At 36.3% G+C, this 144,179-nt stretch overlaps 6 protein-coding genes across 8 annotated transcripts; 3 read left to right on the forward strand and 3 right to left on the reverse strand.

The window, feature by feature from the left end:
- Positions 1-33,598: 33,598 nt before the first annotated feature.
- LOC133805514 (uncharacterized) lies at positions 33,599-34,363 on the reverse strand. The gene has a single exon (XM_062243695.1). The coding sequence runs from the start codon at positions 34,361-34,363 to the stop codon at positions 33,599-33,601; it is 765 nt and encodes a 254-aa protein (XP_062099679.1).
- Positions 34,364-46,251: 11,888 nt separating this feature from the next.
- LOC133803469 (2-alkenal reductase (NADP(+)-dependent)-like) lies at positions 46,252-66,934 on the forward strand. Its single transcript, XM_062241521.1, has 5 exons — positions 46,252-46,596; positions 64,953-65,139; positions 65,716-65,882; positions 65,989-66,071; positions 66,355-66,934. Exons 1-5 carry the CDS (start codon positions 46,363-46,365, stop codon positions 66,731-66,733), a joined length of 1,050 nt encoding a protein of 349 aa, XP_062097505.1. The 5' UTR covers positions 46,252-46,362; the 3' UTR covers positions 66,734-66,934.
- Positions 66,935-68,420: 1,486 nt separating this feature from the next.
- Positions 68,421-69,412, forward strand: LOC133805515 (cytosolic sulfotransferase 15-like). The gene is made up of 2 exons (XM_062243696.1): positions 68,421-68,655; positions 69,051-69,412. Exons 1-2 carry the CDS (start codon positions 68,421-68,423, stop codon positions 69,410-69,412), a joined length of 597 nt encoding a protein of 198 aa, XP_062099680.1.
- A 3,032-nt stretch (positions 69,413-72,444) lies between these two features.
- On the forward strand, positions 72,445-73,188 carry LOC133805516 (cytosolic sulfotransferase 15-like). Its single transcript, XM_062243697.1, has 2 exons — positions 72,445-72,666; positions 72,937-73,188. The coding sequence occupies exons 1-2, from the start codon at positions 72,445-72,447 to the stop codon at positions 73,186-73,188; spliced, it is 474 nt and encodes a 157-aa protein (XP_062099681.1).
- Positions 73,189-90,434: 17,246 nt separating this feature from the next.
- On the reverse strand, positions 90,435-93,659 carry LOC133803825 (uncharacterized). 3 transcript variants are annotated; one of them, XM_062241954.1, is made up of 3 exons: positions 92,805-93,659; positions 91,010-92,206; positions 90,435-90,941 (listed from the first exon to the last, which is right to left on the reverse strand). In XM_062241954.1, exons 2-3 carry the CDS (start codon positions 91,358-91,360, stop codon positions 90,672-90,674), a joined length of 621 nt encoding a protein of 206 aa, XP_062097938.1. In that variant the 5' UTR covers positions 91,361-92,206; positions 92,805-93,659; the 3' UTR covers positions 90,435-90,671. The 3 variants fall into 2 exon arrangements, 2 of the variants coding, with proteins under 2 accessions (XP_062097938.1, XP_062097939.1); XM_062241955.1 differs by having other exon boundaries at positions 91,010-93,659.
- A 2,733-nt stretch (positions 93,660-96,392) lies between these two features.
- On the reverse strand, positions 96,393-97,710 carry LOC133803842 (cytosolic sulfotransferase 15-like). Its single transcript, XM_062241981.1, has one exon. It carries the CDS (start codon positions 97,597-97,599, stop codon positions 96,598-96,600), a length of 1,002 nt encoding a protein of 333 aa, XP_062097965.1. The 5' UTR covers positions 97,600-97,710; the 3' UTR covers positions 96,393-96,597.
- Between the last annotated feature and the right edge of the window lie 46,469 nt (positions 97,711-144,179).

A 144,179-nucleotide genomic window follows, 5' to 3' on the forward strand; every position in this document is an offset into this window, starting at 1 on the left:
TGGGGCCTCCGCCCCTACTAGAACCAGAGTATGGAGGCACCGCCCTGCGGCCCTCCCTTTTTGCTGCACTATCCCTCCATATCCTATTCTCCGCTTCCTCAGCGGTCAGAGCCCTCTCCACAGCCTGGGCATAAGTAGTCTCTCCAGGAACTGTGGTAATTCTTACATCTCAGTCTATCATAGCATTCATCCCCCTAACAAATCTGTCTTGCCTAGCTGCATCAGTAGGCACAAGATTTGGTGCAAACTTCGCGAGTCTATCAAACTTCAAGGCATATTCTGTAACTGTCATACTGCCCTGAACCAGCCCCACGAACTCATTCACTTTCGCTACCCTGATGGCAACATTATAATACTTCTGATTGAACAGGTCCTTAAACCCTTCCCAAGTCAATTTAGCAACTTCTCTAGTCTGTGACGCCACCTCCCACCAGATTCGGGCATCCTCCCTCAGCATATAAGTGGTACAGTCCACCCTATCATGTCCTTCCACTCTCATAAAATCAAGAATGGTAGTGATCAAAGTCATCCACTGTTCCGCTTTCAGTGGATCTGGTCCACCCTCAAAAGTCGGGGGCTGTTGCTTTCTGAACCGCTCATACAACGGTTCCAACTTGTTCCCAACACCAACTGGTTGTACCACAGATACCATTGTCGGTGGCATAACAGGGGCAACACTCCCAGATGGAGCCTACTGCAGAATTCGGATCTGTTTGTCTTGGCTCTGAAGCTGGGTCTGCATATCGTCCATTAACTGCTACCAGTTCTCAGGGACTGGCGGAGGGGTCGGGCCCTGATCATCATCTCTAGCCCCAGACCTGTCGGCTAGTCGTATGGATTTCCTTGAACGCATAACTATTCAAGTCAATCTACAATCAACGACTCGGCAATTAGGCTATGATGACAGGGTAATAATCTTTCCATAATTCATCACTGAAACTCCACTCATTCACAAGTAATCAAAGTATAGCAATTTATCCAGATATTCATCCACATGCACAGCAATGTTAATAAGCACGCCTCAATAACATCATGCAATAGTCAAGGGCCAGGCCCTATCAGTATCTCATGCTCCCTATTCATCAAACAGATATCATCAATCATATCTCACTCAAATCACTTAAGCACACAATCATGTATACACAATTACCAAACCCTGGGTTAAGCTTGTCTCCCGCGGCGAATGTACATATCCAGCCAGTCTTCAGGACCCATAAACCTAAGACGCTCTGATACCAAGTTGTAATGCCCTGGATAACCAAGACCGTTACACTGTGTGTTTATAAAGTGCCAGACTTGCTAATCAAGTCATTTAGATAAAATCGTGCTATTGAAACTACAAAGGAACTAGGGTTAAAAACGTTTTGGTCTCAAAAGCCGCATTTTCATTAAGAAGCATCATCTGTTACATGGGATCCCAAAAACATTAAGTTCAAAGACCGTTTACAAAATACACAAAGTTTATGTACAACAACTAGTCATACTAAGGCAAAACAGGCAGTTAGGTGATCCCTGTCCTAGTCCACTCCTCGACCGTGGCGGTCGAACCGCTGGCTATGAACATTCCACCTCGGAGCTCTCCACCTCAGGCTTGGTCCAGCTTGCCCTTGCCTTTACCTGCACCACGTAGCACCCGTGAGCCAAGGCCCAGCAAGAAAACACAACAACAGCAGAGCATAAGCAATTAGCAGACAAGACAACATCACACATTGCATCACATAAACTCAGCCATATCATCAATCAGTTTAATCAAGTAATCCACATACTAAGCATAGCAATTCATGACATAAACAGTTCACAAATGATAACTAGGGCTAGCGCCCTCAGGCTGCTCCCTCCGTTATCCCGTTGTCCTTGGCTACCAGTGGCCAATCCGCGCTCTGCGCGCTAAAATCATGTACGGCACTCTTAAACCGCTTTTACATGTCCCATGGCGTGATACCAACATTGACACGATACAACTCTCGGGAGCACTTAGTCCCATCACAAACATTTAACCGGGTGCAGTTTTCTTACCTTTCAATTCACTGGCTTCCGATGCCTCAAAGCTGCGAGCACGTTCCTCTACCCCGAGCCTCTCTAAAGACCTAGTCACAACACAAATGAGATATCCTTTGTCACTAACCAATCCAAAACTACTTCCCGGAACCAATCCCACACTCTCGGAATCCCCCAAATCCCTAAAACAATGCACCGAAGACATCTCCCGAACCCCCGTAACAAAGGCTCAAAATTGCAAAATCCCATGTTCTGAAATTGGCATAGCGTCGCGGCGCTGCCCTATAGGGTCGTGGCGCCCAAGAACAGGGCCGCGCCGCTCCTTCACGAACCCAGATTTCTGGGTTTTCCCTTACGTTTTTTCCCGAACCCAAACCATTCCAAATCATTCCAAACTCATACCTAAGCCCCAAAACCAACTCAAAGCCCCTAATAGACCACACAACAACCTAAAAACGTCATGCCCTAGCTCAATTACACAATCATTCCCAAAATTCACTCTTGAGTTCCATGCCTTAGTAACTCAAACCAGAAAGTTAAAAGCTTAAACCTAAACCCAAACCACACTTCAAATTCCCTAATTCATAACAGAAATAAGCTTTACAATTACACAGAATCCTTACCTTGAATGAAGAGTCCAACCTCTAGCTTCCTTGCTTCCAGCTCCAAGTCAAGCTTTATAACCCCACAAGCTGAATTTCCACAAATAGCCATAACTATCCTTGAATTCCCATATTCAATATCTGAAAATCCAAACTTAAATTCAACAAAGCAAAGTTCTAATCCTTACCTCTGAATAACCTTGGCCTAAGCTTGATTTTGATCACTTCAAACCCCTTGATTCTCCTTCCAAAACTCAAATTCAGCTTTCTTCTTATACTTTTCTTTTTCTCTATTTCTAGGTCTCAATATTCAGCATAAATCAATTTCCAAAGTGTTATATGTGATTGCATTTTCCTTCAGCTGAAACTTATCTGAACCACTGCCAAAAGACCACCTTATCCCTCCATTAATACCCCTTCCTAACTAAACCTCAAGGGCACACTTTTCCTTTGACTAACATTACAATTCTACCACTTCTCCAACAAAACCTGTTACTCTCTATGATTACTAACAGTTACACAAGTTACCAAATCACCAGTTACCATTATCTAGCTTTCTAGGACCGTCTCGGCACGTGCATCACATTCATATCACTACACCCACGTGGTACAAATCACATAATATAATTATCACATAACATAATACACATAGTCATATAACATTCTTTAAATCATAATCATGCATCTTAATCATTAAAATCACACACAATTTCCATTATGCCCTCCAGGCACACTAATCAAGGCCCTTAAGCCTTATTAGTGAATTTGGGTCGTTACAACCACTCTTTAGCTACATCCTTTAGGGAGAAAGGAAAAGCTCGCAGCTTAATTTGTTCTTCAGTCACTGCAGCAGGTTTCATACTAGAACAGACAAGATGAAACTCCTTCAAATGTTTATTTGGATCCTCACCAGGAAGCCCATGGAAAGAAGGCAATAAGTGGATAGGCTCGACTTCAGCTCAAAGTTTACATCCAATGGTGGATACTGGAAGCAAAGTGGTTGTTGGTCAAGATTTGGCGCTGCCAACTTTTTCAATGTCCGTTTCTGGGCCATTGTTCTATAGGATTGAACTGAATCGTCAGAATCAGATTCGTTGTCAGACGACAATGGCACTTTAACAGGATTGAATTGTGGAGCAAGACGTTGAAAGAGTGGATTATCGGTAATAGTCCTTGAAGAACGAGAAGCTGACGATGACTCAAGATATTGTTTTAGCCTAAATAATCTTTCTTGGGTATCGTCTTCACCAGACATATACACCTGACAATTCCACGGTAAAAACTAATTAGTCACAAATAAATAAATTTTAATAATAAAGAGAAAAACAATAGTCCCCGGCAACGTCGCCAAAAATTTGATGGTTGTCGTATACCACAACAAATTTAACAATGATTTTTATTTCAATACTTCCAATTATTTTAGTATAATAGCAAGCACAAGTCGAACCCACGAGGACTATTGTTCACTTTATTATTCAATAATTAACACTAAAACTTAAAAGGGGGGTTTTGATTTTTAACTCAAAAGTAAATAACATAAACTAGAAAGAAAATGCAGATTGCTATTACGATATTAAGAAACAGTTAAAGGTTAATCTCCACCCTCAACAATCATTCCTAATCACTAATAATAAATATTATTCTAATTTCTCAATTAAACTATTAACCCCGCAGATAATGCTGAAGCAGACAATTATCCCAGTCTCCCTATTATAAGTAATCAAGGCGAAGCGCTTTAACTCTTTTATCTAAGCAATAAATCTATGAAGCATGCAATCTATTTAACTTAGATAAAGCCTTAAGTCCTATGGAGACAAGTTAATCTAGGCAATAAATTAATGAAGTATATAATTCATTTAACCTAGGTTCTATTTTTCGTCACAATCAACAATTCTTTTGACATCACTATCAATTGCAATTTATCACATACACTTAGAATCCTAAACTATTAGGTTAGTAGTAATTCTAAGATGACAATTGAATAATGTAACACCTTAATTAGTTGGCCACCTAACAAGAAATCACAAAATTCATAACATTCAATTGGAAAAATAAAAACAATTTAATTTTGAGAGAAATTAAAGAACAATATTCATTATCAACAATCAAGAATTCATGTTTTGGGTTTTGAATTAACCCTTAACCTAAAAAGAACCTACTCCATAATAGTAATCATAATCACAAACATAATTATAATTAAGATTAAAGAGATTAAGGGAAGAAAAGAAACTAGATTGGTGAACAAAAGTAATGTAGTTTTGTAATCTTCTCTTCAGCCTTTTCTGAGTCTTTTTCTCTCCTAAACCGTCATAAAAATCCCCCCCCTAAATTAACCCTAATAATCATTTATAGTCTCAATTAAATTCTAATTAAAAATATGAAAACAACGTCGCAAGCCGCGGCCTGGAAAATGCGAGTTGCGACCTAGAACAAAATATGTGCATAAATTGGTCACTCAGGCAGCGACCTGAAAAAATTAAGCAGCAGCCTGTCTGGAAAAAAAAAATTCTGAAACTCCAATTCCATTTAAAGTGTCACGGCCTGAGTTTTATGAGTAGCGACCTACCTTCAATTTCTTCAATTCTTGATCTTAGATAGCTTGTACGTTGCCTCCACTTCAACATTTCAATCCCAAATGTAATATCCAACATTTTCATAATACATTTATTTATTATAAATCAAAGTTTTAATACATAAAATGTACAACTTTACAAATTTAAGAAATAGTAATGGAAAAATAGTGTTTAAAATATGATTTTATGTTTTTAATGAGATTAAAGAAAGAGAAACTTGAGTAGTCAAGTATTGGACCCAAATGTCATATAATTTTAATTGGGGATTTTTATAAAATTAAGAAAGTTTGGCTAAAGGGCTTATTTGAAAAGAATTTTAGTATTTTGGGTCCAAGTGTAATTTTTAAAAATAAATAAATAAAATAAAAGGCTTCAGCCTTTCATTTTACCCGAGCCCTCTCTCTCTCTCCTCAGAAACTCTCTCTCTCTCTCTCTCTCTCTCTCTGCGTGTTACTATTGCCGACGACGCAGGAGTACTTTCTGGCCACCATTTTTAGCCACGCGCCGGACCGTTGGATTCAGAGGCCTCCGAACTATCGACCCACGCGGGAATCTAGAGCTCACTCGCCGATTAAACGCCTCAACCACTCGATTTAAGTTCGGCCACCCCGCGACTTCAAAGTTGCGATTCGGCCACCTCGGGCATCCGTTTGCCGATCCGTCACCACCATCGTGCTCCTCGTGTTGTGGGCTTCAAAACCCAATAACTTGTTCCTACATCTACCATAGTTGGGTGGTGGGCCCACCACGAGCCACCGCGATCCACCGTAGACCGACGGTCGAAACTTAGTGTTCGAGGTTCCGAAGTACGTTTTGAGTCTCAGAAAATCATTGTTTGACTTGTTGTGGAACCCGATCATTTTGGTATAATTTCTTTAACCTATATATTGTGATTTAATTGTGATTGATTAGAGTAATTGTTATTATGTGTATTTATAGTATATAATTATATATTATTGATATATGGAATATTTTCTGTAATTTACTCGCTGTCTGGGATTATATATATTTTTTATACAGGTTTTGATTTTGGAATTTGTCCACTTTATAGCCGTTGTGCTGTCCAATTTTCTAGAAAATATTAGATATTAAATAAAGTATAAAAATACATATTTAATTGATTTTATATTAATATGGAAATTATTATGATTGAGTAATTTTAATTATTATTGTTATTATTTTGTTAAGTAAATCAAGAATACAGATTCATATATATATATATATATATGAAAAGTATGATTTATAGTAAACCTATTATCTAACCATTATTATTGTATATTAATATTTGAATATTAAAATAATATCAAATATTAGTTTCCTACAGTTATTGATATTTGTAAGACCAGTGAAGTTTGGAGAAAGTATATTTATTATATCACTGGAATTGATATTATGACTAATTAATAATAATATAAATATTTATATTTATATTATTATCATTATATTGATTATTACAACTTTATGTTACAAATATGATTTCTTTTATAAAATGACTATTTGAATATATACATCCATATACGTATTGCTATTGAAGTATTTTGTTATTAATATCGAAATAAGTTTAATTATAGACGATAATTATTATTGTTGTTAGGATTATAATTATTATTATCATTTATATAGTTTCTGGTATGATTAATATACACTATCAATAGTGTATATTTACGGATTAGATAGAATTTAATAAATTATGTGCCTTGAATAGGATTTGTATGGATTTGATTGATTGACTCTTGGTGAGCCGTTTTAAAATAAGCTAAGGACCTAAGGTAAGTAAATCTCACCTTTTGTGCTTAAGTGTAAGATGCATGACTACATTGATTGTGTACATCTGATGAGTTAAGTATGGTATGATGATGATGCATATGATAAGTATGTGAAGAATGGTTATATGAACACCATAAGGGTGTTGTGTGATATGTAATTGATGAATTCTGTGATATGTGAAAGATGTCTTACTTGGTTAAGAATGATATGAATTATGTGCAAGTATGTGTTCTTATGTTGATGGATATGTGGATTACTCTATGTTCATGATTTGTTATATGTTATGATATATGAAGCGTTTAAGTTTTTAGGCTGGAAACCTTAGACCTGAGCCATAGCTCTACGTTAAGGTATAACAACGCCACCAACCCAAAGCTTCATGTATTATGACTAAAGATGTTTTGAGTTATATGAGATGTGATACAATGCCTTGATTGAATACCATCAACATCAGTCATGAACACGAACATTGGCATTTCAGCATCAACATGTATGCATGGCATGTACATTTATGTGATACATTATTATGTGATATAAGACCATGCATATGAATATGAGAAAAGTTATGAAATGTCTTGAAAAGTCTTATGTAAAGTTAAACATTTTAGTGACACAAGGCTTAAGCAAAGTGATAATAAGATGTTTAAAAAGGGTGCCACTGTTTTGATGAAGCAATCAAGTAAGTTCAGTAAAGAAGACGGAAGTCTATAAGACTTATAGTGGCTGCCCACTAGTGTGGGCTAGGTCAGAGTTGACCATTCAGATATGTTTGCCATGTTTCCGTCTTTCTCCTCCATATGTGTAATAAGTATGGCAGCTATGGCAACGATGAAATGAGTGTTATGATGAGCCTAGCTGAGATGATGGCTAGCCGGAGGAGAACCCATGGGATTCTAGATGATATGTGTAACAAGCCCTGCAGGCATTGGCTGAATCAAACAGTGTGCACAAGTGATATTGGGCCCATAAAAATGTGAAACTAAAAGAAAGAGCATAAAAGTAAAGTTTGAAAGTGCATGAGCAATAAATGAAATGCATAAGTATATAAGTCAGCATATTAGTATATGTGCACTACAAACTCACGACATTCATGTGTATGTGTATGCATGAGATTTGCTTACTGAGCGTTAGCTCATTATGTTATTTTCCAACATTTTTCCAGGTGTGGCTTTAGCTGTTGAGCAACTTGTGGAGCACGGACTCAGTAGCAATGCAATAATGGTTTAGAGTTTTCATATGGCTGCCTTAAATTTAAAGTATTCATACGTGTAATAATTTCTTCTAATAAGTTTATATAAAAGTTTAAATTTTTCTGTATTTCTTCGTATCATTTTATTTAATTCTTTTGGTCAAGTGCCTTACATACTCGTAAACCCTAGAATTACGAGTATGTGGCAGACGTACCCTACCTTAGGGACGTTACACCAAAAGCTTGGAATACTCCTAAAACTTCATTTTAACTACACTTGCCATCAAAATGTGATATTTATCATCATAAAATGCAATGTAGAAAATATGTTGTAGAATCACGAAACTAAGTTAAAACTATTAAAAATGCTATCATAACACCATCCAAGCATAGAAAAACTTAACAAATATTAATACAAAAATGACCTTATCACATAGGATTTATGTAATTTTATTTGGTTTTTAAAATCATAAAATTGTAATTCAGATCACATAAATTCAATCTCTCTACGGCCAATTCTCTTTAACAATAAAGGCATTCCCTGATCGTAGACCACCCTTTTTTAACATTAGTTCAGGATTCAGAATTCAGCCACCGTTCCTCCGAGGCCATCCTCCAAGCCGCTACCGGGGACGCCGTACAGACTCGTCCGTACGGATCCGTACAGTGGGCCTTGACAGCACATTTTAGTGCCACGTGTCCCCGTCTTACTGGTCAAGAGTTTTTTTCTGAAATTAATCTATTATTATTTTTTAATTTAAAATGTTAAATATCCTATTTGTTAGAAATTTGATATTTAAATAATGAGATATTTTTGTTATCCTAACAAACTTTTTTTTTTAATATTTTATTAAAAAATGTATTTTTCAAAATAACAGCTTTTAATTAAATTTATTTCTTTTTTTTAATTAAAAGTTGTTTTAATTAGTGGAAAATAAAATTATGATTATTTAAAAGTTTTTTTTAATTAATCAAGATAATTAGAAAATTATTTTCTTATTATTATTCTGGACCAACGACACATATCCTACCGAAAGTAAAGTAAAGAAGCCCGATGGAGATCAAGGCAGTTTTTATTTTATTTTGATTTTATAAAGAGGTTGTAAAATTAGAAATACCCAAAAGCACCTGGTTCAATATTTATTGTTTATTTATTTAAATAATTGTTTTCATGTGATTGATAATATGTTCATGTATTTTGTGCCATACATTAAAAACCCATATAGTTATTATCATGCATCTCATTGGTAGAAACATGATTATTAGGATTGTCCTATATGTTTATATGATTTATTTTGTGAAACCAATTGCATATAAATTACTTAGTTTTATTCTTTGAAAACTTGGTAAAATATCACACCGTTTTTTTTTAAGTCTTTATGACTTAATTTCTTTAAACCGACTTTATTTTAAAATTATTTTTTAGTAAAGTTTAGATGAATATAATTGATAATTTAAAATTGGATATGGACCTAGAAACATGCTTTCTTACCAATTTTAATTATGTCCATAAAGTTTAAAGAGTCTATAATTAATTTGGAATTAATTAGGTTAAAAAACACTTATTTCAAAATAGTGACTGGGAGAGGGTTGATAACTCAACATAACTCGTGGTCTCCATTATTAATATAACACCATGAGATATGAATAGTGCCTCGCGACGGCTTTGTTTCCGTCCCCCTAAGGAAGGTGTCTAGACATGTCAATAGCAAGGTTATATTTCTTACAAAGATAGGAACTAATGATGTATTTTAGGTTTGACTGACCCTAAGGCGGCATGTCCTAAGTTAAGTCATGAACTCCGAAATAATAGGTTACACTCACAAAGTTATGATTAAGCTTTTGCAGTGGATAATTGTAACGCCCTAGATAGCCAAGACTGCTACACTGTGTACTTATAAAAGTGCAAGACTTGCTAATCAAGTCATTAATTTAAAAACGTGTCACTAAACAAGTATGAGCTAGGGTTTAAAAGGTTTTGGTCTCAAAAGTCTCATTTCATATAAATAAGTAGTTATATACATGGGATCCCAAAAGTAACAGAGTTTAAAAGTTGGATAACAGACTCCCAAAAATACAGACAACAGTCAACCATACTAAGGCAAAATGAACAATTTCTGGGTCTCGCGTCCCTGTCTAAACCTCAACCGTGGCAACTGAGCAGCTGGCCATGTATATTCCGCTCGCAGAGCTCTCCAAATCAAGGATGATCAAGTTTGCCCGTGCCTTTACCTGCACCACGTAGCACCCGTGAGCCAAGGCCCAGCAAGAAAACATGATATGCAACACAAACAATAATAACAGATAGTAAATTCACCAAGCATGAACTTTCATCAAGTAATCCACATTAATTATTCAGTATATATTCAGAATCATGGATGCAATCAAATACTTATAACATTCATATCACATAATAATCAGGGCCGACAACTTAGGCCGCACCCTCTGTTTACCCCACTGACTCCGGCCCGCTTAAACCGAGCTTAGTGCAAATTAAGCTGTCCTTGGCTACCAGTGGCCAAGCCGCGCCCTGTGCGCTAGTGTAACCCCTTGGCACCCTTAGGCCGTTGGTTCACTAATTAGCTGCATGGCATAATACCATCTTTTCAAGCATACACAATAGGGAACCCTTAGTCCCATTACATACATTCAACCAGGTGCAGTTTTCTTACCTTTTAATCTTTGCGGTTACTGATTACGAGCAACGCTCCTCAAGCACGATCCGTTCCTAAGCCTAAGCTTTTATCACCTAGTCACAACCAAGGTATAGGGTTCCATTAATATTCAAATAAGGTTTTTCGGATACAAAACTAACTTCCAGGAAATCGAATCCCACCAAGCACGGTGGTGAAATTGATCCCGAGCACTCTAGGCTCGATTCCCATCCTTAAAAACCCTAAACGTTCAAGTGCACAACTAAGGGCTGCGGCCCTTGCATTGGGCGCCGCGGCGCTCACCCCTGGTCGAGCCTCCTTGGCTCATCTTCAACCTAGGGCCCCAACGCTTTAGAACAGAGCCACGACCCTTCCCTTCGAGCCTAGAAAACCCACTGTTATCCAAAAAATTGGCGTAGATGACGTGGCGAGTGATTCCCGGACACGTGGCTGACACTTAGAGGAACTCTGCTAGAGTATCGACCAGAAGACAAATTATAAGCAGTAAGCAACCGAAGTTTACCTGCGACCAGCTTGGTCGCAGGTTCCGCATGCTTCATGACGTTTCTGTAAAGATCTTTGTGAATCCTGAAATTGACTCTCACAATCTCCTGAGTATCCGATTATTTAGGAGAGAATATCTGTAACACATTCATGTAATCCCCCTTGAGCCTATAAATAGAAAAAGATAGCTCAAGGAAGGGACTTTTTGGCTTTCGAATTATTTGAGACTAGAGTAATCCTATTTGAGATATTGTATTGTTCTTCAGAGGTGAGTGAAAATTCATTGAACCCTAGTTCTTTGATCACTCCTTTGATTCTCATATCAATAACAATCTAAGTGGACGTAGGTTATTACCAGATCCTGGGGCAGAACCACTATAAAATATCGTGTTCTTATTATTTTCGTCATTACGTTCTTTTCAACGTATTCATCCACGCCAAGCGTATTTTGACTCTGTGTCAGTTGACCAAAACCAGGGTCAACATTCTGGTGCTTTCATTGAGAGCTTGGTATATCACCGTTGAGAAAACCAATGGCGAAAACTGCAAGGAAAACTGGACAAGCGGCCGCCGCCGCACCATCAAACCCGCCTCCTCCTCCTCCTCGTGCAAGCGTGGCTGAGGATGAGCCACATTTGGACTTTGAGGAGGAAAAAATGGATGACGCGACACTGAAAAGTACTCTGGGGCATTGCATGAAGAGCTGGCCAATCTGAGGGCCAGTCAGGAAAGTGCTGCCGAAATCATGGTGCGGCAGCAGCAAGAGATTGAGCGGCAGCGTGCGGAGTTAAGTGAGAGGCAGGTGGAGATGGACCGTCGCTAGAGCAAAGCCATGGCAGCCCTTGAGGCAGCCTTGCAATTGGCTAGGAATCAGGTTACACCTGCCTCGCAGCCTGATCAACCTGCGAATGGGCCACCCCACAGGGGTCCCAATCCTAGCCCGCCCATCCAACCCTCGAGTCCGCAAAGGCCCGAACATCCTCAGTTGCCCCATGATGATGTCCCACTGGACCCTGAGGCACAGCCTCCATCCCAAGCTGATCGCGGCAATCCCCCGTAGGAGAGGCAGAATAGGACCAGGCATCAGCCTCGCAGTCCTAGACGCCATAGGGGCGACGAGCCGAACCTTCCGAACAGAGGACAGCATCCTCCAGGTAACAGGAGGAACTCAGAGTTGGGCTCTGCAGTCCAAGGTCCCCCACGGCATGATAATGCACGGGTACCTAACGACCAACACAGGCCACCCTCTAACGCTCGGGACGTTTCAACCCGGGAAGGAAATCGAGGGAACAGTCGATCCTGTCACAGCCAATCACGGTTCAAAGAAGGCAATGGCTATGATGAAGCCGATTCTGGCAGAGGAAATGTCGGTCGAAGGAATGACAAAAGAGGTGGAAACAGGAATCAGCCACCTCAAGATGAACAACCCGGCAGACGGGACGCTGGGGGGCAATCCAGGCAAAATAACGTCTTCAACCGGCTCGGAGCTAGCGAGCAGCGAAGAAGAGACGAGGATTTGAGAGATGTGCTCAATGATCGCCGTGAGCGACATGGCAAGAACATCCCCCCAGCAACAGAGGCCACAGCGATTCCTATTGCTGTGCAGGCCCAGATAGATGCCCTCAACCAGGCGGTGCAACAGCTGGTCGGGGGAAGAACATCTTACATAGACCACGATAGGAGGAAAGGTACTCCTTTCGTCCAGAGGATAGCTATGGCAGAGACTCCTAGCAAGTTTAAAATGCCTACGCTTCCAAACTTTGATGGGTACGGTGACCCGGTATCTCACGTCAATAAGTTTGAGATACAAATGGACATTTAGAAAGTGTCCGAAGATGCTCGGTGCAGGATCTTCCCTGCAACACTTTCTGATGCCGCGCAGGAGTGGTATTTCAAGTTCCCTCCTGCAAGCATAGTTTCTTGGGAGATGTTCATAAGGGAGTTTTACGAACAGTTCTACGCAGGTCGAGTGCACTCGACCGAGGCAAACCAGCTGGTTGAAATTCGCCAGCAGGATGGAGAATCGATGAAGGACTACATCCAGCGCTTTATGCGAGCAGCCATTGGAGCAAAAACGGTGGGGGACGAAGGCAAAATGATGGCCATAACCGCAGGGGTTAAGCGTCGCACCCCCCTCTGGAAAAGCCTCAGAAAGGAAGAGGTTAGAACTACCCAAGAATTCTTGGACCGGGCTGATCGTTACATCAAACTCGAAGATGCCATTGCCGACGATGGAAAGCCTCCAGGCAAGGATAAGAAGGCTGCCGAGCCCGCCAAGGCCGCCAATGGGTCTAAACCTAACGGCAACGGGCACGGCAACGGCAATGGCAGGAATGGTGGAAAACGGCCACATAATGAGCCTTCCACCTCCAACAATAAACGAGCCAAGGGTAACCGTTATGAACCTCGGTTCACTAACTACACTGCCTTAGTTGAGTCTCGGGGAGAGGTTTATCAGGCCACGAATTCCAGTGTGCCTTATAAGAAGCTTGCCCCCATTCGAAAGGACATTTTGAAAAGAGACACTTCCAAGTTCTGTCGTTATCATAACGACTACGGACATGACACCAACGAATGCAACCAGCTGAAGGATGAAATCGAGTTCCTTATTAGACAAGGACACTTGAGAAGATACTTACGGGCCTCGGGGAATTCCCAACGAGAAGCTCCAGGTGGCAACGAGCAAGCGCCCACAAGCCAACGCTCGCCACCTTTGCAGCCTGTCCCCGTGACTCGCACACTGTTAACCATTTGTGGAGGCCCGCACCTCGCGGGAAATAGCAGAAAGGCCAGAGAACGATACGCTCGGACTCTGCGCCACGACCAGGACATCGAGATGATGACTGTGGAGGACCGCGCGCCAAAGAAGGCTCGATCAGAATAAGGTGAGATAACCTTCTCTGATAGCGATGCCCAACATGTCCGGTTCCCACATTCCGATCCACTGGTCGTGGATATCCAAATGGCCAACATGATGGTGAAGAGAGTGCTGGTCGATACAGGAAGTTCGGTGAATATCCTGATAAGTCTTCCCTGGAACGCATGAAGTTTTCCGTTAAGGACCTGGAGCCCTGCAACCAGAAAATATACAACTTCTCTGGTGAGGGACTCACCCCCGCAGGATCAATCAGACTGCCAGTGACGACAGGTACAGCGCCTGCTACCAGGACTTTTATAGTAGTTGATTGTCCTTCGGCGTACAATGCCGTCATTGGAAGACCTATACTGGTCGATCTACGGGCCGTCACCTCTATGTGGCACTTGGCCATGAAATTCCCAACAGACGCAGGGGTAGGACGCATGTTGGGAAACCAGAGGGAGGCCAGAGAGTGCTATAACGCCTCAGTCACGAAGGCGAAAAAGGGAACGTCAAAGGGCACTACCTCAGATAGGTTGCAGATGGCAATTGATACACAAGCCCAATCCGGTGATGAAGTCACCAAATAGGGTGTTGCCCAAAGTGAGGATAGAGATCTAGATCCTCGCTTTGGGGATTTTGAAGAGAACGTTGGACCCGTCGAGGACCTGGAGGAGGTCCAACTCGACGAAAAAGACCCGACCAGAGTCGTGAAGGTCGGGAAAAACCTAGAACCAACCACGAAGCATGCACTGGTGGAATTTTTGCGAAAGAACCAGGAGGTCTTTGCCTGGTCACATAAAGACATGGCTGGGATAGACCCTGTAGTTATCAGCCATGTCCTGAATATAGACAAGACTTTTCCACCCGTGCAACAAAAAAGAAGGCTGCTCGATAAAGATCGATCAAGAGCCTTAAAAGAAGAAGTTGAAAGGTTAAAGGAGAATGGGTTCATCAGGGTGGCGTTTTATCCATCGTGGGTCTCCAATCCAATGCTAGTTCCCAAGCCTAATGGCAAATGGCGAACCTGTGTGGATTTTATAGACCTCAATAAAGCCTGCCCAAAAGACTGCTTCCTACTCCCCAGAATCGACCAGTTGGTCGATGCTACTGCAAGACACGAGATCCTCTCCTTCATGGATGCATATTCGGGTTACAACCAGATTAGCATGCATCCCCCTGACGAGGATCACACCAGCTTTCGGACCGATACGGGCTTATACTGTTATAAAGTAATGCCCTTCAGACTGAAAAACGCAGGTGTGACTTACCAGCGGTTAGTTAACCACATGTTTAAAGAATTGATCGGGATAAACATGGAGGTATATGTGGACGACATGCTGGTAAAGTCTAAGAAGGCAGAAGGGCATGTGAAGGATTTACAAGAATGTTTTGATGTACTGAACAAGTACCAGATGAAACTAAATCCTCTCAAATGTTCCTTCGAAGTTGGATCAGAGAAGTTTTTGGGATTCATTGTAAATTCAAGAGGAATCGAGGCCAACCCCGACAAGATAAAAGCCCTGATCGACATGAAATCGCCAGAAAAGATCAAAGATGTACAAAGTTTAACTGGGAGAATCGCAGCCCTAAGTAGATTTATTTCGAAGTCAACGGACAAATGCGTCCCTTTTTTCAACCTACTTAGGGGGCAATAAGAATTTTTAATGGACAGGAGACTTCGAGCAAGCTTTTTAGGCCTTGAAGGCACATATGGCACAGCCTCCCGTTTTATCCAAGCCAATTGAAGGAGAAACTTTGTTCATTTACCTGGCGATCACGGAAGTTGCTGCAAGTGTGGTACTAGTATGAGAGGAGGAAGGCGTACAAAAAGCAGTCTACTATGTTAGTAAGAGGCTGATCGGGGCAGAATTGAGATATCCACCCATTGAAAGGTTAGCGTATTGCTTAATCCTGGCCTCAAGGAAGTTGTGTCCTTACTTCCAAGCCCATCCCATCACAATATTAACCGACCAGCACCTTCGGCAAGTCCTCCAAAAACCAGAGGCGGCTGGTGATTATTGAAATGGGCGGTCGAACTAGGACAATTCGATATCACATATTCACCGTGAGCAGCAGTAAAAGGACAAGTCTTGGCTGATCTTATTGCAGAGTTCACCGAACTCCCAGACAGCGAACAGTGCGAACAGCCTAGTGCGCCTGGGCCTCAAGAGAAAGCTCCTTCGTGGAAGTTATTCACGGATGGGTCATCCAACGAATCCCACGTAGGAGCGGGAGTGATATTGATAACGCCAGAAGGGCATCAATTTCACTGCGCCATCAGGTTCGACTTCACCGCGTCAAATAATGAAGCCGAATACAAAGCACTCCTCGCTGGGTTGAGAATGGCGAAAGACATGAGCATAAAGACGCTTGATATTTACAGTGATTCACAGCTGGTAGTGAATCAAGTTCTAGGGGAATATCAAGCACGAGGCCTAAAAATGGTGGCCTACTTAAATAAAACCAAAGACCTGCTAGCCCAGTTCACGAAGTATACCCTCCAACAAATACCGCGGGATCAGAATTCAAACGCAGATGCCTTAGCCAAACTCGTGATCGCGAAAGATGCTGACACTTTGAACATTGTGCCAGTAGAAAGATTGAGTAAGCCAAGCACATAAGCAATTGAAGCCAGTATGGAAATTCGAATGGAGGATACATGGATGGCGCCTTACTTGGAGTATCTGACAAATGGTGTGCTACCAACAGATAGAAACAAAGCCAGAACTCTACAAAGGCAGGCTGCTAGATACATACTGGTCGATGGTGTTATGTACAGGAGAGGGTATTCAATGCCACTACTCAGATGCGTTACACCAGAAAAAGCTAAGGAACTAATGAAAGAGGTGCATGAAGGCTTCTGCGGGGATCACACTGGGGGGCAGAGTTTGGCAAAAAAGATTCTAAGGCAAGGCTACTTCTGGCCGACTATGAACGAAGATTCAATGAAGTTTGTACGAAGGTGCGATAAATGTCAAAGGTTCTCCAAAATTCCACGAGCAGCTCCAAACAAGTTGAAAAAAATGCAGAGTCTGTGGCCTTTTGCGGTATGGGGGATAGATTTGATTGGATCCCTACCAACGGAAAAGGGTGGAGTGAAGTACGCAGTTGTGGCAGTCGACTACTTCATCAAATGGGTCGAAGCTGAACCACTCGCTACCATAACAACCAAAAAAGTTCATGACTTTGTCATCAAGAACATTGTTTGCCGGTATGGTTTGCCCCGAAAGATCGTTTCAGACAACGGAACCCAATTTGACAGCGACTTATTCGCCGACTTCTACAAAAGGCACGGAGTTATTAAAAGCTTTTCTTCAGTTGCGGATCCCCAAGGAAACGGGCAAGTAGAGGCCATGAATAAAACTCTTAAAGACACCCTGAAGAAGAGGCTTGAAGACGCTAAAGGAGCATGGCCAGAGCAGCTGCCTGAAGTCCTCTGGTCGTATAGAACGTCTCACCGAACAGCGACAGGTCATACCCCATTTTCCTTAGCCTACGGATATGAGGCTATGTTACATGTCGAGTTAGATCCCCCCTCACATCGACGCTTAACGTATGACCAGGACCAGAACAGCCAACTGATGATGGAGTCCCTAGACTCAATTGACGAGATACGGGAGCAAGCCCAACTCCGAGTTGTTGCATACCAGCAAAAGGTCGCCCGGTACTTTAACTCAAAAGTAAAAGAAAGAAAATTCAACGTTGGTGACTTGGTGCTACGACGAGTTTTCTTGAATACCCGCGACCCCACTGCTGGAGTACTCGGACCTAATTGGGAAGGACCTTACCAGATTGAAGAAGTCCTTCACCCAGGTACCTACAAACTTGCACACCTAAACGGAGATCTCATTCCACGTTATTGGAATGGAGAACACCTGCGCAAGTATTATCAGTGAACAGTCCTTTTTAAAGGACTGGCTTGTATTAAATTTTACTTTTTACAAGTTTTGCAAAAAGGGTTAGCCATGTTGTGTGGCTAATCGCTTATATATGTAAAATCCTTTTTTAGGATCACTCGTAAAGACATGTTTAGTCCATTTTTAATACGAGATTATAAGGGACTGTGCGCAGCCAGTCATTCTTGCCAACTTTTGTAAATTTATTTTTACAAGTATTTGTTCATTACGTGTGTTATTTTGCTGTATTACATTTCCCACCAAGCAGAAATGTTCGAACAGGTCGTGGTCAAGGCAAGTGACCCAGGACCTAAAGCTCCTCGATCACTTGGGGGGCATATAAGGCACATCGATAGCAAAGCGTACCATGAGGTATGTAAACACATGAACAAAATGAGTGAAAGCATGCTAAGGTACTTAGAGTATTTTTCAAAATTTATATCTTGTTAAATCAAACCAAAGTACTATGCTAAGTTCGGTCATACAGACAGATGTTATGATAAATGAAAATATTATAACATTATAATGCAGTCTTTTACACTGCAAGCATCACTGCTTGGATGTAATTGTTCGAATAAAAGGAAAGTTTGCTGCCCATGCAGCAAATTCAAAAAAATAGTCTTTACATCACGACCTGTGGGTCGTGTAATTGAAGAAAAATAAAAAGAGAATAAGTTTAAGGAGCAGTAGGAGCAGGAGGGTCTTGCTCAGCAGCCTGGTTGGCCGCATCCTCAACAACTCCTCCTTCCTCTGTGCCAGCGGCCGGCTGGATGTTGGGGAAGCAGGGATCCTTGCTCTTTCCTCTTCTTCGGCCAATCGAGCAGTGCAGCAGGCCAGCTCAGCATTCCTGATATCTTCTGAAAGGTAGTCAAAGTTGACGCCCTGGTTGTGTTTCCAGAAGTCATAGAAACACCGAAGCGTCGCATTCTTGTACCTTTCCAGATCTTTGGCATTGGAAAGCTTCAGCTACTCTGTTTGGCTCTCAAGATCAGCTATGGCCTTGTCCTTGGCAAGAAGCTCCTCTTTGAGTCTCTTGCATTCGCGATATTGGAATCGGCTGGCCTCCTGGTACTCCTCCCTCTGCTTCCTCAAAGCTTCGACCTCCGCCAGCTTTGCCACCGCAACATCCTTCTGCTGGGTGACCGCCTCCAACTCCCCGGCATGCCTAGCTTCTGCAGCCTGAAGCTCCTCAGCAGCTTTCGCCTGGTACCTCTCGATGGCCTTTGCCCGAGCCTGGTCGATGGTGGCTTGGGCACGGGTACGAGCAACAGTTGCAGTCAGCAAGGCCTGTGGACAAAGGATAAAGTTAGAATCTGTTGCCAAGAATAAAAGACGGAAGCCAAAGAGATAAGAAATGCTTACGCTGGCCATTTCGTTTAGGGCCCTGTTCAGAATTTGGTCGACCCCCATTTTGTCTGCCTCAGCCATCGCATCCTTGCAATGGTCGTACTTCACGATGTGTGCAAGGCGGCCCTTGGCTGCTCGCAAGGCGCGACTCAAAATTTTGGCCCCAAGAGCTTCATCCCGCTGGGTTTGTTCTTTAGCGGATGCAGGGGGAGGGTTCGTCGTAGCAGGCGGGGTTTCCTTCTCGACAAGAACCGAAGGCTGGGCAGAAGTTTGCCTAGTTGGCGCGTCCTTAGGAGGATCTTCTGTTCGAATTTTCTTGGCAGGAGGTCCTTGGCTCGATTCGCCGTTATGCCTCCTGGACGTCTTTCGCCGGACCAGAGGGACCTCTACCTCCTCCTCAATCTGATATAAGTCGAAGACATTGAGAGTGGCCATATCTACGTACAAATGAACATATGAAAATGGTAAGATAAAGGCGGATAAAAACTCTTGAGAAAACAGCAAAGAGGTCACAAAGTTTAATACCCGAGCTACAACTACTGGTCGCTATACTATTGACTCTATTAGTCACACACTCACTATCTGGCACGAAGAAGTCTGGCCCTAGATTTGGAGTATACGTAAAGTTGCCCTCCCCGTCAAACAAGTGACAGGGAATTGGCAAGCTATTTAAAAGTGAAATAACTGTACCGTTTTCATCGAAGGATTCCCCCAAGTCCACAATAGATTTCGTTGCCTTTTGTTTCCCCTTGCCTTGGGGTGCAGAAGGCATTTCTGCGGAAGGATTGCCCGTGGGTTCCCTGATTGTAACCCCCGTCGGCCTCCTTCGTGGAGGGGACGTAGGGGGTTGCTGCTCGGGATCCCCCTCGGCAGTGGCATCTGCTACCACGGGTCCTCTTGTTTCATGGCGAAGAGCCAGGAGGCCGGATAGCCTCAGATTTTCATCAGTGACCAGGGACTTGACGCTTTTTTCTGCGTCTGTCATCCTGGCCAATGCGGTGGACCTCAACACCATATCCAGTGTTGGGGTCGAACGTAACCATGGGCCTAAAAGACAAAGTGAACTTTAAGAAAAATGAAGGGAAATTCGCTGATGAAAAGTATCGACCAGTAGAAACATCACTTACCTCCTCGAACGAAGGCCAGGTTGTTGCTGGTCATGTCCGGAGTGAGGAAGTACTCCTTGCTGTACTGCCCCACGTTAGATATGTGTGTAGTGTCACTCAGGAACGTCTAGTTTGTCTCCTGGTGACAAAGATGGAAAAATTCAGTCCCATACTGTTGAGGGTTGGATTTAAGGTCGAAGAGATAGTTGACCTCATGGGGGGTAGGTTCTGGCCATTTTTTAAGTTTGTACAGGATATAGAGTGCGGCCAGCATTCTATATCCATTAGGAGTAATTTGGAAGGGGGCGACACCAAAATAGTTGGCCACCCCCTGATAAAAAGGATGTAGAGGGAGGGTAGCCCCCGCCTCTATATGATACCTAGACCAAGCACTGTAAACACCTCCAGGAAGGTTAGCCCTTTGGTCTGCAGCAGGAATTTTGAGATTGACCCCTGTGAGATGATACTTCCTGAGGTAGTTGGCAAGCATCCGAGGAGTCACTTGGCTGGTCGGGGAGAGATACCACTCGACATCAGGAAGATTTTGATGACGAAGGTGAGCTCTGGTTTGGATATTAGGGTCAGGAGTGGGATTTTCTCGACCACTAGTCGAAGGAACCTTAGCCTATGAATTAGGCTGGGCAGGAGAGTTTGGGCTATCTTCGGAGTCAGGTCTTTTCTTGCCTAAGAATTTAGAACGGGCCATTTGAGGAAGAGATGTGCGAGGTCTAGGAGAGGATCGTGAGAAAAGGATTTCGTGAACTCTGTTGGTCGGTTGTTCTTCGCCTTCGAGCAGCTGGGCAAGAAGATCGTCGTCGATGGGCCGTTCACCTCCCCACAAATCTGGCATTAAAGTCTGCAAACAGAAGAATGGGGAGGTGAGAATAGAGAATTTTTAAGACTTTTTAGAATAACGCTGGTCGAGTATAAAAGTTAGGCTTTTATACAGCAGCATTCTAACAAAAGCTAAAATTTTCCACATGAACAGTTTGAGAAACAGATCAAAGGGTGAAAGAAAAAAGTTTTTCATAAAAGCTTTTTCAACTCCCCTTAGGGCGGGAAAAACCTATTTTTTCGGCTGGCCTAAAAATCGAACTCTTACTTTGGTTTTACGTCCTAAAAAGTATGATCTCAACTATCAAACTAACTCGTAACTTTTTTCACCCACAAGACATTCTACTGATAAGCATCTCAACCCAAAAGTAGATAAACTCAACAGTCAAACATACAGAAACATGCATTACAAAAATATGAAACATAAAGATTCAAAGACTTACCAGAAAGAAGGTCGTGGAGATTGGTAAGAGTTTTCGGAGATCAGGGAACTCTCGGGATGAGTCTTGAGAACGCAAAGGGACGGTCTCTAGAAGAAAATGGAAGCTCTGGTTTTAGGGTTTCTTGAAAGAGTAATGGCGTGTGTAAAAAGAAAAAGGGAACTTCGGAGATGTTATATATAAGTTTTGTCTGTGGCATTAAAAGGGATTAATCATCAGATTCCCCTTTTTTGAAGTATGGGGAAGCGAGATAGTCGTCGAATTATTACTGAGGAAGCAAAAAGTGATGATTAGACAAGAGTAGGTTGCTTTTTCCAAGAACATACGAAGGGTTCTGACACGTATGGCGGGGTCACCGAAGAGTCGTTTCCTCAAAAGTTTATTTATTGCTCGTAATAAATAAACTTGGGGGGAAAATGTTATCCAAAAAATTGGCGTAGATGACGTGGCGAGTGATTCCCAGACACAAGGCTGACACTTGGAGGAACTCTGCTAGAGTATCGACCAGAAGACAAATTATAAGCAGTAAGCAGCCGAAGTTTACCTGCAACCAGCTTTGTCGCAGGTTCCGCATGCTTCATGACGTTTCTGTAAAGATCTTTGTGAATCCCGAAATTGACTCTCACAATCTCCTGAGTATCCGATTATTTAGGAGAGAATATCTGTAACACATTCATGTAATCTCCCTTGAGCCTATAAATAGAAAAAGATAGCTCAAGGAAGGGACTTTTTGGCTTTCGAATTATTTGAGACTAGAGTAATCCTATTTGAGATATTGTATTGTTCTTCAGAGGTGAGTGAAACTCATTGAACCTTAGTTCTTTGATCACTCATTTTATTCTCATATCAATAACAATCTAAGTGGACGTAGGTTATTACCAGATCCTGGGGCCGAACCACTATAAAATATTGTGTTCTTATTATTTTCGTCATTACGTTCTTTTCAACGCATTCATCCACGCCAAGCGTATTTTGACTCCGTGTCAGTTGACCAAAACCAGGGTCAACACCCACCATTTCCAACATCTAAACCTCATCCAAAGCCATCCCAAAGCTTCCCATTTCAACATCCAACAATCCCAACACTTTCAGAACAAGTTAAGCCACACAATTCAACAGAAAAACTCAGCTTAAACCCATTAAAACCAAACTTTTAATTCTTGAAACTTAAGAGCATAAACACTCAAAACCAACCAGTCAAAGCTTAGATTTAAACCTCTAATTTATAAATTAAAGCTTACCTCTTCAATGGAATCCTTTCCCTAATCAAAACCCAACTAATTTCCAAAGCTTTCCAGCTCAAATTCCACCTTAAACATCAAAATTGAAATCACCTCAATACCCAGCTGAAAACTCAGAATTGAAACTTCAAAAACATAGTTTGATCCTTACCTTAGCCTTGATTAAATATCCCCTGGATAATCTTTGAGCTTAGCTTCAAATCCCCACTGAATTCCCAACAAATTCCCAGCTTAAAATCTTAGAAATTCTCTGTTTTTCCATTCCTTAAGCTTTCCTTGAGAGAGAGGAAAGAAGAGCTGAGAAGAAAGTCTAAGTCGGTTTATTTCTTTCTACGGGTTTCCTTAAGTTTGTCTTATTCGTTAAGTTAATCCCAAGGCTCAGGGTGCCGGAACCGTCCCCGAGGGCAAAACGGTAAAATTCCCCAATATTCCCGCCTAGACTTCCTAACCTCAAATATATCTCCATTTATTTATTTTCATAACCCGATAGTCCAAATCACTAACCAATATCTAAAATATCCCTGACTTGTCCAAAGTTATCTGTTAAGTCCCGTTGTGACTTTTCCCCGCTATCTAGCCCTAGGATCGCCCCGAGTCGTGCTTTGCAAACCTACCCACATAATAATGTGGTTCTCACATATATCACATATATATATATATCATATTATCATCAATTATCATACAAACATTATTAACCATATAATTACGCATTTAAATCAATAAAATCATTCTAATCACATTTAACCCAATTATGCCCTCCTGGCACACTAATCAAGGCCCTTAAGCCTTATTAGCAAATTTGGGGTCGTTACAATAATCATAACTTGGCCAAACTAAGCGGTACTTTAATGTTTAAAAGAGAAAATAATGAGTTATTTTAAGTTTGTAACAATAAAGATAAGAATGTCTTATAAATTTTCTAAGATTAATTTGACCGACCCTAAGGCGGCACTTTAATTGTTAGAAAGTTTTATCGTGGAAATTAAACTTTATTTTATGTGTTTTAATTGTGCTCATGCATCACGTTTAATTTCTGATACTTTGATAGTTATTTTTCTAAATATAATAATATTTATATTTTCATTTTATTCAGAAAATGTATATCTCTAGTAATCCAATCACTGCTTTAATCGCATAAGAAAAATTAACTGGTGATAACTTCACAAAATGAAAATCAAATATGAATCTGTTATTGGTTAGCGAAAACCACAAGTTTGTCCTAAATGAGGAATGTCCTGAAGAACCTGGGGCCACTGCCCCGAAACATATTCGGGACAAATATGATGCATGGATTCAATCCAATAACAAAGCTAAGTGATATATGCTTGTAAGCATGAGTGATGTCTTACGAACAAAGCATGAATCCATGGAAACTGCTTTTGAGATACTAGAATCTCTTAAGGAAATGTTTGGGCGCCCATCTGATCAAAGTCGGCATGAGGCTACTAGAACCTACATGAATGCTAAGATAAAGAAAGGTCAATCTGTGCGTGAGCATGTCTTGAACATGATCAGTGTACTCAATGAAGCTAAGACACACGGAGCAGTCATGGATGAAAAGACACAAGTAAGCATTATACTTGAGTCTTTAACTCCTGCTTTTTCTACATTCACAACAAATTATGTCATGAACAAATTAGAATTTAACATGACACAATTATTGAATGAATTACAAACTTTTGAGTCTTTGAACAAGACAATCTCAAGTCAGGTTGAAACAAATGTTGTTGAAGCCAAACCATCTTCTTCTAAGAAGAAAAGGAAAAGTAATAACAATGACTGCAAACCTAAAAAGGACAATACAAAAAAGACAAAGAAGTCATCCAAGGCACCCGAGAACAACAAGAACAATGACCCCAAACAAAAGGCACCACAAGGAAAGTGTTTCCACTGTAATGTCAACGATCATTGGAAGAGAAACTGTACAAAGTATCTCGCCAAGATGAAAGAGGAAAATAAAGGTAAATTAGATTTGCTTGTACTCGAAGCTTGTATGGTGGAACATGATAAATCATCACGGATAATTGATTCTGGTTCCACTAACCATGTTTGTTCTTGTTTGCAGATGCTTGAGTCCGCAAAGCAGTTGGAGCAAGGAGAGGTGACTATGAGAGTGAGAAGTGGAGCACTTGTTTCAGCTAAAGCATGTGAAACAGTCCATTTAAATTTTAAGAACAATTTTCTAATTTTGAATAATGTTCTCTTTATTCCTGAAATTTCTAGAAACATTATTTCTTTATCTTTGTTACATGAACAAAATTTTGGCATTTCTTTTTATAATAATGTGAATTTTATCTCAAAGAATGGGAACAATATTTGTCATGCAAAACAAAAGGACGAACTGTACATGCTTAATCCAATTGAAAAATCACTTAATAATTCTGAATTATTCAAAGTAGCTAATCCACAAAGTAACAAAAGCCAAAAGGTTTCTAAAGAAAATGATACGTATCTTTGGCACTTAATATTAGGTCATATTAGTCTAGATAGCATAAACTGGTTAACTAAAGATGGACCTTTGAGGGAACTAACAGTTAGAACCTTACCGGTTTGTGAATCCTGTTTAGAAGGAAAATTGACAAAACGACCTTTCACTTCAAAGGGAAATAGAGCCAAAGAACCACTGGAGCTTATACATAGTGATGTATGTGGTCCAATTAACATTCAAGCTCGAGGTGGTTATGAATATTTTGTCACATTTACTGACGACTATTCTAGATACGGTCATGTCTACCTAATGCTTAAGAAGTCAGAAACTTTTGATAGGTTTAAAGACTTCAAAGCCTTAGTTGAGAAGCAATTAGGTAAATCTTTAAAGACACTCTGATCTGACCGTGGTGGTGAATATTTGGATTCTAAATTCAAAGATTTCTTGCTGGAGCATGGTATTCTATCCCAACTCACAGCACCTGGAACACCACAACAAAACGAAGTTTCAGAGAGAAGAAATCAGACCTTGTTGGACATGGTCAGGTCTATGATAAGCTACTTTTCACTTCCCTTATCATTTTGGGGATATGCACTTCAAACAGCTAATTACATTTTGAATGTAGTTCAGTCCAAAGCTGTGACAAAGACACCACTAGAATTATGGAATGGAAATAAACCAAGTTTACGACATTTCCGTATTTGGGGTTGTCCTGCTCTTATGCTAAGACCTAAATCTGGAAAACTGGATTCAAGGTCTGAAGTGTGTATATTTGTGGGCTATGCTCCAAAAACAAGGGGCAGATATTTCTATAGTCCAAGTGATCAAAAGGTATTTGTTTCGACGAATGCAACCTTTTTAGAACACGACTATATGAATGATTTTAAACCTCGAAGCAAAGTAGTTTTATAGGAACTAATGATAGATAAAATTTCATCTCCATCTTCTTCATCAGTTAATGATAAAACAACCAAAGAAACCACAATTCCTGAAAAGGAAAAACCAGAGCAACGTTGTAGTGGGAGGATTTTGAGACAACCTATTCGCTACGAACATGAGGCACACGTTCTGGTATCAGATACTGAAAAGGACGATCCATTGACTTTTAAAGAAGTAATGGAAGACCCTGATGTTGATAAATGGCAAGCTTCCATGAATCAAGAAATGGAATCAATGTATTCCAATTTTGTCTGGGAACTTGTAAATCTGCCTGACAATGTTAAAGCCATTGGATGTAAATGAATCTACAAGAAGAAAATGGGTGCAGATGGAAAGGTAGAGACTTATAAAGCAAGGCTTGTGGCCAAAGGCTACACACACACACAGAGGGTGTAGATTATGAAGAAACATTTTCTCCTGTAGCCATGCTTAAGTCCATTCGCATACTTTTATCCATAGATGCCATCTATGATTACGAGATCTGGCAAATGGACGTCAAGACAGCCTTTCTAAATGGCCAACTTTATGAAACCATACATATGGAACAACCATAAGGGTTTATTAAGAAGGATCAAGATCAAAAGGTATGCAAGTTGTTGAAATCCATATATGGATTAAACACAAGCATCAAGATCTTGGAACTTAACTTTTGATGAAACTATCAAAACATATGGCTTCGAACAAAATGTTGACGAAGCATGTGTTTATAAATACATCAAACGGAAAGTTGTGGTTTTCTTAGTTCTTTACCTTGATGATATCCTACTCATTGGGAATGATGTAGAGACATTATCAAATGTAAAGAAATAGTTGGCTGACAAATACCAAATGAAAGATTTGGGAGAACCGAGCTATGTTCTAGGCATTAAAATTCTAAGAGATAGAAAGAACAAGCTCTTGGAACTTTCACAAGCAAATTATATTGATAAAGTGCTTGAAAGAATCTCTATGGAAAATTCCAAAAAGGGTCAATTGTCGACCAGACATGGAATTACTCTATGCAAAGATCAGTGTCCAAAGACACCACAAGAGCAAGAGGACATGAGAAAGTATCACTATGCATCAGCTATAGGGAGCCTAATGTATGCAATGTTATGTACTAGACCTGACATATGTTATGCAGTAGGGATTGTCAGTCGTTATCAGTCAAATCTAGGTTTGGAACACTGGATTTCGGTGAAACATATTCTCAAGTATCTCAGGAGAATGAGAAACTATATGCTAGTATATTCGAGTAGTGACCTTGAACCTACTGGATACACTAACTCAGATTTTCAATCAGACAAAGATAGTAGAAAATCTACTTCTAGGTTAGTATTCACTCTTGGTGGTGGAGCAGTTTTCTAGAGAAGCATTAAGCAATCCAGTATAGATGATTCAACCATGGAAGCTGAATACATAGTAGCTTGTGAAGCAGCTAAAGAAGCAGTTTGGCTGAAAAAGTTATACGCGGATCTGGAAGTGGTTCCAGAAGTGGAGAAACCACTTGTTCTTTACTGTGACAATAGTGGAGCAGTGGCTAATTCTAAACAACCAAGAAGCCACGAGAGGGGAAAGCATATAGAGTGCAAATACCACTTAGTCAGAGAAATCGTACATAGAGGAGATGTGTCCATTCTGAAAATCGCATCAGAACACAACCTGGCAGACCCGTTTATGAAGACGCTTCCTACAAAGCAATTCGAGGGTCATGTACGTAATATGGGATTGAGAGAAATGCCTTACTTGCTTTAAGTACAAGTGAGAGATTATTAGGAGTGTGTCATAAACGCATGTAAAAGACATTTATTATTTTAATGAATAAATAAATACAATGGTCTATTATTGTTATATTTAGATTATTAAATTATTGTTTGAATAATTTTTTTTGTAAATATCAGAAAAATTCCATATTCATTATTGAGAATGTGATCTTGTATTAGTACGAGAGAATTAAGATCACATGAATGACTAAAAATAGTCAACAACAAATTGAAGTTATGGAATTCTTTAATTAGGGTTGTAAGTACGGTTTACTTAGTATCATGTTGATACAAATAATGTAGATTCGAATTATTGATGTGGTAAGACATCTTGGTAAACGTGCTTTATGTAATATGATTATTTATGAAAAGAACCGATATGAATAAAAGTCTTTATCCAAAAACCATTTAATAATAAAGATTTGTAATTCATATTATAATTGATGACCATTTATAGATCAACCTAAATCCTGAGTGTTCATGAACTCATGTTTATGTTTATTAAATCTTTTGATTCATTCGTTAAAGTCTCTTCATAGATTGAGGCTAATGACTTTTGTTTTGGAGATTTAATATCATGGATGGCTGGGAACATGTATCAACAATACGGAATCTAATCTTTCCTAACGGATCATATATTGGTTCCCTTAAGGGTTAATTCTGGGACTGAATGATTTTGAGCTCAAATCTATAATTAGATTATAGATTAATTATTCACTAGTGAATTAATGGTACTTAAGGAATAAGAAGTAAATTAGAAAGGTAAAATGGTAATTCTTCCATTCTAATTTATGAACTAATTAATTAGAGGGTTGAACTATTGTAAGATGGTTATATCAATGGACAACTTAAAATAAGATTTCTGTAAAAGTATATCTATAACATAAAGAGTTCAATTCTGAATTTATAGTGGAGAAATATCAGAATTAATAAATTAACTATTATGATGAAAGAGTTTAATTATTTAGTTTTAATTTATTGGAGCTTAATGTTATAGGTCCATGGTCTTTGAAATGGCTCAAACAAACACTGACAAATATAAATACAAAAATGGGCAAAATGACTTATTTGATAAGTAAAATATTTTTCTATGCACTAAACATAATTATTGTATAATTATGTGTAATTAATTAATTATTTGATTTAACAAAAATATAATTAATTTTGAATTAATTTATTTTTGGGAATTTCGGTATTTAAATAATGATGAAAAGATTGGGAAAATCGCATGCCCTCCCTGGCATGGGTTGAGCGGTAGCACAGTGCACAGACACTATGCTACACGCACAAGAAGATTCTAGAAGAATCTTGGTTCAAAAATTTTAGTTATTTAAATATTAAATAAATAATGAGATATTTTAATATGATTAAAATATTATTATTTAAACAAAAATCTGATAACTGATTAGTTGATTTAAATTGTTTAAAATAGTTAATATTATTTATTTTAATATATATTGGACATATTAAATATAGGAGATCAGTTTTTCCATAGCGATACTTTTCAGAGATAGAAAATATATCGTGAAATCTCCCTGAGAGAAATAGAACAGTGCTACAAGCATAGGTCACTGTTCTTCACAAATTTAGGTCCAAACTTTATCAAATCTCATGTGTTGAGAACATCTAATAAATAGATTTTGCCTATTGTTTTGTATAACGAACCCACACTCGTTCTTTGTGTGTTGAGAATATTTTTGGAAGATCTTGGTGTGAGATCTCAAGGATTTTTCCATACAAAAAGATAGCAGCAAGGAAGGACTTGAGGTAATTTTTCTATTCATCTCTTTGATTCAATATATATATGTATGTGAAGAACTAGATCTAGAAATCTTGTGGAATTAAATTAACAATTTTGATTGTTGTTCCGCTGCGTATAATCTCTAATTTGATCTATAAAAACCAACAATGGGAAGATCAACTATGGTCCAAGTATTGTTATTGTCTAAAGCATTTAGTTCTTCATTCATGGCATTGATCCATTCTAAGGAAAGGGTAGCTGTCTTGTAAGATGTAGGTTCACTTATAGAGCTAGCATTGCAAGTAATTGTATGAAAAGAAGGATGCAATTTAGAATATTCAAGGCAGTCAGATATTACTGTAAAAAAGAGGGAGGTTTAGAAGATCTCCCTGTTCTAGTGATGACTTCATTTGTGTTGTTTCCAATGCCGGAATAAGGTTGTTGCCTTTGTGAAGTGTCCATTTCGAGAGGACAAGACTCAAGGGCAGCATCTCCATTTGGTACAAGTGACAGTCAGAATTTCGTGATCTGTAAGGGGAAAGACTGGGTAAAAGCTGTGCAATCCCACACCGCCTAGGGAAGGTCAAGTGTGATGATTCTAAGACTGTGTAGGTATGGGACTACACAGTTGAAGAGAGCTTAAATGGATTGATGGGCACTACCTATATCAACAAGATGCATCTTCTTTTCAGTAGCTCATCACTTGAGAACTCCAAAGTTAAGCGTGCTTGACCTGGAGTAATCTCAAGATGTGTGACCTCTTGGGAAGTTTTCCCAGTAAGCGTGCGAGTGAGGACAAAGCAGGCTCTAAAGGCTTGTGTTAGTTTGTAGGGCTAGTCGTCATTCCAGGAAGCAACCATAGTGACGTGGGGCGTTACAAATGGTATCATAGCCTTGACCCAGCCAGAAGTGTGGCTGATGGGGACGTCGGGCCCGTAACGGGGGTGATTGTGACAGTCAGAATTCCGTGATCCATTAGGTGAAAGACCGGGTAAAAGCTGTGCAATCCCACACCGCCTGGGGAAGGTCAAGTGTGATGATTCTATAACTGTGTAGGTATGGGACTACACAGTTGAAGAGGGCTTAAATAGATTGATGGGTACTACCTATATCAACAAGATGCATCTTCTTTTCGGTAGCCCATCACTTGAGAACTCCAAAGTTAAGCGTGCTTGACCTGGAGTAATCTCAAGATGGGTGACCTCTTGGGAAGTTTTCCCAGGAAGCGTGCGAGTGAGGACAAAGCACGCTGGAAAGACTCGTGTTGGTTTGTAGGGCCAGTCGTCATTCCAGGAAGCAGCCATAGTGACATGGGGCGTTACAGTACATGCATGGACAACGGAGAAGAAAACTAAGAAAAGAAAGTATTGATGTTATCAATGGATCGATTATTGAGAAAAGGGAAAACTTTCTCATAAAATACAACATCTCTATAAATGAATATTTTATTAGTGGTTAGTGTTAGGAAAAAATAGATTGCCTCAATGGATTTGGGTAAGAATATTACAACTCTATGCAATAATATTACAAATAAATATAGATTGATTAAATAAGGTTACAACTCTATAACTGAAAATTACAAATAAACAAAGAAAATGAAGAATATGATGAAGAAGAAGAGAATAGTGAGAATACAACTCTAAGCAAAGATTACAAGTAAAATAAAGTGTTTGGACCCAAAGAAAAGATTACAACTCTTAAACAAAATATACAAGTAAATAGAACAAGAGAATAAGAATAAAACAATAGAATAAAATGAAGAACAGAAACACAAGTAAACTCTCACTTACACAACCTAAGTGAAGAGGGTTAGGGATCACCAACTTGAACAAGGTTTAAAACCTTTGTCCAAAAGCTTATTTCCCCCTAACTCAAGCACTAAGGGATCTCTCTCAGATATTGGAAATGCTTTCTGGAATTATCAAGCCTCAAGGTGTTTCTAGCCAAGTGCTCTAATGGATAGAAATGTTGTATTTTTCAAGTGAGCTATAGGCTCCTATTTATAGAGTTTAGAGACACCCTTTGAATTTCAAATTCCACCAACCCCCATGTCTGTTACCAATATTTAATTGGATTAATATGGAATTAAAAATGAGATTTGGGAGTTATTTGGGTTTTTTGAGCCATTCAACAAAGATTGAAAAAACTGAAAAAATGGTCAGTTTTTGGCCTGTGGCCGCGGCCACTACTCTCTGTCTCATAGGCCGCGGCCACTGACCATTTTCAGCACAAAATTTTGTGCTGTTTTTCCAAACGGTTCCAAACCCTCCCAAATTATTTTGTAACCCCAAAACACATTATTGGGGTTAAAATCATATCTCTAACAGCCATTTCTCAAATGGCTTTATGAAATTCATCTCAATAGTTTGTAACACCACATTTACACAATAAAGGGTAATATTTGGAAGTTACAAATATGTTACATTGTTTGGATATGTCTCATATATCTAAATATTGTAACTCTCTATTATATATTACAATATGTGACACTCTTTTTCACATTTATTTAATCTAAACATTATATTATAATATAATATAATATTACATTATATTATAAAATAATATAACAGTTGGGTCCATGACTTTGTAGGCTTTCATACCTTGGGGATACCCTAGGAAGAGACAAGGAAGAGCTCTTGGAGAGAATTTGTTTCTTGAATTTGGCAAAGTGGAAGCAAAACACAAGCAGCCAAAACATTTTAAATGATCATAAGTAGGAGTTTTAGAGTGTAATATCTCATATGGCGTAATGTTTTTGAGAGGCTTGGAGGGAAGTCGATTGATCAAGTGACTGGCTGCAAGAACAGCATCACCCCAATATACTAAAGAAACACTTGATTGAAACATTAAAGCTCTTGCAATATTGAGTAAATGTTGGTGTTTTCGTTCAACCACTCAATTTTTCTCAGGACAATCAACACAAGATAATTAGTGAATAGTGCCTTGTGATTGTAAAAAATTATCGAAAGCTAATTCTTTGGCATTATCAGATCTAACCCATTTTATTTTAGTGTCAAATTGTGTGTGAACCATTGTAAAAAAAGGTATAATTGTGGAAACATCAGATTTCAGTTTTAATAGAAAAAGCCAAGTATAACGAGAGTGATCATCTACAATAGTTAAGAAATATTGATATCCTTCTCTAGTTTCATTCATAAAAGGTCCCCATATATCAATATGTATTAAATCGAAAATAGAATTGGAAATATGGCTATTTAAGGGAAAAGGAAATTTTCGTTGTTTAACTAAATGACAAATGTTACAAGGAATATCTTGTTTATTTAAAGCTGAAAAAGAAAGTAAAAAATCTACATTAGTAGAAACATGTAGAGAAGGGTGCCCAAGTTTCGAGTGCCATATATCAATAGAGATAGATGCAATCCTAGGCACGTCCATGGCATATAAATTCCCAATACATTTAGCCCTCCCAATAAGAGTATGGCAACCCTTGTCCTGAATAATGCATTCATGTAATGTAAATATGACATTATAAGCATATTTTTGACATAATGCACTAACAGAGATGAGATTTATAGTGAATGTAGGGAAAAATAACACATTATGTAAAATAAGTGTTGCTGATAGTTTGATAGTGCCAATGTTAATGATAGGGGCAGTCATGGCATTAGGCATGGAAACAAAAGTAGGAAAAACAACATCATCAAATTCAGTAAATAAAAATTTTATCTTTGCAAATATGATGACTAGCACCAGTATCAAGCAACCAAGAAGAAGAGTTAGAATGTATACCGGAAACTTGTAAAACTGTGGCAGTGGTCTCGGGATGTTGAGATAGCGAGATAAGTGAGGAGTTGTTGGTATTGTTCAGTAGTGAAAGTGGAAGTTGGTGGACCATTAGAAACGGCAGCAGCTATTCCCTGTTTTGGTGGGTACTTGGGTTGAAAATCTGGTTTGTTGGCAGTCCAAGAAGAATTTGAGTCACGAGGTTTTGGTTTCCAACTAGGGGGAAAACCATGGAGCTTGTAGCAAAGATCACGTGTATGATTTTGGAGACCACAGTGAGTGCACAGTAAAGGTTTCTTCGCAAAAGATTTGTTTGTGTGAACATGGGCAGCAATGGGCAACTGAAGATTAGACAATGGTCTTTGTTTTTCCTCTTGGATGATGAGAGAAAAAACTTTGTTAATGGGAGGAAGGGGCTCCATCATCAGAATATTGGAGCGGATTTGAGGATAGGATTCATTTAAACCCATTAAAAAATACAAGACATAATCTTGTTCTTGGTAATTTGAAGAGGCACCATCAGTGAGGGGCCTAAACATTGTCAGTTCATCGCAGAGAGTTTGCAACTTGGTAAAATGTGTGGTAATGTCAAGATCCACTTGTTTGATGTTGGAAATGGACTGCTTCAGTTGATAAATCCGAGGGCCATTGCTCTGATAGTACCGATCATGAAAATCTTGCCACGTTGTAGAAGCACGATCTCGGTATAAAATGATGGTAGCTATGGGAGGTGAGACTGAGTTAATAATCCAGCTCATAACCAAGGAGTTGCAGCGGGTCCAAGAATTCTAGTGTGGATCGTGAATCAAGGGTGTGGGTATCGTGCCAAGAACAAAACCCATCTTGTTCTTGGCAACAAGAGAAATGGTTATAGAACGAACCCAAGAGTTATAGTTGTTGCTGCCTTGGAGGATGTTAGAGACCAAAATTGCTGCTTGTTGGTCATTGTGAGAAGAGAGTAGGGATTCTCATATATGAGCGAAATCAATGGAGTTATGACCGGAGGAACCGATGGTGGCGGAGCCGCGGAAGTAGGAACAGCGGCGGAAGGAGGCAGAGTTGCTTGAGAGGTGTGATCATCAATGAAAGGGGTAGCATCCGAAGGAGCGGATAGGACACCATGTGCGATGGAAGTGGCTTCGGTTTTAGAGGTATGTCGCTGAGATCGTGTTCTTTCCATGGCCGCTGGAAGAGGAGATGGGTGGTTGATAAGTTGAGAGGATGTCGACCGGTGGCAGAGGAAGGCAACAATGGAGGTTAGGGATATCGACTGGTAGTGTGAGATTGATGAACTAGGCGGCTGAAAGTCAGAAGGAGAGGATGAAGAATACAATGGTGTATGCAACTAGGGTTGGAAGATAGGTACTCGAGAAAGAAAGAAAGAAAGAAAGGTAGGGTTTCTGTAAAACGCCCTAGTAGAGCTTTTTAGAACATTTACATATTCATTGGTTTATAATAGAAAGCCACTTATTATAAAGGTTTCAGTGGGGTCTTGTTGAAAACATGCAAGTTGGGCCCAATAGTTTAAAAAGAAAATACCAGTTTCATGCAAAATTCTAAAACATCCAAAAGTTTAAGTCCCACTGACAAGTTTGAAAAGTCTCATTAAACGTAACATCATTAAAAGAAAATGGCGTTTAGAATTGATCGTTTCTCGTCCATAGGATGCCCCACGCCATACACACCAGGACAACAGAACTCCCTACATCACCACGCGTGCCATAGAGAAACCTATTTGCTACCTGGAAGGGAAAGTAAGGGGGTGAGTTGTGAGCTAAAAGCCCAGTAAGGAAGTACAAACAATAAGCAAGTAAGATACAACAAATTCCAAGCACTTTCATTTATCTTTATACATCATAGCATCATCATAAAAATGGCGTCAAAATCATAATCATAAACATATTTACGTCAACATAACGTCATCATCATATCATAAACATCATAACATCACAAAACATCAAAACATAATCATAAACAATTCCTTGTGAACATGGCCCGCTAACTTGTCCATGCCACCCTTTGAGGTAAACAGGAGTCTCTCGTCCTTGAATATCCTCGGCGTGTCCACCCTTGAAGTTACGTCTTTATATCCTTAGTAACTCGGGTTACTTCTTCATATCCTTAGTAACTCATTTGTTGTATCGCGTTCAACACGCTAACAACCATTACATATAACTCAGTTACGTCTTCATATCCTTAGTAACCTCTTTATTTGATGTGTCGCGTTCATCATGCTAACATCCATTCATATCATACAGCATTCATACAAGCCAACATATCATCACATTATAGCATTTCATAACTCATAACATTTTCATTCATACAAACATTCTTACCATTCATAGCATAAACAATCATAAATTCTATCTAACTTCATTACCTCAGGTACAAGCTAAGTAAAACCACAACTTCTCAACGAGCCTATACCATAATCAAAATGGCATTCCTTAGCTTCACATAATCACTATTTTGCCCACTCATATAACTCGTGTGCATGGGCCATGCACACATGGTGAGAATTTCTCACAACAAATATACATAGTTACACATAATGTCATAAAAGAATAATGCACATTCTACTTATATTGCATGCATGATTTTTCTATAAAAGCTACATGGTTGCATAACAGACATAATTTTGGACGTAAAAGTGAATTTGCATGTAACATGCATACGTGGAATGTTGCGTAATTGTGGCGTTTAAAACGATAATTCTATACGTCTTACTTCTATCGTTTTAAAAATAATAGACTTGTAATATGATTTGTTTACTATTAATTATCTTCTTAAAATTGCTAGGTTGATTAAATCTCTCAATACATTATTTTTATTTCATAAAAATAATTTTATTTAACCATTTAAAAATATATGTGATAAATCCATTTATTATTTTCAAATTGCAAAGAAAGCTTGGAATTTATTTAAAATACCTATGATTACCATGTTTCCTTAGAAAATATCAATTTAATTTTAATTAATTGTGTTACATAATTGATGTGAGAAAAATATATATTTTAAGTGTGGAAAAAAAATATTTTTGCTTAAATTATTTTAAGACTTAATTTTATGTAACATAAATTCATAGGTAACAAACAAATAATTATTTTACACTTATTAAACTAAACTTTCAGCCTATAACACCCGCATTTATTCAATAAAATCACATAATAATTTAAACATTGAAAATAAAATAATAAATGTTGCCTTTTTTATTATAAACAATGCAATAGGGTACCCAGTCAAAAGGAAAATATACTTTAGAATTTTTAATGCATAAAGTAATACAAAACGAAGCAACATTTATTAATATCTTATTTAAAATAATAAATGCTAAAAAAAAACGCGCGTGCCTCTTTTGACCACCATCAGCTATATGATCCTCACTGATACACACATTGCTGCTTGGAATCAACTTGTACTCTAACATTCTACCTGGCTTTATCTGCATATATAAAACATAAGGAGTGAGCTTCTAAGCCCAGAAAGGAAATGCAAACAAATACATAGGCATAACAATCATATAACACATAGCAGAGAGTTTCTAAACAAGTTTTATATCACATTCATATTCATGTTTAACATAGCCATACAAAATCATACATAACCTTACTAATATCATAGCTTAATCCAAACATGATTCTAGAAATACCAAGGATATCCTTTCATACATAATAACGAAACAGACAGTTTATGAGGGTAGAGATAACCGTAATAGGCAAACTAGAGCCACATTACCTCACGTAAAAATCCCTCCTGTCCCTGTAACGTTAGCCATACATATTCCATACAAACATATCACACATGCATATTCTAACATAAATAACTACCCACCTTAGGAGTATCACTTCCTTAATTAAATCATAATCATAAAAAGAAAACCTAATTAGAAGATGAGCTAAATAGATAATTTTTAACCCATAAAATATTAACACAAAAGTACCTTATCTTTTTGATAGAACACTACTAGAAACCTCGATAGAAGGTGCAATCCCAAATGATTCTCTAATCCTCTCTCACACTCTCACTCTTTCATTGCATCAATATTTTGAAAGAAATAGTATAGTAGCTTAGATCATTCAACCGCACCCATTTAGTCTATATATATAGAGAAGGTCCTAACAAATTTCCTAATCCTACTGTAGTTAAGTCTGTCTTAAATTCAAATTTCAAAAGAAAATCTACTAACTTTCTTTGACTCTTTCATAAATACATTCCACGTATCATTGGGCTGTTATTTATTATTTTAATTAACACTATTTGTTCCATAACTATCTTAACAGACCACACACATATCACACAAAGATATTATTATATCCCTTATTTTGAATTTACAAGACTAAAGCTACTTTTCCTAGCTTCTCTCCATTTTGTACGGCTAATGCTATCATTCACTTATTATTTTTTATTCATTAATAATCCTTCTATATATTTCAAAACCTACCATTAACCTCCTTTAGTTATATATATTCTCTAACCCAACGTGGCCTTCTACATTTCTATGCCACCTTATGCATATATATATATATATATATATATTACACCCACACATGTCCTTCATACCATCATTTTCTCAACTTACACTACAGGAAAACAAGCTATTGCCGGCGGAGAAAACCGCCGGCAATAGTCAAAAAAACCGCCGGTAATACTTTTACCGGCGGTCTCCGCCGGCAAAAATCCGCCGGTAAAAGCCGTTATTACCGGCGGGATTAGCCTCCCGCCGGTAATAATATTATTACCGGCGGGATTAGCCTCCCGCCGGTAATAATATTATTACCGGCGGATAATTACCGGCGGATCCCGCCGGTAATAATTTGGTCAGAATTCACGTCTGACACATTATTACCAGCGGTTTCCGCCGGTAATTGTAAAATATATTTAAAAAAAATAATTAATTTTTATAAATTATAATATAATTAATATTAAATAACTAAATTTATAATTAAAAAAAATTAGAAATAAAATCAATATTATTTAAATTAATATCCAAATTAAAAATACAACTTTAAAATACTAAAATTGTTTTTTCAAAATAAAAAAACATACACTTAAATTTAATCATAAATAATAAAACCTAAACTAATTATTATTGTCTTCATCAAAAGTTTCATTTAGAAAATCTTCAACATTCGTGCTTCGACTCAAACCTTCATGAGACTGTGGTGCTGGTGGCGAAGGATAATATGGCCGAGGCTGTGGGCGAATCAAAGGAGACTGCTGCTGTTGTTGATTCGGAGAAGTGTAGTACTGCTGATTATAAACGGGCTGCTGTGTCAATCCTCCATAATGAGGATATACCGGCTGCTGCTGCATGAACGGCCCAAATTGACCATACATAGGTTGTTGTTGCTGTTGCTGTTGCTGCGATAATCCTCCAAACTGACTTCCCATAGGTTGTGTCTGAGGAAACTGGGAAGAAAGTCCAAACATATAATTAAAAAGTGGCGACTGAGAGGAACCACCAGATATGTTTGGAGAATTTTGTTGTGGTTGTTGTGGCATCGACGACGTCCCCGGGCTTTGATTAGATGTACTACCTTGTTGTTGAGAAGGTAAGAACTGCTGCAATAAACTTTCATAGCGTGGGTCATGGAGGGAAGAATCAGTCTGCAAATTTCCTGACTCGACCTTATCACGCATCTTAACCCACATCTCAGCCAAAACTCCCATCATCTCTGGAGTCACATTAGTAGGAACTTGTGACTGAGTTTGGTACCTTTTTTCCATCCGTTTTTTCAGGAGAAATCCATCTACTACTTCCGCAAATTGGACAAGTCTCTTTAGTTGAATGCTCTTTGTAAAACAAACAACAGTCATGTTCACATACATGAATTGACTCGTACCCTAACCCTAATGTCTGTAATCTTTTTTTAGCCTCGTAGTAGGTTGATGGAATTTTATTTCCCTTCGGAAATGCAAGCTTTAGTAATTTCAGTAATTCATCGAAGATTTTATTCGGAATCTTGCCTCTAACTTTCAAATGCAATAATTTTGCTAAAAAGTTAAGAGAAGATATCCAATTACAACCAGGATATAACTCAGCCTCTATCTCGTCAAACAGATCGTCATAAAATTGTCCCGCCGCAGGATTATTTTCAACTTCTTCAGTTGTAGGTAGAAGGAAGTCTTCGACCATCGGAATCATCTCATCAACATCATCATCATTGGCGTCCACCACATTGGCAACATCTGCTTCTGCTTCACCGTGATATATCCACTTCTCGTAACCTTGATGAAAACCCCAATCGAATACGTGTGCTTTCACCATAGGTAAAGTTTCAAGCCTATTGTTTATGCATCTAACACACGGACACCTAATTCTACCAGAGGAATCATTATATTCCGCGCCATCGTCAAGAAAGCTTGTAGACCGTTCCAATATTCTCGACAAGCACGATTTCTCAATGTCGTCCAAGTCTTGTCAATCGCCATCTAAAGTGTTATAAAAGTATATAAGTTTACGATATGTGAATAGTCTTATATTTTAAAGTGTTACAAAATGTTTATAATAGTCTATTATAAACATTTAATAGTTTTATGCTATTTTATGTTTTGTCATCATATTTTATGCTATTTTATCTAATTTATCCTAATATTATTTATTTATTTATTTATTTATTATTATTATCTAATGTTTACTAAAAAATTAATTATTTAATTAATTAGTTATCTATTATCTAATTTTTCCTTTATTTAAATAAATTATTATTATCTAATGTTTACTAATTATTTAATTTATACTTAATTAATTAATTTTTTTTTTTAATTAGTTATCTATTATCTAATTTTTCCTTTACTTAAAATAAATTATTTAATTAATACTTAATTATTTATTTATTTATCAAATTATTAAACATATTATTAATTTAAATGTTTACTTATTATTTAATTAATTAGTTAATTATTATCTAATTTTTCCTTTATTTAAATAACTTATTATTATCTAATGTTTACTAATTATTTAATTTATACTTAATTACTTAATTAATTGTCTATTATCTAATTTTCCATTTACTAAAAAATTATTTATTTAATTAATACTTAACTATTTATTTATTTAATATTCATTTAATTATTTATTTATCATATTATTAATTTAAATATTTCCTAATTATTTAATTAATTATTAATTAATAATAATTAAATTAATCAATTACTAAATTAATTAATTATTTATTTATTTATCTATTATCTAATTTTTCCTTTACTTAAAATAAATTATTTAATTAATACTTAATTATTTATTTATTTAATTATTTATTTATCATATTATTAATTTAAATCTTTCCTAATTATTTAATTAATTATTAATTATTAATAATTAAATTAATTAATTATTTAATTATTTATCTATTATCTAATTTTTCCTTTACTTAAAATAAATTATTTAATTAATACTTAATTATTTATTTATTTAATATTCATTTAATTATTTATTTATCATATTATTAATTTAAATCTTTCCTAATTATTTAATTAATTATTAATTAATAATAATTAAATTAATTAATTACTAAATTAATTAATTATTTATTTATTTATTATCTAATTTTTCCTTTACTTAAAATAAATTATTTATTTATTTAATTATTTATTTATCATATTATTAATTTAAATCTTTCCTAATTATTTAATTAATTAGTTAATTATTATCTAATTTTTGTTTTATTTAAATAAATTATTATTATCTAATGTTTACTAAATATTTAATTTATACTTAATTAATTAATTATTAATTTATTTAATTAGTTATCTATTATATAATTTTTCCGTTATTTAAATAACTTATTATTATCTAATGTTTACTAATTATTTAATTTATACTTAATTAATTATTTATTTATTTAATTAATTATCTATTATCTAATTTTTCATTTACTAAAAATTTATTTATTTAATTAATACTTAATTATTTATTTATTTAATATTCATTTAATTAATAATAAATAAATTAATCATTTATTTATTTATTTATTCCACATATTTAATTATAACTATTTTAAAAGCTGAATAATTAATATGTAATTAATTGAAATTATTTTTATTTAATTAATTATATAACTACTCTTTTATATAATTACTTAATAATTGTTTACATATATTATTTAATACTTACTTTTTAATAAATACATTTTTAATTATTTAATTTTTATTATTCTCATATCAATTCCTATCTAAGTTATTAAAATAACTTTTTTCTATAATTTAATATTTATTATATTATTTTTAATATTTTATTTATCTACCATTAAACTATTTTTTTAATAATAACAATTTATTAATAACAAATTTATTAAAATCTAAACTTCATAATATTAAAATAATTTTAATTAAACTATAACAAAAATACATTATAACATTCTAACAATATAATAACAATTTAACAATAATAAAAAATGATCTATTAATAATATCTAACAATATTTTAATATTCTTTAAAACTAAATAAACAAAATAAAAATGTATGAAATACAAAATTACTTACCTGTAGTCCAACAATAGCAAGATTCAGTACTCCCAATGAAGCCCTGAAATATAAACATATATATATATATATTAGTTGTAAGTTAATGGAATATTTAAATTCAATATATATAATTAAGAAAATTGTTCATAACTAAATATTAACCTAAACTTTTTATTATATATGTATTTGATTAAAAATACAATCAGCCAAAAAATATATGAAAATATATACATGATATTAGAATAACAGAAAATTGTAATTATAACCCAACTCAAAAATATAACTCAAACAATATCAGAAAAATATAATAGATTACAACAAAAAATATATAACTACATACCCAGACCGATTGTGATGAAATAATGCTGAATACAATCCCAAAAAGCTTTTGAAAATGGAGGATATTGCCACTGGTATGCATTCGGATATGTGGAGGGTTTTTGAGAATTTTTGACACTCGGACGAACGGAGGCGAAGAAGACGGATGGGCAGAATATATAGAATATTATTGCCGGCGGAGGTCCGCCGGCAATAATAGTCCCGCCGGTAATAGTATTTAACGGTAATATTTTTATTATTATTACCGGCGGAGCCCGCCGGTAATAATCCGCCGGGAATAATAGTCCGCAGGTAATAATCCGCCGACAATAAGCGAAAATTAAATTGGGCGGCAGGTTTACCGCGTGAATAAAATCGGATTATTGTCGGCGGATTGTCCGCCGGTAATAATAGATTTTCCGCCGGGAATAATTAAATAATTTTAAAAATAAAAACAAAATTAAAAAACATGATTAATACCGGCGGACTCAGTTTTCCGCCGGTAAAGATAGTATTATTACTGGCGGACTGACTCCGCCGGTAATAGTTCCGCCGGTATACCACGTTTTTGTTGTAGTGTTAGGCATAAGGTCTAAACCTCCAAGAATCTCATAACATCAAATTATATATATATATATATATATCTTAGAAAATAAATAACTAAATCTTAATTAGAAACTATTGTCCAAACTAAATTAAATTGCTTAATGTTTCAGTACCCCATACTATAGCCCAAAATATATTTATATGCTTTTATGTGTATTTCCAACACATAAAATTATACTCTAATGTTCCCATAAAATATGGTCAAATAATTATTTAGAAATATTCTAAGGCCCTACTTATGAAATCTTGCTCAAACTTCTATACTAAAATAAACATTTCCCTACTTAATATTTTATACTAAAGTCTCCAAACTTATGCAATCATCTCATATCCACATCAAAACTAACGAAACATAAATAAATAAAAAATAACTTGGTTATTACACAGCCACCATTAAATTTATTTAAAAATCACAAGTGAATTAAATTCAAATTTTTTTTTCTAAATCAAAATAAAAAAATATCATAACTATTAAAATAAACACTCATACTATATTAAAAATACCATTTTTAATATTACCATACTTTAGGATTTAAATTTATTTCAAATACTAATCAAATTCCTCTTATTAAAACACACTTCACTTTTTTTTTTTTACAAAAATTCCAGCAATCATATTTATCATTAAAATCACCTTATTGAATTTAAAACCTCATATTTTCTCTAAAAATATATAAAAATGCTGTAGGTATTTATTTGAGTAAAAAATATCATTTTATATGACTTAAATACCCTTTTAATTTCATAAAATCAACATAGCATTTGGGACATTACTTATGCATGCAAATTATTCTTTCACCAAATTTCTCACCAACTATACACAAAATTAGCAAGCATATTTAATCATGAAATTAAATTATTTTCATCATATTTCACAAAATTCATACATATTTAATAAAAATGTTCCAACTCAAACCCTAGCATGTTTCTACACCCTTTTTAATGATTTTAATATTTACCATTAGCATACAATAATTCATCAATCACCTTGAAACATACTCACAAGTCATAAACAAATAATCATCTTTGATCTTGTCTAAATATACTCTTGTCATATTACTACCATGCAAGTATTCTAAAAGAAACAAAACCAATATGTATCCTTTTAAAATCGTACACCAACCTATCATGTTTCTAAGATTTTCATTGACATAAAACATAATAAAAATAAGCATCATGCTTTTGAATATCACCTTTAAGCCGAAATCCCCATAGCCAAAATAATCAAATCATTTCATGTTATTTTTAAAAGAGATATTCATCATCATTTTTATAGATCACAATTTAAATCCTTTGTATATTTTCACATAGAGTCTTTAAGCCAAAACATGTCCATCATCAAATCATAGAAGATATTTAAACAACATATCATCAACACCACATTTTAATAATATTAATCATCTAATATATCAAAGGAGAACAAAACAATGAATCACCATTCTCAAACAATATTCGTCCAAACCACAAGAAACCAAAGATAAAAACAATAACCATAAGACAAAAAGGTTCTCATTACCCCTCTTGCTAGAACTCAAGGACAATAGTGACAATAACCCAAACTATGGCCACCACTTGTTCAAGCCTAGGGTTTCAAAACCCACATGAAGAAAAGAAAAAAAAGGATCTTAGATTCAAGAAGAGGTAGAAATTAACATCACTATGAACCCAAATACTTACCCTAGGGATTTCGAACACTAGCCTCCAATCCTCTTACAACAAAATCCAAACATATCATCACCATCATTTTTGTCTTGCTTAGAATCAAGATGTAGAGGAGACAAAATATAATACTATGAACCTTAACCCATACCTTAGGATCCCTAGCATTGGCCTCTTCTTTCTTCTCCTTCTCTTCTTCTTCACGTTCTTCTTCTCCACCTCTCTCTCTAGAACTCACGAGCTCTCCCTCTCCCTTCTCTCTAAGCACACGGCAGCCACCAAGCCAAATGAGCCATCAAGCTCTTTCTTATTTTCCATTTAAATGCCCCAAATCATCAAAACCTAGCTAAGGAAAATGTAATTATCATTTTCCTTTATTTTCCCTAAATCAAAATATAAATCAATTAAAAAATTATTCTCAGCCAATCAATCCATTTTATAATTGACAGCACACTAATTCCTCTATTGTCTTCCTTGGCTGTCCATGGCTAACAGAGGAAATAATGCTATTCTCGTAACTCTAGGGTGCTGAGACTTGGGACTGGGTTTTGACCTGTTTCTGTTGCGTTTTAGGAAAAATAATATTCACAAAAAATGTAGATAATTTCATTAGCTTTCTAACGGTACCAGTTGTGTCTAAATCGGATATTCACATCCCAAATTATACCCGTTTAACTGAGGCTGGATCTAAGGTTACGGGAATTAAAAAAAATTACAACTCTATCATTTCTCACCATTTGTTTCCTAATATTTGTCTTGTGTGAACACAAGTCTCTTTATTTCCCTTTCTTTTTATTTTTTTTTACATGCCTTAATTAAATAAAATAAATAAATAAACCAATAAAAGGAAATTAATGTGTAGAAAACTATTGCATGCACACCATGCAACCATTAACATGCACACACTCAAATGCTAAGGTGTATCTCTACCTACTATGCACCTTAGTGTATTCAACCAAGGCTCAATTAATCACAATTCAAAAATAAATAAATAACATTTAACAATTAAATTCACAAAATTTTACTAAACAATTCTAACAATTAATTTAAACAAATAAATAATTAAATAAAATAATTCACAACACTTAACAAAATAAAATAAAACACAAAAATAAAAAATTTAGTGCACTACATTTTCAATGGGTTGTTGAATTCTCTGATACCATATTGGACCAACGGGTCCAAGAAAATCAAAAACAAAAAATGCCACTTGGGCCAAACATAAAACTGATCTGAATATCAAAAGGAAAAGAAAATTGTTATTTTTGCTACACCTAAGGCCTATATGTAGGGAAAAATTCAAGCCCAAGAGCAAAACAGCCCAACAACTAGCAAACCCAATCAAGAATGAAACAAACTCAGAATAGGTGTATTTCTGATAATATAACGTGTGGCCTATATGATTTCTGTCCACTAGTATCTTCGATCAAAAACAGTAGTTTCCAACATGACTTATTGTATTTGTGTGGTCTATATTTTTTCTCCGAATAGTTCAATGTTTTATCCATGATTTCTGTCCATTAATAATAATATCTTTGACCAAAAACAGTAGTTTACTATTTGTATTGCCAAGCTTCAATTATATTGCATCCGTATGGATATGTTTTTCTTCTTTTTCTTATCTATAAATAGTTATTGATGAACAGAGAATAGATATATAAAACACTTAGTCAGTAACAAAGGCTTATATTCCAGTTTTAAAAAAAAATGGAAGTAATCAACAGATATGTCACAACAAAGAGTCACATAAATGGGACTCCAAAAGAGTCAGATTTTGAGATTAAGTCTTCAACTCTTGTTGTATCAGCAGAGCCTGGTTCAAACGATGTCGTTTTGAAGAATCTGTATGTGTCTATTGACCCATACCAGATAAACCGCTTCAAGAGTTACAGTTCCTCTCAGGAGAGCATAAGTGATGCAATGGCCATAGCTCCCGGTGAGGTAATACTTAGTCTATATATTTTATATATATAAAGAAAACTTTTTTATGGAAAGTTCTTTAAAAAAAAATATTTGTGGAAAAAACATATTTTAAATTAAAAAAATTAAATAGTACAGTATTTAATAATTAATTAATTAAAAGGATAATAATTTATTAATTTATTTTAAGAATTTAATTTTTAATTATGTTTCTATGAATATGAATTTGAATATATGTTTAAAAAAATTAAAAGAACAAAAGTTTAAAAAATGAAATATTTTTTCTTTATATTTCACTTCTCAAAAAATTAAAAGTTTTTTTTTCATCTTTTTTATCAAGAAAAGGAATATTATATTGATCAACCAACCGATACAAACAAAGGCCGGAATAGATAACTCCCCCTCAATTACAAGCGAGAGAAAAAATGAATCATCAATTTCTCCCTCAAGTTCAGATTTTTAATTCTCATACTAAAGTTATGGACTCTAGCTTTAACCGATTCTTTAATAAGAACATCAATATGAGCCACAGAAAAACAACAATTCTCCAACCAGCATTTGTTTCTGTTTATCCAAATGTAATACACTGATGCAGCCAAGGTGGCTGAAACAACCCGAGACAAGGCATCATTTCTGGGCTCATTCAGCCAGCAACACCAATTATGGAAGTTCCCAGGCCAAATTAGATCTCCCAGCCAGTCAGCTACCGCTTGAAGAACTTTTTTAGAAAACAGACAATCAAAGAATAAGTGAGCATGGCTTTCCAGATCTGATTCACAAACCGAGCAGTACTGAGATAGAACAGGGATATTGCAGTGATGCAGTAAGTCTCTGGTAAGGAGCTTCTGATGAAAAGCCTGCCAAAGTATGAATCTATGCTTGGGCACTGAGAGATTGCACCAGATTGTCTTCATTCCTGTGCTTGGGGAACCAAAAATGGACAGAAGATACAGCTTACTCAGCTTGAGTTTCCCTTTACAAACAGCTGCATTCATAATCGAATCAGACAAAAATTTGCTCGTCTTAACTAGTTTTTTCCAGTACCAGCTAGCATCTTGCTGCAATACATAATCCCAAATCCGGACACCTTTTAAATAGATGCAATTCACCCATTTAACCCAAAGACTATCTTGTTTTGAAGTGATAGCCCAAATGAATCTAGCTAGATTAATTTTATTCCAGAGAACTCCCTCTTTAAAATCTAAACCACCATAGGACTTAGGTCTGCAAACATGGTCCCAAGAAGCAAGGTGAAGTTTACTTCTAGTGCCATTACCACCCCATAAGAAGATTCTACAAAGACAGTCAATTTCTTTGATTACTTTATGAGGAAGAAGAAAAATTCTCATCCAAAAATTCCTTATCCCCAATAAAACAGACTGAATAAGTTGCACACACCCAGCATAAGACGAGTTACGGCTGCCCCAACCATGTAATCTTTGCCTAATTTTCGAACTTATGAGGTCACAATCCATAGCTTTCCATTTTGTAGGCTCAAAGGCATACCAAGATACACTAAAGGAAACTTCCCTTCAGTCATATTGGTAAGACTCAGAAGTTTCTCCTTCTCAGCGATAGATATACCCCCAAAGTAAATGCGAGACTTAGTATGATTAATACTCAGACCAGAAGCTGCTGAAAAGGACCTAAAAATCTGATGCATGATCTGAATAGAACTATCATAGGCTTTACACACTAGAAGCAAATCTTCCGCAAAGCAAAGGTTAGTTATGGTCAAAGTCTTACAAAGCAGATGAAATCTGAAATTCTTGTCTTTAGCAGCCCCATGTAGAGCTCGCGTGAGGTATTCCATAACAAGAACAAAGAGAAGGGGGGAAATGGGGTCACCTTGACGCAACCCCTTACCACCCTTAAAATTACCATGGAGTTGACCATTCATAAGAATGCAATATGAAGAGCCTCTCAAACAAACCATAATCCATTTAATGAATCTGCCAGGGAACTTGTAAGCATTCAGCAGGTTCTCAAGAAAATCCCAATCAATAGAATCATAGGCTTTGCTGAGATCTATCTTCATTAAGCACCGAGGAGAAACTCGTTTCCGATTATAGCCTTTAAGAAGGTCTTGAAGAATAAGAACATTATGAGCAATAGATCTATTCTTAACGAAAGCTCCTTGATTTTGATTAATCAACTTGGGAAGGATAGGAATCAACCTGTTACAAAGCATTTTAGAAATGCATTTGTAAAGGGTATTGCAGCAAGCTATTGGTCGATATTCTGAGGCATATGAAGGTTGGCTGACTTTAGGAATAAGAGCTAATATTGTATTGTTCAAAGCCATCGGAATGCATCCTCTATCAAAGAATTCAATCACTGATGTAGCCACCTTTTTTCCTATGACATACCATAGACTCTTGTAAAAACCAGCACCAAATCCGTCTGGACCAGGGCTCTTAACTGCCTTAATACTAAACATGGCTGTTTTGACTTCTTGGTAAGTGAACGGTTTAATAAGGACAATTTGGTCATCAAGGCTAAGGATAGGACCTGAATGCACAACTGAGGGCTCAATAAGACCAGAAGCTACACTAGATCCGCCTAAGAATGACTGAAAGTGTTGAGTAAAATGACTAATTACCTTTGGATAATCCACTTCAACTCTGCCATTTTCATCAACAAAAGACACAATTCTGTTAGTAGCTTTCCTTTTCTTCATACTGGCATAAAACATGGCTGAGTTTTCATCACCAAAGCGGAGCCAATCAATTTTACTCTTCTGATACAAATAACTAGCATAAGCTACCTCATGGTTTTTGAACTCCAGGTGAGAAGCTCTCTCAATTTCACTCAGAATCTGATTATTCGGATCAGTGAACAGGTTAACTTTAGCTTGCTGGTACATCAGCTTACTTTCCTCATAATTCTTGACTATGTCACCAACAATCCTCCAATTGAACCTCTTCAAAACAAATTTAAGCCGATGCAATTTCCTCGAGACCTGCTGTAAACCACAACCCTCCGAAACTAAAGGTTTATTCCAGCTAGACAAAACAGTAGACTTGAATTTCGGATGACTAGTCCACATGTTGAAGAAACGGAAAGGATGTAAACCATTCTTTTGGACAGAAATATGCTTCATAAACTATAGCACAGTGATCAGATACAACCTCCCAATTAGCTATGGCATTGACAATAGGGAAAGTATCAAGCCAATCCTCATTAATAAACACTCTGTCTAAGTTGGCAAAAATGTGATTATTCCCATCTTGACTATTCGACCAAGTATAATAAGAACCCAGAAGCTTCATTTCTTCCACGATACCGAGATCAAGCCATTTTCGAGCATCCTCAAGTTCTTTGGGAGATATAGCCTTACCCCCCATTCGGTCTGCTGAATCAAAAACAGAATTGAAATCTCCTATTATTAACCACGATTTGACAGGGAAGGAAACACCAGAAATCTCAGACCAAAGAGCTCTCCTATTCTCCAACTGATTAGAGCCATAAACCACAATTAAACAAAATGACTGGCCTGTTGCCCAAATCTGAACTTTACAATGAATAAATTGAGCATGATCATTCAAAACTTCTAATTTGACCCAGCTGGCCTTCCAAATTAGAAGGATTCTACCTTCCAAGCTCCGACTACTGTAAAAATCCCATCCCATAAAACTAGAGTTCATAACATCCTTTACTCGATCGCCTTTTATTTTGGTTTCTAAAAGAGCCCCAATGCCTATCTTATTTATCTTGCATATATCAACAATAGATAACTGCTTATTCCTCTTGTTTAAACCTCTAACATTCCAGCTCATTATATTGAAATTGTCCATTCAAGTTCAATAATAATGAAGGGTCATTAAGATATTGCTTCTGTTCTTGGAGAACACTGAATGCATTTTTTGTATTCTGACCAGTTACAAGGGATTTCGACTTCATAGTACCTGGTTTTTTCGGTGTGGCCTATCCTTGCTCCTTGGGAAGAACCTCAAGCTGGGATTTCGATTCCTTTGCAGTTGAAATCGGAGGTGAGCTATCCTGTCCTTGTTTAAGATGACTGCTAGAGTCTTCATGTGTAGTACTATCATCTGTAGGAGCTATTGGGACCTCCTTCTTTCTCCAAACCATACCTTCCGCAAATTTGCAAGAAGAAGTTGTATGCCCTATTTTTTTGCATTTAGAGCATTTTGTAGGCAGCCACTCATAGTCAATCAGTTGGTCCATTACTTGGCCTCTCTCATTGATGTAACTAATGAATTTAGGAAGATAATCTGATATTTCCATATAAACTAGAATCCGAGCAAACTTAATCATCGACCTATCTTTAGTGATCTTGTCTATCATTATTGGCTTCCCAATAGTACTAACCAATGCACTTAAACAGTTGGTGCCCCAGTATTGTAAACTGAGATCAGGAAGACGGATCCAAACTGGTACTGATTTGATCGATTTCAGAGAATCAATATCAGTTGTCCAAGGCCTTAAGATAACAGGCTTTCTATCAAAATGAACTACCCCTGATTCTGGAACCAAGTCACAAGTAGCCTCATCTCTGAATTTAACCATCGTAAATCCTGAATTCATCCTTGCCACTCGGTCAATCCCAAGTTTCCCCCAAATCCGGTTGATAAAACCTTCAAACACAGGTAATGGTGGGTTTGCACCAATGAATACACAGATCAATGCCGATTTCCAGTATGAAGCTTCAACTTCTATTTCCTCAATGTCCAGCTGAGCAATCTTTTGCCCATCCTTCTGAACAGGTTCTTTAAATTCGAGCTTTGTACGCCCCTGAAGAGGAAGCGAATCCTTGAAACATGACCAGGTAGCCTTCACAGCTTCTTGAAACTTTTGAGTCTCTACCTCTTCCGCCCACGAAGCGAACCTAATCTTTGGCGATGACAGGACAATCAGAGAGGGAACAGACTCCTCCTTATCTGGAATCTCAGGAACCTCTTAGGGCAAGATCACATCTGCTATTTTCTGGCACACCAACTCAGCCGATGGTACGACTGACGGAATATCTGTGGATGAAGGGAGCTCTTGTCGTGAATCTGCCTGAGCAAGCTTCTGCACCACCTTACGTCGCCGCGCCATGGCAGAGAGAAGGAGGAGCTCAGGCTTTTCCAATTTTGAGTTCTTAATTGAAATTCCATTTTTTATGATTACCAACTTAATTATTCAAATTAAATAATTAATTGTTGAACTGTTACAAAAATGTTTAAACAGACACAGAGACTATTTAAACAGAAACCATATATGTTTAAACAGTTTATCACCAGAAGATAAAAACGAACATAAGGTAAAGAACACACGGAATTATACGTGGTATCAGCAATCTTTGCAGATTGCTACTAGTCCACGGGGCCACGCCCAGAGAATGAAATTTATTAGAAGAATATCTAAACGATTACAAAACCAAATTGACTTATACAAATAAAGACTCCCTCTTGAATTTTTCGCAACTGTTGTAATCTAAACTCCTAATCAAATTTCTGAAGTGCTAAGATCTTGAACTCCCTTCAAATCATAACACTTGCACTTTTCCTCCCGAAAAGTGACTCATGAACAAGACTTCTCCTGTAACGCCCCAAACTCCAGGGACCGTTATGGTGTGCCTTGTAAACAGTGCTAACTCGCTAATCGAGTCATTTGGCCAAAATCGTGAACTAAGTATGATTAGCGGTTTAGGGACTAAAAACTTTGGTTAAGATGTAACGTTTCACTAGAACGTTTAATATATACATTGGGATCCCGAAAATATAATTTCAAAGTTTATTACAGAAAGTATTTACAACCGGCCGTTCTAAGCGGCAAAACAGGGTTCAACCCTAGTTCCACTTTAAACCTCGGCCGTGGCGGACGAGCAGCTGCATATGTACACGTCATCACCTAAGCTCTCCAACTCAAGGGTGGTCCAGCTTCCTCTTGCCTTTACCTGCACCACGTAGCACCCGTGAGCCGAAGCCCAGCAAGAAAACACAATATAGCATGATATAATATCAACTATAACCATAGTAACCATTTGGAACCAATGGTCCATCCAGATAGGTGACAATAGCCAAAAGTCACAATAATGAGCATCGCTCCCTCTAGCCACGTGACGATAGGGTCACCGTGGCTCAACTGATAAGTGTTTCTTTCATAAGATTGGTTAGGATAGGTGCATGGTGATTAGTCACCAACATAACCTTCCTCACGACTCTAGAGTCGAAACTATGGACAACGTCCCTTAGCCATGTGACAAACGGTCACCGGGGTCATATACCTTGGCTATAGTCATCTGGTCGTAGACCAGGCAAGCGCTTATAGTTCTCATTGACCTTCCGGTCGGTCTAGCATTAATACCCCATATGAGTCATTCAATGCCAACCTCGATTAGATCCAATCTTTAATCGGCCCGGCGTTCACAACGCACTGCCACTTCTGACCCTTGGGGTCGGTAAAACGCGACCAGTGCACAGCCCGTGGTGAACTTAACTGATAAGTCACAGCTTCACAGACGGATCTGACACCATTGTCGATTCTGACTAATAAGTCAGCACCATACACAGGTAAGCCATGCCACCAAGCATATATCACATAACCAATATCCATGACAAGGTTTTAGCATGCTTACTAAGCAGGTATTAGTGATATTAGGGCCATGCATAAACACAGAGGCTCAAGCTCTGAACAACATAACACTCAGTATATAAAGCATGTCCTAATCACAGGTTTCTCATGCACCACATGCAATATATCCAACAATCCAACATGCACCAATAACAGCCATGCATGTCACGCATAATAATCAACCAACATGCATCATAATAACCATGCATGTTATACATATTAATCAACCGGCATGCACCAATAATAACCATGCATGTCTCATATACACAGGGTGCAGTTTTCTTACCTCAAATCCGAGCTAGAACCAATCTAAGAACGACCCTTGAGAACGATCAACTTTAGTCCTTTAGCGGTCACCTAGTCATAACCAAATAAAATCTCCAATTAATGAAAATCACCAAAGATAGGGTCTTAACCTAAACCCCACTCTCGGGACCTCGAAACATGCCCATACGGTGAGTAGATTCGATCCCGGGCCTTAAGAATTGAAACCCCAAGCCAAAAGCCCTTTAAAACACCCAAAACAGGGTTATGAGGAAACAGGGTAGCGCTACAGCGCTGCCCTTCTAGCGCCCCAGCGCTCAAGACAGAACCACAACCGCCCTGCTGAAACCCTGTGTAGCTATAGCGCCCTCTGATGGGCGCTGTAGCGCTACCCCAAGACAGCACCACCCCTGAAACTTCCTTCTTCGATTTCCTCAATTCTAACTCGATTCTAATGATTCCAAATCCCATTTTTGGTGCCAAATGAACCCAAAAACCATCCCCACATGTCCTAAGGACCACAACCCCAAGAACCCGAGCCAAAACTCCAACCAATTCCCAAGTTTCCAACTCAAAAACCAGCAGAAACTTAACATAGAAAAACAGAGCAAAACCAAGAGTTCTAGTGGCTAGAAACTCACCTCAATCTTAGCAACACACCCTCTTCAATGGTGGAGCACAACCCTAGCTTGGCTAAGCTTGGTTCCTTGGCTTAATTCCTCAAACTAAGCTTGAAAATCCAAAGAGAAAAGAGGAAGAGAATCCATCGGGAGAGAAGGGATAGAAAACTCTGTTTTTGATACTCTTCCTTAGCCTTAATGGCTGATATATATCTCTTAGGGTAAAAAGACCTAAATACCCTTAGGTCTAAACAAAACCTTAACAGCCACCAAGGGCAAAACCGTCCTTTCGCACCTATTTCATTAATCACACTTAACACCCTCCAACTCTCGCTATTCTCAATATTCCCAAATACCAATAAATCATATCCCATTACCCTTTAATTCCCGGTAATGCTCTAATCATAAAATTCACCCCGAGACTCACCCCGAGCCCCGAACTCAAGCCCGTTATGACTAGACCGAACACTTACATCTCATGATCGTCTCATGCCGATAGCTCGAACCAATCCACCTTATAATGTGGCTATATTAGTTAATCACAATCATGCACCCAAAATATACACTTACGCCCACAGTGGCCAAATTACCAAAATACCCTCACAATAATAAATTCTCTCATATGCACGCATTTACCATCATATAATAATATAATTCACGTAGATATGCATATAATCATTAAATACTCTAATAAATCAATTATGGCCCTCCCGGCCTCCTAATCAAGGTCCTAAACCTTATTAGGAAATTTGGGGCATTACATCTCCCGAAGCTTGATGAACAATGTCCAAGTGTGTTCAACCTGCACAATTAACACAAAGAAAACAATACAGAAGTACACTGTAATAAACCACTAAGAACTTGTTGGACTCAAGTTCTTCACATAATAAAAAATCTCTCTAAAACTTGAAAAATATTTGGAAAATAATACACCAAGAGAGATAATAAAAAAACCAGCGACCTAAGGATGATTATATACTTTTTGAAATCCCTTTAGGACGTGGAAAACAAATCAGAAACCAATCAGCCACTAAATGGAAAATCTTCCAAAACAGGAAAGTCTGAATCTGTTCAAACAGACTGGCAATCCGTTCAAACAGATTCATTGAACCTAGACAGATTTTAAACCCAGTTTCCCTAAATAAATAAGGAAACAATATATTATTTATCTCTGCAAGCTGTACGCGATTTCTGGACAAATAAATCATATAAAAAATAAATATAAATACCAATAATTTCCATTTCAAGAAAAGATATTCTTTTATAGGAAATTATATATTTATTTTATTAACATATATATAATAATCTGATTATAAAAAGACACATTTCAACAAAACAGGAAACTACCCATTTTCGAAATTTCTCTTTTAATTAATTTTGTCAATATTGTCAAATATGCCAATAAAGGATTTTACAATCTCCCCCTTTGGAAATTTGATAGACAAAATTAATTCAAAAACCTGCAACACAAATGTTAGTGACAAGTAAAGAGAAAGAACTCCCCCTGCAAACATGCATTAACTTTTAACAAACATTTAAAGAAACTAGACTTAACTCCCCCTCAAAATAAGAAGGTCCAGAGTTAAACAAAACAACAAACAAACAGGTTTGTTGCAACAAGTCCTGAATCTGTGGCAACAGAGGAGGACGCATGAGGAATTTCATTCAAGACAAACTTCAGAGATTGGGGCTTGACTTTCTTGGTTGATGGAGCATCAGTGGCTTCAGTAGGAGGAGCAGAGGCCTTGTAAGAAGCCGCAGTAGTGGGAGCCACCAAGTCTTCTTGGTCACATTGGAGATCTTTTTTTCTGCATACTCAATACTTTATAAATAACTTGAGGAAAAGGAAGATTCAATTTTTTCCTATTACCTTTTTGAAACCCAATGATTTGATCATGAATAACCATAGCCAAATTTATACCAAGACCGGTCCCCACCTTGTACAAAAATGAAGCCATGTCAAAAGAGATAGTTGCGGTGTGAGAAGTTGGCTTCCAATTCGTTGTGGCAAACTTATGGAGGACAGCATAAGTGTAGGTGAGATTAGAGACCGAGATGACTGTATTAGATGGCCATACCATTTTTTTCCCCTACTAATTCAGTGATAACCGTATCCTTGTCAAGAGAGGCAAGATCATCATCATCCTCAACATCAAGAGGAAGATGCAAAGCATGGGCAATGTCTTGAGGGGAAAAAGAGAACCAATGGCCCCTAACAAACACTTTATTAAATAGAGGAGATTTAGGTTCAATAATTTCATTAGTAATATTGGCATAGAATTCCTTGACTATTATATCCACAAAACCAGTAAACTTAACTAAAGAACCTGTCCATTATCGATCTTGAAGCATTGTTAGCACACCAAAAGGCCGATGATCACTCAAGACATAATTTCTCTCAATGATAAATTCCTTTGAGCATATAGAACCATATCACGAGCATTATCATTATAGCAAAAAGTGGAAGAATAAGGTTTGAAATTAACACCTGAACGTTTTGAAGAAGGTGTAGGATCAGAAATAGGTCTCTTCCCTTTAGCCTTGGATGACAAAGGAGATGCAATTGGCTCTGAGTCAGATTCGGATTCTTGTTCAGAAGGGACAATGTCTTCTTGTTTTGGCTCATCAGACTCAGCCTCTGATTCTGCATTGTCAGGAACTGTTTCATCAGATAAGGTGGTATCACGGGTTGCTTCAGATTCAGACTTGCCTTCCTCAGGGTCGGATTCGGAGGAAGAAAGTGAAGGGGGATGAGCCTTCAATCGTTTCTTGGCAGCAGTCGAGGGAGAAAAAGACGTGTCCAATCCCAATTTCCTTTTGGGAGCCACATAATTTTTCTTGGACTGGCTCGGCTTCAAGGGCAATTTGAAAAACCCAGCAGCAGCTGCTTTGGAAGACGATGAAACAAATTTTGATTTTGCCCTAGCCGCCAGAGACGAATCAATCGGAAGAGGAGGTGGGTCCTTGGCTCGAGAGAGCACCACCACTTCAGATGGTGGTGCAACATCGACAATGTCAGCTGAGATATCTGGAAACACCATCGGGGGTTCATTAGAGAGGGAGAACACCTTCTTGCGTGCCTTGGATTTGCAAGTTTTCCCAACAGATGTGGCAGCTGCTGGAACAGATGGAGGCGCCGTTGACACAGATGGAGGAGGCGAAGGAGATGGCACCTTTCTAGATTGAGAAGCAGGGGTCTTCTTAGAGGAAGCTCCACGAGTTCTCACCATTGTTCCTTCTCTGAAAAACAGTAAACACTTTACAGAAAGATGAGGGAAAAAAAATTAGAAGAAGAAGAGGTGACTTAGAGAGATCATGGTTGAGAAGAAAAAGGGTAATGACAAGCTTTTTTAAAGACAACACTTACCCAATTTGGACGCCCACAGCAATAAGAGGTTTCCCTTTTTTTTTGTAAAAAAAAAAATTGTCTTAATTAAACAATAAAAGGAAACAACCTTTTTAATACACACGATCTACATACAACTTACCCTTTTTTTTATTTTATTTTATAAAGGAAAATATAATATTTATAAAATCCCAATCCAAAAAAAAAATAACTAGAAAAAATGAACCCCACACAATCTGCCTATTGACCTTTTCCTTTTTTTTTTCTTTTAAAAAACAATTCTAAACAAGGTACTAAACAATAAAGATATAAATCATGGTATTCCAAATTAAGAAATAAGACAAAATAAATTCCTTGGAGACAAAGAATATATTAAATCACACAAAATAAATGCATAATTTCACATAATTACCACAAAGATTCGGTCCACCATGAATTTCCTTGTCAATCAAAATTTTTTTATTATTATTTTTTATTATTTTTATTTTATATAATAAAATGCCCAAAAATAACCTCAACCAAAAATTTCAGCTTTGATCAATTGTGAGTCATCCTAATAAGAATAAAATCAAGCAACTGAAAATAAGTGTTAGTGTATACCATGGATAAGAACACTTGTGAAAATGAAAAATTAGAAAGAATATTCAAGAGAAATAAAGCACAATTCAGTCACAAGCACATATTCTTAAGTGAATCAATCAACATGTATGAGTCTTACACACATTTTTTTTTTATATTATAAACTGTGTACAATTTTTCTTGCATAGTTTCAAGCATAAGTGTGTGACAGTGTATGCAAGGGAACATTGCCCAATGACAAATAAGTCTTTTTCGAAATTGTAAATAATTGTAACCCATGAAGATGTTGTCACACTACACCAGTGGTAGCTCTTTTCTATGGTAGCATATCCTCTTTATAACTCCAAATTACAAAGTTCCAACTTACTCAAAAGACGGCTTTCACACACTGATGTAGGTAGCTCTATTCTTGCACAGGAGCTTCAAACAATGCTACATAAAAGGAAGCTCAAACATTAAACATTGATTAATTTACTCGAATATGCCTAGGAGGAATTGATTAAATTTCTCTCAAGAATATACAACGAAAGGCTCATTAACACAAGTCAGATTATCCAGCTTGATACACAACAAAATTTTCAAATTGATTGACAATTTTCTTAACCTTAAATAACACACATTTGATCAAGAGGACAACACAAAAACAAGGAAATTTAAAGGGAACAAACCCCCAAAGATTTTCGGAGGAAATCAAAGCGAACCGAATCAAGAGCTTTAGTGAAAATATCAGCAATCTGTTTATGTGTTTCAATATATTCCAAGACAAGAACTTTATTTTCAACTAATTCTCTTATAAAATGATGACGAATATCAATATGTTTAGTACGGGAATGTTGCACATGATTTTTTGAAATATTAATTGTACTTGTATTATCACAAAAAATAGTTAAAATGTCAAGATCAAACCCATAATCCATCATCATTTGCTTCATCCACAAAAGTTGTGCACAATAACTTCCTGCTGCAATGTATTCGGCCTCAGCTGTTGAGAGAGAAATAGAATTCTGCTTCTTGCTGTGCCAATAGACTAGATTATTTCCCAAGAAGAAACATTCTCCACTAGTGCTTTTTTCTGTCATCAGTGTTACCTGCCCAATCAGCATCACTGAAACACACTAGATTAGGGTTAGTTTCTTTTGAATAACAAATACCATAATCAGCAGTCCCATGAACATATCGAATGAATCTTTTGACAGCTGTAACATGAGACTCCATGAGATTTCCTTGGTACCTGGCACACACACCAACAATATAACTCAAATCAGATCGACTAGCAGTGAGATAAAGAAGACTACCAATCATGCTCCTATACAATGTAGGATCAACTTTAACACCACTTTCATCTTTGGATAGCTTCACAGTCGTTCCCATTGGAGTTTTAGCAATCTTTGAACTTTCAAGTCCAAACTTTTTCACCAAGTTCTTAGCATATTTGCTTTGAGAAATAAATGTGCTTTCATCTAACTGCTTGACTTGCAAACCTAAGAAATAGGTCAATTCTCCCACCATGCTCATTTCAAATTCCTCTTTCATTTGTTTCACAAATACCTGCACCTCATTGTCAGAAGTAGAACCAAATACAATATCATCAACATAAATCTGAGCAAAAATTATGTTAAATTTAATATTTTTGATAAATAAAGTTTTATCTACTCCACCCCTTTTGTATCCATGAGAAACAAGAAATTGAGAGAGTCTCTCATACCAAGCCCGAGGGGCTTGCTTCAACCCATAAAGAGTTTTCTCCAATTTGTAAACATGATCAGGTGCATGGGGATCTTCAAACCCTTTGGGTTGTTCAACATATACCTCTTCATTCAAGATCCCATTGAGAAATGCGGATTTGACATCCATTTGGAACAACCTGAAACCAATCAAGCAAGCAATAGACAATAATAATCTAATTGATTCAAGTCTTGCAACAGGTACAAATGTTTCATCAAAGTCTATTCCTTCCACTTGTGTGTATCCTTGTGCCACTAATCTTGCTCTATTTCGCACAATTGTACCAAATTCATCAGATTTATTCTTGAAAATCCATTTTGTGCCAATAATATTTGTATGCAACGGTCTTGGCACAAGGATCCACACTTTGTTTCTAAAAAATTGTTCCAATTCCTCCTGCATAGCTTTAATCCAATTTTCATCAGTTAAAGTTTCTTTCACATTCTTAGGCTCAATTAAAGATAAGAAACAAACAAATTGAACAACATTACTAAACATTCTTCTTGTCACCATACTGTCTTTTGGATTTCCAAGTATTAAATCTGCTGGATGATTTAATTTAACTCTGGTTCATGGCTCCTTTTGGACTTCATCCGAAATAATATCTGGAAATTTCTTTTCTGTCTGTTCAGAATCTGTTTCATCGGATTCGTGCTCTGTTGGAACAGATGGACCATGCGTTGCAACAGTAGTATCACTGATAGAAGCTTCTTTGTGTTTTTCAGTAGGTTCATCAATAAACCTATCAATTTCTTCCTCAGTAGAAAACTCAGAAAAATCCCTGGCATCATCAATAACAACGTTAGCCAACTCCATTACAGTTTGGGTTCTCATGTTATACACACAATACGCCCTATTGTTAGTGGAGTATCCAATAAAAACACCTTCATCACTCTTAGCATCAAATTTACCAAGATTTTCTCTATCTCTCAAAATGTAACAAACACATCCAAAAACATGAAAGTAAGCCAAACTTGGTTTCTTACCTTTCCAAATTTCATAAGATGTTTTAGATGTACCTGGACGGAGAAAAGCACGATTTATGATATAGCAAGCAATGTTAATTGCTTCTGCCCATAACCGTTTGGTCAATTTTTTGCTATTTAATATCACTCTAGCCATTTCTTGAAGAATGCAGTTTTTCCTTTCTACAACTCCATTCTGTTGTGGAGTTTTGGGAGCTGAAAACTCATGAGAGATACCTACAGACTTACAAAAATTATCATAGATAGAATTCTCAAATTCTTTACCATGATCACTTCTTATACGAACAATTTTTCCAATGTTGCAATCTTTTTCAACTTTTAATTTCAAGCAAAGAGTTTTAAAGGCATCAAAAGTGTTAGATTTTTCTTTCAAGAAATCCACCCAAGTATATCTAGAAAAATCATCCATACACACAAAAATATACATTTTCCCATTTAAACTCTCAATTTGAATTGGACCCATAAGATCCATGTGAAGCAATTCTAAAACTTTCGAAGTGTTTATGTCAGAAACACTTTTATGTGTAATTTTTAATTGCTTACCAAGTTTGCACTTACCATCAGATTCTTTACCTAGCTTAGGTAAATCATGAACACTCCCTGTATGTGACAATTTTTTCAAAGTTTTAAAATTTATGTGACCAAGTTTAGCATGCCACACATCAGTGTTATTACTCACAACAGATTGACACATAATAGATGGCAGAAGAGTGTAGCAATTGTCATTAGATCTATAACCTTCAAGAACATTCTCACCATCTTTGTTTAAAACAAAACAATTCTCTTTATCAAAGTTAACAGTATAACCTTGATCACAAATTTGACTTATGCTTAGAAGATTAGCTTTAAGTCCTTCCACAAGTAACACTCTTTTGATTCTAGGCAACCCTTCAAAGTTAAGAGTACCCATTCCAAGAACATTACCCTCAATTCCATTGCCAAAAGTAACAGACCCACAATGCATAGGTTTTATGTCTGTAAGAATAGACTTGTCACCTGTCATATGTCTTGAACAACCACTATCAAAATACCAAAAATATGAAGAAGCAGATCTATCATATTCACTAGTAAAACCAGTAAAACAATTATTCTTTTTTATCCATATTTTCTTTGATTGAACATTTTCCTTTTTTACTATTTTGAAATTATCAAAATAATTGAATTTTTCAAAATATTCATTTTTGGCAAAATTCATAAGAGTAAAACACTTAGGACGAATATGACCCTTCCTACCACAAAAATGACAGATTGGAATGAATTTTTCCAATTTTCCATTGGATTTTCCTGCTGACTGTGTCCATTCTGTTGGAACAATCCGAGAACTGGATGCAACAGATTTCAGTGAAGATGTCACAGGAACATCAGACGAGAGCATCCCAGCTGAGATAAAGACAATTTTCTTTGATTTTTGAGAACTTGAAGCACCAAGTCCCACGTGACTTCTTTGACCTGCATTCTGAATTTTCTCAAAAACAGTAGAACTGGGGTTAAGCATTCTAACATTTTTCTCAAGAGTATCCAAATATTTAGACAACTTATTTATTTCAACATTTTTTGAAATTATTTCTTTTTCAAAATTTTCATTTAAGTCAGTAAGTTGTTTGATTTCAGAGGATAAATCTTTATTTTTGCTTACCGATGACTGATTCTCAGAACACACTTTCACCCATGAACCATACATCTTCTTGTAAGATTCACTCAAAGACTCATCATTATATTCAGATTCATCACTATCAGTATTTTCTTCATCTTTTGAAACATTATTTAAGCAAACAATTTTCTCATTTTCAGATTTAGAAACGGGCAAAATAGAAGTGACAGCGACATTACCTTCCTCATCTTCACTACTTTCAGAGTCATTATCACTCCAAGTAGCAATCATACCTTTTTTGTTCTTTTTCAAGGTGTTTGCACATTCAGACTAGATGTGACCAAAACCCTCACATTCCCTGCACTGAATACCCTTTTTATTAGTTTGAAAAGGTTTAAGAGAAGAAGGATTACCTTTAGTCATCTTGCCATTGAATTTCTTGTTTCCAATCTTATTCATATATTTTCAAAAATTCTCTGCAAGCATTGCCATTTCATTATCACCATCTTCATCATCTGACACTTCTTTTTCAGTGCTCTTGAAAGCTATGGTTTTCGCTTTTTCTTTGGAAGTATTTGGCTTGTCTTTTTGACGAATCTTTTGATTTAACTCAAAGGTACGAAGTGACCCCATCAATTCTTCTACCTTCATAGTACTGAAGTTTTTTGCCTCTTCCATAGCAATGAGCTTAACATTGAACCTGTCAGGAAGATTTCGAACAATTTTTTTTAACAAGAACAGAATCATCAAGTTTCTTACCAAGTGCAAAATACTCATTAGAAATATCAGATAATCTCTCATAAAATTCAGATAGTGTTTCAGAATCAGACATTCTAAGGTCATCAAACCTAGTTTGTAAAATAATAAATCTAGACCTTTTAACATCTACAGTTCCTTCAAACTGAGTTTGAAGAATTGTCCAAGCATCTTTAGCCGAGACACATGTGGAAACAAGTTTTATAAAACTTTCTCCAACACCATTAAATATGGCGTGAAGAGCTTTATTATTATAACTAGATAATTTTTCTTCTTCTGTATCCCAAATAAGTTCAGATTTTACAATTGTGCTTCCATCATCACCTTTTTCAGTAGGAGGTGACCATCCAGACAAAATTTCTCTCCATGCTTTCTCATCTTGAGTTTTTATGAAAGCTCTCATCCTAACTTTCCAATATGGATAGTTTGAGTCATTTAGTAATGGAGGTCGAGACACCGAACTACCTTCTGCAAAGAAGGACATTTCACACAAAACAAATCAAACGGAAAATAACCACAATATCTCACTAAGAGTTTAGTGAACCGCTCTAATACCAATTGAAATTCCGTTTTTTATGATTACCAACTTAATTACTCAAATTAAATAATTAATTGTTGAACTGTTACAGAAATGTTTAAACAGACACAGAGACTATTTGAACAGAAACCAGATATGTTTAAACAGTTTATCACCAGAAGATAAAAACGAACATAAGGTAAAGAACACACGGAATTATACGTGGTATCAGCAATCTTTGCAGATTGCTACTAGTCCACGGGGCCACGCCCAGAGAATGAAATTTATTAGAAGAATATCTAAACGATTACAAAACCAAATTGACTTATACAAATAAAGACTCCCTCTTGAATTTTTTGCAACTGTTGTAATCTAAACTCCTAATCAAATTTCTGAAGTGCTAAGATCTTGAACTCCCTTCAAATCATAACACTTGCACTTTTCCTCCCGAAAAGTGACTCACGAACAAGACTTCTCCCGAAGCTTGATGAACAATGTCCAAGTGTGTTCAACCTGCACAATTAACACAAAGAAAAAAATACAGAAGTACACTGTAATAAACCACTAAGAACTTGTTGGACTCAAGTTCTTCACATAATAAAAAGTTTCTCTAAAACTTGAAAAATATTTGGAAAATAATACACCAAGAGAGATAATAAAAAAACCAGCGACCTAAGGATGATTATATACTTTTTAGAATCCCTTTAGGTCGTGGAAAACAAATCAGAAACCAATAAGCCAATAAATGGACAATCTTCCAAAATAGGAAAGTCAGAATCTGTTCAAACAGACTGGCAATCCGTTCAAACAGATTCATTAAACCTGGACAGATTTTAAACCCAGTTTCCCTAAATAAATAAGGAAACAATATAATCTTTATCTCTGCAAGCTGTACGCGATTTCTGGACAAATAAATCATATCAAAAATAAAAATAAATACAAATAATTTCCATTTCAAGAAAAGATATTCTTTTATAGGAAATTATATATTTATTTTATTAACATATATATATATAATAATCTGATTATAAAAAGACACATTTCAACAAAACAGGAAACTACCCATTTTCGAAATTTCTCCTTTAATTAATTTTGTTAGTATTGTCAAATATGCCAATAAAGGATTTTACATTAATAAAGAAAAAGATTGAAAATAAAATTTATATTCTTTAGGCTTTTAGTCCTTTAGTGATGTAAAGGTTACCAATTCTTTATTCTTATTATTACATACTGTGAAAATTTTACTCATTTTAAATAACTTTTAAAGTACCATATAATATAATTTTTTTTATATAAATATATTCTTAATTTGTACAAATATTTTGCTACTCAATTAGACATATATATATATATACATATTTAAACATTAATTGGCACATGTACAAATACATAGTTAAATATATTTATTGGACAGGTTATTAGTGCTCATGGGGTGGCCAAAGTTGTGGCTTCTGAGAATGCTGAGTTTGAAAAGGATGACTTGGTTGTGGGAATGGTTTGTTGGGGAGAGTATACTGTGATAAAAGGAGATCAATACATGTTGAGGAAACTTGACCCCATGGCTATGGGGTTTCCATTGTCATATCATATTGGAGCTTTTGGTAATTTTTCATTACTCTAAATCCATTTTTCATGTTAATTATGATTTAAAGAAAATTTTGTTATTGAAAATAAAATTAATATATCATGTGTATATTAATTAGGTTATCATTATTTTTAAGAGATATGTTTTTTAATATTATAATCTTTACCAGCATAAAATTTTATTACTCTAACAAGATATTTTTTTAAATTTAAGTTATTTATATTTATATTTTTTCTTTTTTTGAGTTAAAAAAAATAATTGAGTGTCAAAGGTGTTTTAATTCTTTAAATAATAAATATTTTATTATAGAAGTTAGGTATTCTTTGTGATTAACTCTCTATTTTAAGAAATATATTTTTGATGTTGTGTTATGTCCGGTTAAAGATGTTTTCTTGTATTTGAATTCGATCAAAATATTTTTAACCTCAAGCTTTATTTATGGAGTCATCAATTTGAAAAAAGTGAGAATTCCTAACACATATTTGACAATATTTTGATTGAATTTGGATTTATTGAATTATTTTTAAACATTTGACAAACTATAGACCCTATTTTGTAACATAGATTCGTTGGATTTGTTTAATTGGTTTAGGGACAAGTGGATTGACAGCTTATAGTGGGCTATTTGAAGTGGGCAAGCTTAGCAAGGGTGAGAAAGTGTTTGTCTCAGCAGCTGCTGGGTCAGTAGGCCACCTTGCTGGCCAATATGCTAAACAATTGGGCTGTTATGTTGTTGGTTGTGCTGGAAGTAAGGAAAAGGTAACTCTAAATAACCCTTGGTAACTCAATAGTTATCAATTTGTATATTTCAAACAAACATTTTTCTTACTAAAATGTTGAGATTGACAAAATTATTCTATATTAGGTAGCATTGCTAAAGGAGAAACTTGATTTTGATGAAGCATTCAACTACAAGGATGAGCCTAACTTAAAATCAACCATAAAAGAGTAAGACAAAAAGTTTAATTAAATGGAAGGAATGCTTTTTATTTCTTTTATTATTTGGTTATTCAAAGTTTTGTTAGTAACAATTAAGTCAATTTACTTCATTTCTCTCAAATAAACTTTAAGTTTTTTTTATGGATATTTGTGGTATTTTTTTCAAATTTATACATATATAAAAAAATTTAGACTTAATGATATTGTTATTTTAGGAATGTATAAAACTTAATAATATTGTTATTTTGTGGGATTGATTCATACATCCTATTATTTTGATGTTGAATTTAAGGTACTTTCCGGATGGAATAGACATTTACTTTGACAATGTGGGAGGTGAGATGCTAGAAGCATCAATTGCTAACATGAAAAACTTTGGTCGAGTCGTGGCTTGTGGGGCCATATCCGAGTACACAAACACAAATAAGCCAGCTGCATTGAACATGGTCGAAATTATATACAAGAGAATCATGATTCGAGGATTTTTGGTGACTGACTTTTTCAATATCTATCCAGATTTTCTTTCATTCACTGTGAATCACCTTCGTAAGGATAGTCTTAAGACACTCGAAGACATCTCAGTTGGTTTGGAGAGCATTCCAAATGCTTTTCTTGGACTCTTTCATGGTGCCAACATTGGTAAGAAGATTGTCAAACTAGCAGATGATTGAATTAATTGATCAATTAAAATGGAAGAGGAGACACTATATATTGGTTCAAATGAACTTATTTGTATAATGAGTTTCATGATTCCTAGAAACAATTAAATATAAATTGATGAATTCTTACCTATGAGTGGTCATTATTATGCCATTTGTAGTCCTTACCTTCGAAACATTCACTTAAAGTATTTGGGCTTCTTATTTATGATATTTCACATTGCTACTGCTTTTGGCATTACTTGTTAGCGTCAATCAAATGTGTTAACCGACGCTATAAAAATAGGAGTTTTATTATAAATACACATTTTTTATGATTTTTTTTTACATTTTTACAACACCCATCGTTTTTTTTTTCTTTCAATTTACTAATTCAAGTTTTCAAAAATATGATTTTAAAGTTCCATAATTATAAAAATACAATCTCAACTAGACATTAACCCAACAGTAATATAGTGTTGAAAAACAACTTAAACTCAACTAGACAGCAACTCCACAACAATACAGTATGGAAAAAACACATGCAAATCAACTAAACATCAACACGTTGCATCAACAAAAAATAAACTAAAAAACAACATGAAAAAACTTATTATTGTATTGTAAAATGTGTCAAAAATAAACTAAAAATATATATCAGAACATATGAACATAAACCCAAAACAAACTAAATAATAACAAAAAAAATCAACATTGAAAAACTTATCGCTGCATTATAAAATGTGTCAAGAAAAATTAAAAATTTACTCAATAAGAAATCAACTAAACATCAACCCAAAATATACTTAAAGAAAACTAAACATATACTCAAAATCAATTCACACAACAACAATAAAGAAACTGAAAATTTTTATATTTACCAAAAATACACTAAAAATACAAAATCAATTAGATGTCAACCCAAAATATACCTTAGAGCACTCACATTGGATGAGCTAAAATGTGTTATTCTTTATAATATAGAGAAAAAATAGTTAAGTAGCCTTCCATTAGATGAAGTAAAGTTATATTTTTTACCTAAATGAATAGTATTTCTTTATATCTAGTGAAATACTATTCATCAAGCTATAAATATTTTATTATTTTTTTATAAACTTTTGTATATATATGAGTGTGATACTATTATGTTTAATTATTTTATTTTTTAAAATGAATAAAATATTTTTTAAAATATAATATATAAATAATGTAAAGAAACAGATGTATGGTATAATGTAAAAGTTTTGAGGTAAATTATAAAAATGTATGTTTTTGTGATATATTTTATAATACACTTTCTTTATAATATTTAGCTAAAACTCATAAAAACATTTTCCATCAGCTCCTTTATACATATATTTATAATAGCTATGCACAAACTTCACTTAATCCATATCTACATTTACATAACATTTACATATCATTTATATAATATTTTAATATTTTTTTTTATAACTTTTCTCTCTCTATTTAGTATATATTTATTATTTTCTTTTTCTTTTTCAATTATTTTATTTTACTTTAAGTAATAAAATATGTTTAAAGATATAATATTTAAATTATGTAAATAAATATATAGAGAAGCTGATATATGGTATAATGTAAAACTTAGAGGTAAAATAGAAAAGTGTGTGTTTTGATGATGTATTTTAAATAATAGAGTAGAGCACCCAATGAGAGTGCTCTAAGTGTAGAGTCAAACTTTTGTTGTGCCCTTATAATGGAAATATCAAATGTTACCGAGAAGAACAAGGAGGAAGAAATGGAGAGAGATGAGAGAGTTGATGAAACTTTGGCAAAGCTTAAAAAAGTTAAAGATCCAGTACGTGATATTTATCGCTGTTGTTATCAAGGATTTTGGACTCCAACATCTTCATTGAAAAGTATAATATCTTTTCAAACTCAATTTGAGGCACGAGATGATGATATTTTATTAGCTTCTTGTCCAAAATCAGGTACTACTTGGTTAAAATCTCTTGTATTTGCGATTGTGAGACGTAGTATTGATTTCGAACTATACTCGAATAATAGCAGCCTTTTTTCTACTACTAATATACATGATCTTATACCTTTTGAGGGACACAGAGAATTCACATCAATTATCGAAAACATGAAGCCAAGACTTTTGAGTACCCACATTCCTTACCCCTCGTTACCACCCTCCATCAAGTACTCTAATTGTAAAATTGTATATACATTTGTAGGAATCCTTTGGATGTATTTATTTCTTATTGGCACTTTAATCATAAATTTTTGGGGGATAATGTGGAACCACATCATTTAGAAGAGTGCTTCAATATGTTTTGTGAAGGAATACATCCATTTGGACCATTTTGGGACCATATTTTAGGATTTTGGAAAGAAAGCTTAGAGAGTCCTCACAAAATATTGTTTTTGAAATATGAAGACCTTAAAAGAGACAATATATTTTTCATCAAAAAGATTGCAGACTTTTTGGGATATCCATTTTCAATTGAGGAAGAAAACCAAGGAGTTCCACAACAAATAGTGCAATTATGTAGCTTTGAAAATTTGAAAATTTTGGATGTAAATAAGACTGGTAGACGTCAAATTGGGTTATCCAATAGTGCATTATTTAGGAAGGGTGAAGTGGGAGATTGGGTGAATTATTTAACACTCCAAATGGCAGAACGCGGAAAGAAGCTCATCCAAGAAAAGCTTGGACAATCTAATTTAATGTTTGATTTCTAGCTAGCTATGATTTCAATTCTTTGTATTGTTTTTTCATTGTCTTAAGGTTGCAATTTTTAAGGAACATCAACTTGTTCTTGTGGGTGCATCTTATTTTATGGATAAACATTTGTGGTACAAGTACTTTTGTTTTTCTTAATTAATTGTTATTTATCAATTCAAATATTTTAACAACAATATAGTACCACTAATGGAGATAGGGAGGCCGGAGGTGGCCATGGACACCTTAGATTTTTTTTAGAATATATATACTTATTTGGTACTGTGTGTTTTATCGAAATACATATTTGGTACCTTATGTTTTCAATAATGTCCATATGGTACTCTGTAATTTGAAATCATACATATTTGATACACTGGACTCAAATTTGAATAATTTTTTTTTATCAATATGACCAAACTGTCACTAGTTATATGTTATTAAGTGTTTAAATTTCAATTTGAAACTCATATAATTGAGGTCAATTTATTGGTTATATTGATAAAATTTTATTGATCTAAATTAATAAATTCAGGGTACCAAATATATATGATTTCAAATTTCAGAGTACTAAATGATCATTATTTAAAAATATAAGGTACCGAGTATGTATTTCGATAAAACATAGTTACCAAAAATTGAATTTACTTTTTTTTAAAAACAATTAATATGTATATTTATTGATATTATAGCTATTATTTAATAAATTATTAAATTTGACTTAGTATAAAGAATAGAAAAGACCTTTGTTAAACTATAAATCATAGCCCAAAAATAAAAAACGTAGCCCATATAATGCTTGATCTATAAAACATAGCCATTTATATTATTTGGTCTTTTGACAATTTGTATTGGTTTCATCCATCAAAACTAGGATGTAAACACGGTGAGTAATTGGTGAGGGTGCTCCTTCTGCCCCCATACCCATTAACTATTTTAATTTCCGTCCTCGCACATTTTTCGCCAAAGACGGGGCGAGGAATTCCCATTGGGGCGGGCAATTCCCATGGGTGCTCATTTATTAAAAAGTAAACTAAAATAATATAAACTACCTAAAATTAATATATATTACACTATATTAATAGTTCAAAGTATTAAATATTGTCCAAAATAAAATTAAAAATCTTTAAAAAAATTTAATATGCTAGAAAATTCATAAATAAACATGCAAAAAAAAATAAAATATTAAACAGGGTCTCGTTGAGGTAGGGAGTGATACCATCATCCTTACCTCGTTTAATATTCGAGGATAGAAAATGGCTCTCGTCCCTGCCCCATTACTCGTTTAGGTGAGATATCCCCACCCCATTAAGGGCAGGTCCCCGTGGGGCCCGATCCTCATGAGGAAAATTTCTATCTCTAACCAAAACCTAGCAAAAATGGAGTCATGACCACTACAACTTGCAATTTCAATCTCAACTCAATGATTTTATTTCCGTGTCTCGAGCCCCGTCAGTCCCGATAGATCCAAATCCAATAAAAAAATAGAGCAATTCATCCCTTCCATTTTTTGTGAAAGGGAGTACAAACAGGAGAATTTAATTCCCAACAAGAATACCTTTTCTTTTTATTTTTTAATTTATTCTATTGTTTGTTTGGGTTTGTTTACAACCAATGTAAGTGTAAAATGATACTTCATCAAATGATTGTCCAAAGAGAGCGGTAGGTTATAGCAAAGAATGGAACGGGTGGAAAAGAATTAAAAATAGAAATAACAAGAGAGTAAAGCTCTCATCTTCGGTAATTTTAACCAGCCAACAATATTTAATTTCTCATTATTAGGTAAATCAAAATTAACTATTTTATTGTATTTAACAATATCAAATTTTATTTTTTATTTTAAACTACTTATGAATTGTATGTAGTTAATGCCTTTGAAAAAATATATATATTTTGTCGTTTTAAAGTTTTATTTATTTTTCATATTCACATAGTGTATATATAGAAAGTCTCACAATATAATTTTAGGTTCAAATACTCTTTTATGTAATGGAGAGCCAAAAATTGATGCATTTTTTAAACGAAAAAAGTATTCAAGATCAAGAATTTGAAGTAAATATATGGTCAAAATTAGCAAAAGAAGGTAAATCAGGTATATCATGTGCCTAACAGACATATTATTGTGCGTATATTTTATAAATTTGTCATTATTATTTCAAAGAATGGACACTAATATTAAAGCCATATATAGCAAAAGATAGTAAATACTTATTGAGGGAATTGGTCTTATGATAATATATTATAAGAGAGGAAATCATGTCTCCCACAAATCAATGCATAAATTGTGACCTGGCCAATTATTACAGTAGAAAATCCACATTATACATATAGGAAGGGCTTCACTTTAAGTATTATCGGTGAGGCTCTCAGTGTTATTTACTTTTGAATAATTTTCGGTGCGATTTTTTTTTATGACCGTGTATATTGTAGCTATTTAGAACATCGATGCGATTTTTAGAAAATTCAGATTAGTTTACAGTACCGAAAACTAGGTTAAAAAATGTTGTTGCAAGCATGACTAATTTTTTGTATCCGCGTGGAAAACAACATGTTTGAACCTAATTTTCAGTACTGTAAACTATTCGGAATTTTCTGAAAATTTGCAGGATGTTCTAAACAACTACAATAAACATAGTCATAAAAAAAAATGCACCGAAAATTGTTCATGAGTTGAGAACACTGAAGAGCTCCAACGATAAGGCTTAAAGTGAAACTATGGAAGAGAATTATCATATATATATATATATATATAAACATATATATTTATATATATGATACCATGTATCACCGACAGTCGATCACTAGGAGGTACAACAAAAACATTGAATTATTAATATTAATAATATTATTACTTTAGATGCAGGAAAAAGAAATAATTATATTAAATATATAGACTATTTGAAGGAAAATAGAATATAATGGATATAAAATTTTCTTAAAACTTATATTTAAAGGATTGAATGAATGTTATGGAGTCACTGATCACTATCTTAAAAATTTTGTTAAGACAATAATCATGCATATATAATCAAGCTTTTATTGTGCCGTTTTGATGGAAATATCAAATGTGACTAAGAAGAATAAGGAGGAAGAAATGGAGGGACATGACATAGTTGATGAAATTATTATGGCAAAGCTTGAAAAGGTTAAAGACCCAATACGTGATGTTTATCGCTACTGCTACCAAGGATTTTGGATTCAAGACTTTGCATTAAAAGGAATAATATCCTTTCAAACTCAATTTGTGGCTCGAGATGATGATAGTACTCCAATTGTAAAATTATATATATTTGTAGAAATTCATTGGATGTATTTGTTTCTTATTGGCACTTTAATCGTAATTTTTTGGGGGATAACATTGAACCACATCATTTAGAAGAGTACTTCAATATGTTCTGTAAAGGAATTCATATATCTGGACCATTTTGGGACCATATTTTGGGGTTTCAGAAAGCAAACTTAGAGATGCCTCACAAGATATTGTTTTTAAAATATAAAGACCTTAAAAGAGAGACAACATGTTTTTCATAAAAAAATATGGCAGACTTTTTGGGATATCCATTTTCAACCGAAGAAGAAAATCGAACAATTATGTAGCTTTGAGAATTTGAAAATTTTGGATGTAAATAAGACCGGCAAACAGATTGTTGGGTCGTCTGAGTTGTCTAATAGTTCATTCTTTAAAAAAAGTGAGGTGGGAGATTGGGTGAACTATTTAACTCCTCAAATGATTGAGCATGGAAAGAAGCTTATTGAAGAAAAAATTGGACAATATAATTTAATGTTTGATTTCTAGCTAGCTACCTATGATTTTACTCTTTTGTTAAGAAATATTTGTGGAATAAATGCTAATTTTTTATTAGTAGTTGTACTTGTGAACTAAATGGAATATTTGTAATGGCAATATAATATATGTTTACATTTAATTGCAACCATTAGTATCTTTTTTATCAAGTGTTGACTTGGTTGTTAATATTAGCCACAAATCCAATGCTGAGTCATGGTCCATTTACCATATCTTTGATTTTTGGGATATTTTAAAAAGGGAATTCACTAATTTAATACATTGTGTATTTGTAAGAGAATTGCTAAGGGGTGCCTGGTGCCCAATACCACAAGTAGGGGACATACTGCAATTGGTGCAATTCAATATTTGATCAAACTTATTTGAATTTAATAAGTATTATGGATTATTGCTAACTAATCATAGAGTATCACTTCATGTGGTGTTGGGCACATTAAGTTGCCAAATAGCAACACTCTTTTTGTAAATTATCATTTTAGCACCTTAATTTTTTAATAATGCTTCTACTGTACCTGTATTTTAAAATCATACATATTTAACACTTATTTTTAATAAGTATTATGAGGTATTGCTATGTAATGACCCAACTATTTCTAAGACCTTGGACCATTAGATCTACTATACATAACTACTATTTTGGGAAAGATACATAAGAAATAATATAACTAACTTTATTAAATCTTGAAATATTGTATCAAATACATAATAATTATAAATATGGCATGGGTACCCATTGTTTAAAACATAAAACATAATTTTAAACTAAAGAAAATTGTTTACAAAACTAAATGCGGAAAAAACATGATTTAAAAGACTAAAAAAAAAAACTTCATCCTCGATCGACACGCAGTCCACACATTCCATCCATCCTCAACACACAAGCCAAGCTACCAACAATTCTTCCGTCTTCCATATTCATTTTCCTGCATCACACTAAAAATAAAGGAATGAGCCTAATGCCCAGCAAGGAAAAACTACTAACCACATAAACATACACATAAAATCATATCATAACATATGCTAAAAACATATCATAATATATACTATATAAGACTATACTAATAATGGTCATTATGACATGTGATAAACCATCTACGTCCCCTGTCTAATATTTGAGGTGGGTTAGATCACATGTAGTGTATGATAACCCATCTACGTCCCCTGTCTAATATTTGAGGTAGGGTAAATCATAACATAACATATAAAAACATAAACTTATCATAACATATTAAACATAACATAACATAACATATCATACAAACATACAAGATCTAGCCTATTTTACTTACCAAAAATACCGGGATATGAGAACAGTTTTGGGACTTTGGAACACTCCTAAAAACCATAAATGGAAGGGTGAGTATACTAAAGAGAATGAGATGAAAAGAATGGAAGAACTATACCATTAAGAATATACTTACCAAAAACCTTATGTTCAAGAACTTAGATTTCCTATCCAAGAATAAAGTTAGGGGCTGAGTAGAAAACTATAAGAACTTGAAGAAAATAATACCAAATGAACTAGAGTTTTAGAATACCTTGAATGCTTTATGACTAATCTAAACCTTGAACTGAAATGTGTTATAAACCTTACTTCCCAAGTGTTTGGTAAACTTAAAAATGATTAAGCTTATAATCTCCAACCCAAGTGTTTACACTCTCACAATAACCTAGCAACTTGCAGCTTCTGAACTTAACTTGATGAATGAATGAAAAATGCTTGGTGCTAGGTCCTATTTATAGAGTTCTAGGAATCTTCTAATTATAATCCAAATTTAAATTTAAATTTAAAATAGTTACCTAAGGAATAAAAATCTTCTCCAAATTTAAAATAGAATCCTAAGGAATAAAAATCTTCTAATTACAATCCAAATTTAAATTCAAATTTAAAATAGAATCCTAAGGAATAAAAATCTTCTAACTTTCTAAATCCCGTAACTCTAAACTAACCTACAGTAAAATCAACATATCTGGAGCTGTAGGACTTCGATTTAGAATATCTTTATACCGTTAGAAAGATAATTAAATAATCTACAACTTTTTAGAAATACCATTTTTCGAAATTCATAATATAACTGGGTCAAAAATAGGTCAGAAGTTACAATACCCTAAAGTTACGAAAAATCTATTTAATTATCTAAATCACAAATAAATAAAATATCTAAATCACAAATAAATAAAATTGTGAGTCTAAATATCTAAATAAATATCATGCTCCTAACAAATTTTGATGAAGACTAAGTCTTATATTTCCCTTATTAAAATAATGACTCCTTAATAATCATGCATATGACAAGTGTCATAATCCTATTGACTCTATCTAAACCTTAGGTTATAATAATCATCATATTAATAACCAGCAATATTAATCAAATCTTATGTTATAATTAATATTCTTAAACTATAGGTTAAACTTATAAAATCCATAACTATTGATAGGAGTTTCCAACTAAGTCCCGGCTTGAACCAAAATCCTCAGTAATGAACATACTATAACTAATACTAGCTAAGTAAATTATGGGACTCTACATGCTAATCAATGGGTGTCATCTCATGTGGTGTTAGGCACATTAAGTTGCCAAATAGCAACACTCTTTTTATAAAGTATTATATTAGTACCTTAATTTTTAATAATGCTTCTAAGGTAGATGTATATTTTAAAATCATACATATTTGGTATCCTAGACTCAGATTTTGATAAATAAAATTTTATCAATATGACCAAATTATATTGTCATTAGTTATATGTAATTAAATAATTAAATTTGAATTTGGAACTCATATAATTGAGAGTAGTTTGATTAAATTGACAAACTTCTATCAATTAAATTTGAATTTAGGGTATCAAATATGTATGATTTCAAATACATGGTACTAAATATGTACTATTTTAAAATATCATGTCGTGCCGTGCTGTGCCAATTTTCAATTCGTGTCGTGCCTGACCCAAGTCCATATTTTTTTGTATCATGTCGTGCTCGTGCTGTGCTAGAAAGCTTGACCTGTATTTCCAGCTCTAATAATATGCATACATTAGTTATTCTTCCACTACGAACTTTATCACTTTAATAGTATTGCTCCACTTAATGAGAAACTTTTTGAAGTATGATAAGCATAAATTATGGGAATTACGCTTTTGTGTCTCATCAAATTCCTCCATTAATACATAAGTACTGCTCTTTCATACATGGCATAATAATGTTAGCCATTACTTTTCAACAATAATAATAAAAGAGTAATGATACGTGCACATAGAATATGCATCAAAATATTACAGATGGTACTAACTTTTTTAATATAATCTCATTTTAAATAAATACAATTATTTGAAAAATCTATAACTGTCACGTCTATTGTATATAATATTGTAGTATTTCTATCATTATTCATAAAAAATTATGTGAAAGAATAAGAACCTTTTAAACTTGGGCCAATCATTTCCTTGCTCTCTATTGTATATATATAAACTTGTTAAGCTCTTCCTTGTTTATGACATTGAAACAAGATTGATGTTAGTTCTCTATCTTGGGAAGTAGACGCTTGGCTAATATTAACAACAACGGAAACACTTAATAGAAGGTATAAAAGATTGTAACTAAATATAAACGAAATGTATTATTACATTCAAAATATTTAATCTGATACATAAATGCAAACCATTAACCAATATTTAGTATTTATACCAAAAATAACCAAGAACTAGTTGATGTTAATTTGCTTAAACATTATTGCCCGAAGAGAATGGAAAAAACAAAACAAAAAGGTAAAATCATATATACCTAGAAATCAAACATTAAATTCAATTGTTCAAACTTTTTTTTGGACAAACTTCTTTCCACCCTCTGTCATTTGAGGAGTTAAATACTTCACCCGATTTCCTACCTCACATTTCACATTAGAATTTTTTAAATTCTTAAAGATACATAATTGATCTATTTCTGTAGAACTCCTCGTTTTTTCTTCCTCATCTGAAAATGGAAATCTCAAAAAGTCTGCCATTTTTTTTTTTATGAAGAATCGTATTTTAAAACAGTATCTTGTGAGGTATCTCTATGCTTGCTTTCCCAAACCCCAAATATAGTCCCAAAATGGTCTAAATGGATTAATTCCTTCACAGAACATATGAAAGAACTCTTCTAAATGATGTGGTTCAATATTATCACCCAAAACTTTATGAGCAAAGTGCCAATAGGAAATAAATATATCAGGATTTCTACAAATGTATACTGTTATATTAGTTTATATAAATAACATAATGTTGATTAAATAAATGTGACAAATAAAATGGGGTGTGTTAATTTGTAACTTACCAATGGAAGCTACAAATCTAGTTACTGATTTTGTAACTCCCAAAATATCATCATAATCTATATGTAAAAGAAGTTACATATTATTGATTTGATTTTATAGTTGTTAGTAATGTTATTTTGACAGCCAATAAGTGTTTGGGGATTACAAAATTTCATGGGAAATGATTTGGAATGTTTTGGTAGCTTGTAACCAAATTTGTTACTTAGGGTTACAAATATATAACCTGACAGTATCAGTTTTAAAGCATATTTTTGATGTCTTGAACGTTGTAACACCCCAAGTAAGTCCAAAATCCAACAGTTTAATTCCATAAAACACATAATTTATCTTCGGTATGTAGTGACCAAAAATTGCACCAGACCCAAATCAATTATGCCATCAGCCCAATCAGAAACTATAGCCCATTAAACACTAAAGAGACCATCAAGTTAAGTCCGTAAGAAACTACTCTAAACAATCAGGCCCAGTCTATGCCCCAAATAAACCTTAGCCCACTCATCAAGAGTAGTGTTGGATTTTGACTACTCTGTAAGCCCAAAAAGCTTTATAGCACCAAAACAAGTCAAAAACGTGGGCAAGGAAGTTGGGTCAATCTATAACTCACCCAAGAGAATAGGTCTTCCTCCTTTTCAGGAGGAAGATCGCTTCTCACGCTCACTCCTCAGTGGCTAAGCAACAGACCATTGAAAACTATATAAAAGCAAGTTTCTGGACCTGAAAGAGAAAAATGCATTTTTGATTCAAAAACTCAATCTCTCTCGAATACTGTCAGACCGATCACTTAGATCATCCCTCACCACCACTTTACGGTGGATTTATTCACTTGTTGTTTACTTTCTTTACATTTTCTTTATTCTATACTTGAATTGCTTACTGACTTGACCGTCGGAGTCCCTTCGGCTGGCACCACCCCGGTCCCAAGGCTTTTACAATCTTTCTTCCTTTGTTCTACAGGTTGTCAATGCTTGCGATCCATCCTTTCCGATCATTGTAGATTTCAGCCTCTACAATTTGGCGCCCACCGTGGGGCCCTGATAGTCTAAATCAGGAGCAAGGGACGCACATCCATCGCCATGGAAAACTTGGAAGAAGGAGAGATCAACGTCCAAGCTCAGCTAGCTGCCCTGATGGCCCATATGAGAGATACTAATGAAAGCCTCATAATGGTGCAGCAAGAGAACATGTCATTCAGGGAGGAGAATGCCTTATTGAAGTAAAAAATGGAGATGTTGGAATCTGCTCAACGCAGCTCAACTGAATCCCAAATAAGGTTCCGCACTCCAATTCCACCCATGCAACCGTCCCAGGAGCGGCGTCCATCCAAGCCTCAGGCCAACAGTCGACGGTCACAGAAGGACCATAAGATCAGACAACAGGCCAACAGTCGACCCCAACAACTAATGGAACTGGTGGATCAATCCCAGGGGGATCAACCTAAACCCATGGACCCCCGTCGGTAGTCGACAATCCTATGGAAAACGAACAAGTGCCACCTGCTCCAACACGAGACAACCCAGTGTCGAGTACTCCAGGGGGGCCACCCAGGACCTTTGATCCAACCCTTCCAACTACTCTACCATCTGACATTTCTATTGTTCCATCTGCAGGACAAAGCACTATGCTAACACCCGAAGAGATGATTGAGCAGCTGGTGGCAAAGAAGCTTGAAGGCATGGAAGCCATGATCCATAGGATCCCAGGGGTCCCAGCGCCAATCCGGAAGAGCTTACCTAGTAGCTTTGCAGACTCTCCATTCGTGGATGCCATAGCACTCATGGAGATGCCAAAAAAGTTCGTCTTCCCACTAATGAAGATGTACGAAGTAACGACAGATCCGAATGATCACATAGCAAGCTACAAGCAACGAATGTTCACAGCCGCCATCCCTCGCGAACTACGTGAGGCTTGTATGTGTAAGGGGTTCAGATCCAATTTGGTAGGCCCAACCCTCCAATGGTATACGAACCTACCTAATAACTCTATCTCTTCATTTGCTCGATTAACTGACATATTTGTAGAGCAATTTGCTAGTAGCAGGAAGCTGGAGAAGTTATCTGATGATCTTTATAGGATCAAACAAAGGAGGGGCGAGTCACTTAGAGACTACGTTGCTGGGTCCAATACGAAGAAAGTATCCATCACGTCATGCAACGTTGATACAACGATTACAGCCTTTCGGAAAGGACTAATGGTAGATTCAGACCTTTATAAAGAACTAACCAAGTATCCTTGCAGGACCATGGAAGATGTGCTAGCCAAAGCTTGGGCTCAAATCAAATGGGAAGAAGATGAATCAAACAGACCTACATATTCACCCTACCCAAATACAAGAGAAAGCATAAGCACAAGGAGAATAGAACGCAAATATAGCCCATACCACGAATTGCACCCAACTACCAGAACCAACAGACCAGGAAGGGAGCCCAGCCACACACTACCATCCACAAGACCAAGATAACAAGAGAAAACACCCATCCCAGAGTATAATCTAAATATAGACCCAGTGGAGATTGTAGCAGTATGAAAGGGATGGGAAACAAAGTCAAGTGGCCTGAAAAGATAAAAAAAGCCAGCTGATAAACGAGATACCACCAAGTGGTGCGAATTCCACAATGATCATGGCCATACGATAGCAGAATGCATCGCTCTACGATTTGAGGTCGCAGGACTTCTCCGTCGAGGTCAACTCAGAGACTTTTTGTCAGACAAAGGAAAAATCACCATGACCGGGGGAGATACCAGACCAACCACGCCACCCCAACACACACGGACATGCAACGTAATATCTGGAGGATTAGAAGTGAGTGGAGTGACATACTCAGCTGCCAAGAGACATGCAAGGGAAGTCTCGGGGATGGACGGAATGTTGGAATAACTTATACAGGATCTTTATTTATTTTCATGTATATATAATATTAAACAAATTAATACAAGATAGCCTAAAACATGTTTCTAAAATTGAATTCAAAGAGAAACAAATAATATAATACTTACAGTATACGCAGCGGAATTAAGAGTCCTTCCTTCAGTTTCTCTAACTCTTGTATCCTTTCTGTCGTAGAGTATTATCAAGAAACTGAACCGATCTTCTATTTTCTTCACAATCTTCCAATGTATCCTTAGAACCACCTAGGCTAGTGTGGGCAATTCTCAACACATGAGATAGATATGGAAAGAAGAAGAGAAAATAACAAAGTGGCTTAGAAAAGGACTTGTGTTTAGAGAGAATCTAAAACTATCAGAAAATCTGACTTGTGACTTATCAAACTTCTCACTAAGCACTCCTTTTATAGACTCAATTAGGCCATTTAATTTAATTAAAAAATCAATAAAATAACAGCCATTTTGAAGCCCTAGGTCGAAATTATCATGGGCTATAGGCCTGTGAAATTTCCCATTTGATTATAAGCCCATTGGACTTAAAATCAAGGCCTGTATTATTTTCTATTGATTTAATTAATTAAATAATTATTTAAATCCTTTATCAAATTAATTATTTATAATTTGAACCTTGATTTAAATTTATTTATTAATTTAGATACCAATTTATCTTAATTAATAAATATGCCATAATTTCTCTTTTCTTCTCAAAATTACACAACTCTGTGAAACTATCCAAAATTGACCTGGTCAACTTTGATAATTCTAATTGATGATTAAATGAATTAATTGAGACTATCTAGATGATTTTATCCAAGGTACAATGGGGACCATGGGCCTATGAAATCAAGCTCCAATAAGTTATCATAAATCTAACAAATAAATTTACTAACTTATTAATTCCTGGTGACTCCACTATAGACTTGGAATTGCACTCTTGAATTCATAGAACACTCTATAACAAATATAGATACGCTATTAATTATCCATTGTTACAACCATAATTGTCACTCAATCCTCTATAGACGGTCTACAATGAGATAGGACTAAAATACTGTTTTACCCCTCATTGTATTTTATCCTTAAAACACTTAGTTCCTTGTAAATGATATTTCAGTAAACTAATTTAATTACTGAAATGAGATCTCTATCATTTAACACCTTGAACCAAACTAAAAGGAAACCGTCGTTTCACTTCTTCATCAGAAGCTATAGATGTTCATATCTATGATTAACACTCCCACTTAATTATACTACCGAGTTCCCAAGATGTAAGTATGGGCTAGTCCGTAGGGTAAGCTGGTAACAAACAAGTCAAAGAACTCAAATAATACAATCAGTTAGAATACTAACCACTCAGAATTGAGATTGAATTGACCTATGGTCAACTATATGATATGACTAGAATAGATAATAACGGCATGTTTACTTATCTTATCAACTGTCAATATCGGTTATGTCCGATATAACATATACATCCGATCTTATCTACTTTGCTAATGTTCTGGAAAGAACATAACACTGTAATGTGTAAGTAGATCATATCGTAGATTGGCAAGTCAGTGTAAATCTGGTGCACTGACTAATCTTAGGACTAACTTATTTTGAACATATAATCATATTTATATTCCACTGTGATTACGTCACTATAAATAAGATTAGCTGTATGCTCGGGATTTAATAAAAGTTTATATTAAACAAATAATCATGAAAATAAAACATGCGAGCAAAGTGATTGACCAAGTCAAAAAATGATTTCTATTCTTTTATTGATAATAAAATGAGATTACAAAGAATTTAGGTTTTAATTAGGGCATAAAACCCCAACACGGAAGACCAAAGAGGCCACCAACAAACTATACCGAACAGACCATAAGCTTTGTCGATGATGAAGCCTCAGATTTGCTTAATCCTCGTCATGATGCTTTAGTCATTTCACTATTTATTTCAAACTGCTTAACTAAACGAATATTGATTGACAATGGAAATTAGCTAACATCTTATTTTTACATGCTCTTAGGGGGATGGGGATTGACGAATCTACCGTCATCCATACTTGTGGGATTCAGCGGTGAGCAAAAACATTCTGTTGGTGAAGTGACATTGTATGTGTATGCCGAAGAAGTCAATCTCCAAACCAGATTTTTGGTAGTCGACTCACCCTTAGCCTACAACGCCATCCTTGGCCGTCCTTGGATTCAAGCAATGAAAGCAATCCTATCTACATACCATCAGGTCATCCATTTTCCAACTAAGTGGGGAGTGAAGGAGATCTGTGGAGCACAAAAGATGGCTCGGGGTTGTTATCAGACTACATTGAAAGACAAACAAGCCTCAGCATAGCAACTACAGCACGCTACATCATCGAGTGCACCTGTAGAGCCTGAGATGGAGGATCTCGATGATGTGAGCATCAATGAAGACTTCCCGGAGCATACCATCCAAATAGGATCAAAGTTGACACCTGAGTTTCGTGCTCGACTCATCGAGTTCCTGAAAAAGCACCATAACTATTTCGCATGGTCTCACGAGGACATGACAGGTATTGACCCTAATATTATTGTTCATAAGTTGCAGGTAGACCCAGACTATCCTCCAATCAAGCAAAAAAGGAGAAAGTTTGCTCCAGAACGCAACAAAGTAATCAATGAAGAGATCCAAAAGCTGATCGATATAGGGTCTGTTCGAGAAGTCGACTATCCTGACTGGCTAGCTAATGTTGTTGTGGTGAAGAAGAAGAATGGTAAGTGGTGAGTTTGTATTGATTTTACAGATCTAAACAAGGCGGACCCCAAAGATTCGTTCCCATTGCCACACATAGATATGATGGTGGATGCAACAGCTGGACATGAGCTACTCAGCTTCATGGATGCTTTCTCAGGATACAACCAGATACTCATGCATCCGGAAGATAAAAAAAAGACAGCATTCATTACCGAACGAGGGACGTTCTGCTACAAATTCATGCCCTTCGGACTCAAGAACGCGGGGGCAACGTACCAAAGGCTAGTTAATCGGATGTTCGCAGAGATGTTAGGAAACTCGATGGAGGTCTACATAGATGATATGCTAGTCAAGTCGTTGGTTGCCCAAGACCACCTTGACCATCTCCAACAAGCGTTTAAGGTACTTGAAAAATATAACATGAAATTAAATCCTACCAAATGTTCTTTTGTTGTATCATCATGGAAGTTCTTAGGCTACATGGTGACCAAACGCGGAATAGAAGCAAATCCAGAGCAAATAAGGTTAATCCAAAACATCCAACCACCTAAGAACATCAAAGATATACAACGTTTAAATGGGAGGATAGCAGCACTAAGCTGATTCATATCAAAGTCATCTGAACGCTGCCATATCTTCTTCTCCAAGCTTAGGAAGACCAAAGACTTCATCTGGACAGAAGAATATCAGAAAGCACTCGAAGAACTCAAGGCATATCTCTCGTCACCACCACTGATGGCCAAGCCTAAAGATGGAGAAACGCTCTACATTTACCTAGCAGTATCAGAAACAGCCGTCAGTGTCGTTCTCATAAGAGAAGAAAATGGTAAGCAACAACCTGTGTATTATATATCTAAAACTCTATTGGATGCAGAAACTAGATACAACCAGCTAGAGAAGCTTGCTCTGGCACTCGTCACAGTAGGACGAAAGCTCAGACCCTATTTCCAGTGTCACCCTATAGTGGTGCTCATGCAATATCCACTCCGTGCCATACTACACAAACCAGAGCTCTCAGGAAGATTGAAAAAATGGGTTGTAGAGCTCAGCGAATATTATATCACATTTCAACTAAGGACTGCAATCAAATCTCAGGTATTAGCTGACTTTATTGCAGACTTCTCTAGTGATATGCAGATTCAAGCGGAGAAGGAATTGTTATGTCTGGAACAACAATCAAACACCAAATGGAGGTTGTCGATTGACGGGTCAAGCAACAGCAAAGGATGCAGACTTGGGATAGTGCTCACTGTTATATTATTTTATAATATAATGTAATATTATATTATTTTATAATATAATGTTTTAGATTAAATAAATGTGACATAGAGTGTCACATATTGTAACATATAATAGAGAGTTACATTATTTGGATATATGTGAAATATCCAAACATGTAACATATTTGGTGTTACAAATTCATCACAAATTTGTAACTCCTAAATATCACCAATTATTGTGTAGATTTGTTGTTACACAATATTAAGATGAATTTCTTAAAGCCATATGAGAAATGGCTGATAGAGATGTGATTTTAACTCTCATATTGTGTATGGAAGTTACAAAATCAAGTGGGAATAATTTGGAACGTTTTGAAAAAAAAAATTGAAAAAATCATTGTTGCAACTGACTAAGGGCCGTGGCGCCTAGTAGCAAGCGCCGCGGCCCTAGTGCCTGACAGCCTCTTCCAACTTTGGTTTTTATCCAATTTTGAACGTTTCCAAAAGCCAAGTAACTCCCAAATCTCTATTTTAATTCCATAAAACATCCAATTAATCATTGGTAACAGCCATGGGGGTTAGTGGAATTTGAAATTCAAAGGGTGTCTCTAAACTCTATAAATAGGAGCCTAAGGCTCACTTGTAAGACATAACATTTCTATCCATTAGAGCACTTGGCTAGAAACACCTTGAGGCTTGATAATTCCAGAAAGCTTTTCCAATATCTGAGAGAGATCCCTTAGTGCTTGAGTTAGGGGGAAATAAGCTTTTGGACAAAGGTTTTAAACCTTGTTCAAGTTGGTGATCCCCAACCCTCTTCAATTAGGTTGTGTAAATGAGAGTTTGCTTGTGTTTCTGTTCTTCTTTTTATTCTATTGTTCTTCTTCTTATTCTCTTGTTCTATTTACTTGTATATTTTTTTTAAGAGTTGTAATCTTATCATTTGGTCCAAACACTTTATTTTATTTGTAACTTTTTGTTTTGAGTTGTATTTTGCTATTCTCTTCTTCTTCTTCATCTTCTTCATTTCCTTTATTTTATTTGTATTTTCAGTTATAGAGTTGTAACACTTTATTTAATCAACCTTGTCAATTGTAATATTTTGCATAGAGTTGTAACATTATCTTACCATTTCCATTGAGGCAATTTATATTTTCCTAACACTCACAACCCCAACTGGAGACATTATACAACGATCCATTAAGTGCGAATTCAAAGCTACGAACAATGAAGCAGAATATGAGGCATTGATAGTTGGACTCAACTTAGCAAGGGAATTGAATATAAAGAATATCAAAGTCACTTCGGACTCTCAGCTGGTGCTCAACCAACTCAATGGAACTTACCAAGCAAAAGACTCAAAAATGACAGCATACTTTGAGGTAGTAAAAGAAAAGGTAAAACACTTCAGTGAATTTTCAATTGTTCAAGTTCCTAGATTAGAGAATGACCATGTAGATGCACTCGCAAACTTGGGCTCGAAAATCCAAATTAAGAATGGGATTACAATCCCAGTAGTGTACATGCAATGGCCAGCCGTATGGAAGCAACCAGAACAATCAACGAACACCATCGACACTCAATCTTGGATGACACCAATTATTGAGTACCTGCACCATGATACTTTACCGGAGGACAAAAATGAGTCAAGAAAGCTAAGGACAAAGGCAGCCAGGTTCACCCTTAACAGCAGTCGACTATACAAATGATCGTTCACTAGTCCTTTACTCAGGTGTTTGAATCCAGCCGAGGCAAAGTATATACTGACGGAGCTACATGAAGGCGAATGCGGAAACCATTATGGATCAAGGAGCCTGTGTAACAAAGCCCTTACAACTGGGTACTATTGGCCAACAATGAGGAAAGACTCAATTGATTTTGTTAAAAGATGCGACAAGTGCCAGAGGTTTGCTCAAGTGTCGCATATGCCACCTGAGAAACTCCATTCAACATTGACGCCATGGCCCTTCATGAAGTGGGGAATGGATATCGTAGGAAAGATGCCAATGGCGCCGGGACAAAGAGTATTTATGCTAGCAATGACTAATTACTTCACCAAGTGGGTTGAGGCAGAAGCATATGCTCAAGTCAGGGAGCGAGAAGTCAAGAGTTTTATCTGGAGAAATGTCATATGCAGATTTGGGATGCCAAGGGAGATTGTGACGGACAACGGTTCTCAATTCATAAGTATCGAATTTCAAGATTTTTGTAAAAAATGGGGAATAAAACTCTCGTTCTCGACACCCAGATACCCACAATCAAATGGACAAGCGGAAGCGACAAACAAGACTATAGTAGCATCGCTAAAGAAAAGACTAGACAGAGCAAAAGGAAGGTGGGCAGATGAACTTCCAGGGGTACTATGGGCCTACTGAACAACAGGAAAGACTTCAACTGAAGATACCCCGTTCTCGCTAACCTATGGAACCGAGGCAGTCATTCCTGTAGAGATAAGACTCCCTTCTACAAGATTCGAGCACACGACAGATGCAAGAAACTGGAAAAACATGGGTCACGAGCTTGACGTATTAGATGAACGAAAGGAAACAACATTAATAAGGGTTGCAGCCTACCAACATAAAGTGGCACAACACTTTAACAAGAATATCAGAGTTCGAAAATTCCATGTTGGTGACTTGGTATTAAGAAGGGTCTTCCAGAATACAAAAGAAGCAGGAGCTAGAAAGTTGGGTCCGACATGGGAAGGGCCCTATAAGATTACCAAAATAGTAGGACAAGGTGCATACAGACTTCAAGCATATGATGGACGCAACTTAAGTAACAGCTGGAACGCTATTCATTTAAAACAGTATCACTTCTAAACTCTTAACTCTTGTGGAAAAAACAAGTACTTAACCTTTATCATTATTTTAATCACAATACTGACTTAAGCATCGGAGGGTCAGGATCCGAAGACCGGCCAAGGAAAGCCAACCCATGACTACCCATTAAACAGGTAAAAAGTTTCAATTGTTTATTATTCTTTATTATAAGATCTCAATACTGACTTAAGCATCAGAGGGTCGACGGCTTTGCCGTCGACCGCACCCCCTGATATTAAACAAGATTCAAAGATAATAGTCAAGAGGCTAGCGTGTGATGATCCATGTATCAGAAGTCTGAAGTGAACCTGGACAAACACCTGATAATGCATAAGAATTCAGACTCGACACAAGTCCAAGCATCGCCATATAACATACCAACACTTGGACTAGGGAGAAAGGAGAAGGTTGTAGAAATGCTTGAGAAGACCAAGACAATAATCGTAGAGACAACTTATGACGATTCCAGGTTTGAATATCTTCTGTTGAAACTTGACTTTACTTTCTCACCCGAACAAAAATATTGATTATGAATATTGTCATTTTACAATAAAATTTACACTTGGCCAAGTCTTACATACAAAATAAGCCATTCCTCTATTGCCTGACCATTCTAGATGGATGGATTACCCTAAGTTGCCACTCCTTGTTATGTGACCATCCCCAGATGGATGGATTATCTTAGGTTGGCACTCCTTTCTACGTAACCATCCCCAGATGGATGGATTGCCACAGGCAAGCACTCCTTGTTGCATGACCATCCCCAGACGGATGGGTGACCCTAAGTTGCACCTCCTCGTTACACGACCATCCCCAGACGGATGGCTTGCCCTAGGTTGGCACTTTTTGTCACGCGACGGTCCTCGGACAGATGGATGGATCCCGGATGGATGGTGGACACCAGTCAGATGGATGGCCATAAATAGGCATTGTCTAGCACTCGACGATCCGCAGACCAATGAATGAATCTCTGACAGATGGATGATGAGTAGCTATTGTTTGTCACCTAACGTCCGATATCATTGTAGAATACTACCAATGGTGCCATCTGAGATAATCATATACCTCATGTAGAGGACCATGATCACAATCACTTTATGCTTGGTCAATTTGTATGATATTCATTAAACATCAATCACAGTTGACTACCAACATTCAACTGTAGTGAAAAGCATGGTTTAACATAGAAAAACCTCAACGATACAACAGAGGGCACAGTTCAACATTCAAAAGGCCCAACAAAGAGCATCAAAAGGCTCAACAACCAATATCACAATGTTAAACCAACAAAAGAGCAAAGCGTAAAAACAAAAAAAAACTAGGTGTTGACAAACTAAACATTGTCCAACCGAGAAACAACACTCGACATACTACTAGTCACCTCAGAATCAATAATAAACTGATGCTCAACAATATCCCCAACGGCATGTCCAACAATCTGGTTGCCCCCATCCTCATCTTGAGGAATACCCGTGCCAAACTTAGGACCAATAGACCCCCCGTCGTCAAGGCCAACCTCATCCTCAAACATACCAACGCAGAGTTCCAACTCTTCGTCTACCTTCCAATCCTTAGACTTGCCTTCTTTGAACTCTGTCAACATTTCTTTACGAGCTTTCCACATGGTGTAGAGTCCAAGAACTTTACTTAGCTAATTGTTTAGTAGTGTTATAGTATGTTTAGTGTTATCTTTGTTACTATGGATTTTTGGTTCAGACCGGGAATTATTTGGACACTCATAGTAGTACTTATAGATTTTCTAAGTTTAACCTATAGTTTAAGAATATTAAGTATAACCTAAGGTTTGATTAATGTGACTGATATTAAGGATTATATTTACTATATTATAAGGTTTAGACATCAACCAATAGGATTTTAAGCACATGTTATGAATGGTGATTAAGGATTAAAGATTTTTGAGGATTAAATTAAATAAGAGTAAAGTTTGAATGTTATAGGGTCAGTCAGCAGCCTTGAGTACGTTGAGGGCTTAGTCAAGGCTGTTTACTCCATTCAAACTTAGCTAACAATGTGTAAATTCGTGTTTAAATATTCAGCGTATGCCGATATATCGCAGCTATAGGGGGCGATATATCGCAGCACGTAGATACGGAAAACACGAATCGATGCACGGTCGCCTCGGGAACAAAGGTCCAGGCGATATATCGCCTATAGGGGGCGATATATCGCCTCCACCAGCATGTTTTCAAATACTTTTGAATTCTTTTCCTTTCAGCCATTCAAACTCCTTCAACAGTCCAGCATCTTTTGAACGAGTCTTCAGCCTCTGCTGAACGATTATTCAAATGATTTTCACCTAAAAAGCCATTATTTTTATTCAAGTAAAATCAAGATATTTTCATTCCCAAACTCTATAAATAGGACCTAGTACCCAGCCATTATTCACCATTTGCTCTAAGTTCAGAAGCTGCTAGTGTTAAGTGAGTGTGAGAGTGTAAACACTTGGTTTGGGGAAAAAATATAAGCTTAAACATCATAAGCTTATCAAACACTTTGGGAAGTGAGTTCTATAGTATTTCGGTGGAGGTTAGATTGATCTTGCAATCTTTGAGGTAAACCCAAAACTATAGTTCCTTTCTGTATTTTATGTTATTTCCTTTCTCAAAACCTTCTACTCAGTCCCCTAACCTTATTCTTATTTTGGTTAGGGAATCCAAGCTCTTAAGCATATAAGTCGGTAAGTATGTTTTTTTTATGGTTTAGTCTTTCCATCTCTTTCATTTCATCTCCTTTCTTAGACTCACTCTTTCTTATGGTTTTAGGAGTGTTCCAAAAGTCCCAACTCAGTCCATAATCCCGGTAACTTTGGTAAGGAAAATAGGCTAGAATCAACATGTTATGTGCTTATGTTATCTATATGTTTTATGTTATTAAAAGTGTTATGATATGTATATGTATGTTTGTAGGCTTGGGCATATGACCCATATGACTAACAAGACCCCAAATGGGTTATGGGCATATGACCTACTTAGCTAGTAGGACCCCACTAATCCCATGGGCATATGCTTGTTTAGTCTATGGGACCCCAAGTAATAATGGCCATTATAATAAGTGTATGTTATATGTGTTATGTTAAGTCTTTATGTTTTCTTATGAAATTATGTATATGACTTTGTGTTAGATTTTCCTTACTGGGCATTAGGCTCATTCCTTTCTGTTTTATGTGCAGGAAAATAAGCTTTAGAGGCGGTAAGATTCGTGACGCTTGGAGGATGTGTATCGATGATGAATGGAGTCAACGGGCCGAGCGTTAATCGATTCGAGGATGTAGTTTCGGTTTTATGTCTTTTTATATGTATTTTCCGCACTAATTATGTAATGTTTTATTATTTTAAATTATGTTTTTGTTTTAAAGACAATGGGATCCCATATCCGTTTTGGTATTTACTTTGTAAATAACTCTTATTTTGCAAGTTATTCAATAAATTATGGTATTTTCGCAAATGTAAGTTCTTTTAAGGATTTTATGTATAGTTTCGTTAATGGTCCAAATAGTCTAGATTAGTGGGTCATTACACATGGCCTTCACCTCAATGTCCTCCAGCTGAGCACATAAATCATTCGAATTCTTCTTCTCCTTAACTAGTTCGCTCACTTTATCCTTTAATTGCCTCTTCAACTCTTCATTTAATTCTTTACTTGCCTTAAGCCTCTCGTCAACTTTCGTAAGACTCGACCGAAGCTCGGTGTTGGACTTTCTAAGATCACAGTTTTCCCTTCCGAGGCGTTGATGGTCTCGACGAATATGAATCGCATTAGAGAGCATCTGTAAAAATAAACGAGTTAGTGCAAACAAAATATACAAAAATGAAATAAGTAAAATAGGTTGCTTACCCGATAGGCTCCAGACACCAAATCATTGGATGACTCGACGGATCCCATTTCCTTCAAACGAGTCTCATCACGAGGACACAAGAGGGCTTCGACATATCCTTCAATAGACAAAGGGTTCGAATACACACAAGTATTCTTTGGAATAATGACAGAGATATTTTCTTCCTCCTCATCAAAATCAACCCTAGGCTTCTTGCTTGATCCTCCTTCGATGACCTTTGAAGGAACAGTACTCTTTGAGGGCACGAGGTTTATTGATGGCTCTACCGCCGACAAATGACCTTTCTTCTTACTCGCCGCTTTCTTGGCTTTTGCCAAGGCATCAAGACCGAAAGGCATTTTGAATGACATCTTTTTCGAAAAAATTTCCGATAGATTACGTTCTTCTTCAGAAGAATAAACTTGATACCAATCAACTCTAAAGCTCGCTTCAACAAAAAAATAGGAATACGACCATCTAGTCTAATAAGAAGATTACCTTCACTCCGCCCCTCGACTTTGCTCCAAAGAAAACTGGAAGTCAAATTTGATTCCTTTAACAATTTTTTCCAACTTCGTTGCTTTTCAGGAATTGCTAAAATTTTCTTCAAATTTTGGTCACTATCGTACGACAAAGCAAGAAGTATGGTCAATTCTTTATCCACAAAAAGAAAAAGAAAAAGAAAAACACCAACATTAGGATTTCAATAGGTTGGAAACAAAAGACACAAGAAAAATAGGTAAAATAATCTAGCATGCAACACCTACCTAATACCCGCCAACTAGTAGGAAACCTATCGGTTCTAGACGAGAACATTTCTTTTCCATGGAAGAAACAATAGTATTCTTTCCACCCACGGTCATTGGATTTTATATTGCAAACCAAGGACTCGTCTTCATTACGAGACACAAAACTATATCTTCCCTTCTCTTTATCATGTTCCCTCACTGTGTAATGAGCACGAAACTCTACTAACTCAACACTCATCCCGAACACCTCAGTAAACCTTTCGATGCCTAAGAGCACTCTCCATGCATTAGGCATTAGCTGACTAGGGGCTATCTGATACCAGTTAAGTACTTTTGAAACAAAAGGAGGGAAGGGGAACCTGAAGCCTTGATGAAAGGTGTACTCATACATACCACACCAACCAGGGGTATCCCAATTGACCCGTTCGACAAACCTGGGTAACCTCATCTTAATATTATGAGGAATACCTGTTGACCCAGATTTTGGTCAACTGACACGGAGTCAGAATATGCTTGATATGAATTAATGTGTTGAGAAGAACGTAATGACAAAAAGTAATAAGAACACGATATTTTTATAGTGGTTCAGCCCCAGGATCTGGTAATAACCTACGTCCACTTAGACTGTTATTGATATAAGAATCAAAGGAGTGATCAAAGAACAAGGGTTCAATGAGTTTCACTAACCTCTGAAGAAAAATACAATATTCCAAGGAGAATTACTCTAATCTAAAATAATTCAAAAGCCAAAAGTCCCTTCCTTGAGCTATCCTTTCCTATTTATAGGCTCAAGGGGGATTACATGATTTAGTTGCCAATATTCTCTCCTAAATAATCGGATATTCAGGAGATTGTGTGAATTAAATTCAGGATCTACAAAGATTTTTACAGTAATATGACATTGCATGCGGAACTATCGACCAGACTGGTCGCAGGTATGACTGGGCTGCTTACCACTTCTAATACGTCTTCTGGTCGATACACTAGCAGAGTTCCTCCAGGTGTCTGCCACGTGTCCAGGGATCACTTGCCACGTCATCAATGCCAATTTTTTGGATAACAATACCGAAAGATAATCTCATCTTAGCTAAAAGGGGAACTGTTAGTTGGGTTTCAGGATTTGCCCGTAGAATACCTTGTGATCGGCCAGAGAAGCTTGGCCCATCATCTTCACCCACCAGTTGCGCCAAGATATAACCCATCACAGGAGCTTCTTTGTCAGGTACCGCCAACCCGACGACATCATGGTCTTCAATATCCCCACCATAATAATCATCTACCACTGTAACAGGATTAATAGGCAAAGCATCTAGGACATCATCACCAAAGTCGTCATCCATATTGATAACCTGCTGACCATTACTATCAGTATCGAAATCTACCTCTACAAATGCGGGGTAGAACGCACTCCCGACGCTCGACATAGACTCCTATTCATGACATAGGTTGTCAAAATTTTAAATATATATATATATGATATTGCAATACAAAAAGCCTAATTGGCTATTTCACACAACACATTAAGGACATAGAACCTCAAATGCTCTATTCTCACACAACGATTCCACTGGAGACACCAATAAAAGTGTCCCATTTTAGCGCGTAACACTTGTTCACGATCCACCAAAGTATTACGACTCAGTTTCCTACGTTAGGGACAACCTAAGGGGTACTCCCTTTTTATCACCCTACGTTAGGAAAAGAAAATGGCCTAAAGTCCTAAAACAACTTAAAAGGCTATGTGTTCTTCTTAGGATGAATACAGTACATATATGTGAGGGAACCTTGAAAAATAAAGGGATTGCTCCTGCACCGCACATCTCCGCTCCGACGCTCTGTCCTAGCCTCCGTACTGAGTTGGGTGAGCACTTAGCAAAACAAGATGGAGAATATATGCTATAGCAAAACAAAATGAAGAATATGTACCATATTCCATGGCCCATACGTTAGGCCCAATAGTAAGTTTTCTTTTTCTCTTTTCAATTAAACATTTATATACATATTGCATATATGTGATATATTCTTGATGAAGTATATATATTTTTATCACATATAAATAATATTTATTATAATATATATTACACGCAATAGTATATTATGCATCATAATAGTCAATTCTTAGGCATAATATATATATGTGTGTTTAATATATATACCTGATACATAATCTTAAAATATATTTTATTAAATAAACATAATAATTATTATAATAAGAAGTGTATATATATTATTAAATTATCAAGTTCCATTTCAAATTGTTCTTTTTTTTTTTGAAAAAGAAGCCACACCTCAACAAAAATCTAACATTTTTCTAGATCACTCGACAGAATTATCAAAACTACATATCTTAAATTTTTTGCCAGTCGACGCTACTACTCTCCGAGCCAACTTAACTTGACTTAGAAAGTAAGGGACAAACTGTAGTGGCCAAAAATTGCACCAGGCCCAAATCAATTATGTCATCAACCTAATCAGAAACTATATCCCATTAAACACTAAAGAGACCATCAAGTTAAGTCCGTAAGAAACTACTCTAAACAACCAGGCCCAGTCTATGCCCCAAATAAACCTTAGCCCACTCATCAAGAGTAGTGTTGGATTTTGACTACTCTGTAAGCCCAAAAAGCTTTATAGCACCAAAACAAGTCAAAAACGTGGGCAAGGGAGTTGGGTCAATCTATAACTCACCCAAGAGAATAGGTCTGCCTCCTTTTCAGGAGGAAGATCGATTCTCACGCTCACTCCTCAGTGGCTAAGCAACAAACCATTGAAAACTCTATAAAAACAAGTTTCTGGACCTGAAAAAGAAAAAGGCATTTTTTATTCAAAAACTCAATCTCTCTCGAATACTGTTAGACCAATCACTTAGATCATCCCTCACCACCACGTTATGGTGGATTTATTCACTTGTTGTTTACTTTCTTTACATTTTCTTTATTCTATACTTGAATTGCTTACTGACTTGACTGTCGGAGTCCCTTCGGCTGGCACCACCCCGGTGTCCCAAGGCTTTTACGGTCTTTCTTCCTTTGTTCTACAGGTTGTCAGTGCTCGCGATCCATCCTTTCTGATCATTGTAGATTTCAGCCTCTACATGGTAACACCTAAGGGGGTTGGTTGAATTTGAAAATCAATTGGTGATCTCAAACTTTATGAATAGAGACCATTGTTTACTTGTAAGACAACTACTTTTATATCCACAAAGATCTTGGCTAGAAAATACACCAAGAGCTTGATAAATCTAGAAAGTTATTTCTTATACTTGAGAGTCCCTTAGTGCTTAAAGCTTAAAATAAATTAACATTTTCATGGATTTATTATAAAATATTTAATAACTAAAAATATTAATTTTAATTTAATTTGTGTCTGATTTTTCAGGACCTAAATGCATTTGGGCATAAACAAAAAGAAAGAAGAATGAAATAACTAAAATTGAAGAAAATAAGTAAAAGTGACATTTTTGAAGGCCCAAAACCCATATGAGTAGCCCAGGCCCCTTTTCTCTCCTAGCCTATCTGGCACACTAGCTTTGTCTTCACTTTGCAAAAATACCAACTTTTGCGAAAACTGCCATTGCAAAAATGCCAATTTCTGCAAAATGCACAACCTTCTGATTTTTAAATGATCAAAACTACATTATTGTTCTATTTGTTGTGGAACTCCATTACTGTCTTCTTCAGCTGAAAATGGAAATCCCAAAAAACCTCCCATTTGAATCTCCATGAAACCCACATTAATCTCAAAGTTTGAGTCCACTATACCCATGAAACTATTTTGTTAATGCTTTTGTGGTTTTGTTTGTAATTTTTTTTTTGTTGTTTTGTTATTTTTATAAATAATCAATTTGTTTATTTAAAAATTCAAAGTTTGAATCCATTGAACCCACATAATTCTCAAAGTTTGAGACCATTATACCCATGAAAATGTTTTGTTTATGTTTTTGTGGTTTTGTTTGTAATTTTTTTGGTTTTTTTTATATGTTATTTTTGCAATTTTTCGATGTGAATTCAATGAAATCTTTAGGTATGTTTTTTAAGGTTTGAATTTAATGACAATTTTTGTTTGTAATCTTTAAATTTCAATTTGTATCAATAAATTTTACAAACTATTTATATAAAAATGAATGTATTTTAAGTGAAAGTATTAGTAGTACGTCTTTTTGGAACACTTGAGTTAAATTTGATCGTGTACCCCATAATTGATGCTTACCATCTAAACATTCTTTTAGAAGCTAAGTATATAAATTTGAAAGAGCTATCAGAATATATAGTCACCTACAATTATTTCGTCACTGCAATTTTCTTTTATAGAACTTTTTGTTCTTGTTTGGTTTTAATCTCGTAAATCCATTTTGTTGTTTTTGTTCTTTTTATCAGATTTTTCTTTAAAATTAACTTGTGAATGTGATTTGATGTACCAATTATTGGTTCATAGCTGAAACATTATTTTAAAACGTTCATTGGCACCCAAAATGCTTTTTTACTGGAAAAGAAAGCCGTTAAAAGTTTATCAATTTAATAAGATATATTACTCTTCTTAAAACTTTTCGAAGTAAGATACATAATTAAAGGTCTCGATTGAACTTTTTATATGCATAAAACATATAAGAATTAAGCATTTGAGTCTCCTCAGAGTCCACCACAAATATCAACTCTTAACAAAAACTACTAACGACTGCAACTACATGTATTATTGCCGTTAAAATATTTGAATTGATACATACGTATAACAATTAACACTATTTAGTATTTATACCACAAACATCATCACTTCATACAAAGATATATAGCAATAACAAGTTCCTTTTTGCCCTAAGACAATGGACAAAAATATAAACAAAAAAATAAAATCAAAGCTAGCTAGAAATTAAACATTAAACCAGATTGTCCAAATTTTTCTTGGATGAGTTTTTTTCCACGCTCTGCCATTTGAGGTGTTAAATAGTTCATCCAGTCTCCCATCTCACCTTTCCTAAAGAATGAACTATTGGACAGCTCGAATAACCCAATAGAATATTTACCGGTCTTATTGACACTTAAACTTTTCAAATGCTCCAAGCTACATAATCGTTCTATTTCTTTCGGAACACCTTGGTTTTCTTCCTCAACTGAAAATGGAAATCCCAAAAACTCTGCTATCTTTTTAATGAAAAACACATTGTCTCTTTTAAGGTCTTCATATTTCAAAAATAATATCTTGTGAGGCATCTCTAAGCTTGCATTCCAAAACCCCAAAACATGGTCCCAAAATGGTCCAAATGCATGGATTCCTTTACAAAACATATCGAAAGACTCTTCTAAATGGCGTGGTTCAATTTTATCCCCAAAAAATTTATGAGAAAAGTGCCAATGAGAAACAAATACATCCAATGGATTTCTACAAATGTATACAATTTTACAATCTGAGTGCTTGATGGAAGGTGGTAATGAAGAGTAAGGAATATGTGTATTCATAATTCTTGGCTTCATGTTTTCGATAGGTAATGATAATTCAAGCAAGGGGATAAGTTGGTGTGGATTGGTAGTAAACAAAGGGCTATTGTTATTATCATTAGTGCGTGGTTTGAAATCAAAATCAGTACGTTTCATAATTGTAAAAACAAGAGATTTTAACCAAGTAGTACCTGATTTTGGACATGAAGCTAATAAAATATCTTCATTTCGTGCCACAAATCGAGTTTGAAGGGATATTAAACCTTTTATTGAAAACTCTCGAATCCAAAATCCTTGGTAACGATAGCGATAGACATCACCAACCGGGTCTTTAACTTTTTCAAGTTTTGCCAAAATGTTATCAACTGTACTCTCATCTGTCTCCACTTCTTCCTCCTTGTTCTTCATACTAACATTTGATATTTCCATTATAACTGGACAATAGAAGCTCAATTATATGAAGAAAATTATTCTCCCAACAAAGTTGTAGAGAAATATGCTAGAGATCAGGAGTAATGAGTGACTACACCCTCAATCCTTTAAATATAGCAATGAAAAAAAAATTCATTATCTTTTTCTTTATTAGATATAATCTATAAATTCAATTCAATTCAATCATTTCTTTCTTTATCTGACAAAAACAACAATAATAATGTTTTTGTTGCACCTACAGACTTTCGGTGATACATGATATCATAATAATTGGAGTCGGTCACCAACTATATACTATTATTTTTAAAAAATAATGTGTGTCTATTCTTTTCTCTTCGTCGTCATTGCGTGACTAAAAGTAAACATCATCGATCTATATATATATATATATATATATATATTCACATAAATGCAAAATTGATTTTAACGTTAGTGTAATTATTGTTGTGTACGTAGCTAGAGAGAGATAATATTTAGTTTATATTATACTTTTTAATATCCCCATATTAACAAAGAATTCAATTATCTCTCTTCAATTAATACTAAATTTTCTCTCCAATAAAAATAATAATATCAATTTATTTTTAAAAGAAAAATAATCTCAATTTAAATTTAACAATAATATTCATCGGTTAAATATAAAATTAGTTTAAAATTCTTATTAAAATTTAATATCAAATAATTAAAAGCCCTATTTTTTGGTGACATTTGTGAAAAATCCTTATTAAAATTTAATCTCAATTAATTAAAAATCTAATTTCGTTGGTAATCAGTCTAGTTAAAAGATATATATTTTTTTAAATTTTTTTGGAAATAAAAATAAAATAGAAAACCACATTAGTACTATTGCTCTCAACGTTAAAGAAAATAAAATACATAACATTTCTTTATAAAAGTTAAAATCATAAGTCATTACCAACATAACATAACTATATGTGATTTTTTTTTCAAAATAAAAAAGAAAAGGTTAAAATTGTCCGATATTAATGTTAAATTTAAATTAAAAAAAATACAATATTAGTTCCATTTAAATTAAGGGAATAGCAATTCTTATTCAAATTAAGATTATACAATCAAATTTTCATTTTTTTTTCCTTCTCCTATTATTTTGCATAAGAAAATGATCTTTCTTCGCTCCTATTTTATTGTAGAAAAATACATGTAAGTGCGATTTTTAAAAAAAAAAAAATTACATATAGTTATGTTGTGTTGGTAATAACTTATGATCAGATTTTAACTTTTATAGAGATATGCTATGTATTTTATTTCCTTTAATGTTGAGAGCAATAATGTTAATGTGGTTTTCTATTTTATTTTTATTTCCAAAAATATTTTAAATTTTTTTAGTCGTTTAACGTGACTGATTCCCAAAAAAATTAGACTTTTAATTAATTGAGATTAAATTTTAATAAGGATTTTTGACAAATGTCACCAAAAAATAGGACTTTTAATTAATTGAGATTAAATTTTAATAAGGATTTTCAACTAATTTTATATTTAACCGACGGATATTATTGCCAAATTTAAATTGAGATTATTTTTCTTTTAAAAATAAATTTATATTATTATTATTATTTTTATTTTTATTGGAGAGAGAACTTAACATTAATTAGGAGAGATAATTGAAAGCTTCGTTAATTTTTTATATACCCCATATATATATATATTAGATACAAGTAACATGTAATGTACTATTTATAGAATTTATTAATTATTTTTATTAAATTTATATTAATGTCATATAAAATTCAAATAAATATCATGTTGTAATTAAATAAATTTTTTATAAGTTTATGTTTATTCTAGCTTTTGAATTTAGGAGTGACAACAAGATATTATATATTACTAGGTCAATGAAAATAAATAATGTTAAATTATTTATTGATATTTTGTGAGAAAATAAATAAAAGAAACTTTGAGGTTTTTATTGCAAAGTCTAAAAAAGATAGTATTACAGCCAATTGAGTCAATTTTGTTAATATTGATAGATTAGTATTAATATTAATAAAATAAATTAAATAATATTCAAAATTATAATTTGTTAATTTTGACAAGTATTTAATTAATTATAATTATTAAATAATTAAAAATAAAATGGGAAATTAAAACCTATTTTATGTCTTAGTTAATTGCATATATATAGTAGTGTTATAAAATGGATTAGGTGAGATGAATTAATTTGACAAGATAAAAATTCACCCCACTCTCTTTTAGTTTTCTCTCTAGAAATTCTTTTCTCATGTGTCAAAGACTTGCCTACACAAAGACAAAATGTAAGAGAATCCAAAATGAGTAGTCATTGTAACGTTACGCTTCTCGTAAGTACTCTAATAATTTTGTTATTGTATTTAAATATCTCTGTAATATTCACATGCTATGATTTTATATTTTCTATTATATATATTGTTTTAAATATATATTTATAGAGATACAATATATATATATGAAATCTCGTAATAACTACGATTAATAATATTCAGTATCGGTGATGTGTGGCAATAGATATGTCCTACTATTAGCAGCGAAGTCGGATGCAAAAAACATATAATCAAATTATTTAACTCTATAAAAATGTTACAAAGTTTTCATGTTTTGAAGTCGCATGATAACTTCATTAACACTATAAATAACTAAGTTATCATTCAAGCATCAATCTCTAATACACAGCTTGTTAGTTGAATTGGTGATTCATTATGAGCACGAAAGCGAAGTCCTTGTCGTAAAAAAATCGAGCACAATCAATAGATTCCCCCAAGTATATACAGAATAAATAGATATATATATTAGATACAAACAACGTACAATATGCACGTTTGTTTACTTTTATTTATAGAATTTATTAATTATATTTATTAAATTTATATTAATGTCATATAAATTTCAAATAAATATTATATTTTAATTAAATAATTTATTTATTTTTATTTAAGTTTATGTTTGTTCTAGTTTTTGAATTTAGAATGGATAACAAGAGATCATATATTATATGTTTAATGTAATATTAAATATTATACGTAGAATTTAAATTTAAGTTTCTTGTTAGTTTTTTTTAAAAAACAATTTATTGCTAATTCACAGTAAATTATATTATATATTTAATATGATATTATTCTAATAAGTTAGTTTAAGTTTAATTAAATTATATTTAAGTTATAAAACATATGATCTTATTATTTTTAAATAATTATTATTGTAAAATATCTCAAAAATATCAAATTTTAATTTATTTAATTATTTATTATTTTTAAATAATTATTATTGGATAATATCTAAAAAATATCTTATTTTAATTATGTATTTTATTTTATTTAAGTTTAAGTGTTTACAAACTACCATTAAATATAAGAATATTTTGTTAAATATAAGAATATTCCGTTAAAGTTAACTTTAAAAAAATAAAAAAAACCGTTAAAACCAAGAATTTTCGTTATCTACACACTTATTATATAGAAGAGATATGTTTAACGTAATATTAAATATTATACATGAAATTTAAATTTAAGTTCCTTGCTAGTTTTTTTTTTTTAAAATAATTTGTTGCTAATTGACAATAGATTATTAAATATGTTTAATATGATATTATTCTAATAAGTGAGTTTAAGTTTAATTAAATTTTATTAAAGTTATAAAATATATGATTTTATTATTTTTAAATAATTATCATTGTAAAACATCTAAAAAGTATCATATTTTAATTTGTTTAATTATTTATTATTTTTAAATAAGTATTATTGTGAAATATCTCAAAAATATTATATTTTAATTTGTTTAATTATTTATTATTTTTAAATAATTCTCATTGTAAAATATCTAAAAAATATCTTATTTTAATTTTTTTATTATTTATTTTATTTTATTTAAGTTTAAGTACCTTTAAATATAAAAATATTATATTAAATATAAAAATATTCTGTTGAAAATAATATTAAAAAAATAAAAAACCGTTAAAATTAAAAATTTCTATTATCTAAATACTTATTATATAGAATATATATATATATATATATTTGAGTATATAAATTCATACACAGTGACATAGATATATTTTTATAGAATGGCATGAATATATAATACCCTCCACGTGATATCTGCACTTATTGATGAAATTTGTTAACGGTTAGATCCTTTATTTATGGCTGGGTGGTTCAAAAAGAAAAAGTCAATAGCTACTTATAATATATAATCATGTATCTATTTATTCTTATATATATATATATATATAAAAAATCATGTATACATATAATCACGTATATGTGTGAAGACAATTGCTAATTATATAAATAGTGTAAAAGATAAATCTCAGTATGATTCTAGTCATGCTAATATTTTTTTTTAAAATAAAAAGAAAAAAAATAATGGGTCGGGTCAAACCCATCCCAGAATTAGGACACTCATGGGGCGGAGCCAACCCGTCCTGCCTTATTTATATTCCTATCCTCCCATAAAAACTTAGTCTAAATACATATATTTTGGATGTTTTATCAACAAAAAAATGCTAGACCTTGTCGTAGAAGAAATCAAACACAATCAACTCATGCAGTTAATCGAACACAGTAACTTGCTCGATCTTTGTTATTTTTCTTCATAAGAATGTGTTGAATTTATTGTTTTTGATTCATCAAAGAATCACACTTCTTGTAACACTTGCAATGATCTCCAACATGTTGTCCAAGATTTTATGATAATTTCTTCCAATTTTTAAAACCATCTCTAACAAATGTGTGAACACAACTATGTTTTCTATTTTTGTCTTTAAAAAGATAGCAACATATACAAAATATAGAATCTTTGTTGATCCTATATTCCAGCCACGAAGAGTATATCTCATACCATGAAATGTTGAATTGACGTTTCACTTCTCCATGGTAAGGAGGAAATTCATGAAGTTTCCGTTGACAAGGCTCTTGCTGTAAATAATGTCTTCGAATTTCATCTTAAATATTTGGGTTGTAATGAGAAATTAGGGCTCACAATCCATGATCACTCATATTAATAGAAATATGTTGCCTCTTTCAACTGTTCTCAACTTCTACTACAGAAATATGTGACAAATTTGGAACTCTATTATAAAATTTCTCTATATCTGTTTCATTTATAATTTATAAAATTAAATATAACAGAACAATAAAAATGAATACACATATTTCATTAAAATCCAATCACATTAAACAATCAATTATATCATTATAATTTATACACAAATATGATTTTATTATCTTATACATTGCAATTAGATTCCAAACCTTATCATTATTGTACAACATTTTTTTATACACAAATATGCTTTACAATATACATAAGGACAATCCTAATTCTTAAGTACATAATTTTTTATTTTCTTAAATTTATTGATAATTTCGTAATCAACCCCAATTTGTTTGTGTGCTTCTTTGTAATAACTTGATATATTATTAAATATTATAGTTTTTTAATTTGGTTAACTACTCTCTGTCTTTCAAATTTTTTTTAACTATTCTCTTTGTTCTAAATCATAAACATATGATTTATATATACTATATATATATATATTATATAATATAGATTGATAAAAATAACCAATTTTTTTTTACTTTTTTTATTCAACTCCTGCAGTGTGGCTGCCAAGTGCCCACCAACCATTTCATATTATCCAAAAAAAATTTGATAAAATATTAAAATCTCTCATTGATTCTCTTCTCTCACTCACTCAATATCATACATATATAATGACAGCAGGTTTGTTGACTCGTCCAGCAAAAGAAAAAAGAAGAAAAATATCATATCAATTATGTACACTTTGAAAAAAAGAAAAATTAATACAAATAAAAAAATTTATGATAGAAATAAAAATATCATACCATATTGTTGACTCGTCCCCCTCTGCATATATTGGACGTGATATCATGACTAGTAATAATAGTATATAATTGGTGGCTTGCACCAATTATTATGATAGGAAATCCTGGAGGAAGATCTTGTGTTGCCGAATGCCAGTCAATGGATAAATTGTCACCTAGCAATTATTATGATAGAAGGTCAGTAGGTGCAACCAAAAAACATTAATTGATTAAGGCAGTAGATGCAACTAGAGCATTGTATTAATTGAACATGTGATACATGAAAAATAAATTATTGAATTAAAATTGGCTATCTAAAGCAAAAGAGAGATTCGATACAATTTTTTTTCCCAATGTATATTGAAAGGATTGAAGATGTGTAGACTCACTCACTTCTCACCACAGACCACAGCCTCTTTTAAAACAATTGGGAGAATAGTTTTCAAATTTTGAGCTTTTATTGTGGCATTCAAATGGAAGTATCAAGTGTTATTAAGAAGAATAAAGGGGAAGAAATGGAGCGAGTAGAGACTCTTGATGAAATTTTGGCAAAGCTTGAAAAAGTTAAAGACCAGGACGTGATGTCTATTATTACCACTGTGTAAGATAATTGATAGGTTTAAAAAGTGAATTGTGCCACAATGAGAATGTCTATAATACATAGCTATTATTACAAGAATGCCTATTATTACAAGAATGCCATGAAACTTACAGAAATAAACAAGCTCTGACAGATAACACGTGTGACATTTTAGCCTTTTTCTGCAAGTTATGTGTTGCATTCTAGACTTTTCTTGCAAGTTACGTGTTTCGTTTTAACTTCTCTAGCAAGCAATCCTGGCCTATAAAAGGAGGGTCCACGGAAGCAAGCAAGGACAGAAAAAAGAAGGAATATAAGATCTACAATTATCATTAGTGTGCCTCTCTATAAACTAGCTTCTCTTAGCCTAAGCCAACTTTTCTCAAACAAACTAGGTTGATCATCATAACCTACATCACGCTTTCTCACCCTAACATATATAGATATATTTCCAACCTTGCCTAAGCCTGACTACAAAATCTATTATCGTTATTTTTCTAACGGTGCATAATCTAGCTTACTACAAAATCATATATATTTCCAAACTTGCATAATCTAGCTACCACAAAATTATATATAGATATATTTCCAACCTTGCATAATCTAGCTTGCTACAAAATTACAACAAGCTAGCTATATTCAGCAATAATAAACATCATAAGATACAAAAATCAATTTATACCACAGATCTCTCTATGCTCTTTACATGATAAAGATGTTGGGTTATGCTTCCTTTGTTGTAATCTTCTAATAATAAGAAGACAATTCTTGCTACTGTGGATGTAGGCAATAATCGTACGTATATTGCTAAACCACATAAATTTGTTTGTCGTTTTATTTTATTTATTTGTTCTAAGCATGTGATCATCAATAGTTTATTATATTGTTTATATTATTATTAAATGTTTAGCTAGAACCCCTGAACATTTTGGCGACTCTATTGGGGAGGTTATTAATTTATTTATATCTAAATTAAGGCAGGGTATTCAAGTTTGTTCTCATATTTGACTTCAAATGTCTTCCTCTATGGACATTCGTGAGGAGGAAACTCAAAATCAATTAGAGAACTTACGAAATGACAACAACAACAATACTAATGCAACAAATGCAAACGACGCTGTGGTGAAAAGACTCGAAAAACTTCAGAGGGCTCAAGTTGGTATGATGCAATTACTAAGTACCCTTTTACCAAAAACACACCAAGAAGCTATTTCCGACAGAATTGGCCTACCAGATGAGCGCGGGACAAATGGGTCTCCAGTGATGCATATAAACGTAATTGAAAAACGTATCCAGGCAACACCCGACAATGCTAAAGGCACTAGGACATCTCAAATTGCTGAAAGAATTGGTGAAGAGACACGATCCATCTCTACATTCGTTACAAAGGATGAGCTAATCGACCTTCTTAAGGCTGAAAGAGGTAAAGCATCATCGGTAGTAACTTCCATTGATTTTCATCCACTGTACCCTATGGAAGTTGTGATGAAACCATATCCGTGAGGCTACATGAGCCCAACATTTTGAAAATATAATGGAAATTTTGGCAATGCCAAAGAACATGTTATTCAATTAATTAATGATATAGGGGTCTTTGCACATGATTCTAACTAAGTATCCAAGAATTTTCAAAGTCTCTCACTGATCGGGCTTATTCTTGGTATGCGAGCCCATTGCCAGGAAGTATACGAAGTTGGGATGATTTAGTCTCTCAATTTTGTGCCAAATACTTTATGATTGATGATAAATGGAGTATAGCTGATATCTCAGGAGAAAGACAAAACATAGGAGAAAGACTTATTGGCTATGTGCAAAAATTTCGAGAAAAGGCCATTGATTGTGTCGAAACTATGCCCGAAAAAGATCTGGTTAAAATGTGCATCAAAGGAATGCTTGATGAGTACCATTTTCATATTGAGAATCATGCTATCTATAATTTTGCAGAACTTATTGCCAAGTCAAGAAATATTGAAGCCACTGTATCTCGGCTTTCCAAACCAACAAACACCAACGATCAAGAACATCGTTCATGGAAGAGAGCAAAACGTGGTGTTGACATAACACTAGCTCAAGAAAGACAAGATTTTGAGGCACGCAAAAGAACTAGGCAAAATAATAAACCACTAGAATTTCCTTGCAACAAAGAAAGAGTTTGCAGTTTGTTAGAATTATGGATTCAAGATGTGGAAGTAACCTTGCCGTTTGTTGAAAATTTGCCTACTCCATAAGAAAAACAACATGACTTATATTGTCATTATCATCAAAAAAATTAATCATCCAACAATGAGATGCTATACTCCTAGAAAGATCTTCCATGAGAGACTAGAAAAAGGGGAAATCACATAGATCCAAATACAATGGAACAAAGACCACTTCCTCAATACCAAAATGGAAGAACCGTTATGACATGCACAAAGGAATCTACTCTCATCCTCATAGGAATATCTCAAGACATACTTATCAAAGAAATCGAAGAAGAGCCTCCTAACACATGTGAGTTAAGAAACATGGTTGAACCATTATTGTGAACTAAGTTATTTCGAAATTTCTTTGATTGGTTAGAGTTTGGGAAAGATGCAAAAAAGGAGGCCACAGAAGCATTGGTTCAAATCGCTCAATGTCATGGTCCTTCGTGTTATGTAGTAGGACGCCCGATACAAAATATTGCTAAAAAGTCTGAAGGAGCAATCATTTTTACTAGTGCTAACATACAAACATTTCCATTTCTTCACAATTGTTCACTATATGTTGAGGCCAAGGTTAATAGACTAAAACTCAAACGCGCTTTGGTAGATAATGGGGCTTCAATGAATCTTATGCCAATAAGGATATACTCTTCCATGAAAATAGTGAAAGGATGGCTTGTTCCGCAAACAATCACACTAACTGGCTTTGTTGCAAAGCTAGTAAAAGCAATGGGATATGTTACTATTGAGCTAGAAGTGGGACCAATAAGAAGTCCTACTCGGTTTCATGTGATAGAAGCAGACACGTCATATCATCTCTTACTCAGAAGGCAATAGATTCACACACACAATTGTGTGTTTGCACCAGTGTATCATGGCACATATTCTTAGAAAGGACATTCATATCACAGCTACAAAAGCACCATTCACTAGGGAGGAAGCTTACATTACCGAAGCAATGTTCTTTGATGAACTCTCAGAAAATAACATGGAAATGGTAACAAGATCACGAAGGGTGCGCTTACCAAAATGGGAAGAATACGATATGATAAATGAGCCTCCAACTATTAAATCCAAGAAGGAAAGAAAGGTGGAAAATGTCATGTTACCCAATGGAAAAAAAGGCATATCGATTATGACGGTGTGCAGGGTTAGCATCAATACCTGACCCCACCATTGCTGTTGTAGACAAAATTGAGGGTGGCCTGGCCCTATTACATCTACAAAATGGTGTAAAGGTGGAAGAAGAGCCAATCTCACACAAAGAGCCAAAATCTAAGATCATTAAATTGGAAGAGATTAACTTGGCAGAAAACCCCCAAAGAAAAGAAACCTATATTCATTTTAGTTGATTTGCATGTAACAATACAAGGTGAGTTAATAGAGTTATTATACAGATATCGAGACGTTTTTGAAGATATGACTGGATTAGATCCTAAATTGGTTACACATAATTTAAGTACCTTACCAAAGACCAGGCCTATTATACTTTTTAATATCCCATTATACTATCTCATCCCTGTCCCACCAACTAATTTAAGACACTTCATCTAATTAACTATTAATAAAATTATTTGACAACGTTAAAATGAATTAACTGAGTATTCAATTCTCTTTCTTCAATTAATACTAAATTCTCTCTCCAATAAAAATAATAATAATATCAATTTATTTTTAAAAGAAAAATAATGTCATTTTAAATTTAACAATAATATCCATCTGTTAAATATAAAATTAGTTGAAAATCCTTATTAAAATTTAATCTCAATTAATTAAAAGTCCTATTTTTTGGTGACATTTGTTAAAAATCCTTATTAAAATTTAATCTCAATTAATTAAAAGTCTAATTTTGTGGATAATCAGTCTAGTTAAAAGACAAATTTTTTAAAATATTTTTGGAAATAAAAATAAAATAGAAAACCACATCAATACTATTGCTCTCAACGTTAAAGGAAATAAAATACATAACATTTCTTTATAAAAGTTAAAATCATAAGAAGGAAATAAAATACATAACATTTCTTTATAAAAGTTAAAATCATAAGCCATTACCAACATAACATAACTACTATATGTGATTTTTTTTTTCAAAACAAAAAAAAAAAAGTTAAAATCGTCTGATATTAATGTTAAATTTAAATTGAAAAAATACAATATTAGTTCCATTTAAATTAGGGGAATAACAATTCTTATTCAATACTACTACAAAAATGGGATTTCCCGACAATTTTTAACTGTCGCTATTGAGCAACAACGACAGTTGACTAACTGTCGTATTTGCCTATGCCGGCGTAGGGGTAGCTACGCCGACAGTTATTAGGTGTCGCCATTGCTGGCAACGCCGACAGTTATTAGGTGTCGCCATTGCTGGCAACGCCGACAGTTATTAGGTGTCGCCATTGCTGGCTACGACGACAATTATTAGGTGTCGCCGTTGCTGGCTACGACAACAGTTATTAGGTGTCGCCGTTGCTGGCTACGACGACAGTTATTAGGTGTCGCCGTTGCTGGCAACGCCGACAGTTATTAGGTGTCACCAATTTATTTATTTTTATTTTAAATTTAAAATAATGATTTAAATCACACATTTATATACAAATTTAAAAAAAAAAATTATAGATTAAAATAACAAAATTTATACAAAGTATTTACAAATCTAATAAAACAAATTTTAGATAAATATAACACTACTACTTGAATCAAAAATCATATAGCCTTGTCTATAAACATAATCGTCTTGACTTTAAAAAAATATATAACTAGATTTACAAAATAAATAATTAACAACTCCAAAGAGAATCATTTACTCTAATAAAAATTACAAATAAAATAAAACACTAAATTCATTGTCAAACAACATATATTTCTTCTTCTTGTCCTTGTACTCACCTTGTCACCAATAGTCTTTTCAAAGTAAGAATTGGCTACCATGAATTTCTTTCTAAAATCATCCCTGAAATATGAAAAATCACATTATAATACACCAAACATGAAAAATTATAACTAGATTTTTATTGTAGTGTCAATAAATAAGTTTACTCACAACTGTTACACAACTCTCTTGCTACCAATGTCCTAGTCCAAGTCATAAGTTTACTCTCTTTTTCTTTTAATATTTTTTCTTACTCAATAGTTTCAATGAACTAATTTTATCTCTCTAATACTTTATTTCATTCAAGGTATATTAAAACAAAATAAAAAAGTCAATATATACCAAAACATTATAAGACCCAAGTCTACAATACTTACAAAAACACAAGTTCTTGTGGAAATTTGGCATCATGAACTTAGTGTGCAACATCACTCGCCAACTCCTGTAAAAATTTAACATTCTACATAAAATAACAACTATATTCCAAAATAACTAATAAGAAATGAGCATGAAGTCATTTTCCATACTTTTACAAAAGTGATACTTTTTTATGGAAAATAATTGCGGTTAGATCTACTGATTTTTCTCTTTAAAACAAAAATAAAAAAATACCTTCTTCACAGTTATATAGTAGTGTAAGTTCAAGTTTTGTAGATTTGTAAAAAAATGCATCAAAATAGAAAATTAAATCTACAATATTAAAGTATTCTATATACTCATTCACGAGCATATATATAAGAAAAAATAAATCCCAATCTTAAGCATATGGTATGTAATGTGAATGATTTGGTTATCTTTTTAGTCACTTTTCCTCATCCTCAGTATTTTGGCTCCGAGGTTATGAGTTCGAAACTATTTTTCTTTAAGATATTCCAGCCTCGATCTCGACATATTTCGCAATAGGTTTAGGTTCCCATTTATCATCGATTGATAATTTGGCTGGTTTGTTCCAAACCTGTTGTGTTTGCACATCTGGTTAACTCCAAATATTTTAGGTTCTTGATGGTTGGTTATATCCGAACTATCTAAGCACGCGTATTTGGTCATATCCAAATACTTTGTTTTTGATAATTCGGTTATGTCCGAACTATCTAAGATCGCGTACTTGGTTACATCCAAATACTTTATGTTTTTGATAATTCGGTTATGTCCGAACTATTTTTTATTTTTTAAGCTGGTGGTATGTATACCAATGATGCCCCCTTAATATCCTATGAGTGTGACCATAGGTTATTAAATTAAGAGAGATTGCAAAAATAAAAATACATTACATGTGAAACAAAGCAGACCTTTTATTTGATGAAATTCAGAGACAAACAAACAAACTAGTACAGATAGAAATTCATGGTTACAGGCAACACTTCCTACACTATTGATAATATGGTCTAAGGTGTTCGCCATTCCATGCTCGTGGTATCAGGCTCCCATCTAATCTCGCAAGTTTGTATACGCCAGGTCGGATGGCTGATTCTATCTGGTATGGTCCTTCCCAGTTTGGCCCGAGCACTCCAGCTGCTGGATCTCGGGTTGCTAAGAATACGCGTCTCAATATCAGATCTCCCACTCCGAACTTTCGATCTCGAACCCTTTTATTGAAATATCTTGTGGTTCGTTGCTAGTAAGCAGCATTTCTCAGCTGAGCCTCTTCCCTTTTTTCTTCGATCAAGTCTAGGGTTTCTTCGAGCCGAGTGTGATTTGAGTCCTGATCGTAAATTTGAGTTCGAATCGTTGGGATTTCGACCTCGATGGGTAACATTCCCTCGCATCCGTACGCTAGAGAGAACGGGGTATGTCCTGTTGATGTCCGAGCTGTAGTTCTATATCCCCAAAGGACTTGAGGTAATTCCTCGGGCCATCGTCCCTTTGCCTCCTCCAACTTTTTCTTTAGAGAACTCTTGAGGGTTTTGTTAACGGCCTCGACCTGACCATTCGCTTGAGGGTGAGCCACTGATGAAAAACTCTTTATTATACCGTTCTTGTCACAAAAGTTGGTGAACAAGTCGCAATCGAACTGGGTTCCGTTATCAGATACAATCTTTCTTGGTACTCCATATCGGCATACGATGTTCTTTACCACGAAATCAAGGATCTTTTTCGAAGTTATGGTCGCCAATGGCTCAGCCTCTGTCCATTTTGTGAAGTAATCAACGGCGACCACGGCATATTTTACTCCGCCTTTGCCAGTTGGGAGTGAGCCTATGAGGTCGATGCCCCATACCGCGAAAGGCCATGGGGATGTCAACATGGTCAGTTCGGAAGGTGGAGCTCGGGGTATCGTGGCGAATCTCTGGCATTTGTCGCACTTTTTCACGTACTCGAAAGAGTCTGTTTTAATGGTTGGCTATAAATATCCTTGGCGTATAATCTTCTTGGACAGGCTATGCCCCCCGGTATGGTCTCCGCAGAACCCTTCATGAATTTCTTCAATGATCTTCTTAGCTTCGGGAGGAGTTACACATCTAAGCAGCGGCATGGAGTACCCTCTTCTATATAACTTTCCATCCAGAATGGTGTAACGAGGAAGTTGATACATCAACCTTCGAGCTTGATTTAGATCTCTTGGAAGAATTCCATTTTCGAGATAATCAACCATTGGACTCACCCAGGTTGGTTCTGTCTCAATCATACATACATCTTCCTCGTCTGGCTCAGCAATGCTGGGTGCTGATAGGTGTTCTACGGGTACAACATTCAATTCTTCAATTTCGGCGGAAGTGGCGAGCCGAGCTAAGGCATCTGCATTTGAGTTTTGTTCTCGGGGAACCTGTTCGATTGCGTAAAACTCGAAATACTCCAATGCGGATTTTTCCTTCTCCAGATAAGCTGCCATTCTTGTGCCACGAGCCTGGTACTCCCCCAAGATTTGATTAACCACGAGCTGGGAGTCGCTGTAGCAATGTATAGCTTTGGCCTTGAGCTCTTTTGCTATTCATAGTCCCGCAAGTAGAGCCTCGTATTCAGCTTCATTATTAGATGCTTTTAAGCCAAATCTTAAAGCAGAGTGAAATTTGCTCCCTGCAGGAGTGATCAGAATAACTCCTGCCCCCGCTCCATTTTCATTTGACGAGCCGTCGACGTAAAGTTTCCACAGCTCGTGGGCCATGGTTATTACCTCGTTGTCGACTATACCAGTGCACTCCACTATGAAGTCTGCCAAGGCTTGTGCCTTAATGGTCATTCTTGGATGGTAAGTGATCTCGAACTGTCCGAGCTCAACAGCCCATTTAAGGAGCCGACCTGACGCCTCTGGTTTAGACAGGACTTGCCTAAGTGGTTGATCTGTCAGTACATGGATGGGATGTCCTTGAAAGTAGGGGCGGAGCTTGCAAGATGAGTGGATTAGGCTGAGGGCAAGCTTTTCCATCAATGGATATCTTGACTCTGCCCCCAGTAATCTTTTGCTGATGTAATAGACGGGTTTCTGTAATTTCTCTTCTTCTCGAACAAGCACCGCGCTTATCGCGTGTTCGGTAGTTGAGAGGTATAGGAAGAATACTTCTCCCGTCTCAGGCTTCGATAGGATGGGCAGTTCAGCTAAGTTCTTTTTGAGCTCCTGAAAGGCCAGCTCGCACTCCTCTGTCCATTCAAACTTCTTACTTCCTTTCAATAAGTTGAAGAATGGAAGGCCACGATCCGTTGACTTTGAGATGAATCTGCTCAGGGCGGCCATCCTGCCAGTCAAGCTTTGGACATCTTTATGCTTCCGAGGTGAAGGCATATCAATCAGGGCCTTTATTTTGTCGGGATTAGCCTCGATCCCTCGAGAGTTGACAATAAAGCCCATAAATTTTCCCGAAGATACCCCAAAAGTGCACTTCTGAGGATTTAGCTTCACGTTGTATTTCCTGAGTACGCCAAAGCACTCTTCGAGATCATCAACATGGTTCTTGTTAAGTTGAGACTTTACAAGCATGTCATCAACATAAACTTCCATGTTGTTCCCTATTTGCTCCGAAAACATCATGTTTACGAGCTGCTGGTACGTGGCTCCAGCATTCTTGAGTCCGAATGGCATGACATTGTAGCAGTAGAGCCCTTTATCTGTGATGAAGCTCGTATGCTCTTGGTCGGGGGCATGCATAGGAATCTGGTTATATCCAGAATAGGCATCCATGAACGACTTCAGGCCATGCCCCGCCGTGGCATCCACGAGCTGGTCAATTCTTGGCAGCGGAAAACAGTCTTTTGGGCATGCCTTGTTGAGGTCTGAGTAGTCAATGCAGGTTCTCCACGTCCCATTGGGCTTCGGGACTAACACTGGATTGGCTACCCAATCAGGGTAAAAAGCGTCCCTAATGAAATTGTTTGCTTTCAGCCTGTCGACTTCCTCCTTTAGTGCTTTCTTTCTGTCTTCGTCCAGCTGTCTTCGCTTTTGTTGCTTCGGGGGAAAGCTTTTGTCTATATTCAATGCGTGGCTCGCTACATTCGGGCTTATCCCCACCATGTTTGAGTGTGACCATGCGAAGACATCCTGGTTTTTCTTCAGAAAGCAAATTAATTGTTATTTTGCCTCGTCTTGGAGGTGTTTTCCGACCTTTACCTTCTTCGAGGGATCAGCTTCCTCGAGCTGCACTTCTTCGAGCTCCTCCAAAGGTTGGAGGTCAACTTTCTCCTCAATCCTTGGATCGATTTCCTCGTCAATTTCTAAAACAGTTCCATATTTATTTTGTATGATAACGAGTGCCTGAGCGCTCGTTTGTTTCTTTCCCCTCAAAGAAATGCTATAGCACTCCCTTCCTACCAATTGATCTCCTTTTAAAGTCCCGACCTCGCTTGGGGTTGGGAACTTAAGGGCCAGGTGCCTCACAGATGACACTGCCCCCAGCCCGACCAGGGCGGGTCTCCCGAGCAGTACATTGTAGGCAGATGGTAAATCAACCACCACGAACTCCATCATCTTGGTCACCGAGACTGAATAGTCTCCCAAGGTCACAGGGAGTTCAATGGATCCCATACAAGCAGTCCCTTCTCCTGAAAAGCCGTACAAAGTAGTTGCACATGCCTTCAGGTCGCGAAGGGAGAGTCCCATTTTCTCGAGGGTCGCCTTATAAAGAATGTTGACCGAGCTCCCATTATCTATGAGAACTCGGCGGACTCTCTTGCTGGCAAGCTGAAGAGTAATAACCAATGGGTCATGATGAGGGAACTGAACATGAGATGCGTCCTCCTCAGTGAAGGTTATCGGTTGCGTTTCAACCCTTTGGCTTTTTGGTGCCCTAGGTTCGGGTTCATAAGGAGACCCGTCCCCTGTCTTCAACTCGTTAACGTATCGCTTTTGAGCATTTCGGCCCCCTCCCGCGAGATGAGGCCCTCCCGAGATGGTTATTACATCCTCTCCATCAATCGGCGGGGGTCTGTCTTTTTCCCGAGATCAGGAGTTATTATTTTGTGCCGTCGAAGGCGCGGCTACTCTCTGACTCGCAGTAGTCTATCCAGTACTCTGGTTTTTGACGTACTGCCGGAAATAACCTCTCGAGATCAACCCCTCGATCTCGTCCTTCAGCTGTCGACATTCATCAGTGGTGTGTCTGGTGTCTCTATGGAACCGGCAATACTTACTGGAATCCTTTTTGGACTTTTGACCTTTCTCCTTTCTTTTTCTTTCCTCCTTCAGCCTCGGGGTTATTTCCCTCGCTCTTTTTCCTCTTGGAGGGATTCTCCGAGGCAGGCTGTGGAGCTGCTTGGTCAGCCGAGGTTGAGGCGGAGTTAATGTTTATCGTTGTAGTTTCGGTCTGCGAGGTCGCCTTCAGCGTTGACCTCGCCTCCTCTACATTGACAAATCTCTGCGCCCGTTTGTTAAATTCGGTTATTGACCTCACCGGTTTCCCTTGCATGTCATCCCAAAGGGCACTTCCGGGTAAAACACCAGCTCGGATAGCCATCAGGTGCCCACTGTCATCCACATCTCGAGCTCGGGCGACCTCTAGATTAAATCTTGTCAGATAGCTTTTCAGTGTTTCGCCCGGCTGTTGTCGGACATTAGTCAAAGTGGATGCCTCTGGTCTGACTCCCATCATAGCTCGGAACTGCTTCTTGAAGTCTCTAGATAACTGATCCCATGAAGTTATCGAGTGCCTCTTGTACTTTTCGAACCAACTCTTAGCAGGTCCGGCCAATGATGTTGGAAACAACATACACCTGAGCTCGTAACCCACGTTACTAGCTCTCATAATAGTGTTGAATGTACTCAGGTGACTGCATGGGTTGGTTTTTCCTTCAAACGCTGGGACATGAGGAATCCGAAACCCTTGAGGAAACTGAGTGTTAGAAATATTGGGAGCAAACGGCTCGAGCTCCTCATCAGAGTCCTCGTATCGACCGTTCCCTCGTTCATTCTTTAAAAGCCTAAAGGCTTTTTCGAGCTGATCAATCCTTTCTTGGACTGGGTCCTTAGGCGGTGTCTGCAATTGACAGTCATTGATCATGATCCCAGGCTCGCGTCTCCGTGAGGGATCTCTACGCCCATTTAGGTGATTCCTTAGGTCTGGATTTGTCTGATCTCCCTTCCCCCTGCTCTGATTCAGATGATTCCGCAGGTCAGGACGGATCTTGCGGCTTCTAGTATTTTTACGACCTCGGTCGCGTTTACTGACGGACCTGGTCTCTCTGGACTCGTCACTGGTGAAACTCATTCATCGGTTGTTTCGAGATGGGTTCTTCCCATGTCGCCTCGTCTCCGCAGTGCGAGACCGGGATGTCTGACTTCTCTCAGATTGTGCGCCTCTCCGCTCCTGGAAAGTCTCCCTGTGTCCTTTTCTTTCCCCCGTACGCCCTTGATCCTGATCCCGAACAGGTTGAGCGTTTCGGTGGGGAGGTGAAGGATATCTTATGGGAGATGGAGGGAACCGTATAGGCGACGGTGGCTGCCTCCCTTGCCTCGGCCTAGAGGGTCCAGAATTTTCCCGAGATGGGTCAGTCGCATTCGGTGCGCTACCAGGAACCTGAGTCCGAGCCTCGGTAGGAGCTCGGTTATTCTCAGTTCCTGTAGGCACTTCCACAGGTGGATTAGGCGGGACCCGAGCTCGGGTACTCCTCTGGGGCCTAGGAGGAGCACATGGCTCTGCTGGTGCCGGAGGTTGAGTCGGCCTCCTCGTGGCAGCATCTTTTCTTGGTCGTCCACGGGGCCTCCGGGGAGGAACATGCACGTCCCTTGGAGGAGGGACTTGGTTTTCGCGCGGAGGCGGGGGCTGAGCCACCTGCGCCTCTGCGGCCATCCTAGTCAACTCCTCATTCCGTTTGTTGGCTTCTGCCAACAGCTGTTTCAACTGCCGGTTTTCCAGTTCTACAATAGGAACGTAACGCTCAGGATTGTAGTACATATCCTCATCCCTTGGTGGAGGCGGTGGTCCCCGGGAATCGGAGGACCCACTTCTCTCCTCAGACTCCGGGTTCTCCATTGGTTATTTTCCAGGACGTCTTGGGTAGCTTTCATCAGGGGTGTTCTGATTGTTTGTCGCCATGAATCTCTCAGGGATGAATGCTTAAGGCTCTCAATGAAAGCACCAAACTGTTGACGCCGTTTTTCGTCAACAGATAAAAGAAGAGCACAAAAACAATGAATGACAATGGCCAAACGAAACAAACAAATCAAACACATGGTTTTTTACGTGGTTCAGCAGTTAAATCTGCCTAGTCCACGAGTCTCTGTTATTAATCTTAAGATTATCTCTGAAAAATTCTTTAGCATGAATTCTCCAGAGTTTTCTCTCAAGGATCAGAATTTCGGTCCTTTACAATGGTGCATGGCTTCTCTATTTATAGAGAAGGATGCAGAATACTATCTCACATATTTTGGGTAGTTACTCTTTTGTGAATAAAATAAATGACTTTAAATGCCTATAATCAGATATAAAAGGAAACGTTCCTGAAGACCAGGAAACGCATAACTGACCAAATAATATCCCACGATTCTTGGGGATTTACATTAATAAATGAGGATTACATCTCATATTTATAACACTTGTAAATATTCAAGGTGATTATCGCACATCTCTAAGGCTTTAGCATCTCAGGTCTCACGTCATTGTTCGAGCTAATGACATCTCCCGAGATCACGTGTCTTTTGAGATCGTACGTACATCTAGCTCGAGACCCCCGATCCGAAGTCGTCCCCGAAGATGAGTGTGTTCTCAGAACTACCTTTCGAGATCGAGATCGTTTCGAGCTCATATATTCGAGGTCATATATCGTACTTTGTAGGCTCGATATACAATCCTGGAGCATACTTCAATCCTTACGAGACCATTTGTTGCGAATCCAACTTTCGAGGTCATATTAACCATGGCTCGAAATCTGGATATAACAATTTTTTTAAATATTTAATTAAGATGTATTTTTAATATATATCTATATATCTATATCTATATATATATATAAAGGAGAGCTTCAAGGAGATGATGTGGCACTCTAAAATTACTCCAAACTATTTTTTCTATTTTCTCCTTAAATCTAATTTTTTTATTCATTTTTATTATTAATTATTTAAACTTTATTTTTTTAAATATTTAAATAAGATATTTTTTTAATCTATATATATATATAAAGGAGAGCTTCAAGGATATTATGTAGCACTCTAAAATCTCTTCAAATCACTCTTTCTATTTTCTCATTTAATATAATTTTTTTATTCATTTTCTATTTTCTAAAATATCTTAACAATTGAAAATATCAATATACATACATATTAATTTGATTAAAAATTTATTTAGTTTAAATATCTTAACTACTTATTTATTGAAATCTATATATATATATATATATAAATGAGAGCTTCAAGAAGGTGATGTGGCACTCTAAAATCACTCCAAACTATTTTTTCTAATTTCTCCTTTAATCTATTTTTTTTATTCATTTTTATTATTAATAACTATTTTTTCTATTTTCTCCTTTAATCTAATTTTTTTATTCATTTTTATTATTAATTATTTAAAGTTTATCACTCTAAAATTACTCCAAACTATTTTTTCTATTTTCTCCTTTAATCTAATTTTTTTATTCATTTTTATTATTAATAACTATTTTTTCTATTTTCTCCTATAATCTAATTTTTTTATTCATTTTTATTATTAATTATTTAAACTTTATTTTTTTAAATATTTAATTAAGATAATTTTTTAATATATATCTATTTATCTATATCTATATATATATATATATATATAAAGGAGAGCTTCAAGGAGATGATGTGGCACTCTAAAATTACTCCAAACTATTTTTTCTATTTTCTCCTTAAATCTAATTTTTTTTATTAATTATTTAAACTTTATTTTTTTAAATATTTAAATAAGATATTTTTTTAATCTATATATATATATATATATATATATAAAGGAGAGCTTCAAGGATATTATGTGGCACTCTAAAATCTCTTCAAATCACTCTTTCTATTTTCTCATTTAATCTAATTTTTTTATTCATTTTCTATTTTCTAAAATATCTTAACAATTGAAAATATCAATATATATACATATTAATTTGATTAAAAATTTATTTAGTTTAAATATCTTAACTACTTATTTATTGAAAAATACTAAAAAAATTAATTAAAAATTACGTAATAATTTTCGATTATCTATATATCTATTTTTCTTATTATATTATAATTATGTTTTTTTATTCCAAAGTGAATAGTTTTACAAAATATTTATATCTATATCTATATATAAATGAGAATGTGGCATCCTATATTTTTTACAATCTATTTTTACTATTTTGTGAGAATTTTATATTGTGTCAAAAAATAAATATACATACATATATACGTACATCAACCCTTCAACAAATGTAACAGAATTAACCAAATTAATACACATACTTATAAATACATTGATTCTAATATAGTCATACGTAACAGTAGTTATCCAATAATAATAACATGAAAGAGATATCAATGAGAATGGTCACATATGGTTTAACTAAACAATTATCACAATTAGATTTTATTATATTATTATATCATTTTATAATTAACATTTTACAATCTAAAGTATCTAATTTTTTATTTTCTTTAATATTTTATTAATTTTTTCAGTTTTAACCCATAAAAGTATGCCGTTATAAAATAATATGTTGCTTTTGCAGGCAGTTCTCTTCCTTAGAAAGAGAACTACCTTGATATTGGTAAGAACATATAATACCTGAATATTAATGAGAATTAAAATTTATTATCGGGTGTTGAATCGCTTGATGCTGTCATTTTTATTTAAAATTCTAATTATTATTATTTTCACTAAAGAAAGTAAACTCTGAGTATATTGATTTACACTGTATATATGAATTTTAAAGAACCCACGTACCAAATTTTCAATTTTTCTTTTCGCTATGTAATTCAGTAAATATTAAATCTATATCTTTATATCTATATCTATATCTATATATATATATATCTATATATATAAAAGAGAGTTTCGATGAGATTATGTGAGACTCTAAAATTTATTCAAAGCACTCTTTCTATTTTCTCATTTAATCTAATTTTTATTCATTTTCTATTTCCTAAAATATCTTAACAATTTGTTGACGCCGTTTTTCATCAAACAGTGAAAGAAGAGCACATAAACAATAATTGATAATGGCCAAATACAATAAAACAAATCAAACACGATTTTTACGTGGTTCAGCAGTTAAATCTGCCTAGTCCACGAGTCTCTGTTATTAATCTCAAGATTATCTCTGAAAATTCTTAAGCATGAATTCTTCAGAGTTTTCTCTCAAGGTTTAGAATTTCGGTCCTTTACAATGGTGCATGGCTTCTCTATTTATAGAGAAGGATGCAGAATACTATCCCACATATTTTGGGTAGTTACTCTTTTTGTGTAAATTAAATAAATGGCTTTAAATGCCTATAATCAGATATAACAGGAAACGTCCCTGAAGACCAGGAAACGCCTAACTGATCAAATAATATCCCACGATTCTTGGGGATTTACATTAATAAATGAGGATTACATCTCATATTTATAATACTTGTAGATATCCAAGGTGGTTATCACGTATCTCTAAGGCTTTAGTTTCCCAGGTTTCCTGTCACCTTTCGAGCTGAAGACATCTTCCGAGGTCATTCAACCTGTTCGAGATCGTATGCGCGCCGAGCTCGGGAACCCTGATCCGAAGTCGTCTCCGAAGATGAATGTGTTCCCGGAGCTATCTTTCGAGTTCATGAACTCTTCGAGGTCACCATACTCGAGATCGTCCATATCCTACAAGCTCGGCATATGATCCTGGAGCTTGCTTCTAACCTTATGAGTCCACTCATTTGCGAATCCAACTTTCGAGGTCATAATTAACATGGCTCGAAATCTGGGTATAACATTTTGCCCCCTCAAAAGTATTTATTCGAATCCTAAGAGAAGGAAACTTTTGAACTACTTTTCTTGAGAACTGTACCGTCACACCTTTGAAAATGGACACGCGTCAGCTGGGTATTGCTCACTTTTGGTACTTGAGTGCCTTGGAAACACGCCCACGATCGTCCGTCTGACAACTTTTCGGCACCTTCTTGTCATTGATCCCCATCCGTTCGATCTAGTGAGGATTTCATTCGACGCTCCTGATTAATTCCTTTTCCCCACTTATATATACAAGACCCCACTCTTCGTCTTCTTCTTCACTTTTACCCTCATTCTCCATAAGCAAAAAAGAAAAACAAACTCAGAGACCTCTTTGCAAAGTTCCTATTCTGTGCATGTTTTCTCGACCAAAGAAGCAAAGGAATCCTGGTCTGTTCGAGTCAATGAGTTCCTTCCTACAACCTCTTCTTCAATCGACGATCTCTCTGCAATCGCCATTACTGTGTAAGTATGCTATTTTTGTTCTCCATTTAAAATGTTCTTGCTGTGTGTGCTAGTTTACGTTCTTAGCATGATACGATAGGAGGTTTTGATCCGATAGGCTTTTATGCTTCCTAGACTTTCATTCTGGATGTTCGTCTCTGGTTTATACCCAGTTTTGACGTTTGAGTGTGGTTCCCATTTTCTGGGTTTTGAAACTCTTAGGCATTGTTTCTTGTACATTAAGTTTTCGGATAAAAACATGGGCTTTGACAAATGCACGAAACCCAAAAACGCTTTTCCTGGCTAACTGCCACTCTTCTTTCCCTTGAATTTCGGAATTTTCAAAAAATTATCCACACTCCTTTTCTTTTTCGTGGAATACACGCCCCTGACTCCTCAATAAGGGTCTTAGTATTTAGTCTCGTTCCTAAATCTCCGAGCTCATTCCATCGAGCTCGTGACTCTTGCATGCATGGCCCTCACCATTTTTTCTTTCTCGCTAGATGTCACAGAATCTGGAAAGACGGTGGGGGTCATTGCTGGCAGTCCCTTACGAGCCGAAATCTCCGAGCCCAGAATCGCTCTTCGCCCGGAACCAACGTCGGATAAGAGAATACGAGCTTGCACGCGAGCAGGAAGACATTCGAGCTCACTATCGCCGCCAGATAGACGAGGTCATTGAAAGGAAGAGAAGAGTTCTTCGGGAGGCTCTCTATCCGGAGCCCAATTCAGGACCTAGGCCTATTCCCCTCGACCCTGCGCTAAAAGTCACTGTTGCGTATCATCCAGGGGAACTCCAGTTTTCATTAATGGGGGAAACTTCATCTTCGCAGCCGAGGAAGGAGATGTTCGAGGCCGAGCTCTACTGGAGCACGGTTACCACAACCAGCCAAATATCTGAAATCTTGGCCTTCCATGGCCTTAGCTCGTCAGACGCCTTTAAGTGTCGAGTTCCGACCAGCCATGAACGGAGCTGTTTCGCTCCTGGCGGCTGCGACGCCACAGTGAGATACGCGGCATGGAGCCAGGAGCACATGAGGGCAGTAGCTTTGCTGCCCCTGAAGTCTTTTTTCAAAGACTTTACTGATTTCGTTGGGTTGGCACCGTTCTAACTCAACACCAATTCGTACAGGGTGCTGTCTGCCCTGAGGTCCTTGTACCACGAGCTGGGGTGGGAAGGACCTTCACCTCAAGAGATTTTATATCTCTTTTGTTTAAAAAGTAACCCCTCCCGAGCTCGGGGAGGGGATGGTTTTTACTACCTCTTGAGCTATCCCAAGGAGACGAAGGTCTTTGGGGATCTCCCCAACCACCCGCCTGATTTCAAGAGGGCCTTCTTCTGGACAGATGGTCTGTCCCCGTCTCGACATTATTCGTTCATGTGGATTCGTAAGTATTCTCGTTACTTTTATTCTTGAGCTCGAGACTTTAGTTCTTAAATCCATATTTAGACGAAATGTGTTTCGCTTTTCAGCTAATTTTAAGCGTCCCACCCCCAATGAAGCAATGATGAGGTACAGAGAGGCCTTGCTTCAACTTCCTTATGGCAGGAGGTCTCTCTTGTATCTATTATACGAGGACAAGCTCCGAGCTTGCAGGTTGTTGGGAGAGGGCCAGTCAACCTCTGACTGGTCCAGTAAAAAATATGAACACTGGGAGGAGGTACCACTGCCCACAGGCGCCCTTCCTCCGAGGAGAGAAAGGAAAACATCACTCCCAGTTCGCCTGAGAAGTCCGCGTTCTGGGAATGAAGCCAACGATGAAGCCTCAAGCTCGGACTCAGATGAAGGTAAAACCCTTCCTACTTCGCGAATGTGGTCCCCCACTTTACTAAAACACATGCCCAATAGGTTAGTCTCGTGCCCACAGGATAGATACCACCTCTACATATGGAGTTGGGTAGACGACTGTGTCCATAGGTTTGATAGTGGGCTCGGGAAATACGACACCATGTACACCACGGACGAGGTGTGGAATTGGATAGTTGTGCAGTACGGGACCAATGATTATAGGGACCTCTCGAGGTTATCACCTACTTATAGGGAAGGCACTCCCCCCGCCTCCTCTGAAGACGGGGGAATTTCATGGTCCCCAAGCTCGAGCTCGGGGGAGAGTTCCAGTTAGGTTTCTTCTATCATCACTCTATATGTCTGTGATATTGAAATAACTTGATGTACACTTCTCTTTTACTGACTCACTGTGTTGTGACTTGTGCAGGCGAGATGGACTCCGACCTTGACACCCTTATCGAAAATGCAGGCGCCAAGAGGAGCAAACGCCCTAGGGCGGGATCACTGAAGACCGGCCAGCCAGGCAAAGGCTCCAAGAGATCCAAGAAGACACCTCCCCTTGCCCCGCCGGTTTCGAGCTCTGTTGCTGCGTCGACTGTCCAGGCCAGCGCCTCCACGACAATGCCATCCTCGCAGGCCGTCGTCTCTGCGGTTGCACCGACTTCGCTGGTTAGTGCCCCTGCCATTGTTGAGTCCCAACCTCCTATGGTGGGCGAAACGTCTACTGCTCAACTTTCCAGAAGACCTTCTGCTTCTCGAGTTCAGAAGCTAACAATATCCACCCATATGGACTCATATGTGGTGGACAATGCTGCTGGACCTCACGGATTTACGCTGATCTCGGATGTCATGTCCCAGATCGGCCAGAGCTATGGAAGTTTCGAAGCTCCCCAGTGGCAGTGCTTAACCGGCACCCGAGACCGCACTGTCCTTTACGAGAAGAGTATTGAGCACACTGCTGCGGTAAGTATTCTTCTATATTCCTTTTGCTTACATTCATACTGACTTGAGGCTAATGGTGGTTTCTTCCTTTTTTCAGGCTCTTGCCTTCACTGCCCAGCTCAATTACGAGCTGAACAACGAGATCCACTTGAGCAGGACTCACGCTCAAGAGGCGAAGGACCTCCACCTTAGAGCGAACGACGATCTGAAGGCGGCGAATGCTAAGCTCGAGGCAGTGGTTAAGGAGCGTGAGGACATGACCAAGGAGCTCGGAAAGCTGAGAGCTGAGCTCGAGGAGCAAAAGAAAGATAACACCTAGCTTCGGGAGACCAATAAGAAGCTCGAAGAGGACAAGGCCGCCACCTTCGACATCATAGAGGATGCCAAAACTCGCCTTCTTGCCGAGTACAAAGAAAAGAAGGAAAAGGCGGTCGACTCAGCCATGTACCGGATGTGGGCTTATAATGAAGATCTGGACACCAGCTTCTTAGGTCCCCACGAGGCACTGCTTCTTGAACGATGGAATGCTCGGCTCGAGAAGGAAGAGGCTGAACAGCTCGAGAAGGAGAAGGCTGCTCCGGACACCGTTTCGGAGGGAGCTCAAGAGGATAGTCATACTATTCGTCCTGGGGGGTCCGGTGCCACCGACGCTGAGAAGGCCAAGGAGACTCCTCTTCCTTGAATCTGACCTCGGGGAGATCAGTTATCGGGGCTGCGTCCCCTTATTTCTGTAATTATTTTAATATATGCCCACGGGGCTGATACAATTTCTTTTACCATTCTTTTATATGCTTTACATTTCTTGGCTCGAAATATTTTGCATACTTTTATATTGATGAACCGGTTATGTTTATTTAATTCATACATAGTTTGGATTTAGGCTCGAAATTCGATGCATTCATGCATAGTTTATTCGAATTATCCGCTTCCGACCTCGTTACTTATCAAGGTCGGATATTACTTTAACCATGAACTCAAGAGTACTTATATGGTATGTAATGTGAATGATCTGGTTATATATTTTTTGTTTAGTCACTTTTCCTCATCCTCATTTTTTGTTCCGAGGTTAAGAGTTTGAAACTATTTTTCTTTTAAGATATTCCAGCCTCGATCTCGACTTGTCTCGTGATAGGTTTAGGCTCCTACTTATCATCGATCAATTTTTTGGCTGGTTCCAGACCTGTTAAGTTTGCACATCTGGTTAACTCCAAACGTTTTAGGTTTTTGGTAGTTCAGTTTTGTCCGAACTTTCTAAGCTCGCGTATTTGGTTATATCCAAATACTTCATATGTTTTTTATAACTCAGTTATCTAGGCTCGCGTACTTGGTTATCTCCGAATACTTTTATCTTTTTGATAAGTCGGTTATGTCCGAACTATCTAAGCTCGCGTACTTGGTTATCTCCAAATACTTCATATAAATATATATTTTTTATTTTTTAATCTGATGGTATATATACCAATGATGCCCCCTTAATATCCTATGAGTGTGACCATAGGTTATTAAATTAAGAGAGATTGCAAAAATAAAAAGAAATTACATATGGAACAAAATAGACCTTTTATTTGATGAAATTCAAAAACAAACAAACAAACTAGTACAGATAGAAATTCATGGTTACAGGCAACACTTCCTACACTATTGATAGTAAGGTCTAAGGTGTTCGCCATTCCATGCTCGCGGTATCAGGCTCCCATCCAATCTCGCAAGTTTGTACACACCAGGTCGGATGACTGACTCTACCTGGTATGGTCCTTCCCAGTTCGGCCCGAGCACTCCAGCTGCTGGATCTCGGGTTGCCAAGAATACGTGTCTTAATACCAGATCTCCCATTCCGAACTTTCGATCTCGAACCCTCTTATTGAAATATTGTGTAGTTCGTTGCTGGTAAGCAGTGTTTCTCAGCTGAGCCTCTTCTCTTTTTTCATCAATTAAGTCTAGGGTTTCTTTGAGCTGAGTGTGATTGGAACTTTGATCGTAAATCTGAGTTCGAAACGTTGGGATTTCGACCTCGATGGGAAACATTGCCTCGCAGCCGTATGCTAGAAAGAACGGGGTATCCCCTGTTGAGGTCCGAGCTGTGGTCCTATACCCCCAAAGGACTTGAGGTAATTCCTCGGGCCATCGTCCCTTGGCTTCTTCCAACTTTTTCTTCAGAGAACTCTTGAGAGTTTTGTTAACGGCCTCGACCTGACCATTCGCCTGAGGGTGAGCCACAGATGAAAAACTCTTTATTATGCCATTCTTTTTGCAAAAGCTGGTGAACAAGTCGCAATCGAACTGAGTTCCGTTATTGGATACGATTTTTCTCGGTACTCCGTATCGGCATACGATGTTCTTTATCACGAAATCAAGGATCTTTTTTGAAGTTATGGTTGCTAATGGTTCAGCCTCCGTCCATTTCGTGAAGTAATCAACGGCAATTACAACATATTTCGCTCCGCCTTTTCCAATCGGGAGAGAGCCTATGAGGTCGATGCCCCATACTGCGAAAGGCCATGGGGATGTCAACATGGTCAGTTCGGATGGTGGAGCTCGGGGTATCGTGGCGAATCTCTGGCATTTATTGCATTTCTTCACATACTCAAAAGAGTCTGTTCTAATGGTTGGCCAGAAATATCCTTGGCGTATGATCTTCTTGGACAGGCTATGCCCCCCGGTGTGGTCTCCGCAGAACCCTTCATGAATTTCTTCAATGATCTTCTTTGCTTCGGGAGGGGTTACACATCTAAGCAGCGGCATGGAATATCCTCTTCTGTATAGCTTTCCGTCCAAAATGGTGTAACGAGAAAGTTGATACATCAATTTTTGAGCCTGGTTTTGATCTTTTGGAAGAATTCCATTTTCGAGATAATCAACTATTGGACTCATCCAGGTCGGTTCTGTTTCAATCATACACATATCTTCCTCGTCTGGCTCATTAATGCTGGGTGCTGATAGGTGTTCTACGGGTACAACATTCAGCTCTTCATTTTCGGCGGAAGTGGCGAGTCGAGCTAAGGCATCTGCATTTGAGTTTTGTTCTCGGGGAACCTGTTCGATTGCATAAAATTCGAAATATTCTAATGCGGATTTTGCCTTCTCCAGATAAGCTGCCATTCTTGTGCCACGAGCCTGGTACTCTCCCAAGATTTGATTAACCACGAGCTGGGAGTCGCTGTAGCAATGTATAGCTTTGGCCTTGAGCTCTTTTGCTATTCGTAGTCCCGCGAGTAGAGCCTCGTACTCAGCTTCATTATTAGATGCTTTAAAGCCAAATCTTAAAGCAGAGTGAAATTTGCTCCCTGCAGGAGTGATCAGAATAACTCCTGCCCCCGCTCCATTTTCATTTGACGAGCCGTCGACGTAAAGTTTCCACAGCTCGTGGGCCGTGGTTGTTACCTCGTCGTCGGCTATACCAGTGCACTCCACTATAAAGTCTGCCAAGGCTTGTGCCTTAATGGTCGTTCTTGGATGGTAGGTGATCTCGAACTGTCCGAGCTCAACAGCCCATTTAAGGAGTCGACCTGACGCCTCTGGTTTAGACAGGACTTGCCTAAGTGGTTGATCTGTCAGTACATGGATGGGATGTGCCTGAAAGTAGGGGCGGAGCTTGGGAGATGAGTGGATTAAACTGAGGGCGAGTTTCTCCATCAATGGATATCTTGACTCTGCCCCCAGTAATCTCTTACTGATGTAATAGACGGGTTTCTGCACTATCTCTTCCTCTCGAATGAGCACTGCGCTTATCACGTGTTCGGTGGTTGAGAGGTATAGGTACAAAACTTCTCCTGTTTCGGGTTTTGACAGGATGGGTGGTTCAGCGAGGTGTCTTTTGAGCTCCTGAAAGGCTAGCTCGCACTCCTCTGTCCATTCAAACTTCTTACTTCCTTTTAATAAGTTGAAGAATGGAAGGCCACGATTCGTTGACTTCGAGATGAATCTGCCCAGGGCGGCCATCCTGCCGGTCAAGCTTTGGACATCTTTATGCTTCCGAGGTGAAGGCATATCAATCAGGGCCTTTATTTTGTCGGGATTAGCCTCGATTCCAAGAGAGTTGACAATGAAACCCAGAAATTTTCCCGAAGATACCCCAAAAGTGCACTTCTGAGGATTTAGCTTCATGTTGTATTTTCTGAGCACGCCAAAGCATTCTTCGAGGTCATCAACATGGTTCTTGTTAAGTTGAGACTTTACAAGCATGTCATCAACATAAACTTCCATGTTGTTCCCTATTTGTTCTGAAAACATCATGTTAACGAGCCGCTGATATGTAGCTCCAGCGTTCTTGAGCCCAAACGGCATAACATTATAACAGTATAGCCCTTTATCTGTAATGAAGCTCGTATGTTCTTGGTCGGGGGCATGCATGGGAATCTGGTTATATCCAGAATATGCATCCATGAATGACATCAAGCCATGCCCCGCCGTGGCATCCACTAGCTGATCGATTCTTGGCAGCGGAAAACAGTCTTTTGGGCAAGCCTTGTTGAGATCCGAGTAGTCAATACAGGTTCTCCACGTCCCATTGGGCTTTGGGACCAACACTGGATTGGCTACCCAGTTAGGGTAAAAAGCATCCCTAATGAAATGGTTTGCTTTTAATCTGTCAACTTCCTCCTTTAATGCTTTCTTTCTGTCCTCGTCCAGCTGCCTTCGCTTTTGTTGCTTCGGGGGAAAGCTTTTGTCTATGTTTAATGCGTGGCTTGCAACATTCGGGCTTATCCCCACCATGTCTGAGTGTGACCATGCGAAGACATCCTGGTTTTTCTTCAGAAAGCAAATTAATTGCTATTTTGCCTCGTCTCGGAGGTGTTTACCGACCTTCACCTTCTTCAAGGGACCAGCTTCCTCGAGCTGAATTTCTTCGAGCTCCTCCAAAGGTTCGAGGTCAACTTTCTCCTCAATCCTTGGATCGATCTCCTCGTCAATTTCTAAGACTGTTCCGTCTTTATTTTGTATGATAATGAGTGTTTGAGCGCTCGTTTGTTTCTTTCCCCTCAAAGAAATGCTATAGCACTCCCTTCCTGCCAATTGATCTCCTTTTAATGTCCCGACCCCACTTGGGGTTGGGAACTTAAGGGCCAGGTGCCTCATAGATGAAACTGCCCCCAGCCCGACTAGGGCGGGTCTCCCGAGCAGTACATTGTGGGCAGATGGTAAATCTACCACCATGAACTCCATTATCTTGGTCACCGAGACTGGATAGTCTCCCAAGGTCACAGGGAGTTCAATGGATCCCATACAGGAAGTCCCTTCTCCTGAAAAGCCGTACAAAGTAGTTGCACATGCCTTCAGGTCGCGAAGGGAGAGTCCCATTTTCTCGAGTGTCGCTTTATAAAGAATGTTGACTGAGCTCCCATTGTCTATGAGAACTCGGCGGACTCTCTTGTTGGCAAGCTGAAGAGTAATAACCAATGGATCATGATGAGGGAACTGAACATGGGAAGCGTCCTCCTCAGTGAAGGTTATCGGTTGTGTTTCAATCCTTTGGCTCTTCGGTGCCCTAGGTTCGGGTTCATAAGGAGACTCGTCCCCTGTCTTCAGCTCGTTAACGTATCTCTTTTGAGCATTTCTGCCCCCTCCTGCGAGATGAGGCCCTCCCGAGATGGTTATTACGTCCTCTCCATCTATCGGCGGGGGCCTGTCTTCTTCCCGAGATCGGGAGTTATTATTTTGTGCCATCGAAGGCGCGGCTACTCTCTGGCTCGCAGTAGTCTGTCCAGTACTCTGGTTTTTGACGTACTGCCAGAAGTAACCTCTCGAGATCAACCCTTCAATCTCATCCTTCAGCTGTCGACATTCATCAGTTGTGTGTCCGGTGTCTCTGTGGAACCGGCAATACTTACTAGAATCCCTCTTGGATTTTTGATTTCTCATTGGGTCCGGACGCCTGAAGGGGACCTGGTTTTCATTAGCCAGGTATATGTTTTCCCGAGACTCGTTGAGCTCGGTGTGCACTTTATATACGGAGAAATACCTTTCTCCTTTCTTTTTCTTTCCTCCTTCAGCCTCGAGGTTATTTCCCTCGCTCTTTTTCCTCTTGGAGGGATTCTCCGAGGTAGGCTGTGGAGCTGCTGGGTCAGCCGAGGTTGAGGCGGAGTTAATGTTTATCGTTGTAGTTTCGGTCTGTGAGGTCGCCTTGAGCGTTGACCTCGCCTCCTCTACAATGACAAATCTCTGCGCCCGTCTGTTAAACTCGGTTATTGACCTCACCGGTTTCCCTTGCATGTCATCCCAAAGGGCACTTTCGGGTAAAACACCAGCTCGGATAGCCATCAGGTGCCCACTGTCATCCACATCTCGAGCTCGGGCGACCTCCAGATTAAATCTTGTCAGATAGCTTTTCAGTGTTTCACCTGGCTATTGCCGGACGTTGGTCAAAGTGGATGCCTCTGGCCTGACTCCCACCATAGCTCGGAACTGCTTCTTGAAGTCTCTAGACAACTGTTCCCATGAAGTTATTGAGTGTTTCTTGTACTTTTCGAACCAACTTTTGGCAGGTCCTGCCAATGATGTTGGAAACAACATGCATCTGAGCTCGTAACCCACGTTACTAGCTCTCATAATAGTGTTGAACGTACTCAGGAGACTACATGGGTCGATTTTTCCTTCAAACGCTGGGACGTGAGGAATCCGGAACCCTTGAGGAAATTGAGAGTTAGAAATATGTGGAGCAAACGGCTCGAGCTCCTCATCAGAGTCCTCGTATCGACCATTCTCCCGTTCATTCTTTAAAAGCCTAAAGGCTTTTTCGAGCTGATCGATCCTTTCTTGGACTGGGTCCGTGGGAGGTGTCTGAAATTGACAGTCATTGATCATGATTCCAGACTCGCGTCTCCGTGAGGGATCTCTACGCCCATTCAGGTGATTCCTTAGGTCCGGATTTGTCTGATCTCCCTTCCCCCTACTCTGATTCAGATGATTTCGCAGGTCAGGACGATTCTTGCGGCTTCCAGTATTTTTACGACCTCGGTCGTGTTTACTGACGGACCTGGTCTCTCCGGACTCGTCACTGGTGAAACTCATTGATCGGTCATTTCGCGATGGGTTCTTCCCATGTCGCCTCGTCTCCGCAATGCGAGACCGGGACGTCTGACTTTTCTCAGATTGTGCGCCTCTCCGCTCCTGGAAAGTCTCCTTGTGTCCTTATCTATCCCCCGTACGCCCTTGATCCTGATCTCGAACAGGTTGAGTGTTTCTTTGGGGAGGTGAAGGATATCTTATGGGAGACGGAGGGAACCGTATAGGCGACGGTGGCTGCCGCCCTTGCCTCGGCCTAGAGGGTCCAGAATTTGCCCGAGATGGGTCAGTCGCGTTCGGTGCCCTACCAGGAACCTGAGTCCGAGCCTCGGCAGGAGTTCGGTTATTCTCAGTTCCTGCAGGCACTTCCACAGGTGGATTAGGCGGGACCCGAGCTCGGGTACTCCTCTGGGGCCTAGGAAGAGCAGATGGCTCTGCTGGTGCTGGAGGTTGAGTCGGCCTCCTTGTGGCAGCATCTTTTCGTGGGCGTCCACGGGGCCTCCGGGGAGGAACATGCACGTCCCTTGGAGGAGGGACTTGGTTTTCGCGCGGAGGAGGGGGCTGAGCCACCTGCGCCTCTGCGGCCATCCTAGTCAACTCCTCATTCCGTTTGTTGGCTTCTGCCAACAGCTGTTTCAATTGCCAGTTTTCCAGTTCTACAATAGGAACGTAACGCTCAGGATTGTAGTACATATCCTCATCCCTTGGTGGAGGCGGTGGTCCCCGGGAATCAGAGGACCCACTTCTCTCCTCAGCATCCGGGTTCTCCATTGGTTGTTTTCCAGGACGCCTTGGGTAGCTTTCATCAGGGGTGTTCTGATTGTTTGTGGCCATGGCTTTTTCAGGGTTGAATGCTTAAGGCTCTCAATGAAAGCACCAAACTTTTGACGCCGTTTTTCGTCAAACAGTGAAAGAAGAGCACATAAACAATAATTGATAATGGCCAAATACAATAAAACAAATCAAACACGATTTTTACGTGGTTCAACAGTTAAATCTGCCTAGTCCACGAGTCTCTGTTATTAATCTCAAGATTATCTCTGAAAATTCTTAAGCATGAATTCTTCAGAGTTTTCTCTCAAGGTTCAGAATTTCGGTCCTTTACAATGGTGCATGGCTTCTCTATTTATAGAGAAGGATGCAGAATACTATCCCACATATTTTGGGTAGTTACTCTTTTTGTGTAAATTAAATAAATGGCTTTAAATGCCTATAATCAGATATAACAGGAAACGTCCCTGAAGACCAGGAAACGCCTAACTGATCAAATAATATTCCACGATTCTTGGGGATTTACATTAATAAATGAGGATTACATCTCATATTTATAATACTTGTAGATATCCAAGGTGGTTATCACGTATCTCTAAGGCTTTAGTTTCCCAGGTTTCTTGTCACCTTTCGAGCTGAAGGCATCTTCCGAGGTCACTCAACCTGTTCGAGATCGTATGCGCGCCGAGCTTGGGAACCCTGATCCGAAGTCGTCTCCGAAGATGAATGTGTTCCCGGAGCTATCTTTCGAGTTCATGAACTCTTCGAGGTTACCATACTCGAGATCGTCCATATCCTACAAGCTCGGCATATGATCCTGGAGCTTGCTTCCAACCTTATGAGTCCACTCATTTGCGAATCCAACTTTCGAGGTCATAATTAACATGGCTCGAAATCTGGGTATAACACAATTAAAAATATTAATATGTATATATATACATATTAATTTAATTAAAAATTTAATTTGCTTAAATATCTTAACTACTTAATCATTGAAAAATACTAAAAAAAATTAATTAAGAATTACATAATAGTTTTTGGTTCTCTATATATCTATTTTTCTGATTATATTATAATTATGTTTTTTATTCAAAAGTGAATAGTTTTACAAAATATTATAATTATTATCAATAATCATCAATATTTATAATTGTATTTTTCTCTTATTTGATATTTTACTAAGCTTATGAAAATAAGATATTACTAATGATATTCTTTGGATTTGTGATTTGTTTTCACTATAATAAATAAATATTTTATAGATTGTAATTTTAGTGGACATTCCCACAGCAACAAAAGATGCGGAGGTTGATGTGAAACACGAAATTTTTTTTTAGAAATAAGGAACACATTATGAATGAAAAATAATATTACTAAAAATAAAATAATGCACAACAACAAAAATAATAAATGTTTATTTAAATTATTTATGTTTTTTTTTAATTTAAATGTAATAGTTTTACAAAAATATATATTAACAACATGTATAATTTAATTTAAATTTGATTTATTTCAACGATGTATATTTTGAATTTAAATTTGATTAGATATTTCATTACAACAACTATTTAATTAAATTATAAATATAAGTAAACAATATTTTTTTCTCATTTTTTATATTACGTTTTTAATTTATAGCTATTAATTTATTAAAGAATTTTTTTTATCTATTTTGTCTGTTCTCTTTTTTCTCATTTTTATTTAAAAAAAAATTATAATAAATAAAAATATCTACATATAATAATAATAATAATAATAATAATAAAAAAATCTATCTATTTATATTTTAACTTTTTGACAAAATACATGATCCAAATATTAACTTTTAACAATAAAATATTCAAACGGGTAATCAACCAAATTATACGTGGTTCAAATAATCTATCTTTACATTCCTATTTTTTAATTTTTGACAAAACACAAGGTCCACAAGTTAATTTAAAAAAAAATTAATGGTCAAAATTGGTAAACAACTAAAATACCAGGTTCAAAATGGTGTGAACCCTTATAGAAAACATAAATTATATATATTTATATAGTTTAATTTTTATCAATAATTTTTAACCTTTTGAATAAATATATGATTCACAGGTTAATTTTTAAAAATAAACAATCAAAATGAGTAATCGGCCAAAATATAGTTTTCAAATAATAGATTTATCAATTTCTATTTTAATATTTTGACAAAACTTGAGGTCTACAAGTTAATTTGTAAAAATAAAAGTTTTAATGGGTGATCGACTAAAATACAAGGTTCAAAATAGTGTGAACCCTTACAGAAAACAAAAATTATATAAATATATAATTTAATTTTCATAAGAAGTTTGAACATTTTAATTAAATACATGGTCCAAATGTTCATTTTAAAAAAACATAGGGTCAAAACGGGTAATGAGCAAAAATACAGTGTTCAAATAATCAATCTATCAATTCCAATTTTTATTATTTTGACAAAACACGAGATCTAAAAGTTTATTTTTAAAAATAAAGACTTCAAACAGGTAATTGGCCAAAATAAATCTTACACAAAATATAAATTTTTTTATACATAATTTAGACTTTTTATAAAAAGAACTACACAAAGCGTATAATAATAATAAATAGAAGTAAATGTACAACAAGCTTTTTGAACTTTGTTTTCAGTACTTTAAAATTTGTCAGAATTTTTCAAAAATCTACGGGAGGTTCGCTATACAATAACAGTGAACACCATCATGAAATTAAAAATTATGGTCAAGATGTCTTCACGTGTCTATATAAAGAACATGTTGACGAGTATGGTCAAAATGAATCATCACCCCATAGTCTCCCAAAAAATATTTTAAAATATATATGTTTTAATAATTACAAAAAACTGCGCGGAGCGCGGTTATATTTTCTAGTTATTATATAGAATATATATATCTCTTCTATATAATAAGTGTGTAGATAACGGAAATTTTTGGTTTTAACGGTTTTTTATTTTTTTAATGTTAACTTTAACGGAATATTATTATATTTAACAAAATATTCTTATATTTAACGGTAGTTTGTAAATACTTAAACTTAAATAAAATAAAATAAAATAAATAATTAAAAAATTAAAATAAGATATTTTTAAGATATTTTACAATGATAATTTTTAAAAAATAATAAATAATTAAACAAATTAAAATATGATATTTTTTTTTAGATATTTTACAATGATAATTATTTGAAAATAATAAATAATTAAACAAATTAAAATATAATATTTTTGAGATATTTTAAAATAATAATTATTTAAAAATAATAAAATTATTTTATAACTTAAATAAAATTTAATTAAACATAAACTCACTTATTAGAATAATATCATATTAAATATATAATATAATTTACTGTCAATTAGTAACAAATTGATTTTTTTTTTAAAAACTAGCAAGAAACTTAAATTTAAAATATATGTATAATATTTAATATTACATTAAACATATAATATATAGTTGTCACTCCCAAATTCAAGAACTAGAACAAACATAAACTTAAATAAAAATAAATAAATTATTTAATTAAAATATGATATTTATTTGAAATTTATATGACATTAATATAAATTTAATAAAAAGAATTAATAAATTCTATAAATAAAATGAAGCAAACGTGCAATGCACGTTGCATGTATCTAGTATAAAAAAAATCATGTATACATATAATCACGTATATATGTGTAAAGACAATTGCTAATTATATAAATAGTGTGTATGATTCTAGTCATGCTAATATTTTTTTAAAAAGAAAAAGAAAAAATAACGGGTCGGGTGAGACCCACCCCAGAATTAGGACTCTCGTGGGGCAGGGTGGGGTGGAACCTTAACTGGGCGGGTCTCTCATGGGGCGGAGCCAACCCGTCCTGCCTCATTTACATTCCTATCCTCCCATAAAAACTTAGTCTAAATACATATATTTTGGATGTTTTATCAACAAAAAAATGCAAGACCTTATCGTAGAAGAAATCAAACACAATCAACTGATGTAGTTAATCGAACACATGAACTTACTCGATCTTTGTTATTTTTCTTCATAAGAATGTGTTGAATTTGTTGATTTTGATTCATCAAAGATTCACACTTCTTGTAACACTTGTAATGAGAACCACAATGATCTCCAACATGCTGTCCAAGTTTTTCTGATAATTTCTTCCAATTTTTAAAACCATCTCTAACAAATGTGTGACCACAACTATGTTTTCCATTATTGTCTTTAAAAAGATAGCAACATAGACAAAATATAGAATCTTTGTTGATGCAATATTCCAGCCACAAAGAGTATGTCTCATACCATGAAATGTTGAATTGACGTTTCACTTCCCCAAAGTAAGAAGGAGGAAATTCATGAAGTTTCGGTTGGCAAGGCCCTTGCTATAAATAATATCTTCGAATTTCATCTTGAATATTTGAGTTGTAATAAAAAATTGAGACTCACAATCCATGATCACTCGTATTAATAGAAATATGTTGCCTCTTTCAACTGTTCTCAACTTCTACTTCAGAAATATGTGATAAATTTGGAACTCTATTATAAAATTTCTCCATATCTGTTTCATTTATAATTTATAAAATTAAATATAACATAATAATAAAAATGAATACACATATTTCATTAAAATCCAATCACATTAAACAATCAATTATATCATTATAATTTATACACAAATATGATTTTATTATCTTATACATTGCAATTAGATTCCAAACCTTACATTATTATACAACATTTTTTTATACACAAATATGCTTTACAATATACATAAGGACAATCCTAATTCTTAAGTACATAATTTTTTATTTTCTTAAATTTATTGATAATTTCGTAATCAACCCCAATTTGTTTGTGTGCTTCTTTGTAATAACTTGATATTATTAAAGATTATAGTTTTTTAATTTGGTTAACTATTCTCTTTGTCTTTCAAATTTTGTTTAACTATTCTCTTTGTTCTAAATCATAAACATGATTTATATATTGGACGTGATATCATGACTAGTAATAATAGTATATAATTGGTGGCTTGCACCAATTATTATGATAGGAAATCCTGGAGGAAGATCTTGTGTTGCCGAATGCCAGTCCATGGATAAATTGTCACCTAGCAATTATTATGATAGAAGGTCAGTAGGTGCAACCAAAAAACATTAATTGATTAAGGCAGTAGATGCAACTAGAGCATTGTATTAATTGAACATGTGATACATGAAAAATAAATTATTGAATTAAAATTGGCTATCTAAAGCAAAAGAGAGATTCGATACAATTTTTGTTCTCCAATGTATATTGAAAGGATTGAAGATGTGTAGACTCACTCACTACTCACCACAGACCACAGCCTCTTTTAAAACAATTGGGAGAATAGTTTTCAAAATTTGAGCTTTTATTGTGGCATTCAAATGGAAGTATCAAGTGTTATTAAGAAGAATAAAGGGGAAGAAATGGAGCGAGAAGAGACTCTTGATGAAATTTTGGCAAAGCTTGAAAAAGTTAAAGACCAGGACGTGATGTCTATTATTACCACTGTTGATGTGTAAGATAATAGATAGGTTTAAAAAGTGAATTGTGCAACAATGAGAATGTCTATAATACATAGCTATTATTACAAGAATGCCATGAAGCTTACAGAAACAAACAAACTCTGACAGATAACACGTGTGACATTTTAGCCTTTTTTTGCAAGTTACGTGTTTCATTCTAGACTTTTCTTGCAAGTTACGTGTTTCGTTTTAACTTCTCTAGCAAGCAACCCTGGCCTATAAAAGGAGGGTCCACGGAAGCAAGCAAGGACAGAAAAAAGAAGGAATATAAGATCTACAATTATCATTAGTGTGCCTCTCTATAAACTAGCTTCTCTTAGCCTAAGCCAACTTTTCTCAAACAAACTAGGTTGATCATCATAACGTACATCACGCTTTCTCACCCTAACATATATAGATATATTTCCAACCTTGCCTAAGCCTGACTACAAAATCTATTATCGATATATTTCTAATGGTGTATAATCTAGCTTACTACAAAATCATATATATTTCCAAACTTGCATAATCTAGCTACCACAAAATTATATATAGATATATTTCCAACCTTGCATAATCTAGCTTGCTACAAAATTACAACAAGCTAGCTATATTCAGCAATAATAAACATCATAAGATACAAAAAGCAATTTATATACCACAGATCTCTCTAAGCTCTTTACACGATAAAGATGTTGGGTTATGCTTCCTTTGTTGTAATCTTTTAATAATAAGAAGACAATTCTTGCTACTGTGAATGTAGGCAATAATCGTACATATATTGCTAAACCACGTAAATTTGTTTGTCGTTTTATTTTATTTATTAGTTCTAAGCATGTGATCATCAATAGTTTACTATATTGTTTATATTATTATTAAATGTTCAGCTAGAACTCCTGAACATTTTGGCGACTCTATTGGGGAGGTTATTGTAACACCCTGGTGGCCAGAACAGTTACGGTGAATGATGAACCGGAAATTTGACTCATTGCCTGAGTCCTTTGGTTAAAACGTGTTCTAAGTAGTATTAACAGGCTAAGGTGAAAATCAACAAAAAAGAAAGGATATGTTTTATTTGACGCATAAAACTGTTCATGGGCCCACAAGAACATTTACAAGTTATTTACAACTCAAAAAGGTCATTACTGTTTCAAAATTACAAACCCGCCGACCTAAGCGGCAAAAATAGGGTAAACCCCCTAGTTCCTCTGAGAACTCCTTGGCCGTGGTGGTCAAGTGGCCGCATATGCACACATCACCACCTAAGCTCTCCACTCAAGGCTGGGTGAGCTTTTCTTTCCCCTTACCTGCATCACATATCACCTATGAGCCAAAGCCCATCAAGAAAACATAGCATTATATGTAAACATTATCAAATGATTATCATTATAATCACATATAGCTCATAGCTCTCAAACAGGTGAGTGAATATCACTTGAGGTTTTGGTAAACCATACTGAGTGACTGACAAGGAAGTCACTAATTTAAACAGAAGAGTGGCTGCTGGGTAAGCCACTAGCCTTAACAAATGAGAGACTGATGGGTAAGTCTCTAACTTATCAAATGAGTGACTGATGGGTAAGTCACACAAGCGCTTATAATATTCATCGAACTTGAGGTCGGTCTGGCATTAATGCTCTTTGAGTCATCCAATGCAGAAAGTCGATTAGATCTAATCTTTATTGGCTTGCGTGGAACACGCTAAGGCCGTCCTGACTAATAAGTCAGCACTATGTGACCAGTGCCCAGTACCACTGCCGAACCTGACTAATAAGTCACAGCTTCACAGTTGATACTATCACCTTTGCCAAATCTGACTGATGAGTTAGTACCATGCACAAGTGAGCAACATTTGCTAAGCATCCAATAGTCAATCCATGTCCACATTTACACAACCACATGCCTTGTGAATAACCATTCATGTCACATATGAGGTGTAGTTTTCTTACCTCTGATTCGAGCTAGAATGAACAAAAGAACGACCCTTGAGAACGGTTTATCTTTTAGTCCTTTAGCGGTTACCTAATCATAACACATTATAGGATACCATCAATAACATGATAATAAAAGGTTCTCAAACCATTATCTAGCCTCCAAGTAGTAAGGACACTCCCGAGGCCTAAAACTAGGTTCTCGGGGTCAAAACGAGCAAACGGGGCGAAAACTGGGCAAGGGCTGCGGCCCTAGCACCTTGGGCCACGGCCCCCAGAGTTCCCTGAAGCAAGGGCTACGACGCCCTCCATAAAGGGCCATGGTGCCCAGCAGGTACACTTTCCCCCATCTGCTTCTTCAAAGCAGGGCCGCGACCCTCAACTCTGGGCCATTCCCAAACGTGTTTTTAACATTCCAAAGCCTCCAAAATCATACCTAAACATTCCCCAATCATCAAAACAAAGTTCCCAAGCTTCCCAATGCTCCAAAACCCTCAAAACCCAAGGTTCGAACGAACCGAAAACTCAACAATTTACTAAATCAATTAAAAGCTTAGAAACTCGAAAAACTCAAAACTTGAACTTCGATTGGGTTGTTTTCCATCGAATCCTTCGGTTAGGAAGCTTCTAATATTTCCTAGGATTGCTATGCCTCGATCCTCGCTTGATTCCGACTCCTAGAACTCAAGATTTCTTCGAAAAGGCTCAAACGGTAAAACGGACTATCGCAAGGGAGAACGAGAGGTTTTCTATCGTACGTTCTATCTGACAGCTACTTCAAGCTTAAGTGACCTCAAATAAAACCTAGTGCTAGGGGTCCCGAAAACACCCCCGGGGACATTATAGTCAAAACTCCGAGAATTTCACCCTGATCTCAAATATTCCCAATTTATCATCAAATAAACATTGCTATTACCCCAAAATTGATCCCGTTATGACAAAACTGCTAATCCATTAAATAAAACCGTCTCATGCCGAATAGCTCGAATATATCTCCATAATAATGGAATGTCATTCACAAATCACATCATGCACCCAAATACACAAATTTACCCTCAATGGGCCAAATTATCAAAACATTATAATTATTCAAATGTGGACCTGCACGCACGCATATAACATCATATCATAATATAATTCACATATACATGCATATTATCAATTAATGGCATAATTAAACAAGTATGCCCCTCCCGGCCTACTATTCCCGCCATTAAACCATATCGGGAAATTCGGGGCATTACAACTATCCCCTCCTTACAGAAATTTCTTCCTCGAAATTTACCTGAACAGCTCGGGATACTGACTCTGCATATCTGACTCCAGCTCCCAGGTCGCTTCCTCGACCTTGCTGTTCCTCCAAAATACCTTAACCAAAGGTATCGTCTTATTCCTGAGGACCTTATCTTTTCTGTCAAGTATCTAAACTAGCTGCTCCTCAAAGGAGAGATCTGGCTCAAGCTCCAGATCTTCATAACTCAGAATATGACTCACATCAGATACATACCTCCTAAGAGCTGATACATGAAACACATTATGCACGGCAGACAACGCCGGAGGCAAAGCCAATCTGTAAGCCACCTGACCAATCCTCTCCAGAATCTCAAATGGACCTACAAATCTAGGGCTCAGCTTGCCTTTCTTCCCAAACCTTCTCACCCCTTTCCATGGAGAGACTCTAAGGAAGACATAGTCCCCCACTTGGAACTCCACGTTCCTGCACTTGGGATCTGGATAGCTCTTTTGTCTACTCTGAGAAGCGAGCATCCGAGCTCTAATCTTCTCAATGGCCTCACTGGTCCTCTGGACTGCCTCTAGACCTAAGTACCTCCTTTCACCTGTCTCATCCCAATGAATGGGAGATCTGCATTTCCTACCATACATCATCTCATAAGGTGCAACTCCAATGGTAGACTGGTAACTGTTATTGTAGGAAAACTCTGTCAAAGGAAGATACTTACTCCAAGACCCACCAAAGTCCAGCACACATGCCCGTAGCATGTCTTCTAATATCTGGATCGTCCTCTCAGATTTCCCATCTGTCTGAGGATGATAAGCTATACTGAACTTCATCTGTGTCCCCATGGCTTTCTGCAAACTCCCCCAAAACTTGGAAGTAAAAGTTGGGTCCTGATCTGACACGGTCGACCTAGGCGCACCATGGAGCCGCACGATCTCTCTCACATAGAGATCTGCATACTGATCAACTGTATATGTGGTCCTTACTGGCAGAAAGTGAGCCGACTTGGTGTAGCGATCTACTATCACCCAAATAGAATCATGCTGACCAACAGTCCTGTGTAAGCCCACCACAAAATCCATTGTGATGTCTTCCCACTTCCACTCTGGGATATCCAAAGGTTGCAATAACCCTACCGGCCTCTGATGCTCAGCCTTGACCTGTTGACATGTCAAGCACTTAGCCACATATTCAACTACATCTCTCTTCATCCCCGATCACCAATACAACGATCTCACATCCTGATACATCTTCGTGGTGCCTGGATGCAAAGAGTAAGGTGTAGTATGAGATTCATCTAGAATCTCTCGTCTCAAGGCAGTGTCTAGCGGAACACATATCCGTCCTTTATACCTCAATAAGCCTATCTCAGACACTGTATAATCTCTGGTTACTCCAACCAGAACATCCTCTCTGATCTTGATCAGCTGTGGATCACTCAACTGAACTTCTTTGATCCTCTCCAACAGCGTAGACTGTATCGTAATGTTAGCCAATTGGCCCACCAGCAACTTTATACCAGCTCTGGTCATATGATCTGCTAACTCTCTGGCTATCAGCCCATACCATAAATCTGTCCCAGACCCTTCCGGCTTAAAGCATCAGCTACCACGTTGGCTTTCCCTGTATGATACAGAATCTCACAGTCATAATCTTTTACTAACTCCAGCCAACGCCTTTGCCTCATATTCAGGTCTTTCTGGGTGAAGAAGTATTTTAGGCTTTTGTGGTCTATATAGATCTCACACTTCTCTCCGTAGAGATAATGCCTCCATATCTTTAATGCAACAACCATATCTGCTAACTCTAAATCATGAGTGGGATATCTCTTTTCATACTCCTTCAACTAACGAGAAGCATAGGCAATCACCCTCTCTGACTGCATCAGAACACAGCCCAATCCCTGATGAGAAGCATCACAGTAAATAACAAACTTCTCCTGACCTGTTGGAAGGCTCAGAACTAGAGCTGTAATCAATCTCTGCTTCAGTTCCTGAAAGTTGTTCTCACATTTATCTGACCACACAAACTTCTGGCTCTTGCGTGTCAGCTCAGTTAACGAAGTAGCAATCTTAGAGAACCCTTCCACGAAACGCCTGTAATAACCTGCCAATCCAAGGAAACTTCTAACTTCAGAAGCATTCTTTGGCCTTGGCCAATCTCTGACCGCTTCTATCTTTGCTGGATCTACTTTAATCCTCTCCTTACTGACAATGTGCCCAAGAAAGGATACCTGAGACAACCAGAACTCATACTTCTTGAACTTAGCAAACAGCTTGTGTTCTCTCAGTCTTTGTAGGACCAACCTCAGATGCTGCTCATGCTCCAACTCAGTCTGAGAATACACCAGAATATCATCGATGAAGACGATCATAAACTGGTCCAAATAATCCTTGAACACTCTGTTCATTAGATCCATAAAAGCAGCAGGGGCATTAGTCAATCCAAATGACATAACTAAGAACTCATAATGCCCATACCTGGTACGAAAAGCAGTCTACGGTATGTCTCCCTTCTTGACCCTCAACTGATGATAACCAAAACGAAGGTCGATCTTTGAGAATACCGTCTTGCCTTGCAACTGATCGAATAGGTCATCTATCCTTGGCAAAGGATACTTGTTCTTGATTGTTAGCTTATTTAGTTCTCTGTAATCAATACACATCGTTAGAGAACCATCCTTCTTTTTCACAAACAGAACCGGCGCACCCCAAGGTGAGAAACTAGGTCTGATAAAACCTAAATCCAACAGTTCTTGCAACTACACCTTTAATTCTTTCAACTCAGCTGGGGCCATTCTGTAAGGTGCTTTAGACACTGGCTCCGTCCCTGGTGCTAGTTCTATAATGAACTCAATTTCCCTGTGAGGTGGCAACCCTGGCAAATCTTCTGGAAACACATCCAGAAACTCACAAACAAGTCTGGTATCTTCTGGTCTCACTGGCATGACCTTAGTGGTATCAACCACACTAGCTAGGAATCCAATGCAACCTCCTTGCAATAGATCCTTAGCTCTTAATGCATAAATCATAGGAATACATGGTCCATGCACAGTACCAACAAACACAAAATGATCCTCACCTTCAGGCTCAAAGGTGACCATCTTCCTTCTGCAATCAATAGTTGCCCCATACTTTGTCAACCAATCCATACCCAATATCATATCGAAGTCAGTCATAACCAACTCTATCAAATCCACTGACAATTCTCTGCCCTCTACTGTCACTGGCAAAGATCTGACCCATCTCCTGGACACCACTAACTCTCCAGTGGGTAACAAGGTACCAAACCCCACAGCATCGAAATCACAAGGTCTACACAGTCTATCAATAATACTACTAGCAACAAAGGAATGTGTAGCACCAGAATCAATCAAGACACTATAAGGGGTTCCAGCACTAAGAAGCTGACCTGTAACAACTGAGGGAGAAGCCCCATCTTCTGCTTGTGTCAATGTGAACACTCGAGTTGGGGCCGAGCTGTCTACCTTCCTGGGTTCTTCTTTTCCTACCTGAGGGCAATCTTTCTTAAAATGACCCACTGCTCCACACAAGTAGCAGGTTTTTTCCCTACACTCTCCCAAATGACGTCTCTTGCATCTAGGAAATTCAGGACGAGTCTTCCAGGCTTCACTACCCCCTGGACGACCCATTGCGATAGCACGGGGTCTCCTGTCAAGACCTAGAACTGGGAAGGTGTCAGAAACCTTCCTCTTCTGATCACTGGGGCCAACACCCCTACCTGAACCCACAAATGGAGGAACTGTCCTCCTGAAATCCTTTCTGGCTGCACTGTCACCCCAGATCTTGATCTTTGCATTCTCAGCTGTGAGTGCCTTCTCAACCACCTGTGCATAGGTAGTAACCCCTACCACAGTGGTGATATGTACATCACGGGCTAGTCTGGGCTGTAGCCCCTGAAGGAATCTCTCTCTCCTGGTCCTATCAGTGGGCACCAATTCCTTGGCAAACTTTGCCAAACGATCAAATTTCAAGGCATATTCAGTGACTGATAAACTTCCCTGAAGTAGCCTGATGAATTATTCAGCTTTAGCTACCCTGATAGCATCATTATAATACTTTTCATTAAACAAGGTCTGAAACTCCTCCCAGCTCAGGGCATTCACATTCTTGGTTTGGGTAATCACTTCCTAC

The sequence above is a fragment of the Humulus lupulus genome, chromosome X (genome assembly GCF_963169125.1).
Source record: "Humulus lupulus chromosome X, drHumLupu1.1, whole genome shotgun sequence".
Taxonomy (NCBI): Eukaryota; Viridiplantae; Streptophyta; class Magnoliopsida; order Rosales; family Cannabaceae; genus Humulus; species Humulus lupulus.

Coding starts and splice junctions, on each gene's coding strand:
- LOC133805514 (XM_062243695.1), bottom strand. CDS start 34,363: ATGAGCTGGATTATTAACTCAGTCTCACCTCCCATAGCTACCATCATT.
- LOC133803469 (XM_062241521.1), top strand. CDS start 46,363: ATGGAAGTAATCAACAGATATGTCACAACAAAGAGTCACATAAATGGG. Junction 46,597..64,952: donor TGGCCATAGCTCCCGGTGAG/GTAATACTTAGT, acceptor TTTATTGGACAG/GTTATTAGTGCTCATGGGGT. Junction 65,140..65,715: donor ATATCATATTGGAGCTTTTG/GTAATTTTTCAT, acceptor TAATTGGTTTAG/GGACAAGTGGATTGACAGCT.
- LOC133805515 (XM_062243696.1), top strand. CDS start 68,421: ATGGAAATATCAAATGTTACCGAGAAGAACAAGGAGGAAGAAATGGAG. Junction 68,656..69,050: donor AGCTTCTTGTCCAAAATCAG/GTACTACTTGGT, acceptor ACCATATTTTAG/GATTTTGGAAAGAAAGCTTA.
- LOC133805516 (XM_062243697.1), top strand. CDS start 72,445: ATGGAAATATCAAATGTGACTAAGAAGAATAAGGAGGAAGAAATGGAG. Junction 72,667..72,936: donor ATGATGATAGTACTCCAATT/GTAAAATTATAT, acceptor AAAATATGGCAG/ACTTTTTGGGATATCCATTT.
- LOC133803825 (XM_062241954.1), bottom strand. CDS start 91,360: ATGTCATTCAAAATGCCTTTCGGTCTTGATGCCTTGGCAAAAGCCAAG. Junction 90,942..91,009: donor TGGTGTCTGGAGCCTATCGG/GTAAGCAACCTA, acceptor TTATTTTTACAG/ATGCTCTCTAATGCGATTCA.
- LOC133803842 (XM_062241981.1), bottom strand. CDS start 97,599: ATGGAAATATCAAATGTTAGTATGAAGAACAAGGAGGAAGAAGTGGAG.